This window comes from Hypanus sabinus, unplaced genomic scaffold, assembly GCF_030144855.1.
Source record: "Hypanus sabinus isolate sHypSab1 unplaced genomic scaffold, sHypSab1.hap1 scaffold_400, whole genome shotgun sequence".
Taxonomy (NCBI): domain Eukaryota; kingdom Metazoa; phylum Chordata; class Chondrichthyes; order Myliobatiformes; family Dasyatidae; genus Hypanus; species Hypanus sabinus.
In genome coordinates, this window is record NW_026781285.1 from 298832 (window position 1) to 431198 (window position 132367).

The 132367-nt window shown below is 44.7% G+C and overlaps 6 protein-coding genes across 22 annotated transcripts; 4 read left to right on the forward strand and 2 right to left on the reverse strand.

Annotated features, from left to right (window-relative positions):
• Positions 1–29289: 29289 nt before the first annotated feature.
• On the forward strand, positions 29290–45666 carry LOC132388767 (NACHT, LRR and PYD domains-containing protein 3-like). The gene is made up of 9 exons (XM_059961184.1): positions 29290–29448; positions 29547–29612; positions 34669–36406; positions 43155–43241; positions 43396–43566; positions 44010–44180; positions 44331–44501; positions 44657–44824; positions 44989–45666. Exons 1-9 carry the CDS (start codon positions 29343–29345, stop codon positions 45077–45079), a joined length of 2769 nt encoding a protein of 922 aa, XP_059817167.1. The 5' UTR covers positions 29290–29342; the 3' UTR covers positions 45080–45666.
• Positions 45667–51245: 5579 nt separating this feature from the next.
• Positions 51246–64751, forward strand: LOC132388752 (gastrula zinc finger protein xLCGF3.1-like). Of its 5 annotated transcripts, none has more exons than XM_059961150.1 (3): positions 51246–51301; positions 56742–56888; positions 62989–64751. In XM_059961150.1, exon 3 carries the CDS (start codon positions 63856–63858, stop codon positions 64615–64617), a length of 762 nt encoding a protein of 253 aa, XP_059817133.1. In that variant the 5' UTR covers positions 51246–51301; positions 56742–56888; positions 62989–63855; the 3' UTR covers positions 64618–64751. The 5 variants fall into 5 exon arrangements, with proteins under 5 accessions (XP_059817133.1, XP_059817130.1, XP_059817131.1 ...); XM_059961147.1 differs by having other exon boundaries at positions 51267–51402; positions 56738–56888; XM_059961148.1 differs by having other exon boundaries at positions 51267–51402.
• Positions 64752–70125: 5374 nt separating this feature from the next.
• Positions 70126–82238, forward strand: LOC132388763 (zinc finger protein 229-like). Of its 3 annotated transcripts, none has more exons than XM_059961179.1 (3): positions 70126–70240; positions 73123–76003; positions 80783–82238. In XM_059961179.1, exon 2 carries the CDS (start codon positions 73530–73532, stop codon positions 74901–74903), a length of 1374 nt encoding a protein of 457 aa, XP_059817162.1. In that variant the 5' UTR covers positions 70126–70240; positions 73123–73529; the 3' UTR covers positions 74904–76003; positions 80783–82238. The 3 variants fall into 3 exon arrangements, with proteins under 3 accessions (XP_059817162.1, XP_059817164.1, XP_059817163.1); XM_059961181.1 differs by lacking the exon at positions 70126–70240 and adding an exon at positions 70249–71434 and having other exon boundaries at positions 73123–75934; XM_059961180.1 differs by lacking the exon at positions 70126–70240 and adding an exon at positions 70249–71434 and having other exon boundaries at positions 73123–75553.
• A 6998-nt stretch (positions 82239–89236) lies between these two features.
• LOC132388754 (zinc finger protein 239-like) lies at positions 89237–110981 on the forward strand. 10 transcript variants are annotated; one of them, XM_059961154.1, is made up of 4 exons: positions 89237–89380; positions 92300–93767; positions 95065–95139; positions 108283–110979. In XM_059961154.1, the coding sequence occupies exon 2, from the start codon at positions 92621–92623 to the stop codon at positions 93656–93658; it is 1038 nt and encodes a 345-aa protein (XP_059817137.1). In that variant the 5' UTR covers positions 89237–89380; positions 92300–92620; the 3' UTR covers positions 93659–93767; positions 95065–95139; positions 108283–110979. The 10 variants fall into 10 exon arrangements, 9 of the variants coding, with proteins under 9 accessions (XP_059817137.1, XP_059817141.1, XP_059817144.1 ...); XM_059961158.1 differs by having other exon boundaries at positions 108550–110979; XM_059961161.1 differs by lacking the exon at positions 108283–110979 and adding an exon at positions 100165–100313.
• On the reverse strand, positions 100431–113675 carry LOC132388755 (gastrula zinc finger protein XlCGF8.2DB-like). Of its 2 annotated transcripts, none has more exons than XM_059961165.1 (2): positions 113626–113675; positions 100431–106454 (listed from the first exon to the last, which is right to left on the reverse strand). In XM_059961165.1, exon 2 carries the CDS (start codon positions 106134–106136, stop codon positions 105099–105101), a length of 1038 nt encoding a protein of 345 aa, XP_059817148.1. In that variant the 5' UTR covers positions 106137–106454; positions 113626–113675; the 3' UTR covers positions 100431–105098. The 2 variants fall into 2 exon arrangements, with proteins under 2 accessions (XP_059817148.1, XP_059817147.1); XM_059961164.1 differs by lacking the exon at positions 113626–113675 and adding an exon at positions 111310–111439.
• Positions 113676–122751: 9076 nt separating this feature from the next.
• On the reverse strand, positions 122752–130408 carry LOC132388753 (zinc finger protein 229-like). The gene is made up of 2 exons (XM_059961153.1): positions 130381–130408; positions 122752–125275 (listed from the first exon to the last, which is right to left on the reverse strand). The coding sequence occupies exon 2, from the start codon at positions 124867–124869 to the stop codon at positions 123562–123564; it is 1308 nt and encodes a 435-aa protein (XP_059817136.1). The 5' UTR covers positions 124870–125275; positions 130381–130408; the 3' UTR covers positions 122752–123561.
• Between the last annotated feature and the right edge of the window lie 1959 nt (positions 130409–132367).

The window sequence follows — 132367 nt, forward strand, 5'->3', positions numbered from 1 at the left end:
ACACGGGGCTGCAGAAGATGGAAATTAATTCCATAGAGGATTAACAAAGAGGTTAGAGAGTATTTGTTATAGAGAGTGCAATGAAGATTCACCAGACTGATCCCTGGAGTGGTGAGGTCATCATTTGAAGAAAGATCAAATGTGATAACTCTTTCATTTGGAGAATCGAGGACTGAGAGGTGAACACATTGAAATGCACAACATCATTACCGGTTGAACCAGGGATCCCAGTCTCTGAAAAAGGGGGTGGGCTGTCCGGGACTGAGATGAGGGGAAACGTCTCCACTCCGAGCGTGGTGAATGTTTGTAAATCCACACCACAGAGGGCAATGAAGACTCAGTGATCGTCCTCACATAAAACAGAGGTCCGCAGATGTGTGGAGACCGAAGTGATCGAGGAAATGAGGATCATGCAAAAACATGTGGATGAGATGGGAGAGCATCCGCCATCTTGCTGATGGTTAGAGGGGCTGAATGGCCACCTCCTGCTGTTTCAGTGTTCCTGTCCAGTGATCCCGGAGGAATATGAAGAGGAATGAGTGTTTATAATCATAGACTGATTTAAATGAAACCAGCACATTTCCTGTGTGGGTCTGATTTGTGTGTTTTGGGATGGGATGGGAATCGAAACTCTAACTCTGTGACCTGGGGTGGAGGGAAAAGGATTGGGGAAGATATGGAGGGAAAAACTAAATACGTATCTGTTGTAAATAGGGAAATAATTAAATAATATGGGAAATGCGGCGGTGGGTACGGCAGTGTGTGAAGGGCGAGGAACACTCACCGGATCACGTGGGACCCTCCAGCGTCATGTGATCCCGTTTCGCTCAGATCGGCAGCAACATCTGCGGGTTTGATTCCGAGGCCCCGCCCACCGCCTGTTGACGCAAAAAGCACATTGCGCATGCTCACAGTCCCGGGATCGGCAGTGTTGGTTTTTCGTTGTGTGTGGAAGCGGGTCGACAGAGGGATCGGGATCGGGATCGGGAGGGGGTCCTCGCCCCCTTGGATGGGGAGCCGGAGACAGATTATTCTCTGCGGGTCAACACCAAAAATTTTCCTTCGGTGAGTATTGACGCCTGTCCCGAGCGGGGAGGTCTGACGTTGGGTCCTGAGTTAACTTTTCCGAAATCAAACAAAGAAAATCTGTAGATGCTGGAAATGCGAGCAACGCGCACAAAATGCTGGAGGGACTCAGCAGGCCGGGCAGAATCCAGGAAAAGAGTACAGTAAACATTAGCGGCCGAAACCCTCCGGCAGGACTGGAGAATAAAAGGTGGGAGTGGGGAAGAGAGAGAGAGAAACACAATGTGATCGGTGAAACCTGATGGGGGAGGGGATGAACTTTCCCGAACTGGCGGCCTCGCCTCGCTTCCTTCACAGAATCTGCCGGGGTCGGTCCGGGTTGTGAGACCTTCACACCGAACCGTCTGAGATGAGCCGCCGCTCAGCCCGTTGTTCTGGTCCTATTAGCAGGATGAAGTTAAACATGTTTCTATCTTGTTACTGACAGAGAATCGTATAATTTGTGTTCCGTGTGTTATCTGAATGTACTTGCCTGTGATGCTGCCACAAGTCAGTGTTTCTCTGTCCCTGTACCTTCCCGTACTTGTGCACTTGGCAATAAATTCAACAGGACCTGAGAAATCTCAGTGAGATTTGATTAGTGATGATCATCTTGGCAGCTCGGTAGGTCGAATGTATGAGACAGTACACTGTTAAATGCAAAACCCTGAACAGTGTTGATGATCAGAGGGATCTTAGACTCCGTGCAACGCTCCCTGAAAGAGACTGCACAGATTGATCGGGTGGTTAAGAAGGCAAATGGCATGGTTGTCTTTATTAGTTGAAGCATTGAGTTCAAAAGTCGGGAAGTTGTGTTGCAGCTTTGTAAAACTGTTTAGACCACATCTGGAGTGTTTCATACAGTTCTGGTCGCCCCCATTCTCGGAAGGATGTCGGGGCTTTGGACAGGGCACAGAAGAGGTTTACCAGGACACTGCCTGGATTAGAGGGCATGAGCTATAACGAGAGGCTGGACAAACTTGTGTCGTTTTCTCCAGAGCGGCGCAGGCTGGGGTGAGACTGGATGGACGTTTGTATGAATTTCAGAGACGTCGATACAGCAGTTAGACAATATCTTTTTTCCCAGGGTTGAATTTTCTAAGATAAGTGGGTGGGGGGGGGGGGTAGGTTAAAGGAGATGTGAGGGGCGAGTTTGTGTTCCCCACGGAGTCTGCTGGTTCGGTCGCTGGAATTTTCCCCCTGGGGAGACGCTCCGCTCTGATGACACAATAATCACCCTGCGCGCTCACAGTCCCCGGGTGGGCGGTGGTTTGTTTTCATCCCGTTCGATGTTGAAGCGGATCGGGAGAGGGAGCGAGTGGGGGGAGGGGTCCTTGCCCCCTCGGGCGGGGAGCCGGGGGAGAAATCAGTTTCCCATCGGTGGATATTGAGGCCCGTGTCGGGAGTCTGATGTTGGGCAGTGAGTCCCGGTAACTTCCCCTAACTGTCGGCCTCACTGAGTTATTTCTGAAATCGGTGTTTGTTACACGTAATTAGCAAATGGACTAGAATGCAGCACAAGGTCCGGTAAAGACAGTCACTACAGTTTTAGTTTCAATTTACCAAATGACCGCTGTGTTAATCTCTGTCAGAAGGAGGCTCAGCATTTAAAGTTGAGTGTGTAATTTCCTGTTTTGGTCATGTTTGAAGAGCCTCTTCCTCTGTTGCCGGGAATAGCCCACTTGACCTGCACGGAATGGTGGACGTTTGTTCGCTCTCTGGTCACGCTCCCTCAATGAGCACAGCGGCCTCGGGAGCAGATGTAACAGACTGACAGTAGGGTGGGGGGATGTTGTGAGCATTGACTGTATCGATTGTATTAACCCTGTGTTGGAATGAGACAAAACTAATGAATGTGGGCATGACATTTGTGCAACTTTGTTCAGGCCGTCACGAACATCTTGTAATCAGTCGATAGTTGTGCATCATTTAAAGTATAAAGAGAATATGCTGGAACCGTTCAGCAGATCGGGCAGCATCTTGTACAGTCCCAGTTTTGATACTGGGTCTTCTAGTGTTTCTCTTTCCACACTTCCAATCTAATGTACAGAGTTTCCAGCACTTTCAATTTCATATTAAACGTATTTTATTCCTGTTGGCCTGATGTCCAGTTGTGCTGGGCAAGATCCCATTTAACAGTAAGATTCGTCAACTCCAGATATGCCACCAGATCTGAGTCCACTATGTGGACATTTGCATCTCACAGGAGGCTGTACAAACCCGTGTCCTTTTCTGGTGCAGAGGTCACTGACGCCGCCTCCCCCTTCCCAATCCGCACTCGCAGACCATGCTGGTGACAGATGTCCCAGACTCTGGGAGTTTGTAATAACCACAATGTTAACAGTAAGATTAGACTGTAATTAATGTGAATATCAATAAATATGCATAGGTAAATAAGAATATTAATATTTATAACAATATGATTAGTTAATAAATGTAATTAATATGAATATTATATTAATATTAATGCAATCTTGAAAGGACACGCGAACTGAGCTGTCTGTTCCGCTGGACCAGATCCTCCCTTTTTACCCGGGGTAGAAATGTCTATATCAAAATTCATGCATTTAAAGTGAGAGGGATAGTTTGAAAGGAGATGTAGGGGGAAGTGTTTTTTTCACACAGAGTGGTGGGTTGCTGGAATGTGCTGCTTGCGGTGATGGTAGCCCCAGATATATTGGAGACATTTCAGAGATGTTTAGATAGACACATGAATGTGAGGGAAAATTGTGTAGGCAGAAGGGATTAGTCTAGTTGGCAATTTGATTAATTAAATAGTTTGAGCACAACATTGTGGGCCAAATGGCATGTTCCTGTGCTGCACTGTTCTATGTTCTGTGTCTCTTGTCAAAAGGTTTCAGGGTTACAGAGGCAAAATAAGTGAGTGGGAACAACAGGTCAGCTGGAGGCCAATGTGGGAAATTTGAGATCACCCACTTCTGTAGGACAAACCGAAACCCTGAGTGTGATCGAATGGAGATGGACTGAGGAGCATTGGGTAGGGAGGGAGGCCCAAGGTACATTGTATTTATTGCAAGAGTTACTGGGTATAAGAATGAAAATGACCTTAACAGTTATTTGGGCTTTGTTGAGATTGTACCTGGAATATGGTGTAAAATCCCGCTCCCCATACTAACACGAGTTGTGCAGACCAAAGAACAAACTGCGAGAGGAACTCAATGGGTCGGGCAGCATCTGTGGAGGGAAATGGACCGTCAACATTTCGGGCCGAGACCCTTCCTCTGGACTAAGAGTGGACAGGAAATAGTCAGAGAAAAGAGGTGAGGGGTGGGGATGGGGCAAGAGCTGGGGAGTGAGAGGTGGATCCGTGTGAGGGGGGAGGTAGGAAGGTGGTGAGAGTGACAGTGGTGGGAGGTGTGTGGTTGGGGCAACACCAGGCTGCAGAAGATGGAAATTAATTCCATAGAGGTTTAACAAAAGAGGTCAGAGTATTTGTTGTAGAGAGTGCAATGAAGATTCACCTGACTGATCCCTGGTGTGGTGGGGTCATCATATGAGGAAAGATCAAATGCAATACCTCTTTCATTTGGAGAATCGAGGACTGAGAGGTGAACACATTGAAATGTACATCATTACCGGCTGAACCAGGGATCCCAGTCTCTGAAAAAGGGGGTGGACTGTCCGGGACTGAGATGAGGGGAAATGCCTCCACTCCGAGAGTGTTGAATGTCTGTAAATCCCCACCACAGAGGGAGTTGCCGTCTCAGTGATCGTCCTCACATAAAACAGAGGCCGTCAGATGTGTGGAGACTGAAGGGATCGAGAAAATGAGGATCGGGCAGGAACATGTGGCTGAGAAGGGAGAGCAGCCGTCATCTTGCTGACGGTTTGGTCAGGGAGGAGGGGCTTTTTCTCACCTGCTGTTTCAGTGTTCCTGTCCAGTGAGGCCAGAGGAATGTGAATAGAAATTAGAAACATCGAAAAACTACAGCAGAATACGGCCCTTCGACTCACAATAATGGGCTGAGCATCTCCTTACCTTAGAAATTACTCTGGGTTAACCATAGCCCTCTGTTCTTCTGTGCTCCATGTACCCCTCCAGGAGTCTCTTTAAAGACCCTATTGTATCCACCTCCACCGCCACCGCCGGCAGCCCATTCCACACACTCACCACTCTCTGTGTAAAAAAACTTACCCCTGACAACTCCTCTTCTAAGCAATTAAAACTATGCCCTCTTGTGCTAGCCATTTCAGCCATGGGAGAAAGTCTCTGTCTGTCCACACGATCAATGCCTCTCAACATGTTGTACACCTCTATCAGGTCACCTCATCCTCCGTCGCTCCAAGCAGAGAAGGCTGAGTTCACTCATCCTATTTTTATAAGGCATCATCCTTGTAAATCTCCTCTGCACCCTCTCTAGGGTTTCCACATCCTTCCTGCAGTGAGGAGACTAGAACTGAGCAGAGTACTCCAAGTGGGGTCTGATCAGGGTCGTATATAGCTGCAATATTACCTCTCAGCTCCTAAATTCAATTCCACAATTGATGAAGGCCAATGCACCGTATGCCTTCTTAACCACAGGGTCAACCTGCACAGCTGCTTTGAGCGTCCTGTGGACTTGGACCCCAAAATCCCTCTGATCCTCCATACTGCCAAGAGTCTTACCATTAATACTGTTTTCTACCATCATGTTTGACCTACCAAATGAACCACTTCACACATCTCCGGGTTGAACGCCATCTGCCACTTCTCAGCCCAGTTTTGCATCCTATCACTGTCCCACTGTAAACTCTGACAGCCCTCCACACTACTCACAACATCACGAACCTTTGTGTCATCAACAAACTTACTAACCCATCACTCCACTTCCTCATCCAGATCATTTATAAAAATCACGAAGAGTAAGGGTCCCAGAATAGATTCCTGAGTCACACCACTGCTCACCGAATTAGTTCTTATAAACATAAAATGATTTAAATGAGACTTGGGCAGTTTCTGTTTGTGTCTGACTTCTGTGTCAGACCAGGATGGGAACTGAACCCAAAACTCTGTGACCCAGGTGTAGTGGGATGGGACAGGGAAAATGCAGAGGGAAAATTACAAATGTAGCTGTTGTAAATATGAAATAGTGTTGTAGATGAGGCTGTGGGTCGGGCAGCGTGTGAGGGTCGAGGAGCAGAGTCACCGGGTCACATGGGAGACTCTCCACCTGTCACGTGACCCCATTTTGCCGCAGAGCTGCAGCATCTGCCGGTTCGTTTTTGAGCCCTGCCTTCCGCACTGATGACGCAATGTTCACACTGCGCATGCTGAGTCCTTGAAGAGTGGTATTTTCCGTTCGTTGTGGAAGTGGGTCAGCAGTGGGATCGGCATCGGGAGGGGTTCCTTCTCTGCGGAGCAACACCGACAATTTCCCTTCAGTGAGTATCGAAGCCGGTCCCAAGTGGGAGGTCTGACGTTGGGTAGTGAGTTAACTTTCCCGAACTCAAACAAGAGAAAATCTGCAGTTGCTGGAAATGCGAGCAACGTGTACAAAAGGCTGGAGGAACTCAGCAGGCCGGTCAGAATCTAGGAGAAGAGTACAGTCACATTAGCAGCCGAAACTGTTCGTCAGGACTGGAGAATAAAAGGTGGGGGTGGGGAGGGAGAGAGAAACACAAGGTGATCGGTGAAACCTGAAGGGGGAGGGGATGAACTTTCCCAAACTGGCGACCTCGCCTCGCTTCCTTCACAGAATCTGCCCGGGTCGGTCCGGGTTGTGAGACCTTCTCACCGAACCGTCTGAGATGAGCCGCCGCTCAGCCCGTTGTTCTGGTCCGATTAGCAGGATGAAGTTAAACATGTTTCTATATTGTTACTGACAGAGAATTGGACAATTTGTGTTCCGTGTGTTAAAGAATTGGACAATTTGTGATCCGTGTGTGAGAGAATTGGACAAATTGTGTTCCGTGTGTTATCTGAATGTACTTGCCTGTGAGGCTGCCACAAGTCAGTGTTTCTCTGTCCCTGTACCTTCCCGTACTTGTGCACTTGTCAATAAATTCAACAGGACCTGAGAAATCTCAGTGAGATTTGATTAGTGATGATCATCTTGGCAGCTCGGTAGGTCGAATGTATGAGACAGTACACTGTTAAATGCAAAACCCTGAACAGTGTTGATGATCAGAGGGATATGCTTCACTGAACTCAGAGAAATTTCTTTAGCCAGTGTGGGTGAATTTGTGGAATTAGCAGAGGTAGCTTTGGAGGCCAGGTTGGGGGTATTTAAGATGGAGATTGATATGTTAATTGGATGTGGTGAGAAGGCCGGGGAGTGGGGCTGAAGAGGGAAAAAGGATCAGACATGATTGAATGCTGGAACAAACTCGATGAGCCAAATGGCCTAATTATGCTTGTATGTCAGTTCATTGTTGGGGAGAAACACCCATGGTCTGGTGATACATACTTAATGACTGTTGTGTCTTCTCCCTAATGGTGTGGGTGAGAAAGGAGAATGTCCCGGGTTGTGGGGATCTTTGATTTTACTGAGGGAGTGGGAAGTCCAGAAGGAGTTCATGTAGGGGAGACTGGTTTCTGTGATGAGCTGATCTGTGTCCGTAACTTTGCAGTTCCTTGCGGCCATGGGCAAAGCAGTCACCATACCAAGGCGTGAAGTATCCGGATGGAAAACTTTTTATGGTGCATTGATAAAATTTGGTGATTGGCAAAGCGTATATGACAAAGTTCATACAGCTTGTTCCAGCATTGTTATTTTGGTATCTTTTATACAGTGGTATTGTGGCGAGCATTTGGTCCATAATGACAGATGAGGGCGCTGCTTAATCTCAATAATGGTTTTATTATGATAAACGCAAAACATACTGGGCACCGTGACCCGGAGAGTGAACCCAACCAGTCTCCAACTGATGGGGGAGGTGACCATCACACACCCAGGTTACAGTCAGTCTGATGCACAAACAACACAAAACAGACTCATTACCATAAAAAAGCATCATAAATACACAACACAGAATACAGTTCTGATAGAGAACAGATCCATGGCTCCTACACTCGGGCTCAGCTCTGATACAGGGTCTTCCACCTGAAATATTAACATACTCTCTGTCTTGCTGAATCCTTCCAGTATTTAGTTTTAGTTATATTGATGATTTTTCCCAACTGGCTGTTTTGGGAGTATGGAATGTCAACATTGTGTTTAACAAGGTGTCATATAACTATCTGATAATACATAGGTGGTATGCTCAAAGAAATCTTAACCGAGTTTTGCTGCTAATAATGGTCTCAAAGTCCTGCTGGAAGAACTATACTGGTTCAGGGCAAAATGTCATGATGCTATGTGTGACATTGCATTGTTCAGGTTGTCAGAGTGTTTCTCTGTAGACTCAATTCATATAAAGCCATAGGTGTCAATGCCAGACAATGTTAAACCGAAAGGAGACAGTGAGCATCAGGTGTGACTGAGAAATCTGTATAATCCAGTGACGAGAGGAATAGAAGTTTCATCATCAGCAGAAATGATTCAGCCCACACTGCTGTAACACTTGTCCATTACTCACCACAGCGCCACCAGTGGTAGGAGGGCCAAATCAGCAGGTGCTTTCTGCTCAACCTGCCTTGCCCATTCCTTTGACACATCATTTCTGGTCCAGGACACAAGATTGGTTCCTAAAAGGGAATTGCGTGTAATATAGTGAGTACATACCCTGCAGAATCCCGGCACAGTGTACAATCCATGGATAGTGCAGAAATGGAAATTTTGTTACCAGGCAATGTCAAGGCTTCAGTGCACAGGCCCAATACGTTTGCAAGTGTTTGCCTCAGTTTAAAAACAAAACAGTGTTCTCCTTTAAACCCCAATGAATGTTTGACCCTCCTTTTTGTTTGTTACAGAGCAGCAAAAACTGATCACAGCTGTCCTCAAAATGGATCAAAGTGCGAGCATTGAAGGACTTCCAGTGATGTCAACATCGGGAATGGACACGGGTATGTTGATGAGTTATTTTAATTTATAAATACTCTGCTCATTCTGTGTCTGGGTTTACTTCAATATCGACAATTCATAAAATATTGGTGAAAACTGAACAGAGAGATGAGAGTGAGTTAACATCTCGGGGGAAACACTGTCACACGTGGAAGGAGTCCAGTTACTGTCTGCTCCTGCTCCTCTAGCAGATTGTGATGCACATTAAAATAGCGAGTTACTGCAGATGCTGTAAGTTTTGGGCAACACAAAGACACGCAAAAGATTTGCAGAACTCAGCAAGTGAGGCAGCATCCATGGTGAGGAATAAACATTTGACGTTTTGGATCAGGACCACAAGGAATAGAAAGTAGTGTGACAATATCTAGAATTTCTGTCGCCTCATTTCCAGTCCGATGAAGGGCCTTGGCCCGAAACGTTGATTGTTTATTCTCCTCCATCGATGCTGCTTGACCTGCTGAGTACCTCCAGCATTTTCTGAGAAATTCCAGAGATTTGCTGAGGAAGGGGTTGAACAGGCAGGCAGACAGTTACCCAGAGCAAAGCAGTGGTGATGCACAGTACCAGGAGAGTGATGGAAATGGGTTACTATATTCCCAGGAATAAGCAGAGTCCTTTGAAAACAGAGGTACATACCTGGAGACAAGAAAGAACAGCCTTCAACAGATGGAACACCCCAGTCTGAGCCCGTTCCAGACCGGGATCTAACGCCACTCTGCCTGCCTGCTGTCATGTGTGCGTTCCCCACACCGGGATATGACGTCACGTGTGCACTTCTTTACGCCACACTGTCACTGAGACTGTTGAGCTTTACCGGCTGAGGGAACAATTACCTGAACCACCCACCCCACCACACAGTCAACAGAGGAGTTACACTCTTCCCATTGGTGCGAAGCGATGTCAGTCACTGGTTACACCCAATAGCAGAGATGGGCCAACCGAGAGGGCGTTACCGCCACTGAGCACATCTCACACTCCTGCTGCGAATGCTCAGTCAAAGTTGAACAAACCCCAAACTGTCCCACTTTTTGAATTATTTCCCTTTCCCTCCGAGGGAAGTTGGGGGTGTTTATAAAGCGTCTCGTGCGGCCAGAGTCTGATGTATCGCTGACAGAGAGGAGGAGACCGCTTGGCCCATTGTCTCAATGCCGGCTGCCTGGGGAGGTAGGGAACCCAGCAGGAGGAGGAGGGAGAGGGAATTAACTGTGAGGATAAATATGGTGTAAGGGAATCGACAGAAGAGGGTCTGAGAGGTTGTTTGTCCCAGTGGTGGATTAGGGAGTAGGATGGGGAAAGGAGCCCATTGACAGCGGGGCAGAGACATGAGGGGCTTGTCTATGGAAACATGACAGCCCAAGAAGGTGGCGAGAAGAGTTATTCACCACTTCAGTGGGCAAACAGTGGGAGACTGTATTCTCATATTGTTAGTGACACAGAGTTGTATAATTTGTGTTCCGTGTGTTATCTGAATGTACTTGCCTGTGATGCTGCCACAAGTCAGTGTTTCTCTGTCCCTGTACCTTCCCGTACTTGTGCACTTGGCAGCAAATTCAACAGGACCTGAGAAAGCTCAGTGAGATTTTAATGATGATGATTATCTTGGCATCTCGGTAGTTAAAATGTAAAGAACATAGATCAAAGAAACCTAAAGCACATTACAGGCCCTTCAGCCCATAATGTTGTGCCGACCATGTAACCTATTCTAGACATTGACTAGAATTTCCTTGTAGCATAGACATTTATTTTTATAAGCACCATGTACCAATCTGAGGGTCTCTTAAAAGACCTCATTGGAAGCATTAAAAGACCTCCTCTCTCTCAGCGATACATCAGACTCTGGCCCCATGAGACGCTTTATAAACACCCCCAACTTCCCTCGGAGGGAAAGGGAAATCATTCAAAAAGTGGGACAGTTTGGGGTTTGTTCCACTTTGACTGAGCATTCGCAGCAGGAGTGTGAGATGTGCTCAGTGGCGGTAACGCCCTCTCAGTTGGCCCATCTCTGCTATTGGGTGTAACCAGTGACTGACATCGCTACCCTCTACCACCATCGCTGTCAGTGCATTCCACACACACACACCCCTCTGTGTGAAAAACGTAACCCTGACATCCCCCTTGTACCTACTTCCAGCACCTTAATACTATGCTGTCCCTTGTTAGGCATTTCAACCATGGGAAAAGCCTCTGGCTATCGACACAAGCAAAGCATCTCATCTTATACACCTCTGTCAGGTCACCTCTCATCCTGCATCCTTGTAAATCTCCTCTGTCTCTCTCTATAGCATCCATAACGTTTGCTGTAGTGAGGCGACCAGAACTGAACACAGTGCTCCCAAGCAGAATCTGATCAATGTCTTAGAACAGATCACAATGGAACAATATTAGTCACCGTCATCCATGCAGAATACGAACCATCTGCAACGGACTTATGCCGTCTATTGTCAAGCTAATTCTGGATTCACAACGCAGTATCTCCTTGGATCCCATCCCTCATTATTTTCTGAATGAGCTTTCCATGGGGAACCTTAGCTAACCTCTTACTGAAATCCATATACAGTACTTCCACTGCTCTATCTTCATCAATGTGTTTTGTTACATCCTCAAAGAATTCAATCAGGTTCATAAGCCATGCTGACTATCCCGAAGCAGATTATGTCTCTCTAAATGGTCATAAACCCAGCTTCTCAGGATCTTCTCCAAAGCTTGCCACCACTGAGGTAAGACTCACTGGTCTATAATTTCCTGAGTTATCTCTACTCCATTTCTTGAACAAGTGAGCAACATTTGTAACCTTCCAATCCTCTGGTACTTCTCACACCTAACTGATGATGCTGTGGTGACCCACTTCCCATTCACTGACACCACCGCCGATTCCTGCGCCTGAGCCCTGATTGCAACCTGGCTAGCACGCTTTGGGGTACCGGCCCACATTACCTCCGACAGAGGTGCCCAGTTTACCTCCAGCTTGTGGTCAGCGTTGGCCAGCCTGTTGGGAAAGGAACTGCCTACCACCCACAGTCGAACGGACTAGTGGAGCGTTTCCACAGTCATCTGAAGTCGGCTCTCATAACCCGCCTGAAAGGGCCTAACTGAGTGGACGAGCTTCCTTGGGTCCTGCTTGGAATCTGCACAGTGCCCAAACAGGATCTGCACACCTCATCGGCCAAGTTGGTGTACGGCGACCCCCTGGTCGTCCCAGGAGAGTTCATACCAGCCCCAAGGGGGCAAGAGGACGAACCCGCAGCAGTCCTGGACAGACTACGCGAGAGGCTCGGCAGCCTGGCCCCCGTACCGACTTCACAGCACGGACAGATCCCGACCTGCAGAACTGTAAGTTTGTATTTGAACAAAGGGGCGGACACCGGGCACCGCTACAGAAGCCGTACGAGGGGCCGTTCTAGCTGATTAAGAACAACGGTTCCATGTACGTTCTGGACATTGGGGTGAAAGAGAAGGTTTTCACGGTGGACCGGCTCAAACCAGCCCATGTGGACTTGGCGCTGCCGGTCAAAGTTCAGGCACCGCGGCGTTGCGGCAGACTGCCGAAACAGAGACTGGTCCTGACTGTGGAATTTGGGGGATATATCGCCGGTTCTGGGTTGGGGGGTTATGTGGCGACTCACTATCTAGGCAGGCGAACCATCTCACAAATAGCCCGCGCGCGGGAAGAGACTTTTGTAATGAATCGCTGACGTCATATCCGCCCGGAGAGGGCGGGAACAGTACTGAGTAAAGCCAGTGCCGCGAAGTTTGAATAAACTGGTTTTGAGTGCAGCTTACTGACTGAGTGTCATTACTCCTAACTCTGTGTGTAGCACATCGCTACAATGCAAAGGTCATCTTCAGAGGCTCAGTACTCTCCTTACTCAATATCTACAGCAGCATGGAGTATATCTCGTTAAGTCCCTGTGACTTATCGAACTTAATACCTCTCAAAAGATCCAGCGCAAGCTCTTTCTTAAAGTCCATACACACATGCGTTTCAGTCTGCGGCAAGTCATCCCCACAATTGCCAAGATCCTTTTCACTGTGAAAACTGAAGCAAAATACTCAGTATCTCAGAATATTTCAATGATCGGCAGGTTGAGAAGCATCTGTTGAGAATGTAGCGGTGAGATTTAGCCAAGCTAATTTGCCATTGCTGGCGACTCCCCCCCCCCCCCCCCCCCCCACCCGGCAGATCTGTTATACTTGCATGACTCACCCTCAGCTCCCATGCTGATTGTTACAAAAGTCGGTGATATGTATTGGGTCCTTTATTAGCAATCAGCAAACATACAATCGTGAGGCCATGAAAATGAACTGCACCCAAGTGTAAGTTTATTGTATTTGAGTGGATAATAACAAGATACATTGCATCCGTCTGTCCCCAGCTGTGTACTCCACTGAAGAAAGCTCAAATGTGTAACTGATTCCCCTTGCATTTACCACACCGTCACTGATGCGACTTGTTACCATAAAAAGCATCATAAATACACAACACAGAATACAGTGCTGATAGAGAACAGATGCATGGCTCCTACACTCAGGCTTAGCTCTGATACAGGGTCTTCCACCTGAAATATTCTCGTCTTGTTGATTAATTCCATTTTTTTGTTTTAGTTATATTGACGATTTTTCCCAACTGGCTGTTCTGGAAGTATGGAATGTCGACATTGTGTTTAACAAGGTGTCATGTTACTAACTATCTGATAATAGCCAGGTGATATGCTCAAAGAAATCTTAACTGAGTTTTGATGCTAATAATGGTCTTAAAGTCCTGCCAGAAAAACTATAGTGGTTCAGGGCAAGATGTCACGATGCTATGTGTGACATTGCATTGTTCAGGATGTTAGAGTGTTTCTCTGTAGACTCAAATCATATATTGCCATAGGTGTGAAGGCCAGGCAATGATAACCTGAAAGAAGACAGTGAGCATCAGGTGTGACTGAGAAATCTGTATAATCCAGTGACGAGAGGAATAGAAGTTTCATCATCAGCAGAAATGTTTCAGCCCACACTGCTGTAACACTTGAACATGTCTCACCACAGCGCCACCAGTGGTAGGAGGACCAAAGCAGTGGGCGTTGTCTGCTCAATCTGCCTCGGCATTCTGTAGTCGCAACACTCCTGGTCCAGGACACAAGATTGGTTCCAAAAAGGGAATTGCCTGCAAAGCAGAGAGTAGATACCATGGAGAATCCTGGTCTAGTGTACAATGCATGGAGATCGGAAATGGACATTGTGTGACTGTGGGTGGATGGGTGCAGGTGGATCCGGCCATGTCAAGGCTTCAGTGGACAGGCCCAAGATGTTTGGAAGTGTTTGTCTCCGTTTAGAAACAAAACCGTATTCTCCTTTAATTAATGTATGACACTCCTGTTGTTGTTTTGTTACAGAACAGTAAAAGCTGATCACACCTGTCCCCAAAATGGGTCAAGGTTCGAGCAGTGGAGGAGTTCCAGTGACGTCAACATCGGGAAAGGACACGGGTATGTTGGAGAAGTATTTAAATTTATAAATACTCTGCGGATTCTGCGTCTGGGTTTAATGAAATATAGGCAATTCTCAAAATAATTGTGAAAACCAAGCAGAGAGATGAGAGAAAGCGTTGACATCTCTGTGGGGAAACATAGTCACACATGGAAGGAGTACAGTTACCGTCTGCTCCTGCTCCTCTGACAGATTGTGATGCACATTAAAATAGTGAGTCACTCCAGAAGACAAGATATTCTGCAGATGCTGAAAGTTTCGGGCAACAACAAGACACACAAAATATTGGCAGAACTCAGCAGGTCAGGCAGCATCCAAGGACAGGAATAAACAGTCAACATTTCAGATCAGGACCACAAGGAATAGAAAGTAATGTGACAATATCCAGAATTTCTGTCCCCTCATTTCCAGTCCGATGAAGGTCCTTGACCCGAAACGTTGATTGTTTATTCTCCTTCATTGATGTTGCCTGACCTGCTGAGTACTTCCAGTATTTTGTGAGATATGCCAAAGATTTACTGAGGAAGGGGTTGACCAGGCAGGCAGACAGTAACCCAGAGCAAAGTGGTGGTGATGGGCAGTACCAGGAGAGTGATGGTGATGGGTTACTATATTCTCAGCAATAAGCAGAGTCCTTTCAAAACAGGGAGGTATATTCCTGGGAACACGAAAGAGCAGATTTCAACAGATGGAACTATACCACCTCCTACAAACCTGGCAACCCCCACCCCCTGGCCCAAACCCGGTCTCCCATATATATATTTCGATCTGTGTTTTTCTAATTTTTTTATTGTGTTTTCAAATGATTACAGAAAGAAAAAAAAATCTACCCTTCCCCCCCTCCCCCCTAACATATCCCTATAGACGAAAAGAAAAAGAAAAAGAAGAAAAAAGAAAGAATGCCAGGATATCAGAAGATCCCCACATGCTCCATGGAGTTCATAATAACTTTAGTATATATATTTATTTATTTCCCCAAAGAACCAATAATTTTATCTTCGGAGCACCTATATATTTAATCCTGTCTTTTGTAAATAAGGGCGCCAAATTTTCAAAAATGTTTCATATTTATCTCAAATCTTCCATCGATCTATACTTAAGTATGAATCCGATTTCCAAGTAACTGCAATAGCCTTTTTGGCTACTGCCAGTGCAATTTTTATGAATTCTTTCTTATATTTATTCAATTTGGGTTTCGGTTTTATCCGTTCAATATAAACTAATGAAAATAATATTGGGTTATGTGGAAGTTGGGTTCCAATAATTTGTTCCAGTAAAACTCTTAAATTTGTCCAGAAAGGTTGAATTTAAAAAAAAAACAAGTAGAATGTAAAAAAGTACACATTTCTTGGTTACATCGGAAACACTGATCAGATAAATTTGGATTTAATTTATTTAGATAGATAGATAGATAGATAGATACTTTATTCATCCCCAAGGGGAAATTCAACATTTTTCCAGTGTCCCATACACTTATTGTAGCAAAACTAATTACATAAGTATTTAACTCAATATAAATATGATATGCATCTAAAATCACCCTCCCAAAAAGCATTAATAAATAGTTTTTAAAAAGTTCTTAAATAGTTACTAAAGTGCATTGACTGGTAACTTAAGCTCAGTCCTAACTCCGGCACTTTAACATGTCTTGCCCCTGGTGGTTGAATTGTAGAGCCAAATGGCGTTGGGGAGTAATGATCTCTTCATCCTGTCTGAGGAGCATTGCATTGACAGCAGCCTGCCGCTGAAGCTGCTTCTCTGTCTCTGGATGGTGCTGTGCAGAGGATGTTCAGGGTTTTCCATGATTGACCGTAGCCTACTCAGCGCCCTCCGCTCTGCCACCGATGTCATACTCTCCAGTTCTGTGCCCACGACAGAGCCCCCCTTCCTTACCAGCTTATTAAGACATGAGGTGTCTCTCTTCTTAATGCTGCCTCCCCAGCACGCCACCACAAAGAAGAGGGTGCTCTCCACAACTGACCGATAGAACATTTTCAGCATCTCACTACAAACATTGAATGACGCCCAGTACAGTCGACTCTGTGCTTTCCTGCACAGGGCATCTGTGTTGGCAGTCCAGTCTAGCTTCTCGTCTAACTGCACTCCCAGATACTTGTATGTCTTAACCTGCTCCACACCTTCTCCATTAATGATCACTGGCTCCATAAGAGGCCTAGGTCTCCTAAAGTCCACCACCATCTCCTTGGTCTTGGTGATATTGAGACGCAGGTAGTTTGAGTTGCACCATATCACAAAGTCCTGTATCAGTTTCCTATACTCTTCCTCCTGACCATTCCTGACACACCCCACTATGGCCGTGGTGTATTTTTTGTGGTGAAATATATAAATGATGTAAAAAATTATATTGCACTAATCTTAACCGAACATTTATTGTATTTGTCATACTATCAAGACATAGTCTTGACCAATTTGTTTCTTCAATTTTAATATTCAAGGCACTTTCCCATTTTTGTCTTGACTGATGGACTCCTTGTTTAATTGCCTGTTTTTGAATCAAGCTGTACATACAAGAAATAATTTTTTTAGTTTTTCCTTTTTGAATTAAAGTTTCTATTTCGTTAGATTTCGGCAATAATATTGTTTGACCTAATTTTTCTCTTTTCAATCTTTTTATTATTGTTAATATCAACAAAATACAATTGATACATAGATAATGGGATTACAAACATACACATTTCCACTGTACTTGAAAGAATACATAAGCAATGATTAGAGTATAAATGAGTATTCCCAAATCATGGACCATACAATGTATGGATAAACAAGGCAAGTCTGGGTATATCAAAATATATAATAAAAAAAAACAGAAAAAAGAAAAAGAAAAAAAATTATGCAAAAAAAACTAAACTAATAGTCTAATAGCTAATAAAGAAAAAAAAGGGCAGTTTATAATATCTCAAAAGAATACAATACCATCAGTGTTGTCAATTCCGATCCTCTCAACATATATAAAATCAAAACTAGAAAATCAAATAGGCTTGAAACAGGGTCATATTACATCATATGAAAATATTGAATAAATGGTCTCCGTATCTTTTCAAATTTAATAGAAATATCAAATACACCACTTCTAATTTTTTCTAAATTTAAACATAACATAGTTTGAGAAAACCAATGAAATACAGTGGGAGGATTAATTTCCTTCCAATTCAGCAAAATAGATCTTCTAGCCATTAGAGTAAGAAACGCAATCATTTGACAGGCGGAAGAAGATAAATGAAGTGAGTCCATCATTGGTAAACCAAAAATTGCGATAATAGGATGGGGTTGTAAATCAATGTTCAATACCGCAGAGATAATATCAGAAATGTCTTTCCAATATTTTTTTCACAAGCGGACACGACCAGAACATATGAGTTAAAGACGCTATTTCAGATTGACATCTATCACAAATAGGATTTATATAAGAATAAAAATGAGCTAATTTATCCTTGGACATATGGGCCCGATGTACGACCTTAAACTGTATTAATGAATGTTTGGCACATATAGATGATGTATTAACTAATTGAAGAATTCTAACCCAATTCTCAATAGGAATAATAAGAATTAAGCTCTCTTTCCCAATTTTTTGTCTTATAAAGGGGCTCTGAACGTATCTTCATACTTATATTATAAAGTTTTGATGTAAGCCCTTTTTGAAATGGGTTTAATTCAAACAAACTCTCCAAAATACCTGAAGACACAAAATTTGGAAAAGTAGTAAGTACAGTATTTTAAAAATGCCTAATCTGTAAATATCTAAAAAAATGAAATCTAGGCAAATTATATTTATTAGATAATTGCTAAAGAGACATTAAAAAAAGTGTCCAAAAATAAATCAGAAAGTCGTAGTAATCCCTTAGTCTTCCAAGCCAAATAAGCTTGGTCTATAATTGAAGGGTGGAAAAAACAATTGGATACAATAGGAATTTTTAAAACAAACTGAGTCAACCCAAAAAATTTCCGAAATTGAAACCATATATGTAAAGTATGTTTAACTATCCTGTTGTCAATCCATTTCGGCAATTTAGAAAGAGCAAAAGGGAGAGAAGTCCCTAAAATAGAACCCAGTGCAAAACCTGGTACCGATTTAATTTCCAAGCTCACCCAATGAGGGCTAAAAGATCCATCCCAATCTTTCAACCAACATATCAAATATCTAATATTAACTGCCCAATAATAAAATCTAAAATTAGGCAGTGCTAACCCACCTTCCTTCTTTGCCTTCTGTAAGTATATTTTACCTAACCTGGGATTTTTATTCTGCCATATATATGAGGAAATTTTTGAATTAACATTAGTACAAAAAGGATTTTGGAATAAAAATTGGTACCGCTTGAAAAATATATAAAAACTTAGGTAAAATAACTGTCTTAATCCTACCTATCAGAGATAAAGATACTGGTGACCACTTAGTAAACAAGCATTTAATCTGATCAATTAAGGGTACAAAATTAACCTTAAATAAGTCTTTATGGTTTTTTGTGATTTTTATCCCTGAGTAAATTAAAGAGTCATTAACTAATTTAAAAGGTAAGTTTACATAAACTGGGACCTGTCTATTTAAAGGAAACAATTTGCTCTTATTATGATTTAATTTATACCCAGAAAAATCACTAAATTGAGCCAACAATGATAAAACTGCTGGAATAGATTTCTCAGGATTAGAAATAAATAATAATAAATCATCTGCATACAAAGATAACTTATGAGTATCTGTCCCACGATTAATACCAAAAATATCCTGTGATTCTCTGATAGCAATTGCCAAAGGTTCTAAAGCAATATTAAATAATCGTGGGCTAAGAGGACAGCCTTGTCTAGTGCCCTGAAATAAACGAAAAAAGGGAGATCTTTGATTATTAGTAAACACCGAGGCTACAGGAGTGTGATAAATCATTTAATCCAGGAAATAAATGTCGGACTAAAATTAAACTTCTCCAACACATTAAATAAATAAGGCTATTCAACTCTGTCAAATGCTTTCTCCGCATTTAATGAAATAACACATTTTGAAATATTATGTGAAGGAGTATACACAATATTCAATTACCTCCTAACATTAAAAAAAGAGTAACGATTTTTAATAAAACCGGTTTGATCTTCCGAGATAATTTGGGGTAATACCTTCTCCAACCTGGATGCAAGTAACTTGGAAAAAATCTTGGAATCTACATTCAATAAGGATATTGGTCTATAGGATGTGCAATCAGTAGGGTCTTTATCTTTCTTCAATATTAAAGAGATGGAAGCTCTATAATAAGATTGTGGCAAATTTCCCAATCTAATTGCTTCTTCAAAAACCTTATATAACCAAGGGGAGAGAGTAGCAGAAAAACATTTAAAAAATTCTGCTGTCTACCCATCCGGACCAGGTGCTTTCCCTGAATTAATAGAGGAAATAACTCCTTTGATTTCTGCATCAGTCATAGGAGTTTCCAATATTGAAAGATCCTCGGGTGATAGCCTTGGGAAAATCAATTTCCACAATCCTGAGGAAATTCCGAATGATACAGGGAAGTATAAAAATCTTGAAATGATTTATTTATCTCATCATGGTTAACTGTCAAGTCCCCATTTTGCTGACGGATCTTAGTAATTTGACATTTAACCAAAGCATTGACTAGCCAGTAGTTTACTTGATTTATCACTATGTATATAAAAATCAGATCTGGACTTCATCAGTTGATTTTCAATAGAAGATGTAAGTAATAAACTATATTCTGTTTGAAGTTCAACCCTTTGCTTGTAAAGCTCCTTACTAGGAGTAATCAAATATTTCTTGTCAATCTCTTTAATTTTATCAACCGATAAAAGAGCTTCCTTCTTTATGCGTTTTCTCAGACCAACAGAATAAGAAATAATCTATCCACCTATATATGCTTTAAAAGTGTCCCAAAGTGTTCCGTAAGAAATATCTTCCGTGCAGTTGGTTGAAAAGAAGAAGTCGATCTGTTCATTCATAAATTTAATAAAGTCCGGATCCTGCAATAAGGCAGAGTCAAATTGCCATTGTGTAACATTAGGAAACGTATCCATAAATTTAAAAGAAAGTTTTAATGGAGCATGGTCAGAAATAGCTATAATATCTTAATCACAACCATTTACCGAAGGAATCAAGCAAGAGTCAATAAAAAAAATAATCAATTCTTGAATAAGAACGATAAACATGTGAGAAAAAAAGAAAACTCCTTATCCTTAGGATGCCGAAATCTCCAAATATCAAAAATTCCATTATCAGTCATGAAAGAGTTGATACAAGTGGCCGACTTACTGGGTAAAGTCTGAGTAGATATAGGTTTGTCCATCGAAGGATTTAAACAACAATTAAAATCACCACCCATTATCAACTTATATTCATTTAGCTTAGGTAAAGAAATAAATAAGGGCTTAAAAAAGTCAGGACAATCCACATTTGGAGCATAAACATTAACCATAGCAAACTTTTTATTACAAAGAAAGCCCGTAATTAACAAAAATCTACCATTCGGATCCGAAAAGATATCGTGTTGGACAAATGCAATAGAGGAGTCAATTAAAATTGAAACTCCCTTTACTTTGGCATTCGAATTTGAATGGTACTATTGACCCTGACAAGACCTAAAAAAGTGATAGTTGTCCTCCTTCCTCACATGAGTTTCTTGTACAAAAATGATATGAGCATTAAGTCTTTGGAATACTTTGAAAATCTTCTTTCGTTTAATCGGATGGTTTAAACCATTAGTATTCCAAAACACAAAATTGATGGTCTGAGCCATATTATAAACTCATGCGCCCGGAAGAGGTACAAAAATAAAGAGCGGACCCAGAAGTGACGACATCATAGACATATTTGTAGTTCAAAAACAGCCCAAATGAAAAAAACTAATACAAACTGGTAAAAGAAAAATAGAGTTAGAAAACAGACCACCCATCACCCCCACAAGAAAGAGAAAAAAAACAGCCAAAATCCAACTGGAAAAATGAGACTAATTCTACCCCATATCAGCGGAAGACCACTCCGAATGTAAAGGATATATATTAAAAAAAAATCCACCCAGACTTTAAAAATTATGATCACTATACTAAAAACACAATTCAAAATATACTTGGTTGTAAAAAAAAACCAAAAGAGTATAATCACTAAAAACTTATAAATCGGGTTATAACCCAAACAAATCAAAAAATATTTAAACTGTAATAAGCAATGCATTGTAGGAAGAAGACGAGAGAAAAAAAAATAACGCCATCTTATAAAAACACCAAAAATATTTTTCCAGAAAACCACCATCTTAGTAAAAAAAGAATTCACCTTCGAAGGGTTAAAAATACACCTTCAAAGGAACAAAAATAATAGTCAGCAATATAGTATAATGGTTAAAGTGTATAAAGCAGACCAATTAATATGACGAAAGAACACTTTAACTTGAATATGAAGTATAAGATAAACCTACACCAATAGCCAGAAACAAAATCTGGTTTGAGGAATCAAAAACCATCTTACACGATCAAAATCCTCATTTATTAGGAATGAGAGATCGTAGCAGTAGGGAAGTTCCCAATCAGAAAACTTCTCGCTTCAGATGTAGAAAGGAAAAGGCGGCGTGGAGCATTTGGCGGAGAGATTCTAAGCTTCGCAGGGTATAAAAGCGCAGGTTTTATATTTTTCTCATAACATTCAGACATCAGACGTTTAAAAAGAAGCCTTGCCTTCATTTCTTCAGGACTAAAATCTTCTACCAAGCGGAAATTGTGATCCTGAAATTTAACCATTCCTACCCGCCGAGCCACACGAATCAGTTGCTCTTTATCATGTACGTAATGAAAACAGTCAATTACATCCAAAGGTTTAGCTGAAGCACTCGATGATTGACGCATAATTCTATGTGCACGATCAAGTAACGGGGGGGGGGGGGGGGTTATCTGGAAATACAGATGGAAACGCATCTTTTAAAAGTTGAGCAAAGTATTTCGAAGGGTCGCCTTGTTCTATGCTGTCTGGGAGACCAAGTATACGTAGGTTCTGTCTTCTGGACCGATTCTCAAAGTTGACACTCTTGGCTTTAAATGTTTCCGCCAGTTTAGTGGTCGAAGTTAAATCCTGTTGCAATTTTTCAATTATCAAATCTCGTTTCCGAGCGTCTTCTTGCAGAGATGTGATAAGAACTTGCTGCTGGTTAATTTAATTACTGAATCCGTCTTATCCATATAATCTTGAAAAGCCTTTATATCTTGTTTAAAAATTTGTTGTAGTTCATCAAACTTTTTATCCAAAACCTCCAAAAACAGTTCATAATTTAATTCAGTGCGTTGCGGATGAGCTTGATTCTTTCTATTACCGTTCAGGTTCCGCCCAGGTTCTCATCCTTTAGATCTAAGAGCCATTTATGATTGCACATCATCAAAAATTCACAATAAACTCTTAACAATAAGTCCAAAAAAATAGCAAGAGTCTTTTGGTATAGGTAAAAATAAGTTGAATAAGGGTGATCAAAGGTTAAGAAAAGTAAAGGTTGTGGAGCGAATCTAAAACAGTACTCACTCCATGAGCGTCCCCTGCTGAATCCCTCAATTTTTCTCTTAAATAAGCCCTTAATTGGAAGTAACAAAAAAAGAGTGCTGTTTGATTCTTTATATTTATTCTTTAATTGATCAAATGACATTAATATACTTCCTTCAAAACAATCTCCTATATATCTAATCCCTTTCTGAAACCAATTATATAAAAGTTGATTATCCATTGTAAAAGGAATAAGTCTATTTTGAATTAAAGATCTTTTTGCTAATAAAGATTTCTTTGTCTCATCATCAACATTTATCTTATTCCATAAGTCAATCAAATGTTTTAATATAGGTGATACTTTCTTTTCCCGTATCCATTTAGATTCCCATTTATATATAAAATCTTCTGGTGAATTTTCTATTTTATCTAATTCTATTCTAATCCATGCCGGCTTATCTTTATCATAAAAAGATGCAATAGATCTAAGTTGATTTGCTTTATAATAATTCTTAAAATTTGGATGTCGTAACCCTCCTAGATCAAATTTCCATGTCAATTTTTCCAACGATATTCTTGACATCTTACCTTTCCAAAGGAACTTCCTCACATATTTATTTATCTCTTGAAAAAACTTCTGGCATAGGTGTATTGGTAGTGATTGGAATAAGTATTGTAATCTAGGGAATATATTCATTTTTACAGTATTTACTCTACCTGCTAATGTTATTGGTAATATCATCCATTTGTCAAGATCTTCTTGAATTTTTTTTAATAATGGTAAATAATTTAATTTATATAAGTTCTTTATATCATTATCAACTCTTAAACCTAAATATTTTATACCATTTATCGGCCATCTAAATTGAGTTATTAATTGACATTGACTATAATCTCCTGTAGTAAAAGGTAAAATTTCATTTTTATCCCAATTTATTTTGTAGCCTGATATTTTCCCATATTCTTCTAATCTAGAGGATAATTTACGCAATGAGTACAATGGGTTTGTTAAATAAAGTAGAACATCATCAGCAAATAAGTTAATCTTGTATTCCTCCTGGTTAACTCTGAAACCCTTAATATCTGGGTCCATTCTAATTAATTCAGCTAATGGTTCTATCGCCAACACAATTAAAGCAGGTGATAATGGACAACCTTGACTAGTTGATCTTGTTAACTGAAATGGTGTTGAAATTTGAACATTTGTCACTACTTTAGCTTTGGGATTAGTATTTAAGGTTTTAATCCATTTTATAAAGGATACTCCTAATCCATATTTTTCCAATACCTTAAATAAAAAATCCCATTCCCATCTATCAAATGTTTTTTCTGCATCTAAAGCAACTGCCACACTCATTTCCTCCCTCTTTTGAGCCAAATGAATTATGCTAAATAACTGAGTTACATTATCTGCCGATTGTCTATTTTTAATAAATCCTGTTTGATCCATATGTATTAATTTTGGTAAGTATTTAGATAATCTGTTAGATAAGATTTTTGATATTATTTTGTAGTCAGTGAAATAGAAATAGAGAAATAGATCTATATGAAGTTGGCTTTAAAATATCTCTATCTTTCTCTGGCAATACTATTTAAATAGCTGTCCAAAAAGATACTGGAAGTTTATGCATTCTTTCCGCTTGGTGTATTAACTCCATAAAAGGAGGAATTAATAAATCTTTAAACTTTTTATAAAATTCAGGCGGAAAGCCATCCTCTCCTGGGGATTTATTACTTTGAAATGATCCCAGAGCTTCTTCAACTTCTTTTAATGTAAAAGGCATATCTAACCCCTTCTGTTCTTCCAAATTCAATTTTGAAAGAGCTATTTGTGATAAAAACTTTTCTAACTCGACATTATCATTTTGTGATTCTGATTTATATAGTTCAAAATAAAAATTCTTAAAAGTTTCATTAATTTCTAAAGGTTTATAAGTAACTTTATTTACTCTTGTTCGAATTGCATTTATCGTTTTAGAAGTCTGATCTGTTTTTAACTGCCAAGCAAGAACCTTATGTGATCTTTCACCTAGTTCATAATATCTCTGTTTAGTTCTCATAGTTGCTTTTTCTGTTCGATATGTCTGAAGTGTATTATATTGTAACTTATTAACAAGTTGTCTTTGGTTTTCATCTGTCATATATCTTTGAGATTCTTTTAATGTTTGGAATCTCTTTTTCCAATTGATCTGTTTCTATCATATATTCCTTCTTAATTTTAGAAGTATAACTTATTATCTGACCTCTCAAATATGCCTTCATTGCTTCTCACAATATAAATTTATCATCAACTGAATGTGAATTTGTATAAAAAAAACTAAATCTGCTTTTTCATAAAATCACAGAAATCTTGATGTTTTACTAATACTGAATTAAATCTTGATCTATAAATTGATTCCTCTTTATCATTATCATTGTCATTATCAAAGGAGAATGATCTGACAATATTCTTGCTTCATATTCCATATTTTTCACTCTGTCTTGAATATTTGTTGTAAAATATCTTTCCTTGAATAAGTTTTATGTCTATTTGAATAAAATGAATAATTTTTTCACTTTTGGATTAATTCTTCTCCATAAATCAATCAAATTTATATCTTTCATCAATTATAAAGTTAATTTTGCTACTTTTGATTTTGGCACAACCTTTGTTGATCTATCTAAAACTGGATCTCGACAAAAGTTAAAATCCCCACTTATTAATAATTTGTCATGTGCATTAGCCAAATTCAAAAAGACCTCTTGTATAAATTTTACATCATTTTCATTTGGTGCATAAATATTCATAAGAGGCCATTGTTCTGAAAAAAAATGACAATGTATAATTACATATCTCCCCGCCGAATCAATTAATGTTTTGTATTTTAATTGGTAAATTTTTATTAACCAAAATTGCAACTCCTCTCGTCTTTGAGTTAAATGATGTTGCAATAACATTTCCAACCCAATCTCTTTTTAATTTCTGATGTTCGTTCTCTATTAAGTGTGTTTTTTGTAAAAAAGCTATATTTATATTCATTTTTTTAATATGTGTTAAGATTCTTTTTCTTTTCCCCGGTCCATTAAGCCCATTAACATTAAAACTTTAAAAATTTAGTAAATTAGTCATTGTTTTTAATTGGGTTACTCCAATCTATAATAACATCTAATCTTTCAACTTTCGTGGTACCTTGGGGAATCTTTTTAAAATTCTCCATGTTGCTATGTGTGTCCCCACCGATCATCCAGGCAAAAAAAAGAAAGATAGAAGAAAAATAGATTATAAAGAAAAAAACAAAATACCCCCCCCCCCCTACTAATGTTGTGGATAAAAAAGAACACAACATTACCCCCCTCTGCTGTACGGGTCATGGCAATTGAATCCCATAGCAATCGATCCAAAGCTCCCCCAGCTCCCCCACAACATAAAAAAGTATATACGAGAAGAAAAAAAAGGAAAAAATACTACTTGCAATTACTATTTCACAAATTTTGCCTTTCTCCCCCTGTATCATCCTTAAATGTCCATCAATTCCATTCACTGTCTCTGTCTTCATATTTAATCCATTATGCTTGGAAATCTCTATGTGTAGTTAGCGAATAACTGGGAGTTTTTGTGCGAACTCCTCCGCTTCACGATAATCGGTAAAAAATCTTTTTCCAACCTCCAAAAAAATTATCAGTGTTGCTGGGTGATGCATTATGAATTTATAACCCTTTTCCCATAAAGCATTTTTCACTGGGTTAAATTCCTTCTTTCTCTTCAAAAGGTTATAACGTATATCAGGATAGAAAAGAACTGCTTTCCCTTCTATCATCAATGGCCCTTTACTCTTTCTGGCACATTGGGCAGCCGCCTTCAGGATCTTTTCTTTATCTTGGTATCTTAAGCATTTTATCAAAATTGATTGCGGATTTTGATCAGTTTGATGTCTTGATCTTAAGGCTCTATGAGCCCTTTCAATCTCAATTAGAGTTTCTTCTTCCATTTCCAAGTTTTCAGGGATCCATTTTTGAAAAAAAATAGTTGGATCTTCTCCTTCTATGTCTTCTTTAAGTCCAACAAAGTATTGTTTCGTCTGCTAAAATTTTCAAGCTTATCCACTTTTTCCAACAATTGTTTTCTTTCTAATGTCCAGGCAGAGATATTATCTTCCGTTTTATTCATTCTTTCAACCATGTCTTTCATTGTGGCTTCCAAGTCTATAATTCTTTTTCATTTTTTCCTGTCTTTTTATCATTTTATCAAACATAATCTCCATATTTAGTCCTGACGAAGGGTCTCGGCCCGAAACATTGACAGCGCTTCTCCCAATAGATGCTGTCTGGCCTGCTGTGTTCCACCAGCATTTTGTGTGTGTTGTTGTCTCCATATTTATCTTTTTTTTTGATTTCTTTTAATGCATTTATTTTTTCTAATTTACGCATTATTTGCATCAAGGTTTTTTCTATATTTCCAGAAAAACTTTTACCTCCATCTTTGTCTGATTTTTCCAGAGAATCTGAATCTGCCTCAGATTCACTTTCACTTCCGGTTTCAATCGGTACTGGGATTTGTAGTTCGGGTTGCTTGCGTTTGCGCATGCCCCTTCCTTCATGTTTGCGCAGTTCTTGTTGATCTTTTTCTTTAGAAATGTTCGATGTTGCCGCAGTTTCCTGTTCTATATCACCGCAGGTAAAATGTACCTGAGCCCGCAGTTCGCAGCGGGCCTTGATTCTGTTCCAACTTGCATTGTCTTCATGGTAGTAGTTTTCTTCATCTTCTGTTTATGAGACATAGTTTGAAACAATCCGGAGTAGTTTATAAGTAACTTTTAGAAAGTATTTACTAACTTTTATTCACTTAAACATTAATTCACTGATTTTTTACGGGAGAGCTGGTTTCCCGCGTCTCAATCCTACGTGATCATGTGACATCCCCCCTTTCCCCCACGGACTGTGGTTGGTGATCTTTAGGTTCCAGAGAGAAAGTTACTACCCAGTATGGTGTTGAAATTTCTTTAATGCTCCTAATTTTCCTTCACAGGTCTGAGGTCAGTAATCACTGAGATCCTGGCAAGCTGGAATGACTTCCAGCTGCTGCAGTTGACGGACTTCTACCGGGACAGGCTGGAGCAGGCGATGGAAGGAGGGGTGCACGGAGTGAGCCTGGCGTTAACGGCCGAGAATCAGTTCAGCGGAGAGGAACATCGGGTGAGTGGGAGAGAGAATGGGTTTGAATTTTCACACATCACAGCACTGATGGGTGTCGGGACTCTCACTCATCGGATAATAAAGCATAAAACAAATTAGAAATAAATATAAATAATTCTTAAAAATGTGAATCTCAAGCGATGATTCAAAAAGTTGTAAATACCCCTGCTGGTGGCTCAATGTTCAGAGCGAGGGGAGTAGGCAACAGTTCTATGATGTTGCATTAAACGAGTTTAAATGGAAATACGACAGGAATCTTCATTTCAGGAAAGTGCGGCCTCTCTACCTGCACAGTTCGCTACCTGGTGGCCATGGTAGCGGGGGATCTGCTGACCGTAGTCATAGAGGTTCTTTTGCGTCATGTCTTACATTATTATTTTCCATGGCATTTTCTGAGGATTTACCCTGTGTGCAAGGTTATGGAGGTACTGAGGCTCACAGCCACATACTTGTCTGTCTGGTTCACCGTCACCTTCACTGTTGATCGGTTTCTTGCCATCTGCTGTAAGAAGCTGAAAACAAAATATTGCACCGGTCCAGTGTGACGGCAGGATTCAGTGAGAACCAGGGCATTACGACCGGATGCCACAGGAGCTTGAGTGTGTTCTGTTCTGGGTGGAGATCATTCTATTACAATCTGTATTTGCAAACGGTGTGAATCGGGGAATACGGCCATGTTGTAATGTGTAATCACCGAACAAACCTCCACTGGAAAAGGCAAAGGAAAGGCATCAGGTGTCAGCTGGTAATCCGCTGTCATGTTGGACACTGGCGGACTGAGGAGATGAATCACATCATCTTTTCTGCAACTTCCCAGAGACTGTTCACGCTGATACAAAAACCCTCCTGACTTCTTTCTTTATCTGTGATCAATATTTTCTGATTTGTGTTTTGCATCATCAAATCCGGTGAGGAATTATTTATGGATTTGGTACCATGTCAATGAAGCGGCCACAGACCAGCCAGGATCTCATTGACTGGTGGACCAGATTCACGGTGAATGTCCCTCCGTGTGCTCTGCACTCAGAATGTACAGTCCATGTCCAGACAGGATAAGCACCCGTCCGGGTGATCCCGTTACAGAGCACATCATTTACTTCTCACTGTCTGTGTGAATCTGTCAGTCCCCAATATGTTCACTGTTACTGTTCACAGAAAATCTCTGATGAGAGCGGGCGGACAGTTCTAAACTCCTCCTGAGCCTGGTGATGGAGAAAGGCTCCCGCGCCCGGAGGGTGATGTGGGAAACCTTTGTCAAAATGCGGATTGGTGTCCCAAATTTGGACAAAATACTGAAGGAAATACAGATATATGGTGAGATAATGTCAGAGATTAATTCAAATTTGGATTGAATACAGCACACTTTAAAATTTTACAAAAATGATTTCCTCAATTTGTTGATATTTAAACAGGTTGTGATCCTTCCCATCAACCAATTCCCGCTCAACTTTTACTAAAGGTTCTCAGTGAGCTGAAAGGTAAGTGAACGTGCATTGAACATTGAAGAGTATAACACAGGAACAGGCCATTAGGCAAATAATATTGTGCTGAAACAGCTATGAAATAAATCAAACAAACCTGAAGTCTAATCTCTCTTTTCTTCACCATGTCCACATGCTTCCATCTTCCTTACATCCAGGTTACTGCCCAAACGTTCCTTAAAATCTTCTAATAATTTGCCTCGACCACCTTACCAGGCAGTGCATTCCAGGCAGCCACGATTGTCTAATTTAAAAAATAAGCTGTCCCTCACATCCCCCTTCATTCTACACTCTCTCACCTTCAACATATTCCCTCTGGTAATAGACATTTCAACCCCGGGAAACTGATTTCTCTGTCCACTCTATCCAAGCCTCTCGTAATCTTGTGAACCTGTGTCAGAGCTCCTCTCAGCCTCCGATGAACCAGAGCAAACAACCTAATTTCATCCAGCCTCACATGCCTTCTAAACCAGGCAGCATCCCGGTAAATCTCTTCTGCCCCCTCTCTTAAGCCTCAACATCCCTCCGGTAGTGGGGTGATCGGAACGGTACGCAATGGCCCAGATGTAGCCGAAGCGGAGTTCATAAGGTTGAAACTTGACCTCTGTTTCCACCAATGGTTGTAATTTGCGTCCGGCGGTTCAGTTGTTGAGCCACGAGGATCTGACCAGGTAAATACTGGCACTGTGACAGAGAACACAGTGAGACACAGGGAAACATCTTTTGCCAGAGGGAGAGTTTTCAAAGGCCATTTTGAGGAAAGAGGCAGAGCGCTGGCGAGTTTGAGGAAGGTGGTCACACCGCTCTGGGGCCTGCAACTACAGATCCCCACCGGAGTCTGAGTGGAGAAGGGGCGATCTGGAGATGGGGTGAAAAACTTTTATTTCTTCACACCAAAAAGTCAAAACCCTCTCTTGCCAACCACTGCCCCTCCTGAACAGCCTCATCCTGAACCATTTTTCAAACTCCCCCAGTTCCCGCAGATTATCTTTTCTCAGAGCTGGGCGTCCACTGAAGTTCCAGTCACAGAATAGTAATAATAGCATCACTTTAATTAGAAAAGCAGGGAACATCCCAACTGGTCTGTTCAACCACAGAGCAGCTCTTAGAGAAATACAAGGAATCTCAGCCAGAACCCTGGCTCAGTCTCTCTCATTTACAATAACAAATCCCAACGATGATAATTTAAATATGGGAGCAGAGATAGACGAATCAGGAAGTTTACAAACTACTCACGTTTCTGGGACCTCTGTAAATATTGCTCCAGTCCACACCCGGTCAATGAAACGCCTCAGAGTCCCTGAACACGGGTTTAGTAAATCGCTACAAGCTTGATCATCATTGTCCTTCATCCTGGTTGCAGAGGGAACAGACAAGACAGAGAAATTCCCAAACCCATTTCTGAATATGAAACTGATACACTCCCTGATTATTGAAGAACATCATCTCTGCCACTGTCACATTCTCTAAAGTGAATATGTCCAGGATCAGTGAGACAGTAGTGGATCACCACTACTAGGGGTGGTTAGTGTTTTGCAGTATGTCGGGTTCCTCTCAGGGATGTGTGTGGTCTCACAGTGTGTCAGGACCCTGTCCAGAGTGTGTGGGGTCTCACACTGTGTCAGGACCCTGTCAGGGGTGTGTGGGGTCTCACACTGTGTCAGGACCCTGTCAGGGGTGTGTGGGGTCTCACAGTATGTCAGGACCATGTCCGGAGTGTGTGGGGTCTCACAGTGTGTCAGGACCATGCCAGGTGTGCGTGGGGTCTCACAGTGTGTTAGGACCCTGTCAGGGGTGTGTGGGGTCTCTCAGTGTGTTAGGACCGTGTCAGGGGTGTGTGGGGTCTCAAAGTGTGTCACTGGGAGAGATGCTGGGAGACCCCACACACCCCTGACAGGGTCCTGACACACCGTCAGACCACACACACCCGTGATAGGGTCTTGACACACTGTGAGAACCTACACACCCCTGACAGGGTCCTGACACAATATCAGGGTCCTGCGCTCCCTATCACAGCCGAACACATTGAATAGATACCCCACACACTCCTGACAGGGTCCTGTCGCACTGTGAGACCCCACACACACCTGACAGGGACGTGACACACTTTAAGTCCCCACACACCCCTGACAGGGTCCTGACGCACTGTGAGACCCCACACAAACCTGACAGGGTCCTGACACACCGTGAGACCACACACACCCCTGACAGAGTCCTGATTCACTGACAGACCACAGACACCCCCGAGAGGGTCCTGACACCCTGTGAGACCCCACACACCCCTGACAGGGTCCTGACACACTGTGAGACCACACACACACCCGACAGGGTCCTGACGCACTGTGAGACTCCACACACCCCTGACAGGTTCACGACCGACTATGAGTCCCCACAGACCCCTGACATGGTCCTTACACACTGAGAGAAACCACACACCCCTGACAGGGTCCTAGCACACTGTGAGACCACCCACACACACCTGACAGAGTCCTGACATACTGTGAGACCCCACAAACCCCTGTTAGGATACTGACAAACTGATAAACCCCACACATCATTGACAACGTCCTGACACACTGTGAGATCCCACACACCCCTGACAGGGTCCTGACCACTGTAAGACCCCACACACCCCTGACAGGGTCCTGACCCACTGTGAGACCCCACACACCCCTAACAAGAGTCCTGACACACTGTGAGATCAACACACCCCTGACAGGGTCCTGACCCACTGTGAGACCCCACACACCCCTAACAAGAGTCCTGGCACACTGTGAGATCAACACACCCCTGACTGGGTCCTGACACACTGTGAGACCCCACACACCTCTGACAGGGTCCTGACACACTGTGAGACGCCACACTCGATCGGCAGGGTCCTGACACAGTGTCAGACCCCACACACCCCTGACAGTTACCTCACACACTGTGAGACCCCACACACCCCTGACAGGTTCCTGACACACTGTGAGATCCCACACAACCTCAACAGGGTCCTGACACACTGTGAGACCCCACACACCCCTGACAGGGTCCTGACACACTGTGAGACCCCACACGCCCCTGACAGGTTCCTGACACACTGTGAGACCCCACACACCCCTGACAGGGTCCTGACACACTGTGAGACCTCACACACCCCTGACAGGTTCCTGACACACTGTGAGACCCCACACACCCCTGACAGGGTCCTGACACACTGTGAGACCCCACACGCCCCTGACAGGTTCCTGACACACTGTGAGACCCCACACACCCCTGACAGGGTCCTGACACACTGTGAGACCCCACACACCCCTGACAGGTTCCTGACATGCTGTGATACCCCACACATCCCCTGACAGGGTCCTGACACACTGTGAGAGCCCACACACCCCTGACAGGGTCCTGATACACTGTGAGACCCCACGCTCGATCGGCAGCGTACTGACACACTGTGAGACCACACACACCTGACAGGATACAGTCACGCTTTGAGACCCCACACACCTCACAGGGTCCTGACACAGTGTGAGACCCCACACACCCCTGACAGGGTCCTGACACACTGTGAGACCCCACACACCCCTGACAGCGTTCTGACACACTTTGAGACCACACACACCCCTGACAGCGTTCTGACACACTTTGAGACCACACACACCCCTGACAGGGTCCCGACAGACTGCGAGATCCCGCAACCTCCTAAGAGGATCCTGAGAAACAGTCAGACCACCCACACACACCTGACAGGGTCTTGACACACTGTGAGATCCCACACACATCTGCCATGGTCCTGACACACTGTGAGATCCCACATATCCTTGACAGGGTCCCGACTGACTGTGAGACCCCACACACCTTGCATGGACCTAACACACTGAGAGACACCACACCCTCCTAAGAGGAACCTGAGAAACAGTGAGAGCCCCACACAACCCTGACAGGGTCCTGACACACTGTGAGACCCCACACACCACTGACAGGGTCCTGACACACTGTGAGACCCCACTCACCCCTGACAGGGTCCTGACACACTGTGTGACCCCACACACCCCTGACAGTGTCCTGACTCACTGTGAGACTCCACACACATCTGACAGGTTCCTGACATACTGTGAGATCCCAGACAGCCCTGACAGGGTGCTGACAGACTGTGAGATCCCACAAATCCCTGTTAGGATACAGTCACATAGTGAGACCCCACACCGCTGACAGGGTCCTGACACACTGTGAGACCCCACACAAACCTAATAGGGTCTTGACACACTGTGAAACCCCACACTCCCCTGACAAGGTCCTGACACACTGTGAGATCCCACACACCCCTGACAGCGTTCTGACACACTGTGAGACCCCACACTCCCCTGACAAGGTCCTGACACACTGTGAGACCCCACACACCCCTGACAGTGTTCTGTCGCACTGTGAGACCCCACACACCCTTGACAGTGTCCTGACACACTGTGAGACCCCTCACACCCCTGACTGGGTCCTGACACACTGTGAGACCCCACACACCCCTGACAGGTTCCTGACACACTGTGAGACCCCACACACCCCTGACGGCGTTCTGACACACTGTGAGACCCCACACACCCCTGACAGGGTCCTGACACACTGTGAGACCCCACACACCCCTGACAGGGTCCTGACACACTGTGAGATCCCACACACCTCTGACAGGGTCCAAACACACTTTGGGTTCCAGTCACAGAATGAGACCCCACACACCCATGACAGGATCTGATTAAAAGTTTATTCCACAGAAGAAAATGACAGCTGTGACAGTAGTGGGAGATTATTCGGGACAGGACAGTCGTCGGTCAGTAAACTACCAGGGAAATACTGACTTTCACAGCACAGTTAATGTGGAAATGTGATGATCTGGGGTTTATCTAGACCAGGCCTCTCTGTCCAGTCAGCGATCTGTCAATTGAATTTACTTTTCTGTATGAAAATCCATCAATAAATCCAATTAATGCAATAGCTTTGAGCTAACTCTTGTATGCTTAACAACTGAGTTCAGAGTTGAAGCATCTAACAGTTTCTCCACTGTCTGTTCCCATGGAAGATGTTCAACAGAAACACAAGGAGACTCTGCGGGCACAAACTGAAACACTGAGAGTGAACACGATCCTGATGAGGGAGAAGGTGAAGGTTTTCCAGCTGGTTGATCGATACGCTGAGCTCACGGTCATTTCTACTGTTCGAGATCGGAGACTGGTGGAACATGAGCTGCTGGCGAGAGGCAGATTCCACGAGGAGTGGAGACAGAAACATCTCTGTCGAGAGCTGAAAAAAATCCGGACGGATCAGTTATTCCAGAGCAGGTTTTCCCGAAGTTACTCCACATCTGGGAGTTCGGCAGCAATGTCCGGAGTCCCGGGGATCGGGAAAACAACAATGGTTCAAAAGATTGTTTATGACTGGGCCATGGGGAAAATATTCCAAGATTTCAAGTTTGTCTTCAGTTTCAAATTCCGAGATTTAAACTCCATTAACTGCAGGATAAACATGAGGGAACTGATTCTGGATCAGTATCCTTACTTTGGGAATATTCTGAGAGAGGTCTGGAAGAACCCAGAGGGATTGCTGTTTATATTCGATGGTTTGGATGAATTCAATGACACAATAGATTTTGCTGACAGTTGGAGAGATGCAGAACCCAAGCACCAGTGCCCAGATCCCGAGTGGTGGTGTGAAGTGTCTGACATTGTGTACAGTTTAATCCAGGGCAGCCTGCTCCCAGGGTGTTCAGTGCTGGTGACCACCCGCCCCACTGCGTTACATTTATTGGAAAAGGCTGAGATTAGTGTCTGGGCTGAAATCCTGGGATTTGTTGGTGAGGAACGGAAGGAATATTTCATCAGGTATTTTGAAGATCAGACGCTGGCGGAAGCTGTTTTCAAGCACGTGAAGGAGAACGAGATCCTGTACACCATGAGCTACAACCCCTCCTACTGCTGGATCCTCGCTCTGGCACTGGGCCCCTTCTTCACACAAAGAGTCAGGGACCCGCAGCGAGTTCCCAAGACCATCACCCAACTGTACTCCTACTATATTTACAACATCCTGAAAAACCATGGCCGTGAGATTGAGAACCCCCGTGATGTGTTACTCAGGGTTGGTCAGATGGCCTTCAGAGGAGTGTCCGAGAGGAAGATTGTGTTTACAGACGGAGATTTGATCAACTACAATCTGCAGCCTTCCCAGTTCCTGTCCGGGTTCCTGATGGAGCTTTTGGAGAGAGAGGATTCTGCCCACAGCGTGGTGTACACATTCCCACACCTCACCATCCAAGAGTTTGTAGCTGCAGTCGCACAATTCCTGAATCCACATCCCGGGGATATCCTGAAATTCCTCACTGAAGTCCACAGCACGACAGATGGGCGATTTGAGGTATTTCTCCGTTTTGTTGCTGGTCTTTCCAACCCAATGACAGCTCGGGGCCTGGAGGAGTTTCTGGGTCCATTTCCCAATGAAACAACCTGCCGCGTGATTGACTGGGTGCAGGAGGAAGTTAAACGCCAGAGTGGAAACACATGGAGTGAAGCTGGTAAAAGGAGCCTCCTGAACACATTGCACTACCTGTTTGAGTCTCAGAATCGTGGACTGGCTCAGGAAACACTGGGATCTGTGGAAACACTTTCATTCAGTGGAATGACACTGACCCCGATTGACTGCACGGTCTTGTCTCATGTCATCGGACTCTGTAATACAATAAAACACCTCAATCTGGAGAACTGCCACATTCAGTGTGAAGGAATCCAGCGGGTGGGACCCGGGCTGCACAATTGCCAGGAGTTGAGGTAACTTGATTTATCTCTCACTCTGAACTGTGAAACTGTTCCTTGTGTTGTTTCAATGGAAAGTGATTTGGGTAAAACTGTAGTAAATCAGGTTGTGAGGAATTGTGACAAATGCCCAGGGTATCGGTAGTAATTCCCCAAGGACGGTAGGGTTCTGTGGTTCCTTGTGAAGGGATGTTGGAGACTTCATCAGATCAGTGGACAATGACCATTGGTTTAATGGTAGTAAATCACAGGAATGGCTGTGTTTCTCGCTGCCTGTGACACGTCCATTAACAATGTTCCTTCTCACTGTTACTGACACCCAGACCGACACTGACTGCAGCAGGTGGGTCAGAGATTCACACCCCCTTCGCGGTGAGGGACAAGAGACCGTCAGCAGATTTTCCCAGTGAGAAAGAAAGAAATGCCATTGTGAGATTGTCCTCCCACTGCCCTTCCCTGTATGGGACTTTGCTCACTTCCAGATACGCAAAGAGCGAGGGTGCATCTCCTCTGGGCTTCTGTTCGGACCCAACACACACATACAAAAAATTACTGCATCCGCTCGTCTTGTCGGATTATCGTTTACCCTTGGAATCCTCCTGTGGGACCTCTCATCCCAAACCCCCATCCATTCTTTAGAATCTCGCCCCCATCCCCATTCCTCCTGTGGGCTCTCTATTACTCTTTCCTCATCATCCTGTGGGATGTCTTTTCCACACAAACCCTGCCCCCCTTCCTGTGAGATCTCTCCTCCCCATCCCTCTTCCTCCTGTCGGATCTCTTCTCCCCATCCCTCTTCCTCCTGTGGGATCTCTCTTCCCCATCCCCTTCCTCCTGTGGGATCTCTCTTCCCCATCCCCCTTTTGCCTGTGGGATCTCTCCTGCCCATAGAATCATAAAATCATAGAACACTACAGCACAGAAAACAAGCCATTCGGTCCTTCTAGTCTGTACCAAAACCTTATTCCGCTAGTCCCATTGACCTGCACCCAGTCCATAACCCTCCAGTCCTCTCTCATCCATGTATCTATCCAACTTATTCTTAAAGCTTAAGAGTGAGTCCACATTTTCCACATCAGATGGCAGCTTGTTCCACACTCTCACCACCCTCTGAGTGAAGAAGTTCCTCCTAATGCTCCCCCTAAACCTTTCCCCTTTCACGCTGAAGCCATGTCTTCTTATATTTATCTCTCCTAATCTATGTGGAAAGAGCCTATTCGCATTTACCCTGTCTATACCCTCATAATTTTGTAAACCTCTATCAAATCTCCCCTCATTCTTCTATGCTCCAAGGAATAAAGTCCTAATCTGTTCAATCCTTCCTTGTAACTCAACTCCTGAAGACCCGGCAACATCCTAGTAAATCTTCTCTGCACTTTTTCAAACTTACTGATATCCTTCCTATAGTTCAGTGACTAGAACTGCACACAATACTCCAAATTTGGCCTCACCAATGTCTTATACAACCTCATCATAATATTCCAACTCCTATACTCAGTTCTTTGCTTTATGAATGGCAGGATGCCAAAAGCCTTCTTTACAACCCTGTCTACCTGTGACACCAGTTTTAGGGAATTATGCATCTGAATTCCCAGATCCCTTTGATCCTCCGCACTCTTCAGTGCCCTATCGTTTATCGTGTCTGTCGTACCTTGCTCTGTCCTTCCAAAATGGAACACCTCACACTTGTCTGCATTAATTTCCATCTGCCATTTTCTGGCCCATTCTTCCAGTTGGTCCAGATCCCTCTGCAAGCTTTGAACGCCTTCCTCGCTGTCCACAACGCCTCTATCTTAGTGTCATCCGCAAACCTGTTCAACCAATTTATCACATTATCATCTAGATCATTGATATAGACAACAAACAAAAATGGTCCCAACACAGATCCCGGAGACACACCACTACTCACAGGCTTCCAGTCTAAGAAGCAATCATCCACTACCACTCTCTGTCTTCTCCCACACAGCCAATTCAAATCCAGTTTATAACCTCTCCATGGATACATAGTGTCTGGACCTTTGGAACTAATGTGGGACCTTGTCAAAGCCCTTACAAAAGTCCATGTAGACAACATCCACAGCCTTTTCTTCATATGCATTCTTGGTAACCTCCTTGAAAAACACTACAGGATTGATTAAACACAATCTAACACACACAAAGCCATGCTGACTATCTTTAATCAGCCCTTGGCTGTCCAAATCCTATATATCTGATCTGTCAGAACACCTTCCAGTAATTTACTGATGTCAGGCTTACTTCTCTGTAATGACCTGGTGTACTTTTGGAGCCTTTTTCAAACAACAGAACAACATGAGCTACCCTCCAATCCTCTGGCACCACACCCATGGCTGAGGACATTTTAAATATTTCTGCCAGGGCCCCTGGAATTTCTACACTAGTCTCTCTCAAGGTCCGAGGGAATATCATGTCAGGCCCGGAGATTTATCTACCTTTATTCACTGTAAGGCAGCAAGCAGCTCCTCCTCTTTAATCTCAATATGTTCCATGACACTACTGTTTGTTTGCCTTAATTTCATATCCGCTATGCCAGTTTCCTGAGTAAACACTGACGCAAAAAAACTGTTTAAGATCTCCCCCATCTCGTAAGGCTCCACACACTGACGACCACTCTGATCTTCTTGGGGACCAATTTTGTCCTTTAGTATCCTTTTACTCTTAATATACTTGTAGAAACCCTTCGGGTTTACCTTCACATTGTCTGCCAAAGCAACCTCATGTCTTCTTTTTGCCTTCCTGATTTCCTTCTTTAGAATTCCCTTACATTATCTATACTCTTAAAGTATCTCATTTGTTCCTTGTTGCCTATAGCTGCTAAACACCTACGTAACCAGATCACCAATATCCCTTGAAAACCAAGGTTCCCTATCCCTGTTATCTTTGCCTTTAATCCTGGCAGGAACATGCAAACTCTGCACTCTCAAAATTTCACCCTTGAAGGCGTTCCACTTACTGAACACATCCTTGCCAGAAAACAACTTATCCCAATCCACTCTTCCCAGATCCTCTCTCATTTCCACAAAATTGGCCCTTCTCCAATTCAGAACCTTAACTGGTGGACCAGTCCTATCCTTAACCATAATTATCTTGAAACTAATGACATTATGGTCACTGGACCCAAAATGTTTGCTTACACATACTTCTGTCACCTGACCTGTCTGGTTCCGTAATAGGAGATCAGGTGCTGCACCCTCTCTCGTTGGTACCTCAATATATTGATTTAGAAAACTTTCCTGAACACATTTGACAAACTCCACGCCATCTAACCCTTTCTCGGAGTGGGAGTCCCCGTCAATATGTGAAGTTAAAATCCCCTACGATTACAACTTTCTGTTTCTTAACTCTCTACAGATTTGCCCCTCTGATTCTCTCTGCCTATTGGGCGTCCTATAATACAACCCTAATAGTGTGGTAAACCTTTCCTGTTCCTCAGCTCCACCCATATGGCCTCTGTAGCTGTCCCGTCTCCGCACAGCTGTGATATTCTCCCTGACTGGTAATGCCACTTCTCCCCCTTTCATCCCTCCCCCTCTATCACGTCTGAAACAATGGAAACCTGGAACATGAAGCTGCCAGTCCTGCCCCTCCTACAAACAATTCTTATTAATAGCAATAATGTCGAAATCATCATGTGCCAATCTACGCCCTAAAATCATCTGCCTTCCCAACAATACTCCTTGCATTGAAATAGATGCACCTGAGAACAATTCTATCACGTACAAACCTTTGATATCTGTCTATACAAGCAGTCCTCGCATGACACTTATCCTCCACCACCTCACTATCTGCTCTAACACTCTGGTTCCCCTCCCCCTGCAACCTTGTTTAAAACCACCGGAGCAGAACTTGCTAACCTTCCGGCAAGGACGTTAGTCCCCTCCAGTTCAGGTGCAAACTGTCCAATTCGAACTGGTCCCACCTCCCCTGGAAGAAAGCCCAATTGTCCAGAAACATGAACCCCTCCCTCAAGCACCATCCCCTCAGCCACGTATTTAGCTGCATTAACTTCCTCGTTCCAGCTTCACTAGCATGTAGCACGGCTAGCAATCCACCTGTGGGATCACTCCCCCAATTCCCTTCCTCCTGTAGCATCGCTCTTCCCCATTACCTATCCTCTTGTGGGATCTCTCTTCCCCAAGACCCATCCTCCCGAGGGATCTCTCTTCCCAATCCCCTACATCGGGTGGGATCAATCTTCCCCATCCCACTTCCTCCCATGGCATCTATTTTCCCCATCCCTCTTCCTCCTTTGGGATCTCTCCTACTCATCCCCCAACCTCCTGTATGATCTTGCTTCCCCACCCACCTCCTCCTGTCTCGTCTCTCTTCCCCGTGGGATCTGACTTGTCATCCCCACTCCTCCTGTGCCATCTCTCTAGACTATCCACTTTCCTCTTGTGGGTCCTCTGTTCCGATCCCCCACTTCCTGTGGGATCTCTCCTACTCTTCCCCATTCTTCCTGTCAGATCTCTCTTTCCCATCCCCCTTCCTTCTGTGGGATCCCTTTTTCCATTCCCACATGCCCCAGCCTCCTGTGGGATCTCACTTCCCCATCCCCCTTCCTTCTGTGCGATCTCTCTTCCCCATCCCCCTTCCTCCTGTGGGATCTCTCTTCCCCATCCCCCTTCCTCCTGTGCGATCTCTCCTCCCCATCCCCCTTCCTCCTGTGGGATCTCTCTTCCCCATCCCCCTTCCTCCTGTGGGGTCTCTCTTCACCAACCCCCTTCCTCCTGTGGGATCTCTCTTCCCCATCCCCCTTCCTCCTGTGGGGTCTCTCTTCCCCATCACCCTTCCTCCTGTGGGATCTCTCCTCCCCGTCCCCCTTCCTTCTGTGGGGTCTCTCCTCCCCATCCCCCTTCCTTCTGTGCGATCTCTCTTCCCCATCCCACAACCCCCATCCTCCTGTGGGATTGCTCTTTCACATTCCTCTTCCTCCTTTGGGATCACTGGTCTATCCGACTTTCTCCTGTGGGCTCTCTCTTCCCCATCCCACTTCCTCCTGTGGGTCATCATAATGCCCCCTCTTGCTGTGGAATCTGTCTTTTCCCCCCACAATTCATCCTGATGTATCTCTGTTCCCCATCCCACATCTTCCTGTCGGATCTCTCTTCCCCATTCTCCTTCCAACTGTGGGATATCTCCTCCCCCCTCTTTCTTCCTAGAGATATATCTTCCCCAACCCTCTTACTTCTGTGGGGTCTCCATTCCCCATCCCCTTCCTCCTGTGGGGTTTCTCCTCCCCATCAACTTCCTGTTGTTGGATCACTCTTCCTCATCCTCCTTCCTCGTGAAATCACTCTTCCCCATCCCCCTTCCTCCATGGGATATCTCTTCCCCATCCACCTTCTTCCTCTGGGATCATTCATGCATCCGACCTCCACATGAGGGCGCTGTCTTTCCCATCCCCCTTCTTCCTGTGGATCTTCTTTTCCCATTCCCCTCTTTCTATGGGATCCCGCTTTCCCATCCCCATTACTCATGAGGTATCTCTCCTACTCATTCCCCTTTCCCCTGTACCATCTCTCCTCCCCATCCCACATCCTCCTCTCTTCCGCATGCTCCTTCCTCCTATGTGATCTCTCTTCACAATCCCACTTCATCCAGTGTGCTCTCTCTTCCCCATCCACTTTCCTCCTGTGAGATCTTTTCTCCCCATCTCGCTTCTCCTATGAGATCGCTCTTCCCTATCCCCTTCCTCATGTGGGATTTATCTTCGACACCCTCTTTCTTCCTGTGGGATGTCTCTTCCTCATCCCGCTTCCTCCTGTAGGTCCTCTGCTCCCATCCCTCCCTCTTCTTGTGGGATCTCCTTTCTACATCCCTATTTCTGCTTTTGGTTCTCTCGTCCATCCGACCTCCTCCTGTGGGCTCTCTCTTCGCCATCCCCCTTCCTTCATTTGCAACTCTATTCCCATTCCCATCTTCCTGTGGCATCTGTCTTTCTCATCTCACTTCCGCCTGTGGGATCTCTCTCCTCCATCCCCGTATTCCAGTGGGAACTCTCTTCCCCATCCCCCTACCTTCGGTGGGATATCTCATCCCCATCATCATTCCTCTTTGGGATCACTCATCCATCCGAAATTCTCCTGTGGGCTCTCCATTCCACTTCCTGCTTCTTCCTGCGGGATCTTTCCTTCTCATCCCACATCCTCCTGTCTGATCTTTCTTCACCATGCTTGATCCTCCTGTGAGTTTCCCTTCTCCATCCTCTTTCCTCTTAAGGGATCTCTCTTCCCCATTCCCCTTCCTCCTCTGGTATCTCTCTTCCCCTTCCCCCTTCCTCCTGTGGGCTCTCCCTTATGCATTTCCCTTCTCCTATGAGATCGCTTTTCCCTATCCCCTTCCTCATGTGGGATTTATCTTCGACATCCTCTTTCTTCCTGTGGGATCTCTCTTCCCCATTCCCCTTCCTCCTGTGGTATCTCTCTTTCCCATCCCTTTCACTCGGGTGGGTCTATTTCACTGTAACCCATTGACATTTCTGCATTTCGTTCAGGAACACTTTCCTCTCCATCGGGGACTGGGACAGAATATGTGCAGTTTAAAGGGTCACACCGACAGACAAAATTACTGACACTTGGCGAATACCCTGGAGCGGGGCAGTGAGGGACATTGACAGTGATGGGAACTCCGTTCAGTGATTTACTGAAGAGTTTAATGTTTCCTGAAACATCCGACTGAGAGAAATTCCCCCAGACCCACGGTTTGAATCACTTTGTTTATCAATCTGTTTGTTTGTGTTTAGACTTGGGATGAATGACCTGGGAGATTCAGGAATGAAACTGGTGTCTGCGGCTCTGAGGTACCCAGAGTGTAAAATACAGAAACTGTGGTAAGTACCAGACTGTGGGAGATTGTGTTTACAGTCACTGGGTGTCTGACACTGACATTAATGTGATCAGTAATTGTGTTACTGATAAACACTGGGGATTTGTACCGTCTCCTGTCTCTCTGTGTCCTTCACCCTCACTCTCTCTCATCTCCAGGCTGATCGATGTCGGTCTCACAGATTCTGGTGCCGAGGATCTCCCCTCCGCTCTCAGTACAAACCCATCACTGACGGAGCTGGACCTGAGTAATAATAAACTGGGAGATTCAGGAGTGAAACTGGTGTCTGCGGCTCTGAGGAACCCAGAGTGTAAAATACAGAAACTGGAGTAAGTACAAGACTGTGGGAGATTGTGTTTACAGTCACTGGGTGTCTGACACTGAACATTAATGTGATCAGTAATTGTGTTACTGATAAACACTGGGGATTTGTACCGTCTCCTGTCTCTCTGTGTCCTTCACCCTCACTCTCTCTCATCTCCAGACTGTGGGAGATTGTGTTTACAGTCACTGGGTGTCTGACACTGGACATTAATGTGATCAGTAATTGTGTTACTGATAAACACTGGGGATTTGTACCGTCTCCTGTCTCTCTGTGTCCTTCACCCTCACTCTCTCTCATCTCCAGACTGTGGGAGATTGTGTTTACAGTCACTGGGTGTCTGACACTGGACATTAATGTGATCAGTAATTGTGTTACTGATAAACACTGGGGATTTGTACCGTCTCCTGTCTCTCTGTGTCCTTCACCCTCACTCTCTCTCATCTCCAGGCTGAGGGATGTCGGTCTCACAGATTCTGGTGCTGAGGATCTCGTCTCCGCTCTCAGTACAAACCCATCACTGACGGAGCTGGACCTGAGTAATAATAAACTGGGAGATTCAGGAGTGAAACTGGTGTCTGCGGCTCTGAGGAACCCGGAGTGTAAAATACAGAAACTGGGGTAAGTACCAGACTGGGAGATTGTGTTTACAGTCACTGGGAGTCTGACACTGAACAATAATGTGATCAGTAATTGTGTACTGATAAACACTGGGGATCTGTACCGTCTCCTGTCTCTCTGTCCTTCACCCTCACTCTGTCTCATCTCCAGGCTCAGGAATGTCGATCTCACGGATTCTGGTGCCGAGGATCTCGCCTCCGCTCTCAGTACAAACCCATCACTGACGGAGCTGTACCTGAGTAATAATAAACTGGGAGATTCAGGAGTGAAACTGGTGTCTGCGGCTCTGAGGAACCCGGAGTGTAAAATACAGAAACTGGGGTAAGTACCAGACTGTGGGAGATTGTGTTTACAGTCACTGGGTGTCTGAAACTGAACATTAATATGATCAGTAATTATGTTACTGGTAAACACTGGGGATTTGTACCATCTCCTGTCTCTCTGTGTCCTTCACTCTCACTCTCTCTCATCTCCAGACTGAGGGGCGTCGGTCTCACAGATTCTGGTGCCGAGGATCTCGTCTCCGCTCTCAGTACAAACCCATCACTGACGGTCCTGTACCTGGGATCAAACCCGCTGACAGACCGATCTGTCCCCGCTCTCCGCCGCCTCATACTGACCCTCCCGAGTCTGAAGGAGATCCTGTGAGTGTTTGTGTTAATGTTCAATGTGATAAATTATCAGCGGATCCCCAGGTTTTCTAGTGATATTTGTCTGTCAGTGTTGTTGAAACATTAGCCCCTGTCCCCTGTTACTGACACTGTTGTGTAATCTGTTTATTTCATCTTTATTCTTCTATCTGTTTCAGGCTGTGGGAGAATCGGTTCAGTGAGACCGGGGAGAAGGAACTGGGATCTCTGCGGGGAGTCAGACCCAAACTGAGAGTGTGGACCTTGTGAAAATCTGAATGTGTGAACATCCCCGCCCGCGGGATGGCGACATTTTGGATGATTCCACGCCCTCCCCTTTAACTCCCGCCATTACTTTTAATGGCCGCGCGCCGGGGGTGATTCCCAACGGTTTCAACGGAACCGGCTCAGATCTCGCGCTGTGTGTCGCCTGTTGTCCGGTGGGGCAGCTTCCGCCGGATGTGCGTGTTCGAGACTCCCACGTGACACCCCAGAGAATTACCCAGACAGGAAGAGCCCGGCGGCCGGTGCTGTGTCTGGGACACCGGTATTCCAGGTTGGGATTATCCCGGGAGAGAATCCTTTTGCTCCCTTTGCTGAGGACGATGCATTCGGCAGCCTGGCCGATATAATGATGTCAAATAGACAAATCCCTCGGCAGTGACCCTGGATCTGCAGCGATCCCGGACACGGCCCTGAAGTGTGATTTTATAATCATCGGTTCCCCAATGCAGAGTGACGGTGAGAAATGGGACTGATTATTCAACCGGTCACTCGTTGTCGCCGGTTAGTTAATTGTGTGTGACTGTGAATGAATCAATTTACATTTGTCATGATGAAATCAATAAACTACTGTAACTTCCCATCTTGCTGTCGGACTTTGGTCTCATTGGAGGAGAAACAGTGACCTGGGGTGAGTGCTGCCCCCAGCACCCGATGAACTGAAATAATACATAGTAAATGGTAGGGCATTGAGGAATGCAGTAGAACAGAGTGATCTAGGAATAATGGTGCATAGTTCCCTGAAGGTGGAATCTCATGTGGATAGGGTGCTGAAGAAGGTTTTTGGTATGCTGGCCTTTTTAAATCAGAGCACTGAGTAGAGTTGGGATGTAATGTTACAATTGTACAAGGCGTTGGTCAGGCCAAATTTGGAGTATTGTTTACAGTTCTGGTCACTGAATTATAGGAAAGATGTCACCAAAACAGAGAGAGTACAGAGAAGATTTACTAGAATGTTACCTGGGTTTCAGCATCTAAGTTACAGGGAAATGTTGAACAAGTTAGGTCTTAATTCTTTGGAGCATAGAAGGTTGAGGGGGGACTTAATAGAGGTATTTAAAATTATGAGGGGGATAGATAGAGTTGATGTGGTTATGATTTTTCCATCGAGAGTAGGGGAGATTCAAACGAAGACGTGAGTTGAGAGTTAGGAGGGAAAAGTTTAGGGATAATACGAGGGGAAACTTCTTTAATCAGAGAGTGGTAGCTGTGTGGAACTAGCTTCCAGTAGAAGTGGCAGAGGAAGGTTTGATTTTGTCATTTTTCAAAAAAATGGATAGGTATATGGACAGGAAAGGAATGGAGGGTTATGGGGTGAGTGCAGGTTGGTCAGACATGGTAGAGAGTAAGCGTCTAGCAAGGACGACAACGGCCAAAATGGCCTGTCCCATCAGACACTCCCGGGGTCAGACACAGAGTGGAGCTGTTCTGATTGCGCTGGGAGAAATCGAGGAAAAACTCGAAAGTCGTGAGTTACTTGTAAATTGGTTTGAAACGTCTCTTGGACGTCTAAATGAGCGGCTGGTTTAGTGTGGAAGTTTCGTTTGGAGTATTTCTGCCAGTTTGGGTTCGTTGACGGCTGCGAAATGCGTAGCTCCCGGCTGTGGCCGCTGGCAACTCTCCAGGAAGCAGGTTCGCTCCAAAAACCGGAGACAAACGCCGTTGTTCCCCCACTGTCATCGGGACATCCTCCTTCCATCTCTATCGTCGGGATTCTCGTTCGGTGTCGGAGCCGAAACAGCGTTTGAGACGTCTCGACCTCTCACGGCCTGGACGTTCTGCAGGACTAACGGAGCCTTTCCTGGCGTTGGAATTTCTGGCGCCGAGCCAGCAAGGTACCGTCGAGTACAAACTTTTCCCGCCAGTTACTCAACTCGCTCCAGGACTTTATAAGCAGCACCACCACCGTATCATTCTCGATTCAGACACACCAGCAACATGACGGACCGGTCTACAGGGAGTCGCAGGCCTTCGGGGAGTTATGCAAAGGCGGCTGCCTCTCCAGCCTCTGACAACGCCCTGTTTCGGACGGTGAAAGTTGAACGCGGGGTGCAATGTATTTTGCGAACTGGAACTACCCTGGAAAAGTGCGCGGAGGCTACGGAGGACTTGTTGGGGAGAGATGGTGTTTTGGCCACTGAGAAACAGTTCGGGAAGGCGGTGTTTTATCTGAGGAATGATGAGTTGGTGCATCGGGCCCTCAGTAGAGGGATCACGGTGGAAAACATCTTTATACAGATGGAGCTGGTGACAGCTCCCACACAACGCATCGTCCTCGTCACCTAAAGCCTTTCATCCCCAACGAGGACCTGCTTCCCGCTTGGGGCAAGTACGGTCAGAAATAACTGCCATCAGGCACAAATTCAGGAGACGCACCCTCCGTACCGTAATCTCTTTCCGGAGACAGGTATTCATGAAACTGGAAAAAGAGGACGAAGTTGAGGGCCGGTTTACTGTCAGGAACGAGGGGGTAGATTATCAGGGGTATTGGAGCTCTGAGCGCCCACTGTGCCATGCGTGCGGGGTGGTGGGGCACTTTCGGAGGAACTGTCCGAACACCCGAAAACCCAGGGAGTCCACTTCGGGAACTAGTGCCCCAGCTACCTCTGCCCCTGATCCCATTCCTGCTCCTACCCCTGTGCCGGCCCCTGCTCCTGCCCCTGACCCTGTTTCTAACCCTGTCCCTGTTCCTACGTCTGTTCCAGTCTCGGCTCCTGCCCCTGCGTTCCTGAGGCTACGTGCGGGGAGGTTCAGGCAAGGGACGGGGTGGAGCCTGTGCGGGGAAGGAAAGTGAGGAAGAAATCCAAACACACTAAGAAGTCGGCCCCCGAGACCCCCATTTGCCCTGAAGTGGAGCGGGAGGCTCGGGGAAGTGCACAGTCGGACGGGGTGATGGAAGCGGAGAGTAACGCTCCATCGGTAAATCCCGCACCTGTGTGATCCTCCGGCTTGAAGAGGAGAAGGGTATGTTCCCCCAAAGAGGGCAGGGAATGTAGATGCGGGGGGAGTCCCAGAAAGGGGTGGGGATCCGGGTGGAAGTTGTGTCTAACCCTGACTCCCCAGATGTAGCCACCAGTCCTGTGGTGGGTGGTGTGGTTGTGCAGGAAGCTAGTGCTGGGCCTGTTTGCACAACTAAAACAGACCTGGAGCCCTCCACCCGGGACTTAGCAGTAATCGCCTCCCTGGAGGCAAATGTATTAAACAGTATGAGCGGAGAGGAGACCAGGCTCTCTCACTGTCAGCATCAGGCTGCCGGTGAAACCCTTGGACCAGAGCTGCTGAGCCCCTTCATGTCTGTCTCCTGGGGAGGGTGATATAACATGCATGCCGACCCCATCAACTAATGGCCTGCAAGGAGTCCCTGGGGATTATCCCTCCATCGTCGCAACTGTGGATAAGACTGATGCGACGGTGGAGCGGGAAGGTATGAGGGAGGTACCCGCTGTGCAGTGTGGGTTACAGGGGCAGCCAGCTTATACAACACATGAGGAGGAAGATGGGGGATCTGTCTGCAGTGAGGGGTTGGAGGGGGATTCATTTGATAGCGAGACAATGGACATCCTCACCCCTCCTGAGAAATCCCCATTGATACCTGTGGAGGAGATCAGAGAGTTTATTCACTCCTCTGAGGGTGTAAAGCATCGGCCTAAACTAGCCTCGCTTAGCTGGCCTGGCATGCCGAGGCTGGTGAAGTCCCTGAGGGTCATCCTCAGACGGAAGGGGAAGAGGAATACTGTGTCGGGGAATGACAGACGGCAGCTGAAATCCTTCCTGGATGACCTGGTGCGGGTCATCAGGGTGGAAAGCAGTTTCTCTCCTTCGGGAGACGGTCGGTCACGGGGTAGCGATGGTACCACTCGGGCCCTGTCCAGTCTCTGGCTCGGAGTTCTCGTCCAGGCACCGAGTACCAAGTTCCTTATCCTGGTCCCGCTTTCCTTGTCTGACTCCTGGCCCCGATTCCCAGCCTCGTCCTGGGCCTGTGTGTCAATGTCCAAAGCCGCTTCTTCCGTTGCTTTCTTGACAAACCGAGCCCTGTTCCTAGCACCTCAGTGTCTGTGTCTTGCATTTGGCTCCACTACCAGCACCCCCCTTATGACACCCAGAAGGTTCATTTTCAGGTCGTTTCTATGGTAAATAAGGCAAGTGCAGTGTTAGTGTTTATTTCAAGGGGAGTCGAATATAACGGCAAGGAGATAATGCTGAGCCTTTCTAAGACACTAGTCGAGCTGCATTTGGAGTATTGTCTACAGTTTTGGACCTCAGATCGCAGAAAGGATGAGTTGTCACTGGAGAGATTCCAGAGGAGTTTCACGGGGATTATTCCGGGAATGAATGGGGTTAACATATGATGAGCGTTTGCCGGGTCCCGGCACAAATAAAACTGCATTGATTCGGTCAGTAGGGTCGCAAGTGTTCACTCACTAAGACCCCTCTCACGCCATCTTTACCCTTTCAATAAAATCACCCCCTGTCTTCTGTCGGCATTTCCACAGATGAGCCCCTCCTGTCCCCACCGGGACAAACATCCTGTCCGCCCCGTCTCTCACCATCTTCATCCTGTCAATAAAATCCCTCCCCGGGGACCGGCATCAAACCGACGGGCCGAGCGGTCTCCTCCTACCTCTCAGCGATACATCAGACTCCGGCCGCAGGAGACGCTTCACAAACGCCCCAACTTCCCTCGGAGGGAAATGGAAATAAATCAGAAAGCGGACATTTACTTTGAGGTTTTCTCCGCTCTGAGGAGGCGGTCGGCGCTCGAGCGCGGTAACGCCCACTCGGCTTGTCCGCCTCCGCGATTGGTTGTAACCGGTGATTGACATAACTTCGCAACAATGGGAATAACGTAGCCCCTGAATCCTCTGTTGACAGCGGTGGGGGAGGGGCTGGTCACGTGATTATTAGCCCAGCCGTTAAACCGATAAAGCTCGAGCACACCAGCGCGTGGGTGACGTAAGACACCGCGCACGTGAGGGCAGATCCCGGTGTTGGGAGCCCATGTGTGACGTCAGGGCGGAGCTGTGTGACGTCACCTGTGGGAGAGCGCTGGCATTTAAAAGCACCTTAATGGACTTTTCGGTGGGACAACATTAATCACGTGCTTCATCACTGAATCCAGTGTCGTGGGATGTAAAGTCCCCTGTTATGTGTCCGGCTGTGCCGTGTTGTTGGTGGAGTGGGCAGCGTGGTGTTTGTCTCGATTCGGGTCACAACACTAGAATTGCCAGCGGCGTCCACACACAGTCAACAGAAAACCTCTCGTCCCTGCAGTCTTTGTCTCCTGGTAAACTCAACACCCTGACAGTGTGGACCATAGATACCCCTTCCTCTCAGAGTCAGGGGATCATTCTGACAGCTGATCGCTGAGAGGAACTATATTTATTGGTCATTAAAGTTCACCCAGATTCGTTTGGACTGATTTGATGTGGAGTTGGGGGTGTCACAGTGAAAGAGCCGAACGGCCGAACTCTCTCCGTTGTCCAAACATCCTTCCAGGTGAGGCGACACTTCACCTGTGAATCTTCCGGGGTCGCCTGTTGTGTCCGCTGCTCCCGATGCGGCCGCCTATACACTGGTGATACCGGCTTCTCCGCAGTTGTGCGGGTCGGGTTTCTTTTTATCGGGGGTCGATATTATTGTTCCCTTTTGTGCGGAAGGTGTGGGTTTTGGGGTTTGATCATTGGGATCCCGTTCTTCTTGATCCGAGGGGTGGGGTGGAAGTTTGATTTTTCTCTGTGAACGACTTTGCTTTCTTTGTTTCGTGGTTCTCTGGAGAAGAAAAAAATGCAGCGTTATTTATGGATACCTGCTTTGATAATAAATTAACCTTTGAATTATCCGCTCCGAGCGGGAGTTCCCGGTGTCCAAACATTTTCATTCCGATTTCCATTCCCGTTGCTACCCAGCCTGCTGTGTTCGGCCAGCATTTTGTTTGTGTTGCTTTGGATTTCCAGAATCTGCAGACTTTGTCGCGTTTGTGATTTACCTCTCTGTTGTCCCTCCGGCCTCCGGCCACTGATGGCGCTGTGCGGTCCTCCGGGCACCGATGGAGCTGTGCGGACCTCCGGGCACCGGTGGCGCTGTGCGGACTTCCGGCCGTCGGCGACGATGTGCAGACCTCCGGGCACCGGTGGCGCTGCGGAGAAACGCCTGCTGAACGCATGCGCGGTGCCGACTGCCGCTGTTGGCGGTTCTCCGATTCGAGCAGGGGTGAGCAGGAATGATCCCGGTGTTGTGTAACTCGGGGGCCGCTTGCATTGTGAAAGGGCCGGGCCCGAGCTCTGCTGGACGGCTGGAGCAGGGGTGCAGTGGTAATTTTTTAGCTGCCGGAGCTCTACGGAGGGGGGTTGGTTGGTGCTGAGTGATTAATAAGTTCGCGGCCTAAGTTATAAGGCCTGAAGTTATTCAGCTCTCGGTACCTGCACGTGCAGTTCAACTCTTGTGATTGTGCAGTCAGTTTGAAGTTAATTGTTGTGGTATTTCATTTTCAGATAATTATAAATTGCTAGGTTTTCTAAAATTGACTCCTTCCACCTTGGGCTACGAACTTACCAATCTCTCCTCGTATGTCACACCCAATTTGTGTTCATGCTCATTTCATGTACTGGGCAACTTCCTTGTCCCATTCATGTAATGAGCAAGTACACAAATTAGGTGTGACATATATAGGGCTTCTTATAATGTCAAGCTGTAAACCAGATGATAGAAACATGTGAATTCCAGAGCTCCATGGAAATATAGTGATAGTTAAGACATTAACAAGATTATAGCCTATCACTACATTTCAGTGTATAACTGGTACAATTAAACATATAATAATTTAATAATATGAAAAAGTATTGCACGGTTGCACTTGTTACGTACTCCGTAACTGGGTGTCTAACCAGCAGAGAAAGAAGAATTCATTGGAGTCTGGTGGTACTATAATCAAAGGTGTTTATTAGTAAAATAAGCAAATCAATATCAATAATGCAAATATATAGATAATAAACGTTAGCAATAATAAACCTAAAAGTGTGGGAATAATAACAAGCAATAATAAACAAGCTCTATCAATGTCAAGGGGATAATGAATTCTCATATATAAGTATAAAGTTCAGTTCATACGTGCTGAGGTAGATATTGGTTGTTGTGTTGTAGTCGTTGGAGAGAGAGAGCGAGCGAGCAGTAACAGCTACAGGCAGGCAAACCTTCCTTTACGTTCTTGATCCACCATTTCCTTGTTATTGTGGCCATTCAGTTATGACCCCTCTGTCCTTCAGCTAGACCGTTCTTCTGTGGTGGACTCGTCACTCTGGCATGAGTGGACATACACACAAGCCCCCACCAGCCCTGCTATAACACTGTGAGTTAAACTGACCGATCCTTTGTTCGGTCTCCGATGCCCCACACCTTCCCCTGGGTTCCAACACTCAATCAGTGCTCAATAGTGCGTCTCTCCAGACCTCACTTTTATCCCTACGGGGTCTCAGTTGACAATCAGTTTTGAATGGCTGTGTCCATCAAACCATCCCACTTCAGCTGTCCACTGAGGAATTTTAATGAACAGAATGGTATAAGGTAAACAATCCTCTCAGAAGTCATAATATGGTGAATCAACAAGTCTCCCTCCCCTCCCTTATCTCTCTCTTATCTGTAGCAGATGTTCCAGCATGTTTTCATTTCATCTCTCTCTCTCTCTCTCTCATAAGCAGCGTAGCAACAGTAACGGTTTGTGATTCTCCTGGGGGGGGGGGGGGAGACATAGGCAACTCTGTACCATTCTGCCCATCAGAGCTGTTCATCCTTCATAACACACTTAACTTATTATCATAAAATATAATTATCAAGCAAGTAAAATAACTTTGCTTAGAAGCCAAAGGGTTGTTAGTGACAAACATTTACTTTAGTATTAGCGAGTAATCCACAGACCAGCACAGATGTAGCCTTACTAATACGATTGAGTCAGAGCAGACGGCAGGGCCCGCAGCGCTTAGCAGTGTTCCTCAGAGGTATAAAAGTAACAGAAATAAAGCAATTCATTTTTTTTACACTTTTAACCACCTAAATTGGAACCAAGTAATCAAGTATGAAAAAAGAACATCTGATGAACTATTGCTAAAGCCACGAATATTGCTGAATATTAGTCTCAAAAGCAGTAGGTTGGCAACTCTGCCTGGTACCGTTTCTCTCGCAGAAATGGTTGGATGGGAAGTGTACCTGTGATTGTCGATACTCACAATATTCTCACACGTTAGGTGTTACTTGGTTAGATCAGTACAGACCCTGTTAGTCTTTAAATATATAAATAGTTAAAGAAACTTGAATCTTTACATAAATTATTATTGCATCTATAAGAATAGAAAATATCGTATTTTGGAAGTGACGAATGTTAACGGGGAGGAGATCAACCATTTGGGAGGTTTGGAAATGCATTTCATCTCGTTCATTGCCTCACTAAATTATTCTTCTTCCTATCAAAATAAAGAGAAAAAGAGCCTCTTTCCCATCAGCTACAGTTGGTGGAGCGAGGCCAAGGGGTTGATCCGCTATTAATGATAGTTGAAATGACATAAAACTAGCTTAAGGCCTAGAAATGTCTTTTTTTCCATTTGGCTTGTAGAAGAAAACTAAATTTATCCAGGTGTAGAAGAGGATTTTGGATGATTAGCTTGTGTATTTGATCAAAATCAGGACGAAGATGAGCGAGCAGTGAATTTTTCTTTCATTATTTTCGACTTTTAAACTTGGGTTTCTATGTTTATTCCTTGCTTAATATAGCTCCCTCCTGGTATCCAATGGTACTCATTGGAAAGAGCGGAACAATGCTCACACTTGTGTACAGGTATTTCCCGGCTTCCAAGGACAACGGGTCGAGCGAGAAGGAATTTCACAAATATCTAAATAAAAAACAGTCACAGCTCTAGGATTTCACTGAAAACAATCAAATATCCTAATGTTATTAGTGGTATTTTTGCCCACCAGCCAACACTTCCCAACCCCTGCTTCCGTAAAATTCCCTCTATTTAATATGCAGCCACTGTTAAATTCTGCGCTTGTTTATTTTGACTTTTTTACAGAGGTGTTGGAGCGGCTCTCTGGCTCCACTCTGGTAGCACTGCAGCCCCGAATGTATGAGACAGTACAGTGTTAAATGCAAAATCCTGAACAGTGTCGATGATCAGAGGGATCTTAGACTCCAAGTTCATTGCTCCCTGAAAGAGACTGCACAGATTGATCGGGTGGTTAACAAGGCAAATGGCGTGGTTGTCTTTATTAGTTGAAGGACTGAGTTCAAAAGTCATGAAGTTGTGTTGCAGCTTTGTAAAACTTGTTAGCCCACATTGGGAGTGTTTCATACAGTTCTGGTTGCCCCCATTCTCGAAAGGATGTCGGGGCTTTGGAGAGGGCGCAGAAGAGGTTTACAAGGACACTGCCTGGATTAGAGGGCATGAGCTATAACGAGAGGCTGGACAAACTTGTGTTGTTTTCTCCAGAGCGGTGCAGGCTGGGGTGAGACTGGATGGATGTTTACAAGATTATGAGAGGAGTAGATACAGACGTTATGTTTTACCTGGGGTTTGAAATGTCTGACACATTTAAGATGAGAGGAGATGTGAGGGGCAAGTTTGTTTATTTCCACAGAGTGCTAGGAAGCTGGAAACTATGCCTGGGATGTTAGACCCCACCGGTCACGTGATCTCATTTGCCCCTCCCATTTAACCATAGATGTAACGATCTCATTGTGCATGTTCACAATCTCCAGATGGGTGGTCACGCATCCTCCATGTTGTGTTGGGAAATCTGATGTTGCCCACTGAGTCCCGTTAACTTACCCCAAAATCGCCTCGCTTCCTGAGGCTCCTCACATTTGTCCAGGAGCTTTATGGCTGTTGTGTCTTCTCCCAGACTGGGGTGGGTGAGAGTGGAGAACGTCCCAGGTTGTGGGGATCTTTGATTTCACTGCCGGCTTTACCGAGGGACTGGGAAGTCTCAGGGGGGAGAATGGTTTCTGTGATGTGCTGATCTGTATCCAAAGGTCTCTGCCGTTCCTCACAGTCACGGGCGGAGCAGTTACCATGCAAAGCGTGAAGTGTCCGGATGGGAAACTTTCTATGGTGTGTTGATAAAAATCTGGTGAGGGTCAAAATATATCTGGCAAAGTTCTTGTTGTTTTTGCTAATTCTGTCATTTTAGAATCTTTTGTACAATAGTATGTACTATTCATTCAGTACCTATGTGTTGCTGGAGGACCATCAGTGATTGTCCTTGATCCCTTCTCCCACCTGGTTCCATCTGTTCATCTTGTTCAACCTCTGTCCAGTCTCCTCACAACCCCCAACCCCACCCGCTTCAGTGATGTACATCAACCATCTGGGTCATCCTCAGTCCGCCTTGTATCCCACCTCCTCAATGTTATACATCAGCAATCTTTCCTCCAACCCTTGTCTTCATTGTGAAGTGTTCTTTTGGACCTTTGGCCTCGCTGAGTCATTTCCAGAATCGGTTTTTGTTGGCTGGAATGCCGGAGGGTCATCAGGTCCCAGTTCTGTTGTGCATTGGTGTGGAGGTGCTAGTTTATGAACAGTGACGGGCTGACACACTGCAGCATTTTACTGGCAGCAAAGAGTACTGGGAGAGTTGGTGCTTGGACTCTAATCCTGTGATCAGCTTTCCAGGCAAATGGAACTGCTGGTGTTTTAGCTTTGACTTTGGTTAGTGCTTCTACAGATGGGGCTGGATGCTCGACCTGCAATGAAGCAGAAATTTTGAGTAGCTGGACATTGGTTGTGGTGAAATCCTAGATTGCACTACCCAGGGTGAGATGTGGGGACGATGTGTGAGACTCTCAGGGTCGGTGAGTGGCAGATTCAGCTGTGTGACTCTGAGAGGTTGGGTCCTGGGAGATCATGGTTTTTGATCCAGGTAAAGTGGAACCAGGGATCGAGCTGTTTGGGCTTGTGAGGTGTTGATCGAGTATTTCTGGTCTGGGATCAGCTGTTTGTTTCTGGAGTTCCTTTGGAAGCAATGACTGACAATCTGAGGAGAGGATGAGTTCCCATTCCATCCTCACAGGGAGAGGCTGTGAGTAAATGGGTTGTTCCGTGTTTACAACAGTAGAAATAGACCCAGAGATTAGTGTTCAAACTGTGTTTGGAAATCCCCCCCCCCCCATCCTCCCTCACTGTCAATCAGGCAGCTGTGCTGGAGATCTGCACTAAAAACTGAAAATGTTTGAAGTCATTCTGATGAAATGTTATTAATTGAATTGTATTGTAAGCTGTTCCTTACCTGCTGAGTGTTTCTGGTAATTATGACAGAGATTAATATATTCATGATTGCTAAGTGGCTTCAGGGTTACAGGAGGAAGACAGGAATATGGTGTTGGAATGAAAATCAGCCGTGGTTGAATGGTGGGCAGACCAGATGGATCGAATCACATTATTCTGTTCCTGTGTCTTGTGTCTTACCATGACTGAATGATGGCTCCTTCTTATCCCATATCATTCTGTGACATGTGAGGGACAATAAAAGATTGTTCACTGAGATCATTATATTTACCTTCAACGTTTAAATTTCAGTGAGTTTTGTTCCTAGTAACATTAAGCAGAAATGTTTGGTCCTCCTTTGTAATGTTAATGTGCTTCATTATCTTACATGTTAAAGTTAGACCTGCAGTGAGAGATTTATTGGAAGAAAAACCACAACTGAAGACGAGGGAACAGCAACAAGTGAACCAGCCCTAGGACTGAGAGCATCAACTGGAGAGAACCCTTCTGACTCGGAGATTCCAGTGATTCAGTCCGGAGAAAGTTTGGTGAGTCTCATTTACTTAAACACTGGTCCTTTAGACATTACGTACCTGCACAAAGGAAGGTAGGAAATAGTTGGGTGTGAGACAGAATGTGCCCAGAAGAACCAGTTATGCCTCTGTCAGAACCAGTTGTGAAGAAGCCCCCCCCCCCCAATATTCCCTTTAAACTTTTCGCCCTTCACCCTTAACCCATGTCTTCTGTTCTTTTTCTCCCCTAGCCTCAGTGGAAAAAGCCTGCTTGCATTCACTCTATCTAGACCCATCATAATTTTATATACCTCTATCAAATCACCCCTCATTCTTCTGCTCTCCAAGGAATAAAGTCCTAAACTATTCAACCTTTCTCTGTAACTCAGTTCCTCAAGTCCCGGCAACATCCTTGTAAACCTTCTCTGCACTATTTCAACCTTATTAATATCCTTCCTGTAATTTAGTGACTAAAACTGCACACAATACTCCAAATTCACCCTCACCAATGCCTTATACAGCCTCACCATAACATTCCAACTCGTATACTCAAAACTTTGATTCATAAAGGCCAATGTACCAAAAACTCTCTTTACTACCCTATCTACCCGTAACGCCACTTTTGGGGAATTTTGTATCTGTATTCAAAGATCCATCTGTTCTACTGCACTCCTCAGTGCCCTCCCATTTACCTTGTATGTTCTACCTTAGTTTTTCCTTCCAAAGTGCAATACCTCACACTTGCCTGTATTAAACTCCTTCTGCCATTTTTCTGCCCATTTTTCTAGCTGGTCCAGTTCCCTCTGCAAGCTTTGAAAACCTTCCTCACTGTCCACTACACCTCCAATTTTTGTATCATCAGCAAATTTGCTGATCCAATTTACCAAATTATTATCCAGATCATTGATATCGATGACAAATAACAATGGACCCTGCACTGATCCCTGTGGCACACCACTGGTCACAGGCCTCCACTCAGAGAAGCAATCCTCCACTACCACTCTCTGGCTTCTTCCATTGAGCCAATGTCTAATCCAATTTACTACCTCTCCATGTATACCTAGCGACTGAATCTTCCTAAATAACCTCCCATGCAGGACCTTGTCAAAGTCCTTACTGAAGTCCATGTAGACAACATCCACTGCCTTGCCTTCATCTATTTTCCTGTAACCTCCTTGAAACACTCTAATAGATTTGTTAATCATGACCTACCACACACAAAGCCATGTTGACTCACCCTAATAAATCCCTGTCTGTCTATATACTTGTAGATCCTATCGCTTAGTACCACTTTCAATAATTTACCCACGACCGACGTCAAAGTTACCCTATACTTTCCTGAATTACTTTTAGAGTCTTTTTTACCCAACAGAACAACATGAGCTATCCTCGAATTCTCTAGCACCTCACCCGCAGATAACAACATTAAAATATACCTGCCATGGCCCCTGCAATTTCAACACTAGTCTCCTTCAAAGTCCGAGGGAATACCCTGTCAGGTCCTGGGGATTTATCTACTCTGACTTGCCTCTAGATAGCAAGCACCTCCTCTTCTTCTTTCTGTATAGATTCCATGACCTTAATCCTTGTTTGCCTTATTTACATTGACTCCATGCCAGTTTCCTTAGTAAGTACAGGAGCAAAAAAATACATTTAAGATCCCCCCAATTTTTTTTGGTTCCATTCATAGCTGACCACTCTGATCTTCAAGAGGACCAATTTTGCCAGTCTCCCTCGGTGCTGGAGGCCTGTTTCGTCCAAGGAGCCCTAGGCTCTTTGGCTTGAACCCACGGCAAACCCTAACGGTGGTATGGGGAACCTCCAGTCACCAAAAGAAATCTGGAACTTTGGCCAGAAATGCAATGCCGTCTCTTCCTTTATCCTCTCCAATCACCGTGACTGGGAACTTCTGTCCCTCAAGGGGTTTCCTCAGGTGAGCACCACGTAGGGTCATAGCACAGAGTCACATGAGAGCTGGCCGCTGGCAGAAGGGGTTCAAATGTACTGGAGTCCAGATAAAGTGCCCACCACTGGGTGGTCAGAGGAAGCTATCAGTTGTTCGCAGTTCCAGCATGATATCCTTGTCCGAGCATAGAATCTCGACTTCCAACAGACAGAGCAAGTCTCTCCCTACGAGATTACACCCCCGTCTGGTGGTGACTGTAAATGAAACCTCACACTGGCTCCCCTGGAATTCCACCTGCAGTGGCTGGGTACGTGAATACGTATGTTCCGTGCCTTTCGAACCCAGACAGAGTGATTGTAGCGTCTGATAGCTGGAATCCCTTTTCCGATACTATTTCCTGATCGAGAGTGGTTTTCGTTGCCCAATATCAATCATAACCGGAATTGAAATTCCAGCACCTGTCAATATTACACTGGGCTCTTCCTGAGGGATGATACTCACAGTAGGAAGCATCTTTGCTTGTCAATTTCTAAACGGGTTGTTGTCCCCACCTGTCCCTTGGTAGGTTTTTGATCCTATTTCTGATCCCAATATATAGCCCACTCGCATCCTTCTTCCCGCTGAACATGTTCACTTTAAATATTAGTTCATTTTGGGGTTGATCAGGAATCGAAATCAGGTTCCAATAATATGTCAAAGCTCGTCACATTCAATTTCGGTCATTGTCAGGCCAATTCATATTATCTGTTTTAATTATGTTGGTTAACTTAGTTGGTAAGTTTTGGAGCAGTAGGGCATTAAACTGGGGGTACAGATTCCCATTATTAAAAGGCTTGGTCTCCTGTGAAAGTGCCATAGCAGGCCACAAATCACTCCCAATAGTCTGGTCCTGATTCCCCAGGCTTACGTTTGCATTCAGGTACTTTAGTGATGTTTACAGGTTGCTGGAGTGCCCTTTCCAAGGCTTGAATAATCTGGTCTGTCCGTTCATTCTCATTATGGTTTCCTGCCTGTAACTCCGGATAGGTTTGGTATCGCAATTATGCCTTCCATTTCCACCCCTCATCAGCTGAGAGAATCATGCTGCAGAGACCGAATAAATCTTGCGGAGTCGCATTAGACATTTGTGTAGTACTGTGGACACACTGAGTAAACTGTGCTGGTTTTTCTTTTCTATCTGGGGCCTGATTCATGATCATTATCGTTTCTTGAGGCTTCCAGGGTGCATACACAGGAATCACCATAAGACAGTCGACCATTCAGTACATCGAGTCTGCTCCGCCATTTCAGCATGAGCTGATCCAATCTCCCCTCGAGTCCCATTCCACCGCCTTCTCAGCATAATCTTTGATGCCCTGACTACTCAGATACCTATCAATCTCTGCCTTAAATACACCCAATGACCCGGCCTCCACTGCCGCTGGTGGCAACAAATTCCACAGATTCACCACCCTCTGGCTGAAAAAATGTTTTCGCATCTCCATTCTGCATGGGCGCCCTGCAATCCTCAAGTCATGTCCTCTCGTACTGGACTCCCCCCACCATGGGAAACAACTTTGCCACATCCACTCTGTCCATGTCTTTCAACATTCAAAATGTTTCTGTGATGTCCCCCCCCCCCCCATTCTTCTAAACACCAATGAGTACAGTCCAAGAGTGGTCAAACGTTCCTCATATGTTAACCCTCTCATTCCTGGAATCATTCTAGTGTATCTTCTCTGAACCCTCTCCAATGTCAGCACATCCTTTCTTAAATAAGGAGCCCAAAACTGCACACAAGTGACATCTTACCAGTGCCTTATAGAGCCTCAACATCACATCCCTGCTCCTATACTCTATATTCCTCTAGAAATGAATGCCAACATTGCATTTGCCTTTTTCACCACCAACTCAGTGTGGAGGTTATCCTTAAGGATATCCTTCACAAGGACTCCCAAGTGCCGTTGCATCTCAGAACTCTGAATTTTCTCCCCATTTAAATAATAGTCTTCCCATTTATTTCTTCTACCAAAGTGCATGACCATACACTTTCTGACAGTGTAATTCAATTGCCACTTCTTTGCCCATTCCCCCAATCTATCCAAGGCTCTCTGCAGACTCTCTGTTTCCTCAGTACTACGAGCCCCTCCACCTATCTTTGTATCATCAGCAAACTTAGCCACAAAGCCATCTATTCCATAATCCAAATCGTTGATACACAACGTAAAAAGAAACGGACCCCTGTGGAACACCACTGGTAACCGGCAGCCAACCAGCATGGGATGCCTTTATAAAACAACACACACAAAATGCTGGTGGAACACAGCAGGCCAAGCAGCATCTATAAGGAGAAGCACTGTCCATGTTTTGGGCCGAGACCCTTCGTCAGGACTCAATGGGGATGCCTTTATTTCCACATTCTGTTTCCCGCCAATCAACCAACGCTCTATCCACGTATGTAATTTTCCTGTAATTCCATGGACTCTTATCTTGTTTAGCAGCCTCGTGTGGCACCTTGTCAAAGGCCTTCTGAAAATCCAAATACACAACATCCACTGCATCTCCATTGTCTAGCCTACTTGTGATTCCCTCAAAAAATTACACTAGGTTTGTCAGGCAGCATTTTCCTTTAAGGAAACCATGCTGAGTTCAGCCTATCTTGTCATATGCCTCCAGGTACTCCGTAACCTCATCCTTGACAATCGACTCCAACAACTTCTGAACCACCGCTGTCAAGATAACAGGTCTATAATTTCCTTTTTCTCCCTTGCCCCTTTCTTAAGCAGCAGTGTGACATTTGCAGTCTTCCAGTCCTCCGGAACCATGCCAGAGACTATCGACTTTTGAAAGATCATTGCTAATGCCTCCGCAATCTCCACTGCTACCTCCTACAAAACACGAGGGTGCATTGCATCTGGTCCAGGAGATTTATCTACCCTTAGACTATTCAGCTTCCTGAGTACTTCCTCTGTCGTAATTGTGACTGCGCACATTTCTCTTCCCTGACACCCTTGAATGTCCGGTATATTTCTGATGTCTTCCTCAGTGAAGACTGATGCATAATACTCGTTCAGTTCCTCCGCCATCTCCTTATCTCCCATTACAATTTGCCAGCATCATTTTTTATCAGTCCTATACCTATTCACACCTGCCTTTTACTCTTTATATACTTGAGAAGGCTTTTAGTATCATCTTTGATATTATTTGCTAGCTTCCTTTCATTGTTCATCTTTTCCCTCTTAATGACCTGCTTAGTTTCCTTCTGTAAGCTTTTAAAAACTTCACAATCCCCTGTCTTCCCACTAATTTTTGCTTCCTTCTATGCCCTCTGCTTTACTTTAACTTTGGCTTTGACTTCTCTTGTCAGCCACGGTTGCATCCTTTTTCCATTTGAAAATTTCTTCTTCTTTGGAATATATCTGTCCTGCACCTTCCTCACTTCTCACATAACTCCAGCCACTGCTGCTCTGCCGTCCTTCCTGCTAGTGTCCCTTTCCAGTCAACCTTGGCCAGTTCCTCTCTCATGCCACTGTAATTTCCTTTACTCCACTGAAATAGCGACACATCGGATTTCAGCTTCTCTTTCTCAAATTTCACAGGAACTCAGTCATGTTGTGATCACTGCCTCCTAAGGGTTCCTTCACTTCCATCTCTCTAATTACCTCTGTTTCATCACACAATACCCAATCCAGTACAGCTGATCCCCTAGTGGGCTCAACAACAAGCTGTTCTAAAAAGCCATCTCATAGACGTTCTACAAATTCTCTCTCTTGAGATCCAGTGCTGACCTGATTTTCCCAATCCACTCGCATGTTAATATCCCCCAAAATTGGAATTCCTTGGAATGTAGAAGATTGAGAGGAGATTTGACGGAGGCATACCAAAATCATGAGGGTTATAGATGGGGTAAATGCAAGCTGGCTTTTTCCACTGAGATTGGGTGGGACTACAACCAGAGGCCATGGGTTAAGGGTGAAAGGTGAAATGTTAAGGGGAACATGAGGGGAAACTTCTTCCACTGACGGTCATCCGGGTGTGGAATGAGCAGAAAACCAGCTGGTCCATGCGAGGTCAGTTTCAACTTCTAAGAGGGTTGTATAGGTACCTGGATGGCAGGGGTACAGGAGCAGACAGTTTAAATAGTTCAACACAAACCAGATGGGCCAAAGGGCCTGATTCTGTGTTGTGCTTTTCTATGACAGTGACAAGAACCTGAAATAATATGATTATTCTTTTAATTCCTTTTAACAGCTGTGCGGACCAACCATTCATCTGGGCAGGAAACGTTTACATGGCTTCAAAACAGTGGCACTTTACATTGACAGTAGATAAAAGAAAATCCCAGCTGCACGTCAACAAAGGGTATTTGTGTGAGAGTGTTCAGTTACTTTGCGGACAGGCACTCTTGCAGCTCAGTGGGAACAGAGAATAATACCAATGGAGAGAGTCAAACTGAGCCAGGTCACAGATTGGTGACGGCAGAAATGCCCCATTCTTATAGAGACAGGAAGATCATCAGAGAGTTTGATGGTCATTCCAGATAGCTACACAGTGCCCAGTTAGAAGATGATTTCTCTCTCCAACTTGGGTTGAACCTCACTGTAACAGTGTGATGCCAGATCACACCTTGACAACTCAAGTAATCTTGTCTGAAATATTGTCCTTCACCCATTGATGTACTATAAATCTTTTTCAGGTTAAAAACGCCAAGGATATTATCTACGGGGAGGTCGAACACAACACGCTGTTTTTTTGTCTATGTCCAGATATTTAAGAAGTGGAACAAGGGATTCACTCGATCATCATTCCTACTCAGACTGTGGGGAGTGATTCACTCGATCATCATTCCTATTCGGACTGTGGGGAGTGATTCATCGATCATCTGACTGACTGGCATGCTGTCAATTTACACGGAGGGAATCCATTTATCTGCTCAGACTGTGGGAATGGATTCAGTCGGTCATTTCAACTGAAGGTACATCAGCTGGATCACCATGGGCAAGGCCATTCACCTGTTCTGTGGGTGAGAATGGATTGAGATGGTCTTCCTGCCTGTTGGATACACCAGTCAGTGCACATTGAATTTGCGGGGAATGATTCAGTCAGTCATCTGATCTAATGGCTCACCAGCGAGTTCACACTGGGGAGCGGCCGTTCACCTGCTCGGACTGTGGGAAGGGATTCACGTTGTCAGCTCACCTACTGAGACATCAGTCAGTTCACACTGGTGAGAGGCCGTTCTCCTGCAGGAAAACATTCATTTCGTCATCTGAACTGAAGGAACATCAGCGAGTTCACACTGGGGAGAAGCCGTTCATCTGCTCAGACTGTGGGAAAGGATTCAGTTCATCATCTAACCTTAAAGTGCATCAGCGAGTTCACACTGGGGAGCAACCGTTCACCTGCTCAGACTGTGGGAAAGAATGCACTTCATCATTCCAACTTAAGATACATCAGCGAGTTCACACTGGGGAGAGGCCGTTCACCTGCTCAGAATGTGGGAAAAGATTCACTTCGTCATCTCAACTTAAGGTACATCAGCGTGTTCACACTGGGGAGAGGCCGTTCACATGCTCAGACTGTGGGAAAGGATTCACTCAGTCATCCCACCTACAAGCACATCAGCAAGTTCACACTGGGGAGAGGTCATTCACCTGCTTAGACTGTGGGAAGGCGTTCACACGGTTTGCTACCCTACAAGCACACCGGTCAGTTCACACTGGGGAGAAGGCATTCACCTGCTCAGACTGTGGGAAAGGATTCACTCAGTCATCCCACCTGCGAGCACACTACTCAGTTCACACCAGGGAGACTCTGGACACCTGCTCGGACTTTGGGAAGAGATTCTCTCAGCCAAATCAAGCAAATGTGCATCATTGAGTTCACACAGGAGAGACCATTCACTGGATGTGTGTCCCTCACTGTTGCTGAATGCAACTTCGAGAGTGACTGTCGGTGCTGAACTCTGCAATTATTGCTGCTGCTCACCACACCCAGTTCTGCACCCTGGTCACTGCTGCATATTCACCTTTAATGGGACTGGAGTTTAATATTCTGGATATGTGCAAATAAATCAGTTCTATTTTAAACTCTGTCTTTGGTACTTAGTGAATTTATAACACACCTCGTGTACAGTAGAGAGTCAACTCAGGCCGCCTGGACCTTGCCAGAGTTTCAACTACACGACAGTCCTTTTAAATCCTCCCCTGTTCTTCCCCTCTTGCTCTCCCTGTGGGATGGGTTCCAAGCAGTCATCACTCTGTGGGTGAAGAGGTTTCCCTTGAATTCTCTGCAGACTGAAGAAGTCGAGCTGACTGCAGTTCTGTCTCAGATGTCCTTTGTCCCTCTAATCCCTGGGCTCAGGAAGAATGACATTGGGAGTTAACATCCTTATTTAGGGCTCATTTCCACATTATGGGTCATTTTCCCTGCTTCTGAAGTGTTGTTAGAGAACACCACTGTCATCTAAAGACTGAAAGCAGAATGGGAAACCATCTGTTGGATGTTCAACGGAGCAGGGTCAGAAACCAGAGGCAGGTCTGCACAGGGCAGAGTGTGGGGCTCCGGGAAATGGTTGGGGTAAGAACGGATCATGAGAAGGGAATCAGCAGCAGGGAGTGGAAACGAATAACAGAGTAGGGACATGTCGAAGCTGATTGACAGAAAATAATTCGGTTGTCTGACTGATGACACAAGCAATACCTGTTGTGAGGTGCTCCATTGGTCAAGGGAAATGTGGGTGTTGGGAATGGTTATATCTATTGAGGGAGTTAGTCCTGCTTGTTTATCCCGTAATATAATTTCTGGATGGTTATTATATAACCATATAACAATTACAGCATGGAAACAGGCCTTCTCAGTCCTTCTAGTCCATGCTGAAAGCTTACTCTCATCTAGTCCCACCAACCTGCACTCAGCCCATAACCCTCCATTCCTTTCCTGTCGATATACCTATACATTTTTTTTAAATATCGAACCCGCTTCTACCACTTCTACTAGAAGCTCCTCCACACAACTACCACTCTCTGAGTAAAGAAGTTCCCACTCGTGTTACCCCTAAACTTTTTCCCCCTAACTCTCAACTCAAGTCCTTGTGTTTCAATCTCCCCTACTCTCAATGGAAAAAGCCTATCCACATCAAATCCATCTATCCCCATCTAAATTTTAAATACCTCTATTGAGTCCCCCCTCAACCTTCTATACTCCAAAGAATAAAGACCTAACTTGTTCAACCTTTTTCTGTAACTTAGGTGTTGAAACCCAGGTAACATTCTAGTAAATCCTTTCCGTATTCTCTCAATTATATTGAAATTTTTCCTATAATGCGATGAACAGAACTGCACACAATACTCCATATTTGGCCTGAACAATGCCTTGTATAATTTTAACATTACATCCCAACTCCTATACTCACTGCTCTGATTTGTAAAGGCCAGCATACCAAAAGCTTTCTTCACCACCCTATCCACATGAGATTCCACCTTCAGGGAACAATGCACCATTATTCCTTGATCACTCTGTTCTGTTGCATTCCTCAGTGCCCTACCATTTACCATATATGTCCTATTTTGATTAGACCTACCAAAATGTAGCGCCTCACTCTTAACAACATTAACCTCCATCTGCCATCTTTTTGTCCACTCTTCTAACTGGCTTAAATCTCTCTACAAGCTTTGAAAACCTACTTCATTATCCACAACGCCACCCATCTTTGTATCATCTGCTTACTTACTAATCCAATTTACCGCCCCATCATCCAGATCATTAATGTATATGACAAACAACACTGGACCCAGTACAGATCACTGAGGCACAACACTAGTCACCGGCCTCTAACCTGACAAACAGTTATCCACCACTACTCTCTGGCATCTCCCATCCAGCCACTGTTGAATCCATTTTACTACTTCAATATTAATACCTAATGATTGAACCTTCCTAACTTCCTTCCGTGTGGAATCTTGTCAAAGGACTTACTGAAGTCCCTATAGACAACATCCACTGCTTTACCCTCGTCAACTTTCCTAGTAACCACTTCAAAAAGTTCAATGCGGCTTGTCAAACATGATCTTTCATGCACAAATCCATATTGACTGTTCTTAATCAGACCCTGTCTAATCAGATAATTATATATCATATCTAAGAGTATTTTCCATTAATTTACCCACCACTGACATCAAACTTACAGGCCCATCATTGCTAGGTTTACTCTTAGAACCCTTTTTAAACAATGGAACAACATGAGCAATTCGCCAATCTTCCGGCACCATCTCCGGTTCTAATGACATTTGAAATATTTCCGTTAGAGCTCCTGCTATTTCTACACTAACTTCCCTCAAGGTTCTAGGGAATATCCTATCAGGAACCAGAGACTTGTCCACTTTTATATTCCTTAAAAGCTCCTGTACCTCCTCTTCTTTAATTATCAGAGTTTCCATAACTACCGTACTTGTTTCTCTTACCTTTCACAATTCAATAACCTTCTCCTTAGTGAATACCAATGAAAATCATTTTTCAAAATCTCCCCCATAGCTGTCAACGCTGATTCTCTAAGGGACCAATTCTATCCCTCACTATCGTTTTGCTATTAATATAACTGTAGAAACCCTCTGGATTCATTTTCACCTTACTTGCCAAAGCAGCCTCAGATCCTCTTTTAGCTTTTCTAATTTCTTTCTTAAGATTCTTTTTACATTCTTTATATTCCTCGAGCACCTCATTTGCTCCATGCTGCCTATATTATAGATCTCTCTCTTTTTCCGAACCATGTTTACAATATCTCTTGAAAACCATGGCTCTCTCGAACTTCTAACCTTTCAACCTAATAGGAGCATAAAGATTCTGTACCCTCAAAATTTCACCTTTAAATGAACTCCATTTCTTTGTTATATCCTTCCCATAAACTAATTGTCCCAATCCACTCCTAAATCTTTTCGCATCTCATCAAAGTTAGCCTTTCTGCAATCAAAAATCTCAACCCTAGGTCCAGTCCTATCCTTCTCCATAATTATATTGAAACTAATGGTATTGTGATCACTGGACCCGAAGTGCTCCCCAACACATACCTCCATCACCTGACCTATCTCATTCCCAGCAGGAGATCCAACACTGCCACTTCTCTAGTTGGTACCTCCATGTATTGCTGCAAAAACCTATCCTGCACACATTTTACAAACTCGAAACCATCCATCCCTTTTACAGTATGGGCTTCCCTGTCGATGTGTGGAAAATTAAAATCAGCCACAATCACAACCTTGTGGTTACTACAAATATCTGCTATCTCCTTACAAATTTGCTCCTCCAATTCTCGCTCCCCATTATGTGGTCTATAATACACCCCTATAAGTGTTACTACACCTTTCCCATTCCTCAATTCCATCCATGTAGTCTCCCGAGACGAGCCCTCTAATCTGTCCTGTCAAAATACCACTGTAATATTTTCTCGGACAAGCAATGCAATGCCTCACCCTCTTGGCCCTCCGATTCTTTCACACCTTAAGCAACGAAATCTAGGGATATTTAGTTGCCAATCACACCTGTCTTGCAACCATGTTTCACTAATAGCTACAACATCATATTTCCATGTCTCAATCCATGCTCTAACCTCATCCACCTATCTGACAATGCTCGTAGCATTAAAATAAATGCATTTAAGAAAATCTCCACCTCTTCCTCTCTGCTTATCCCTAACGGTGCACGCAACTTTATTATCTTTTTGTTTTCCTTCTCCGCTACATCTTCGGTCTGAACCCTCCTACATCAGGGAGGAAGTTCAAATCACCTCTGTGTTAAAAGTCTAACCATCACGGTGACTGAAGGCAGCTGCAGGTTCATGAGGGACTGTTACTGGCAAATTCTGCAGTTCTTGCGGCTGCTCATCGCACCCAGGACGGAACCCTGGTCACTGAGCATTGGAGGAGTCTGTTCTGCTGATGTTAGTCTTAAACTAGACTGGTGTTTAATATTGTGGATCTGTGAAAGTTAAAACAGTTTTGTTTAAAATCCCGTGATTCAGGTACTTACTGTCTCTACCACACTCACAATGTCAACTAGAAAGGCCACTCGGCCCATCTGGTTCCTGCCCATGTTTCTGTTCCATATCCGTATATCAAAATCTACCCCTGCCGTTCCCCTCTCACTCTCCCTGAGGTGACAGGTTGCAACTAGTCACCACTCCGTGGAATAGAAGATTTCCCTTGAATTTCATAGAATCACAGAAATCTATTTTCCTAAGCTCCATGTACCTATCCAAGAGTCTCTTAAAAGACCCTATTGTATCCGGCTCTACCACCGTCGCTGGCAGTGCATTCCACACACACACCACTCTTTGCTTAAAAAACATTGCTCTGATATCTCCTCTGCACCTACTTCCAAGCAGCTTAAACCTATTCTCCCTCGTGTTAGCCGTTTCAGCCCTGGGAAAAAGCCTCTGGCTATCCACACGACCAATGCCTCTCATCATCTTATACACCTGCATGAAATTCCTGCATGATTTTCTCCGGGCTGAACAAGACGATGAGCTCACTGTGGTTGTGACGTTCTCGCCCGTCGCCCATCTCACCACCTCCCCACTCCCCCTCTCCTCTCCCTCTCCCCCTCCCCGTTCCCCCTCCCCTCCCTCTCCCCCTCCCCCGTTCCCCCTCCCCTCCCTCTCTCCCTCTCCCTCCCCCCTCCCCTCCCTCTCTCCCTCTCCCGCCCCCTCACCCTTTGTGTTTTACGTCAAAGACCTCAATCAGGCACTAAAAACGCACTCGCAGTAAAGGAACCTGCAGTCTCGTAACACAATACACCTCTAAAGTCTGACAGCTGTCTAGCGAGTGAATCTTCGATGGTGCAGAGTCAGAAACCAAAGAGTTGCCAGATTGAGTCAGGCTTTGGGGCTGCAAAGAGAGTTGGGGTCCAGAGTTTACGAGGAGGAGGAATCAGACCAGCTGGATGTGGTTAAAAGTGAAAGATTAGAAGCATTTGGAAACTGGTTGATCGAAAAGAAAAGGTGGTTAATTTCTGCAAAATACTGCTGGAAATCAACAGACAGCAATTGTGAAGAGGAATAAAAAGACAACGTTTACACCGAGCCCTTTCAGCATGCCTAGCCTGTGTAATCCGCTGCTTAGTTGCTCCTTGAACTGCAGAGTTCCTCCAGCATTTTGTGTGTGTGTGTGCGTCTCTGTATTCCAAGCAACTGCAGAATCTCCTATGTTTTATAACTGCATTTTACTTTGGCATTCGATAGGCGTTGATATTGAGTATATTGCTTATGGGAGCCGCTTTCTGCGGTAAAACAGCTGCAGATTTTTCGATACACACGAAAAAAATAAGGTATGGACCTTGAACCGTTAACTGCACAAATCTTTAATGGCACCATGATTACCCATAGGGCCATGCGTTAAAAATTTCGCCGTCGTTGAGGCACCGATGAAATGCGCAGGCGTCAGGCTGAGGACGACACCGAGTATCACGCATGCGCGCAGTACACTGAAGGCCTTGAAAATGTCGGATGGAGGTAAGAGTGATTCTCCGTGTTTTTCTCTGAAACACCGACTTCAGAACGATTCCTGTGAAATCCGGACATCACAGTCCGCAATCCCGGGACAGTCCTGCTCTCTTCCCTCTCTCTCAGCCTCACGATCCGTACACGGGCCCCGGGGAGCTTCCGGCTGATGAGGGAATGGGAACCGATGGATCTCTCAGACAGAGCTGAGCTCCAGCTATCTAAATGCAAGGATGAGGAACTCGGAGAAAGGGAACAAAATCTTTTACATCACCAGTTGAGAAATTCGCCTTTGTTCTACCTCCGATCACTGACAGGAGAAAACCTGCAGATGCTGGAAATCCAACCAACACACACAAAATGCCGGAGGAACTCAGCATTAGTACTCTTTTCCATAGATGCTGCTCGGCCTGCTGAGTTCCTCCAGCATTTTGTTTGTGTTGCTTGTTCCACCTCCTCTTGTTCTGGACTTTTCTACCCGTGACGACATGTTTTGTCCCATTCTCTCTGGAAGATAATATCAAAAACCTTTGCCCTGGGCAACAAGTAGCTTTCACATCAAATGTGCCAGACTCCAGTGAGACAGACTTCTGCCCATCCCTTCATATTCATTGGGATTGACATCACTGAGGTCACCACCGTCAGTCATTGGGGGAGACTTCAGGGGAAATATTTATGTACAATACAGAAACTGGTGATACCTGTGTGTATTGTGGTGATGCGAAAGTTGTTGGAGAGTTTACAAGAGGGAAGAATTGGAGTGATATTTGGAAATCTGACTTTTTAAAGTGTAATTTAGCAAGCAAACCACTTGTGGACAAAGTGCAAAAGCACTGGTGAGAAAATCCTTCATTACCCGTTACAGGCCTGTGACATGGTGTGAGAGGGCAGATGAACTGAATCGAGCCCAGAGAAGATCACAGTTCTTACAGACAGTGATTTGCTGGCTGATAAAATGAATACCTCTCTATATAAAATTCGCAGTGCACATGGCGTCACTGGGTAAAATATTGCACAGTACAAGATTTCTGTGCACACTGGTGGTTACAAATTAGAGGGGACATTGGTGGGGAGAACTCCAGTGTCCCTGACACCCTCACCTACAAGATGTGCACCCAGCTGCACTTTGAGGAGTTGGAGCTGAAAATGGATGAATTTTGGATCATCCAGCAGTTGGAGGGGGTGATAGATATGACATGAAGAGAGGTGAGTTACACCTAAGGTGCAGGACACAGGAAACTGGTTGAGAGACATGAAGGGGAATGAAGTTAAATAGCCATCGCAGAGTACTCTTGTTGCCATCTCACACAACAGCCAGGTGGGCCGCTTTAGAAACTGTTGGGGATGGAGGGATTACCTGGCAGAGGAAAGTCAAACGGGTGGTAGGGGATTCGTTAGTTAGGGGAACAGAACAGAGGGGATAAAAGGTCAGTTTTGATGGTGTCAAAAGGACCTGACAAGTGTGGTTTGGGATAGGCCGTTTTCTGGCAAAGGAGTACTTGGTAAGTGGGAGGCCTTCAGAAGAGACATTTTTGGGAGTGTAGAGTTCGTATGCTGAAAGGTAACTGGTGCAGGGAGCCTTGGTTTTCAAGAGATATTGAGGCCCCCGATATTTTGTTCCTCTAAATGCCTCAGACTGTTGGGTGCTACCAAGACTCATTAATGACAACAGTATCATAATTCCACCCCCAAGCTCATCGGACTTATTTTTAGTCGTCTTCTGTTGGTTTCTAAAAGCTTCCAATAGTCTTTGCTCTTTTGTTTGCCCTCTCTTTGGCTTTTATGTTGGCTTTGGCTTCTTATTTCAGCCACAGTTGTGTCTTCCTGCCTTTACAATGCTTCCACTTCTTTGGGATGTATCGATCACTCAGCTCCTGAATTGCTCCCAGAAACTCCAGCCATTGTTGCTCCGTTGTCACTCCTATCTTTCCCTTCCAAGCAAGTTTAGCCAGCTTCTCTGTCACAGAAACATGGAGAAGTTCAGTACGGAAACAGGCTATTTGCCCAATCCATTCAATGCCAAACAAACATTTAAACTGTCTAATGCAACTAACTGCACCGGAACCATCGCCCACCATACCCCTACCATCCAGGCTCCCATCCAAACTTCTTTTAAATGGTGAAACTGAACTCATATTCACCACTTGTGCTGGCATCTCACTGCAAGCTCTCACGACCATTTCAGTAAAGAGCTTTTCCAAATGTTCCCATTAAATTTTCACTTCCCCACTTGCCCATGACCTATGGTTGTCATCGCACTCATCCTTAGTGGAAAAAGCTGCGTACCTGTACCCTATCTATACTGTCATAACGTTGTCTATTCCCAACAAATCCTCAAAGAAATGTATAATATCTTTGTTTATGTTTAGAGCCTTTTTCAGATGTATAGGATGATGAGGGACACTGATCGTGTGGATAGGCAGAGGCTTTTACCCCAGGGCTCAAATGGCTAGTGTGAGGGGGTATAGTTTTAAGGTGCTTGAAAGTTGATATGGAGGGGATGTCAGGGGTAACTTTATTTACACAGAGAGTTGTGGGTGCATGGAACGGATTGCAGGCTACTTGTGTGAGATTGTTTCAGTTACTGTGGGGCCAGGAACCCATGCAGCTCAGTGGGAACACAGAATAATAACAAGGGAGAGAGTCAAACTGAGCCAGGTCACAGATTGGAGATGGCAGAAATGCCCCATTCTTATAGAGACAGGAAGATCATCAGAGAGTTTGATGGTCTTCCAGATACCAGCACTCTGCCCAGTCAGGTGGTGATTTCTCTCTCCAACTTGGGTTAAAATTCACTGTAACAGTGTGATGCCAGCTCCCACCTTGACACTCAAGTAATCTCATCTGAAATGTTGTCCTATATCCACTGATGGATTTTGTAAATCTTTTTACAGGTTAAAAATTGCAAGGAATTTGAGTATGGGAATCTCGAACACAACACAGCAGTTTTGCTGTCTCTGTCCAGATATTTAAGAAGTGGAGCTGGGGTTTCAGTCAATCATCCTTCCTGCTTAGACTGTCAGGAGGGATTCACTCGATCATCTGACCAACTGGCATGCCCGTTAGTTTACATGGAGGGGAGCCCATTCATCTTCTCAGACAGTGGGAATGAATTCACTCGGTCATCTCAACTGAAGGTACATTAGCAAGTTCACACTGGGCAAGGCCATTCACCTGTTCTGTGTGTGAGAAGGGATTCAGTTGGTCTTCCCACCTGTGGACACACCAGTCAGTTCACACCGGGCAGAGGCTGGTCAACTGCTGAATTTGTGGGGAAGGATTCACTCGGTCATCTGACCTAATGGCTCACCAGCGAGTTCACACTCGGGAGCGGCTGTTCACCTGCTCGGACTGTGGGAAACGATTCACTCAGTCATCTCAGTTACTGAGACACCAGTCAGTTCACACTGGGGACAGGCCATTCACCTGCTCAGACTGTGGGAAAGGATTCATTTCATCATATCAGTTACTGAGACACCAGTCAGTTCACACCGGAGTGTGGCTGTTCACCTGCTCAGACTGTGGGAAGCGATTCACTGAATTATCTCCACTGAAGATACATCAGCGAGTTCACACCGGAGAGAGGCCATTCAACTGCTCAGACTGTGGGAAGGGATTCGCTCAGTCATCTCAACTGAAGGTACACCAAAGAATTCACACTGGGGAGAAGCCGTTCACCTGTTCGGACTGTGGCAAGGCATTCACTTCATCAGCTCACTTACTGAGACACCAGTCAGTTCACACTGGGGAGAGGCCATTCACCTGCTCAGACTGTGGGAAAGGATTCACTTCGTCATATAAGTTACTGAAACACCAGTCAGTTCACACCGGAGAGTGGCCGTTCACCTGCTCAGACTGCGGGAAGGGATTCTCCGAATTACCTCAACTTAAGGTACATCAGCGAGTTCACACTGGACAGAGGCCGTTCACCTGCTCAGACTGCGGGAAGGGATTTGCTTCGTCATCCCATCTGAAGATACATCAGCGAGTTCACACTGGAGAGAGGCCATTCACCTGCTCAGACTGTGGGAAAGGATTCACTCAGACATCTCAACTGAAGGCACACCAGGGAGTTCACACCGGAGAGTGGGCAATCACCTGCTCGGACTGTGGGAAGGGATTCACTTGCTCATCCCATCTGAAGGTACATCAGCGAGTTCACACTGGAGAGAAGCCGTTCACCTGCTCAGACTGTGGGAAAGGATTCACTCAGACATCTCAACTGAAGGCACACCAGGGAGTTCACACCGGAGAGTGGCCAATCACCTGCTCAGACTGTGGGAAGGGATTCACTTCGTCATCCCATCTGAAGATACATCAGCGAGTTCACACTGGAGAGAAGCCGTTCACCTGCTCAGACTGTGGGAAAGGATTCACTCAGTTATCTCAACTGAAGGCACACCAGGGAGTTCACACCGGAGAGTGGCCAATCACCTGCTCAGACTGTGGGAAGGGATTCGCTTCGTCATCCCATCTGAAGATACATCAGCGAGTTCACACTGGAGAGAAGCCGTTCACCTGCTCAGACTGTGGGAAGGGTTTCTCTTCGTCATCCCACCTGAAGATACATCAGCGAGTTCACACTGGTGAGAGGTTGTTCACCTGCTCAGACTGTGGGAAAGGATTCACTCAGTCATCCATCCTAAAGGCACACCAGCGACTTCACACTGGGTAGAGACCGATCTGCTCAGACTTTGGGAAAAGATTCTCTCAGCCAAATCAACCAGTGTGCATCACTGAGTTCACACTGGGGAGAGGCCATTCACCGGCTGTGAATGTAGGAAGCGATTCACTCCATCATCTAATCTTATGTAGCTCTCAGTTCTGCTGGCAGCTTAACAGAGGGGGTTATAGCCTGCCCACCCCAGTCTGGCCAAACTGAATAATCTCGTTTGGGTGGATACTGAGTGATGTGTCCCCTTTCTGTGAACTGTCTCTTTAAAATGCAAAGAGAACCGAGACTGACTTTGGACACGCTGTTAGATTTCTACAGAAGTGCTGGGTTGCTATGGTGACCAGCTAATGTTTATGTTCTGTGTGGTTAAGCAAGGTCAGAATGATCCTTTACCGACACAGAACAAGCAAGCGACTTCTTACAGAGAGAGGGGGCGGAGCTACATGATGGACAGCTGGTGTTCAGTACAATGGTATTTAAACACACGTAACTGCTTTACTCGCAGGGCACACAGACGCTCAAAGGCTAGTGATGAAAGTTTCTGCTAGTTGGACTTTCTTGTATCCACAAGGGTGGGATCTGAGGTTCGATAAAGAAGAATCGATCTGTGGCTGTTAGTGCGTGTAAGAGCGACCCTGTGGGATCTACCGGTAAGTCTAACCCTTGCCTGGGTTGGGAGACTTTCTCTTGAAGAAGGTGCTCTTGAGTTGGTCACGTCTGGCTAACTTGGAAGATTTGATGGGCATTGGAAAAGGTGGACAACACCTGTTTACTTGGATTACATCTCCCTCACCCTCGCCCTCTCCTTCCCTCCCTCCCTCCCCCTCCAATCTTGTGAACTAAATTGAATCTACCACATCATCGTAAGACTGGCGGTGCAGACTCGAGGGGCCGAATGATGTACTTCTGCACCTATTTCCTATTGTCTATTGACTATATCGTTTACCACCTAGGTTTTGGATTTTATATACAGGTGGCTCCCGTTTTTCGGACGTTCGCTTTACAACAGCTCACTGTTATGAAAGACCTACGTTAGTACCTGTTTTTTCTAACCAAAGAGGATTTTCGATTTTATGATAAAGATGATGCCTGCTTTATATGTGAGTTTACCCCGAGAAAGACTACCGTGACCGTGAAGCCTTGTGCGGCAGTTGTGTACGCATGCGTGCACGTGCCGATTTTTTTTCTCTCCAAATCAATTTCAGTTCACTATCTTATGGATTTTCAGTGAAACTACACCGTACATACAATATTTCTACTTTATATAGTGTGTATACTTATCATATCATTCCTACTTTTACTATAGGTTAGTGTTATTTTAGGTTTTATGTGCTATTTGGTATGATTTGGTGGGTTATTCTTTGGGCCTGGGAACATCCACAATCTTTTCCCATTTAAATTAATGGTGATTGCTTCTTCGCTTCATGACATTTCGGCTTACAAATGGTTTCATAGGAACGCTCTAGCATTAGATACAGGGGGAAACCTGTATTTACACCTATATATGCATAACATTGCTAACCCTTGGATTATCTGGTTTAAGTTCACTATTATTAGTAGTTACCACTAAAATAGTGTTTTTTCACTGCAAAACCCTACTCCCAAGTGTGTTCAATTGTTGCTGGTAGTTTTATAGGTTTGTGCCTGTGTGACACCTGAAGTAACAAATTGTACATGATATGTGATTACACTATTAAGATTTATAATTCTTACTTTGAATAAAGGGTCAGTAAAGAAAACAAAAAAAAAATGAAAAGGGGCCCACTCTCTCCATTCACGTCTTCTCATCTCTCCCCAGCAAAAGGCCATGAAAATCTCTCTTCCAGACTCACAAGGAAGAACATTTCTGTCATTAGATAGCTTTGCACTCCAAAACCCTGTTATCTCTAGTCGTAACCTAAACATTGCTGCTGCAGAGTAACCATTACCTCAGCAGTGAAACATTACAGAGAGGTCATTACATCAGCAATGAATCCTTACAGTGTGTTACACTTGTGACACACTACCGGGTTCACACTGGGGAGAAAGTTTCAATAGGCTGCATGCTGGATATTAGTCCATCACCGTTGCTGAATGCAATTTTGGGAGTGACTGTCGGTGCTGAACTCTGCAATTATTGCTGCTGCTCACCACACCCAGTTCTGCACCATGGTCACTGGGCATTGGAGGAGTTTCTTCTGCTGCACATTCACCTTTAATGGAACTGCAGTTTAATATTCTGGATCTGAGACAAATAAACCAGTTCTATTTTAAACTCTGTCTTCCACTGACTAAATCTGCCTCAGCTATTCAATCGTTTCTCTCTAATTATGGTATCTCTGATATATGGTGTTTCCTTCATCCTACTGAGAGAGATTATTCTTTTTTTTTCACATGTTCACCATACCTTTACTAGAAATGACTACTTCTTACTCGACAATCAACTCATTCCGTTTGTCTATTCTTGTGATTATCAGAGTATACTGATTTCTGACCAGGCCCCAATTACTCTGTCCTTAAATTTTCCTGGCCTTCCTCAGAGGAATAAACACTGGCGGTTTGATTCAACTTTACTATCGGATGATGATTTTCTAAAAATTATCAAGGATCAGATAACCTTTTATTTCAACACCAATACATCACCTGAAGTGTCATCCCAGATTGTCTGGGATGCCATGAAAGCATATCTGAGGGGTCAAATAATCTCCTATACAGCAAATCTCAATAGAAAGTCCTGTGCAGATCGATTAGACCTCATTAATCAGATTAAAGAATTGGATCAACTCTATGCGCAAACTAAGAATCTTGAACTATACAAGAAACGTGTAGAACTTCAAACTAAATTTAATCTTCTGTCCACTCAATCTGTCGAACACCAACTTCTTGAAAGTAAGAGTCGTTTTTATATTCATGGTGACAAATCTGGTAAATTTCTAGCCAATCAGCTGAGGCAGTCCAAAGCCAAGCAACATATTACAAGATCCGGAAGGAGAATGGAGATCCGATAGTAAAGTTGAATGGAGACCAGATCACTTAAAAATCAATGACGCATTTAAAAATTTCTTTTCTCGACTTTATTCCTCTGAATCTTTGAATGACAATATCTCTATTGATCATTTTTTAAATAATCTGAATATTCCTTCACTTTCATCTGATCTTAAAGCCAAACTTACTGCACCTATATCATTAGAAGAAATATATTCTGCATTGTCCTCAGGGAAATCTCCTGGACCCGATGGGTTCCCCGTAGAGTTTATAAATCATTTTCTTCACTTCCCTCCCCTCAGTTACTTTCAGTATTATCTGACTTGTTTAACTACAGCAAATTGCCACCCTCTTTCAATGAGGCTTCTATTATTCTTCTATTAAAAAAGGGTAAAGACACAACAGAGTGTTCCTCGTATAGGCTGATTTCATTGCTTAATGTTGATGTTAAAATCTTGGCCAAATATTTGGCTTATAGATTAGAAACTGTTATCCCCTCTATGATTTCTGATGATCAAACTGGTTTTATTAAAAACCGTCTTCCTTTTTTTAACATTCGGCATTTATTTAACATTTTATATTCACCTCCAACTGGGATTCCTGAATGTGTTATTTCCCTTGATGCGGAGAAAGCATTTGATCGTATAGAGTGGAACTACCTTTTTGCAGTTTTAGAAAAATTTGACTTTGGTCAAAGTTTTATCTCTTGGATCAAATTGCTGTATTTGTGTCCGACTGCCTCTGTTTTAACTAATTCTCAGAAATCCCAGTTATTTACCCTCAAACGTGGCACCCGTCAGGGATGACCTTCAAGCCCCTTTCTCTTTGATTTGGCTATAGAACCTTTGGCGATAGCTTTTCGAAACTGTCCTGAACTGACCGGGATTTGGAGAGGGGGTGTTGAGCATAAAGTTTCTCTTTATGCTGATGACTTATTACTTTTTCTTTCAAATCCGTCTACATCCTTGCCTCCAATGTTTTCACTTCTTGACCAGTTTAGCCAGTTCTCGGGATATAAACTTAATTTACATAAGAACGAAATTTTCCCAATTAATAAAGAAGCACAAGAATTAGCATTTCGTGATCTCCCCTTTAAAGTAGTCCACAAACAATTTATTATCTTGGGATTATAGTCACAAGGAAGTTTAAAGATCTCTTTCGTGAAAAATTTGCCAATCTTTCATATACTATTAAACAGAGTCTGTTACAATGGTCACCTCTATTTATCTCTTTGGTAGGTCATATTAATGTTGTTAAAATGTATGTTCTCCCTAAACTTTTATATTTATTTCAATCAATCCCAATTTTTATTCCTAAATCCTTGTTTGATTTCTTAGACTCTATTATTTTGTCATCTGTGGAAGAATAGCTGCTTAGAATTAACAAAGTTTATCTCCAAAAATCTAAAGAAGAAGGTGGCATGGGTTTACCTAACTTTCGTTTATATTATTGGGCAGCCAATATACATTGTGCTACCTTTTGGTCTTTTTTCCATGGCCAACCCGAGTGCCCTAACTGGGTGGCGATGGAGTTGAGCTCCACTTAAGAATTATCTATCTCTGCACTTCTCGGCTTCGTACTCCCTAGTAGTTTGTCCAGATTAGTAGTTAATCCTCTTGTCAGACACATTTTACGTATATGGGCTCAGTTTAGGAAATTTTATGGGTTCCATGGTTTTTCCTTTTCTAGCCCTATCTGACATAATCACCTTTTTTACCTACTACGTATGACTCAGCATTCCATGATTGGTATAGGAACGGCATTAGACATTTTGAAGATCTTTTTATTGATAATCGCTTGGCCTTTTTTCAACAGCTCTCTGCTAAGTTTAATCTGCCTAATGCTCATTTTTTTTTAGATATCTCCAAATTAGACTCTTTATTACTCCTTTAATCCCTCCCTGAAATGTCTGAGAAAAATGTTATGGACTTATTTCTTTCTATTAATCCACTAGGTAAAGGTTTAATATCATTTATTCGTGATAAATTAGCAGCCCTACGACATGCCCCTGTGGATAAAATTAAAACGGCATGGGAGCATGATTTAAGTACCTCCTTATCCGATGACTTGGGACTCGATTCTCAAATCGGTTAACTCAACCTCTCTGTGTGCTCGCCATTGCCTTTTATAGTTTAAGATTGTTCATAGAGCCCATATGTCTAAATCCAAATAATCTCGGTTTTACTCCAACATCAGTCCGCTTTGTGATAAATGCAAAAGGGGCGAGGCCTCTCTCATTCATATGTACTGGCTTTGTCCTAGCTTGGAGAAATTTTGGAAAGATGTCTTCATAACGTTATCGTATATTCTGAATCACCACCAAGAACCTAACCCTTTAATTACCTTGTTTGGTTTCTGGGGTGAGACAGATTTACGTCTGAGTTTGATGAAGTGTCGAATATTATCTTTTGCCTCTCTCCTGGCTATGCGTTTAATCTTCCTTAGATGGAGAGATGTTGCCCCGCCCACACGTGCTCAATGGCTTAACGATATTATGGCCTGCTTAGACCTTGAAAAAAATTCATTATTTAGTCCTTAATTCGGATTTGAAGTTCCATAAGGTCTGGGGACCTTTTATTGAGTACTTTCATAACCTTCCTCTTGACTAAGGTTTTTTTCTCGGTCCATTGCTTTCAGCTTTTTTTTTGAAGTAGGCATTAATACCTTCTGTTGCTAAGTGTATTCACAGTTCGGGGGTTTGATTGTCCTGATTTATATTCTCTATATTGTGTTGTGGTTGGTCTGGAGTTTTTTTTTGTTGCGGGGCTTGGGGAGGACACTAATTTTACATGTCTTCAATTTGGCTGCTTTCTCAATTATCTTTCTTCGTATCATATTATTATTGTATGTTTATTTTTGCACTGTATCAATGTTCTTCAAAAAACTAATAAATTTTTTTTTTATTTGGTACATAGTGAATTTATAACACAACTGGTGTACTCAGGCCTGCTGAACCCGGCCAGTGAATCTGTTCCACGTCAGTCCATCTAAATCCCCCCCCCCCCCATGTTGTTTCCCTTGAATTCTCTGCAGACTGAGGAAGTCGAGATGACTGCAGTTCTAATCTCTGGGCTGATGAAGAATGACATTGTTCGTTAACCTCCTTAATCACAACTTATTTCCACATTATGACTCATTTTCCCTGCTTTTAAAGGGTTGTTGTTGGAAACACCACTGTCCTCTAAAGACTTAAATTGGAATGGGAACCCATAAGTTGGATGTTCAAAGGAGCAGGGTCAGAAACCAGAGGCGGGTCTGCACAGGGCAGAGTTTGGGACTCTGGACGATGGATCGGCTAAGAACGTATGATGAGGAAAAAGGATTCAACAGTGGGGCGTGGCAATGGATGACAGAGTAGCAACATGTGGACGCTAATTGGCAGACGAAATAACTTGGTTATTTGACTGACGAAAAATGCCTGTGGTGAGGGGCCCCATTGGTCGAGGCACATGTGTGTGTTGAGAATGGTTATACCTATTGAGGGAGTTATTCCTGCTTGTTTATCCTGTAATATTATATCTGAATGGTTATTTGAGATGATCCTATCTGAAACAATGTATTGATTATCATATAATTTGTGAGATTATGTCCTTAACTGAATCAGGCTTGAAGTCATGGTGCCTTAATGAAGTTACCGTGGTCATTCATCAGTTTGTGTTTTAAAGCAAGATTTTGGTGAATGATTTTTGCCACTTGATTTTACCTGCATAAGTAATCAGATTGAGTTCAACTACTGCAGGATCCTGGAATGTGTTGGATTGTGTCTGGTTTCTCTTGGCATTTTCTGCATTTAGTGTCTTGTTTGCTTGTATTGCATGTATTTCAGATTTTTTTCTTTTTCTTAAACACCTTGTACTGTATTTCCGCAAGGAACTCCTCTGTTTCTGGGAAGAGGTCTCCAACTCTCAGTCAGGTGCTCGGTGCTTCCTTGTCACCATCGAGTCTTCTCAGATCGTTGGGATGTCTCCCATGGAGGGTCATACTCATTCCACTGGTTCATGTTTTCTTCCAGAGTGATGATTCAATTTTCTGAGTTGGCCTCTCATTTAAGTTTTCTGTTCTGTATTTCTTATCACGATTGCATATACACACATGGAGTGCTGAATCCAGTTCATTTTTGATGAAAATACATATAACTAGAAGCTTAATCTGACTGTTGTGTGATTTCGTTTTATTTCATGTGTGTTATTTCTCTTCCTCCTCCTGTCCAAGGTAGTGTTAATCTAAGTGGGTTTGAGTGTAAATGGTCTTTTCTTTCTTAAGTTCTTGTTTATCATTCTAAATTTTACTGATTGAAATGGGACCAAGATATTTTTAATTAAAAAAAATTCAATGTCGGTATTGATGAAAATGTTTATTGCTTGTATTGTATTTGTTAATTATTGAGCTCAATTTGGTAGTTTTTTTAAAGCCTTGGACTAAATTTTGTCAAAGTTTTTCCCTATTCCGCACTACTTTCTATTTTCTTTTCTTGTTGATATTCCAGATACGGGTGTATTAAGAGTCCCGGTGAAGGGTCTTGGCCCGAAATGTTGATTCCCATCCATAGATGCTGCCTGACATGCTGAGCTCCTCCAGCACTTTGTGTGTAGTTCTCTAGATTTCTAGCATCTGCAGGTCCTCTTGTTTCCCAGATACTTATGTTTCTTGAAAGAACAAGCCAAGAACAAGCGAGTAGTGGGGTTGTGTGGCTCTGTTGGTGAAATATTAAATAAAATCATTAGCAAGAGGTAGTAAAGGGTTGGAAGGTGTAGAATCTGTGGGTAGCATTAAGGAACAGCAAATGTTATGAAAAACCCTGATGGGAATTGTGCAGAGACTTCCAAACAATAGTAAGAATGAGGTCCACAAATTACAATGGGAAATAGAAAATGTGTGCCATACGGGTGATGTTACCAGAGTCATGGGGGATTGTCATTCAGGTGATTAGCAAAAATTAGGATGGTATTGGTCTCAAGAGGAGGAATTCCTGGAATGCCTACGAGATGGTTTTTTAGAGCAGCTCGTGGTTGAGCCCGCTTGGGGATCAGATATACTGGATTATTGTAATGAACTGGAATTAATTAGGTCACTTAAGTCCAAAGAACCCTTAGGGGTAAGTGCTCTTAATATGATCAAATTCACCCCGACATCAGAGAAGGAGAAGCTAAAGTCAGATATGGAATAAAGAGTATTAGAGAGGCATGAGATTAAAAATTGGTCAAAATTGATTTTAAAAGAACATGGGCAGGGACGAAAACAGAACAGCAATGGCTGGAATTTCTGGAAGCAATTTGGAAGGCACAGGATATATACAGTGGCATACAAAAGTTTGGGCACCCCGGTCAAAATTTCTATTCCTGTGAATAGCTAAGCGAGTAAAAGATGACCTGATTACAAAAGGCATAAAGTTAAAGATGACACATTTCTTTAATATTTTAAGCAAGATTACATTTTTAGTTCCATCTTTTACAATCTCAAAATAATAAACAAGAAAAAAGGCCAGAAGCAAAAGTTTGTGTACCCTGCATTGTCAGTACTGAGTAACACCCCCTTTGGCAAGTATCCCAGCTTGTAAACACTTTCTGTAGCAAGCCAAGAGTCTTTCGGTTCTTGTTTGGGTAAATGTCTGTGTTCAGTCATAAGTAGCAAAGTACTGACTATGGAAATTACAAATCAGAATATTATTAGAGTCACAGAGAGCAGCAGCTCAGAAACAGGCCGCTCGGCCCTTCTAGTCCATGCCGACCTGTTTTTGTTGTTGCTGCCCAGTTCCAGCTACCTGCAGCAGAGCCTCCATACACCTCCCATCCACGTCCTCACCCAAATTCCTTTTTAGTGTCTAAATCAAACCCAGATCCTCCACTTCCACTGGCAGCTCATTCCACACTCTCACCAACCTCTAAGTGAAGAATTCCCCTTCAGATTCCCCAAAAATAATTAACTTTCACCCTGAACGAATGTCCAAAGTCAGGGTGAGAGGGAGGACGGGGCAGAGAGGGAAGACGGTAAGGGGAGGGGGTGGTCAAATGCAGAGAGGGAAACAGAGCAGAAAGTTTACACTGAATATCGTTCAGAAATAGTAATTGAACTTGCTGCAAACCTACTCTCCATATCCTGTACATTCTTAACCAAATTATTGATCTAGATGACAATAATGGTTGATGTTCAAAGTAAATGTTATTATCAGAGTACATATATGTCACCACGTACAACCCTGAGATTGTTTTTCCTACTGGAATGCTTAGCAAATCTATAGAATAGTAACAGGATCAATGAAAGTTCAAGTGGAGCATAGAATTCAACAAACTGCAAATGCAAATATAATTAAATATGAATGAATAATGAGAGCAATGGGGTGTAACCCTGGGGAGCCTCACTAGGCAGGGGCCTCGAGTCCAATAAACAGCCTCCCACCATCACTCTTTGCTTCCTACCATCAAGACAACTGTGCATCCAGTTATCCAGCTTCCCTGGATCCCATGTGATCTGACTTTCCACAGCAACTTACCATGTGAACCTTATCAAAGGCCTCACTGATGCCCATATCAGCCACGATCCTGGGACAGAGGTGTCACTGATCAGAGGGCATGGATTTAATCAGAGGATGAAGAGGTTTAGAGGGATCTGAGGAGGAGATTTCTCACTCAGAGGGTAGCTGAAATCTGGAACTCACTGCCCGAGGTGGCGGTGGAGGCAGGTCCCTTCACATTTACGAAGAGGATGAGCATTGAAACTGCCGAGATACAGTCGGCTATGAACCAAGTGCTGATAAATGGGACCAGTGTAGACAGTGAGTGGATGGTCAGAACAGGTATGGCCGGCCAAAGGCCTGTTTCCGTGCTGTGTGATCCACCGCTCCGGACATGGGAAATTAACAATGGTGGCACCGCAAGGCATTGATTTCAAAACTCCACACCCCTCTCCAACCTGAAATAAACCAGACTGAATCCCTTTGTCACCACTGTGAGTGTCAGTTTCAGTCAAGGTAATATAGAGATTGATCACTTCTGCTAAACAACTGGCAATTGATGAAGTTCCTGTGTCTTCTTCCATTAATGTTGCCGGCATACAGCAAAACTAACCCTCTCACTATGACAGAATCAGTGATTAAATCCGGCCCCAAACACTGTGATTTCATCCCTGCACATTGTAACTTGAACGATCTCACTGACTGTCTGATGGAGACACAACCCCTGCCCTCTGCACATGTGATCACATCTCCCCTGCTTCTGACATTTCAAATACCCTCAGAATGGTTTTCTGATTCAGTCTGAAGGTTATGGTACATTCAGCTCGTCGTCAGACATGACAAACCATGTCTTCCCACAGCTGGTTCCACCTGTTGGTGTGTCCTCTTTCCTCCATCTCCAGGGAAGCTGCATCTCTACACAAACTCCTCACTTGAGACGACTGTCTGTACCCGTGACACAGGAAATCACATCTCCGTCACTCTCCTGATACCGTGTCTGACCTGCTCACCTCCGGGTATCCTCCCTCAACAAGCTTCTTCCTCAGTCACCGTCTGTGAGATTATATAAAAACACAATTACTGTAAAACGATCTATCAGACAGCTCCTGTACCCCTCCACCCCGGACGATGGTTTGCTGATTAAATCTCTCTCTCCTCAGACCCTTCGCTATTCCCTTTCCCTTTGCAAACTCCAGCTATGCCAGCTGATCCGAATCCACTGTGAGGACATTTATATCTCACAGGAGGATTTAGAAAACCGTGTTGTTCGCTGATACAGAGGACACTGACACCCCACCGCCATCCCAGTCTGCACCAACAGCCCCCAGCCACAGCTCTTCCAGACACTGGGGCTTTGTAACAAACACAATGTTAACAGCAAGGTTAAACTGCGATTCGTTTGAAGAGAGAACTGCTGCTTCCTGAAAGGACACGCGAGCGTCCGATACAACGGAGCAGATCCTCCCCTGTTTACAACTTTATTTGACCCGGGTCACGGTACGTCCGATCATCCCACTTTCTCACAACAGCAACCCCACCCACCCCCCTCCCCGACTATGGTCCCACACCTTCCATGCACTCACCCCACGGCCAAGTACACACACAACCTCTACCCACGCACACACAGACAGATCCCCTTCACCCCAATCCCCCTCCGAGCCTGGGAACCACAACTAACTGATCCCACAGCCCGGACTTGGGTGCAAAGCTAAAACCGGGGCTGCGGGATCGGGAGATCCAGCCGTCCGGCAGAGCTCGTTCCCGACACTTTTCATAGAAACATGGAAAACCTACAGCACAATACAGGCCCTTCGGCCTACCAAGTTGAAATTCCACGCCAACCGGCCCCGATTTCCACAAACCCGAGATCAGACGCTTCTTCAGCACCAGCCGTGGCCGGAGGCGGGAGGGACAACGGAGAGTTAAATCACAAACTCGACAAAGTCGTGATGCTGGAAATTCAGAGCAACACAAACAAAATGCTGGCTGAAGTCAGCAGGCCGGGCAGCATCCATCAGAGAGAAAAATCACACACCCACCCCACCCCCCGCATAAAAAAACGGCATTGCGATCATCAACCCCCAGACCCACCCCTCCCGCACAAAAGGGAATATTATCATCGATCCCCCGCCCCCATAAAAAACCCTACCCCGCACAATTGCGGAGGAGCCGGTGTCACCAGTGTGGGGGCGGCCGCATCGGGAGCAGCGGACACAACAGGCGACCCCGGAAGTTTCACAGGTGAAGTGTCGCCTCACCTGGAAGGATGTTTGGACAACGGAGAGAGTTCGGCCGTCCGGCCCTTTCACTGTGACACCCCGAACTCCACATCAAATCCGTCCAAACGAATCTGGGCGAACTTTAATGACCAATAAATATATTTCCTCTCAGCGATCAGCTGTCTGAATGATCCCCTGACTCTGAGAGGAAGGGGTATCTATGGTCCACACTGTCAGGGTGTTGAGTTTACCAGGAGACAAAGACTGCAGGGATGAGAGGTTTTCTGTTGGCTAATACACTGTGTGTGGACCCCGTTGGCAATGCTGGTGTTGTGACCCGAATCGAGACAAACACCACGCTGCCCACTCCACCAACAACACGGCACAGCCGGACACATAACAGGGGACTTTACATCCCACAACACTGGATTCAGTGATGAAACCCGGGATTAATGTTGTCCCACCGAAATCATAAGATACGTCCATTAATGTGCTTTAAATACGAGCGCTCTTCCGCAGGTGACGTCGGACACACCCCACACGCGTCTGACGTCACACACGGGCTCCCCACACCGGGATCTGCCCTCAGGTGCGCGGTGTCTTACGTCATCCCGCGGAGGGAGGGAGGGGGGGATTTTATTGAAAGGGTGAAGATGGTGTGAGAGGGGGCGGACAGGATGTTTGTCCCGGTGCGGACGTGGAGGGCTCATCTGTTGAAATGTCTGAGCCCACGGTGGTGTTGAGCAGAGGGATTCACCACCTTGGGGGCAAACACCAGCCGACTGATGCCCTGCAAGCGGGGCTGATGGTCAGGACAAAGTGACAATTATTTGTGCTTTGATGAGATTGTACCTGGAATATGGTGTAAAATCCCGCTCCCCATACTAACACGGGTTATACAGACCAAAGAACAAACTGCCGGAGGAACTCAGTGGGTCGGACAGCATCTGTGGAGGGAAATGGACCGTCAACATTTCGGGCCGAGACCCTCCCTCTGAAGTGAGAGTGGACGGGAAATAGTCAGAGAAAAGAGGTGCGGGGTGGGGATGGGGCAAGAGCTGGGGAGTGAGAGGTGGATCCAGGTGAGGGGGGAGGTGGGAAGGTGGAAATAGTGACAGGGGTGGGAGGTGAGGGGTTGGGGCAACACGGGGCTGCAGAGGATGGAAATTAATTCCATAGAGGATTAACAAAGAGGTTAGAGAGTATTTGTTATAGAGAGTGCAATGAAGATTCACCAGACTGATCCCTGGAGTGGTGGGGTCATCATACGAAGAAAGATCAAATGTGATAACCCTTTCATTTAGAGAATCGAGGACTGAGAGGTGAACACATTGAAATGCAGAAAATCATTACCGGTTGAACCAGGGATCCCAGTCTCTGAAACAGGGATGGACTGTCCGGGTCTGAGATGAGGGGAAATGTCTCCACTCCGAGGGTGGTGAATGTCTGTAAATCCTATTGAGAAATATACATGACATAATCACAATATATACCTGAAGTATAATCACTATGTAGTAGCTATTTACTATACAATGTAATCAGTCTTGTGTACCGAATATTACTATGTATTATTTTACTAGACACATTTTGCTATGTATTTTTTACTAGATACCGTGTATTCTCTTAGCTACATACTGTGGCAGTTAAAGAACACCTGTTTCGCATTAGCAACACTAATGAGCAGAAATGTACATATATACAACAGCATGGCTTCTGAAGAGATAACAGGGAGGATGGTATGAGCAGGAAATGTGAGGGAGGTTAAGGGAGGCTGACTGAGAAACAACCGTGGCCAGGAATGAGGCACAAGAGGTGAAGTGGAAAGAAATACTGGTGGCGCACCGAGAGCTGGGCAAGAGCGTTTGATTAGTTCATGTATAGATGATATGCAACTAAAAATTGATTGGGTATGGTGATGAAACCGAAATGTAACTGAGATAAGAAATTACTATAAAGAATGCTGTACACCGGAGCTCGGCGGGCTTTCGGTGACAAGATCATTGATTGCCTCAGCCTTTGTTTTCAAATAAAGGTTTAAACTTCTCGAAGAATTGTCTGCGTCTCCTGTTCATATCATGTAACCACAACAATCCCCACCACAGAGGGCGGTGGAGACTCAGTGATCGTCCTCACGTACAAAAGAGGCCGGCAGATGTGTGGAGACCGAAGGGATCGAGGAAATGACGATCGGGCAGAAACATGTGGCTGAGATGGAAGAGCAGCCGCCATCTTGCTGACGGTTAGAGGGGCTGAATGGCCACATCCTGCTGTTTCTTACTTGATGTTTCAGTGTTCCTGTCCAATGAAGCCAGAGGAATGTAAATAGAAATAAGTGTTTATGAACATAGACTGATTTAAATGAAACCCGCACATTTCCGGGGTGCTTCTGAATTGTGTGTCGGGACGGGATGGGAATCGAAATTATAACTCTGAGAACTCTATGACCTGGGGGTGGCTGAAAAGGGATCGGGGAAGATATGGAGGGAAAAACTAAATACTTGTCTGATGGAAATAATATAGGGAAATAATGAAATATTTTGGGAAATGCGGCGGTGGGTAGGGCAATATGTGAAGGGGGAAGAAACAGTCACCGAGTCACGTGATCCTGTTTCACCGGAGATCGGTAGCATCTGCGGGTTTGATTCCGATGCTCCGCCCAACGCCCGTGACGCAATGAGCACAATGCGCATGCTCACAGTCCCGGGAAAGGCAGTGTTGTTTTTACGTTCTTTGTGAAAGTTGGTTGGCGGTGTGTTCGGGATTGGGAGGGGGTTCTCGCCCCTTTGGACGGGGAGCCGGAGGCGGATTATTCTCTGTGGGGCAACACCAACAATTTTCCTTCGGTGAGTATTGAAGCCGGTTCCGAGCGGGGAAGTCTGACGGTGGGTAGTGAGTTAACGTTCCAGAACTCAAGCAAGATAAAGCCTGCAGATGTTGGGAATGGGAGCAAAGCGCACAAATGCTGGAGGAACTCAGCAGGCCGGGCAGCATCTAGGGGAAGAATACAGTCGGCATTAGCAGCCGAAACCCTTCGGCAGGACTGGAGAATAAAAGGTGGGGGTGGGGAGGGAGAGAGAAACACAAGGTGATCGGTGCAACCTGAAGGGGGAGGGGATGAACTTTCCCGAACTGGCGGCCTCGCCTCGCTTCCTTCACAGAATCTGCCGGGGTCGGTCCGGGTTGTGAGACCTTCACACCGAACCGTCTGAGATGAGCCGCCGCTCAGCCCCTGTTGTTCTGGTCCTGTTAGCAGGATGAAGTAAAACATGTTTCTATCTTGTTACTGACAGAGAATTGTATATTTGCTGTTCTCTGTGTTATCTGAATGTACTTGCCAGTGATGCTGCTACAAGTCAGTGTTTCTCTGTACCTGTACCTTCCCGTACTTGTGCACTTGGCAATAGATTCAACAGGACCTGAGAAATCTCAGTGAGATTTGATTAGTGATGATCATCTTGGCAGCTCAGTAGGTCGAATGTGGAGAGACAGTACGCTGTAAAATGCAAAACCCTACACAGTGTCGATGATCAGAGGGATCTCTATCAGGTCACCTCTTATCCTCCGTCTCTCCAAGTAGAAATGGCCGCGTTCACTCCACCTATTCTCATAAGGCATGCTCCCCAATCCAGGCAACATCCTTGTAAACCTCCTCTGCACTCTTTCGAAGGTTTCCACATTCTTCCTGTAGTAAGGCGACCAGAATTGAGCACAGTTGTGTGTGACCAGGGTCCTGTATGGCTGCAACATTACCTCTTGCTTCTAAACGCATTCCCACGATTAATAAAGATCAATGCAATATACATCGCCTTAAACAGAGAGTCAACCTGCGTCGCAGCTTTGAGTGTCCTATGGACTCGGACCCCAAGACAGGAATGGTGGGAGGGGTTTGTGGGGTCAGGGTAAATCTTACTAAGAAAAATTTAAGCCCAATACAAAGTTAAACACTCAACACAGTAGAGGCAATGACTTAAAATGGCGGACTGCATTCTCCTTCCTCTGTTCGTAAGTACAAGTTGCCTGTAAGTCGGACATTTGTAACTCAGGGACTACCTGTATTGATTGGGACTCGAATAGTGTAAAAGGGGTAGATGGGGTAGAGTTTCTCAAATGTGCCCTTAATCAGTATGTAAAATTCCTGACGTAGAAGTGTGCAATAAGCTGTTAGGAAATGATCAGGGCTTGTGACAGAAATTAGTGATCATAATGCCATGAAATTCAAAATAAAGATAGAGAAAGAGAGGTCTGGACCACGGGTTGATATTCTAAATTGGAGAAAAGTCAATTTTGATGGTAACAGGAAGGATCTGACAAGTGTGGCTTGGGACAGTCTGTTTCCTGGCAAAGGAGTACTTGGTAAGTGGGAGGCATTGAGAAGTGAAATTTTGAGAGTGTAGAGTTTGTATGTGCCTAAAAACATAAAAGTTGAAACGTAACCAGTGCAGGGAACCTTGATTTTCAGGAAATATTGAGGCCCCGGATATTTTGTTCCTCTAAATGCCTCGGACTGTTGGGTGCTGCCAAGACTCATTAATGACTACAATATCATAATTCCACTTCCTGCGCTCATCTGACTTTTTTTTAGTTGTCTTCTGTTAGGTTCTAAAAGCTTCCAAATAATGTTTGCTCTTTTGTTTTCCCCTCTCTTTGGCTTTTATGTTGTCTTTGGCTTCTCATTTCAGCCACGGTTGTGTCCTCCTGCCTTTCCAATGCTTCCACTTCTTTGGGATGCATCGATGACTCAGCTTCCAAAATGCTCCCAGAAACTCCAGCCATTGCTGCTCCGTTGTCACTCCTACCTTTTCCCTTCCAAACAAGTTTGGCCAGCTTCTCTGACATAGAAACATGGAGAAGTTCAGTACAGAAATAGGCTATTTGGCCCATCTAGTCAATGCTGAAAAAAACATTTAAGCTGTGCAACTACCTGCACCAGGACCATCGCCCTCCATACCCCTACCATCCACACTCCCATCCAAACTTCTTTTAAATGGTGAAACCGAGCTCATATTTACCACTTGTGCTGACATCTCATTCCACCCTCTCACAACCATTTCAGTAAAGAGCTTTTCCAAATGTTCCCATTAAATTTTCACCTTCTCCACTTACCTATGACTTCTGGTTATCATTGTACCCAACCTCAGTGGAAAATCCTCCTTCCATTTACCCTATCTTTACCCTCATAATGTTGTATACTTCTGACAAATACTCAAAGCAATGTATAATTTAATTGTTTATGTTTAGAGCATTTTTAGGTGTATAAGCTGATGAGGGGTATTGATCATGTGGATATCCACAGGTTTATTCCCAGGGCTGAAATCACTAACACGAGGGGACATAGTTTTAAGGTGCTTGGAAATATATACCGAGGGGATGTCAGGGGTAAGTTTTTTTACACAGAGAGTGGTGGGTGCGTGGAATGCACTGCCGGCTATTTGTGTGAGAGTGTTTCAGTTACTGTGGGGGAGGAACCCATGCAGCTCAGTGGGAACAGGGAATAATACCAATCGAGAGAGTCAAACTGAGCCAGGTCACAGATTGGAGATGGCAGAGATGACCCATTCTTATAAAGACAGGAAGAGCGTCAGAGAGTTTAATGGTCATTCCAGATACCAGCACTGTGCCCAGTTAGAAGGTGATTTCTCTCTCCAAATTGGGTTAAACTTCACTGTAACAGTGTGATGTCAGAACACACCTTGACAACTCAAGTGATCTCAGCTGAAATGTTGTTCTGCACCAATTGATGGATTTTGTAAATCTTTTCACAGGTTAAAAATGACAAGGAATTTGTCTATGGGAATGTCTAACACAACACACATGTTTTGCTGTCTCTTTTGATATTTAAGAAGTGGAGCAAGGGATTCACTCGATTATCCTTCCTGCTCAGACTGTGGCGAGGGATTTACTCGGTCATTTCAATTGAAGGTACATCAGCAAGTTCACACCGGGACAAGGCCATTCACCTGTTCTGTTTGTGAGAAAGGATTCAGTCGTCTTCCCACCTGTGGACACACTAGTCAGATCACACTGGGCAGAAGCTCTTCATCTGCTGAATTTGTGGGGAAAGATTCATTTTGTCATCTAACCTAATGGCTCACCAGCGAGTTCACACCAGAGAGCGGCCATTCACCTGCTCAGACTGTGGGAAGAGATTCACTCAGTCATCCCAACTGAAGGCACATCAGAGAGTTCACACTGGAGAGAGACCATTCACTTGCTCAGAATGTGGGAAGGGATTCACTCAGTCATCCGACCTACTCACACACCAGTCAGTTCACACTGGCGAAAGGCCATTCACCTGCTCAGACTGTGGGAAGGGATTCACTCAGTCGTCCGCCCTAATGGCACACCGACGAGTTCACACTGGGGAGCGGCCGTTCTCCTGCTTGAACTGTGGGAAGAGATTCACTCGGTCATCCCAACTGAAGGTACATCAGCGAGTTCACACCGGGGAGAGGCCATTCACTTGCTCAGACTGTGGGAAGGGATTCACTCGGTCATCTAACCTAATGGCACACCAGCAAATTCACACCGGGGAGAGGCCGTTCACCTGTTCAGACTGTGGGAAGGGATTCACCTGCTCATCCCAACTGAAGGTGCATCAGCGAGTTCACACTGGGGAGAGGCCGTTCACCTGCTCAGAATGTGGGAAGAGATTCACTTGGTCATCCCAAATGAAGGTACATCAGAGAGTTCACACTGGAGAGAGGCCGTTCATCTGCTCGGACTGTGGGAAGGGATTCATTTGCTCATCCCAGCTGAAGGTACACCAGTCAGTTCACACTGGGGAGAGGCTGTACACTTGCTCAGTCTGTGGGAAGGGATTCACCCGGTCATCTCAGTTACTGAGACACCAGTCAGTTCACACTGGTGAGTGGCTGTTCACCTGCTCAGACTGTGGGAAGGGATTCACTGAATCATCTCAACTGAAGGTACATCAGAGAGTTCACACTGTAGAGAGGCCACTCACCTGCTCAGACTGTGGGAAGGGATTCACTCGGTCATCCGACCTACTGGCACACCAACGAGTCCACACCGGGGAGCGGCCATTCACCTGCTCAGACTGTGGGAAGGGATTCACTCGGTCATCTAAGCTGAAGGTACATCAGCGAATTCACACTGGGTAGAGGCTGATCACCTGCTCAGACTTCGGGAAAAGATTTTCTCAGCCAAATCAACCAAGTAGGCATCATTGAGTTCTTACCGGGGAGTGTCCGTTCACCTGCTGTGAATGTGGTAAGCAATTAACTCAGTAATCAGACACAGACATACTTTATTATTCCTGAGGGAAATTGGGTTTCGTGACAGTCGCACCAACCAAGAACAGGAAATATAGCAATATGAAACCATAAATAATTAAATAATACTAAGTCAAGTATGCTGTTACGTACCCAGTAACTGGGTTAACAGACCAGCAGAAATGGAAGGATATGTTGGTGTCTGGTGGTTCTTTAACTAAAGGTGTTTATTAGTAAAATAAACCAAAGAGTATCAATAATGCAAATATACATATAAAACAGGTTAGCAATAATAAACAAGCTCTATCAATATCTAGGGGTATATGAATAGTCATAAGAGAATATAAAGTTCAGTTCAGTTCGTCCATGCTGAGGTAGCTGTTGCTGTGCTGCAATTGGAGAGAGAGAGAGGGGGGCAGAAAGCGACCAAGAGATTGGGCAGCTGCAGCAAGCAAACCTTCTGTTGTCTTCTTATTCCGTTGTACCATTGTGGTCATTCGGTTATGACCCCTCCGTTCTCAGCTAGACTGTTCTTCAGTGGTGGACTCATCACCCTGGCATGACTGGACACACACACAAGTCCCCACCAGCCCTGCCGTCACACTGTGAGCCTTTGTGACCGATCTTCTGATTCGGTCCTCTAAGCCCCCACCCTGTGGGTGCACAACACTCGGTCAGTGTCCACTGGTGTGTTTGAAGAGTGTCTCCCCAGACCCGTCTTTTATCCCCACTGACGGGGTATCAGCCATCCATCAACTCAATATGTCTATGTCCATCAAGCTAGGCCACTCCTGCTGTCTCTTCAGGAATGTTAACGAGCAAAGAAGTGTCCCTGCAGCAAAAGGTTTCGTTTACCTGTCCATCAGTGAAGCAGCCATAATACCTAAATCAGTCGTCTCTCTCTTATCTGTAGCAGATATCTCTAGCTCTGTTCTTCATCTCTCTCTCGCTCTCATTAGCTGCATAGTCCTCAAAGGGGGGGGGGAAGGGTCAGCTCTGGACCCCATTTCCATCAGGTCTGTTCAGCACACATAACACCCCCACCCTTCAAAGAATCTTCACCGGGTTGAAAATTCACTAGTAAAGCACATTACAGAGTCTAATCTAATACAGAAGTGGTCTTTAACTACAAGGATAACACAGGTATACTTTCAAATTAACACCTGGATAAACAATCAGCAATTACATTGTCATTTCCCTTTACATTTTGTATTTTAATATCAAATTCTTGTAACAACAGACTCCAACTAAATAACCATGTATTTTTATTCTTCATGTTTGTCAAAAATACCAAGGGGTTGTGATCAGTATAGACTATCACTGGTTTCTACGCTGGACAAATGTCGACCTCAAATTGCTGTAATGCCAGGGTAAGTGACAGTAATTCTTTTTCTACAGTGGAGTTAATTCTTAGCTTAGGTGTATATCATAAAGAGTGAACCAATACATGTGTGATTATAATGTAGTACATTACAGAAGTTTGTGCAAATAGTAATCTCTGGTTTACTGCTAAACCTCACTTTCAGTCAACCTGCTATGATATCATCTTTAACTTTCACAAGCTTCGTCCAGAAAAACAAAGCTGATCACCAAATAAACTAAGCCCATTTTCTGAACTTCCACACCCACTCATTAATTTTAAGCAGGTCATTAATTTTATCTTCAGGATATTTAATTTGATTAGTTTCCTTGATGACACTAGCAGATGGTCTCTCTGGGCCAAAACAACACTTTAAGTTCTGCCTCTCCAAATCACATACTTGAGCAACATCACCAAGTTGTTTATCCTTAAATTTCAAAACAAACATCTTGTTAACAAACCATTGTTTAGTTAACGGTCTCTTCCCTTTGCACAACAGTCCTGGAACCAAACCCGAATTTACATTTACTTTATTCAAAAGTCGAGTAACACTTTTTCCCTCAGTATCTTCAATAACATCCATCTCACCAGCTTTTATCTCATCACTGACTTTTAATACACGTGACTGAGAATCCTCACTCTCTACTGGTGCCAAGGTTAACCCTTTCTTCATGGAACCAAGTCCATTTGACCCAAAAGGATTGCATTCCTTTTTAACCAAATCAGACATTTCAGACCTTTCCTGAGTCTCCACACAAGGTTCAGTAACCTGAACACAGGCCAATGGGACAACTGCCTCTTCTAGGCTTTCAATACCAGTCCCAGTTTCAAATTCCAAGTTCCCCTTATCCTCCCAGTTACTCTCTGGGCAACACCCATCTGGAGTAAACTCAACCTTGCAGGTTAAAACAACCTCGTCTGCTAACCCAGCGGACTCCCTCAAGGTAGCGGCATCCTTTTCATCTCGGAAAGCCTTTGCATTATTGAGAACACACTTAAATTCTTCAACTACAACCAGCTCTGTCAATCCAGAAACATCATCCGTGTCCAACCCTGGACCTTCTAACTGCCACATCTGTTCCTCATCTTGGCTCTGTGCCTCCATAAATTCCTTGCTCACTCCAAAATGTCCACCCAGGGGTATCTTATGGGCCAATTTCAAGATTCTGTTCCTTGACAACACTGACTCTGCTTTGTCTCCCTTACTTTCTTTAGCCCCACTATTCTCCGTTTTACCATCCTCCAACCTCTCCTGGTACGGGGCTGGTAAAAACGTCTCAGCTAAATCAAGGTTGGACTCGGCTAAATCAGGGGTTGTCTTAACAGCTTTCCTCGACATTCTTCTGGTGACTGCACCTGCGGGATTAAATTCAGGAACTATGGGCGGGGGCTCAGTCCTGGCAGGCTTACTCGTGAGCTGAACTGCAGAGAACACATCCCCCCCGGCCAGGTCATTCCCGAGTAAGACATCTACATGGGGTATCGGGAGTGCAGCCCGTACCCCTGTCGTGACTGGTCCAGATACCAGGTCACTCTTCAGAAATACTTTATGTAACGGTACGGCCTCAGTTCCTTTTCCAACCCCTTCTATCACGTGCACGTCACCAGTATCTGCCTCACTATTGAATTCCAATGCTCTGCTTAGGATTAAGGACTAAAAAGCCCCAGTGTCTCTCTAGATTCTTACTGGCACTGGGGGTGACCCCTCCCTCACAGGTACCAACCCGGTTGAAAGGGATTTCTCACATCCCTCCTGAACTCGGTTTAGCTCCTCTTTTAACGGCATTTCAACCGGCTTAACACAGCCCGTCGGCGCGGTCACCTTTCCTTTCCCCGTCTCCTTCTTTGGAGCAAAGCACTTAGATGCTATGTGGCCAGATTTCCCACTGTTATAACACACACCGCTAGGAGACCTGCCAGACGGCTTTTCCTCCTTGTCTTTTCCGGTAGACCCCGGCTTAGTCTCAGACTTAGCCGTTAGGCTTTCTCTACCACCCCTACTACTCCTGTGGTAGCACTTATTTGGGGAAAATTTCATTTGATGGGTTAAGGCGTATTCATCTGCTAGCTTGGCAGATTCTGATATGGACTTATTCTTCTTCTCATTCAGGTATCTCCGGACATTATCCGGAACACAATCTTTTAATTCTTCAATCAGGATCATCTTTCGTAGGCAGTAGAAATCCTCCTCAACCCCTTCTGCAGCGCACCAACGGTCAAAGTACACACACTTGTCGTATGTAACCTCTGTGAACATCTGATTCCACTGCTTCCTTAAGTCCCTGAACTCTTGTCTATAGGCTTCAGGTGCCAGCTCATAGGCCTGAAGGATAGCCAGTTTTGCTTCCTCATAATCCTCTGCAGCCTCCATAGACAACACTGCATATGCACGTTGAGCCTTCCTTTTAAGTACACTTTGTAACAACACCACCCACTTATCTCTAGGCCACTTCTGGTTCACGGCCACTTTTTCCCTACAGGAAAGTGTTCTAACAACTCTGCCTTGAATATCTGCATCGTGACATAATGTTCAGCTATCTTACGTTGCATCTCTGCCATCATCATCCCTTTCTTAACCTCCTTGAATTCCAAGGACTCCACCATTTCCCAAAACTCAGACTTTTTAGCCATCTTTAATGCCACGAAGTCTGGACTTAACAGAAACTCGTCAACATCCATTTCTGCTGCCTGTCTTTCTGGTTTCTCACACAACCAGATCAGATAAGGGAAATCTATCATTTTAGCTAAAGGCGTTTATTAGTAAAATAAGCAAAACAGTATCAATAATACAAATACACATATAAAGCAGGTTAACAAAAATAAACATAGAAGTGTAGGAATAATAATCAATAATAAGAAACAAGCTCTATCAATGTCCAGGGTTAAGTGGAAACCAGTCCAAGACCAGCCTATTGGCTCAGGGTGTCTGAAACTCTGAGGGAGGAGTTGTAAAGTTTGATGGCCACAGGCAGGAATGACTTCCTATGACGCTCAGGTTTACATCTCAGTGGAATGAGTCTCTGGCTGAGTGTACTCCTATGCCTAACCAGTACTTTATGGAGTGGATGGGAGACATTGTCCAAGATGGCATGCAACTTGGACAACATCCCCTTTTCAGACACCACCGTCAGAGAGTCCAGTTCCACCCCCACAACATCACTGGCCTTACGAATGAGTTTGTTGTTTCAGTTGGTGTCTGCTACCCTCAGCCTGCTGCCCCAGCACACAACAGCAAACACGATAGCACTGGGCACCACAGACTCATAGAACATCCTCAGCATCGTCCGGCAGATGTTAAAGGACCTCAGGAAATAGAGACGGCTCTGACCCGTCTTGTAGACAGCCCCAGTGTTCTTTAATCTAACCACATGTAACTCTCGCTTTGGCCCTCAGCTTAATATGGGGGGTGATAGACCCGCAGCCCGGCCAAACTAAAGAAATCTCGTTTTGGTGGATGCTGTGTGCCGTGTCCCCTGTAGTAAATCAGTACCCTGAAATACAAAACAGTACACAATATGTGATTAAATGATTGAGCTTTATAATTCTTACTTTGACCCCAGGGTTAGTAAAGAAAACAAAAAAAAAAGAAAAAGGGTCCAGTCTCTCCATTCACGTCTTCTCATCTCTCCCCAGCAAAAGAGCACAAAATCTCTCTTCCAAACTCACAAGAAAGAACATTTCTCTCATTGGATAGCCTCGCACTGTCACCTCTAGTCATAACCTAAACATTGTTATACTTGTGACAGACTACCAGTTTCACACTGGGGAGAAAGTTTCAATAGGCTGCATGCTGGATATTTGTCCATCACTGTTGCTGAATGCAAGTTCGAGACTGACTGTCGGTGCTGAACTCTGCAATTATTGCTGCTGCTCACCACACCCAGTCCTGCACCCTGGTCACTGGGCATGGGAGGAGTTTTTTCTGCAGCACATTCACCTTTAATGGGACGGGAGTTTAATATTCTGGGTCTAAGACAAATAAATCAGTTCTATGTTAAACTCTGTCTTGGTGAATTTACAACACACCTAGTGTACAGTAGAGAGTCAACTCGGGCCAGCTGGACCCAGTGATTCTGTCCACAACAGTCCTTGTAATTCCTCCGGTTTTCCCCCTCTCACTCTCCCTGTGGTGATGGGTTCCTAACAGTCACCACTCTGTGGGTGAAAAGGTTTCCCTTGAATTTTCTACTGACTGAAGAAGTCGAGCTGACTGCAGTTCTGTCTGAGATGTTCTTCAGTTAAACTCCTTAATCACATCTCATTTCCACATTATGGGTCACTTTCCCTGCTTCTAAAGTGTTGTTAGAGAACACCACTGTTCTCTAAAAACTGAAAGCAGAATGGGAAACGATTAGTTGAATGCTCAATGAAGCAGGGTCGGAAACCAGAGGCGAGTCTGCACAGGGCAGAGTTTGGGGGTCTGGATGATATTTGACGTAAGAACATATGATGAGAAGGGGATCAGCAGCAGAATGAGGCAATGAATGACAGAGTAGCAACATTTGTAAGCTGATTGACAGAGAAAATAATTTGGTTGTCTGACTGATGACACAAACAATACCTGGGGTGCGGTGCTCCACTGGTTGAGGAACATGTGTGTGTTGGGAATGGTTTTATCTGTTGGGGGAGTTGTTCCTGTTTGTTTATCCTGTAATATTATATCTGGATGGTTCTTATGGATTGTCCTATCTGAAATAATGTATTGATTATCATCTAATTTGCAAGATTTTGACACTAAAACTGTATTGGGCTTGAATTTATTGTACCTTTATGAAGTGATGGAGGGCATTCATGAGTTTGTATTTTAAAGCAAGATTTTAGTGAATGATATTTGCCATTTCTTTGTAACTTTGTAAGTAATCAGATTGAGTAAATCTGCTGCAGGATCCTGGAATGTGTTGGATTGTGTCTGATTTCTCTGGCATTTTCTGCACTAACTTCCTCATTTGTTAATATTTCATGTATTTTTGATGTTTCCCCCCTTTTGTCAAACAACTTGTCCTGTATTTCTGCAAGGAACTCCTTTGTTTTTTAGGGGGAGAGGTCTCCAACTCTCAGTCAGGTGCTCAAGGCTTCCTTGTCACCACCTAGTCTACTCAGATCATTGGGATGTCTCCCATGGAGGGTCATACTCATTCCACTGGTTAAAGTTTTCTTCCGGAGTGATGATTGATTGTTCTGAGTTGGCCTCTCATGTACGTGTTCTGGTCTGTATTTCTTATCACGATTGCAAATACACACATGGAGTGCTGAATCCTGTTCATTTTTGATGAAAATATATACTTAAAAGTATTATCTGACTGTTTTTTCGTTTTTTTTATTGAAGTTCATCATAAAACAAAAATTTCCAGAAGATGTATTTCAGACATTGTAAATATATATCATATAATCATATATGCCACAAATCCCCACATAGAATTTATCTGAGGTATACACTTCTATAAGTGTGAAAGAAAAAACAAGCAAAAGGAAAAAAAAACTATGTACAAGTAGGGAGTGATCTTTTTTTATAACATATTCATTGATTTGTGAGAATAAAAGCAGGCCTAGAGGGATTATGTAGTTAAACCATTTTTCCCAGTATGAATCAATTTGTTCCAGATTATGATTATCTTCTCCATCTTGTCCATTGTAATTTCCATCCATGCATTTAAAGTTGGGCTCTCCTGTGATAACCATTTCCTAGTAACAGTCTTTTTACCAGCTGCCAACAATATATTCATTAAATATTTATCTTTTTTCAACCATTGAGGTATACATCCAAAATATATGGTCTTACTCCCCAAGGGTATTTCATATCTAACGATGCCATGTAGGGCATTGTGTATCCCCCTCCAATAGCTTTTGATAACAGGGCAGTCACAAGAAATATAATAATGATTTGCATTTCAATGTCCACAGTTTCTCCAGCAAACAGTGATGTTACTATCATAATGGGATTTCTGGGAGGGTGTAATGAAATATCTTATCAAGTTTTTCCATCCGAACTCCCTCCATTTCTGAGAACTGGTACACTTCCATTGATACCTCCATATTATTGTCCATTCTTCCTCAGATATAATTATCCCTCCTTCCTTCTCCCATTTTGTTTTAATGTTTGAAGTCAAATATGTTTTAAGATTTGACAAACTCTTATACATGCTTGTAATAATTCTACTACCGTTATCTGAATTATATGCTTTTCTAAATAGCTCTATCATGCATGTGCTTGCCTTGGATACAATTTTAAGCATCCTATTTACATACTGTCACAGTATTCCTTCTTTCATTATGTTGCAAAGAACTGTTATTCCTTTAGCTGTCCAGTCCTTAAATCTAGCATCCAATTTATTTGGTGTAAAATCTGAGTTATATGCACACCATTGAAGAATTGCAGTATCTCCCTTGAGATTATATTCTTTTATAATAGTTTTCCATATTAAGAGTCAATTTCACCCATGGATTATCAATAGTATTTATGTACCTTTGCAAGTTATTATCAGCCAAAACTGCTTGTATGGGGATGGGAAGTACCCGCTCCTCAATGTTTTTCCTTTGTGCGTCATACGATGGGTTGCTCCAGCACATCACAGCTCTCAACTGTGCTGCAAAATAATAACCTCGAAGAGGCCACATTCACCCTTTTCCTTTGCTAATTGCAAAGTTTTGAGATGAACTCTAGGCCTTTTACCTTGCCAAATATACCTTGATAACATCTTGTTCCATTCATTGAATTGATTTTGATTAATCTCTATTGGTAGGGGCTGAAAGAGCTAGAACAGTCTGGGCAGTGTATTCATTATAATAGACTCACTCCTTGAACTGAAACTAAAAGAAAGGAATCAGGTTCCATCTTGCTATATATTCCTTAATGTTCTTTTTATATAAAGGCTGATAATTACATTCTGATAATGTTGCCTAATCTTTTAGCATAATGATGCCCAAATATTTGAAAGACTCTGTTTGCCATGCCCGGGGTTATCTACTTTCAATTTCTCTTGCTGGGCTGTAGTAATATGAAAGTAATTGGGTTTTATCTATGTTGATAATGTATCCTGATAATTGACCATATTGTTCAAAGGATTGCATCAATCAGGTAAAGAGTATGTTGGTTGCCCTAGATAGATCAAAATGTCATCCACGTAACAAGCCAATTTATGCTCTGCCCCTTTACTAGTAATTCCCCACTTTGTCTCATGTATTGAGCTAATGGCTCCAGATATAATGCGAAGAGTAGTGCTGACCATGCAAAACCCTGTCTTGTGCCCCTTTCTAGGGTAAGACTATTTGATTAAATATCCATTGATTTTAATCCAGCGGTAGGGTTGTCATATAGTGCCTGTATAGTTTTAATAATTGTTATGGAAACCAAATCTATGTAAAACTCTGTAAAGAAAATTCTAATTAACCGAATCAAATGCCTTTTCAGCGTCCACGCTTATCACTATTGCTTTGATTTTATTTTTTTGTATATATGATCCATAATGTGAAGTATCCTTCGTATATTGTGCAAACACGAGGAAATCTGCAGATGCTGGAAATTCAAACACACACACAATGCTGGTGGAACACAGCAGGCCAGGCAGCATCTTTTGGGAGGAGCACTGTCAACGTCTCTGGCCGAGACCATTCGTCAGAACTAACAGAAAGGAAAGATACTAAGAGATTTGAAAGTAGGTGGGGGAGGGGGAAATGCGAAATGATAGGAGAGGACCGGAGCGGGTGGAGTGAAGCTGAAAGCTGGAAAGGTGATTGGCAAAAGTGATACAGAGCTGGAGAAGGGAAAGGATCATGGGACAGGAGGCCTAGGGAGAAAGAAAGGTGGAGGGGAGCACCAGAGGGAGATGGAGAACAAGTGGAGTGATGGGCAACTAAGCATGTCAGGGATGGGGTAAGAAGGGGAGGAGGGGCATTAACGGAAGTTAGAGAAGTCAATATTCATGCCTTTCTTTCTCCCTTATCACTATTGCTTTGATTTTTTTTTGAATATGAATTTGTATACAAGTTCCCTCTCTTCAGCAAGAGTCATTCCTTTACCGCCCAGCTGGCAGTTTCCGCAGCCACAACCCCCGCATTTTGGCTCGCATGCTGCGCCAATACTATCCCACTTCCGATTTCCACACTCCATTTCCATAGCGGTTTTCTAGAACACAGAAGATGACATCTGCAGTTTTATAAGTTTTGAGGCGAAGGTCTCTTCTGACTTTGTCGTCAAGACTGTCCAGCAGTTGAACCTTTTTCACCTCTCTTGAACCGGTCAGCTCTCGCTGCCTCTGGAGTGCTTCCCAGTCCTTTCTCCACCTGTGAAAATCACGTCTGCTGCCAGTAAACTTGGGAAGGGCCGTCGGTTTCAGTCTGATGGCTGGCGTGGGAAAATTGGAGGAAAAGCCCAATGCCGTCAGTGTTAGTCTTTCAGCATCCTCCTTTCTCCTTGCCTGTATGAAGTGGGCCTTCTTGGAAACCAGCTTGGGGACGTGGAGTTCGAGCCCCTTTAGGCGACTCTGAAGGTGCTTCCGATCCCCTGGCCGGTTCCATCGTTCCCACCTCCTTCGCTGTCTTTACCAGTCATTGCAGGTGGTTAAGCATGAAGCCATACGCCTCCTGGTGGCCATCGGGTTGTACAGCAGTGACGTCTTCACATTCATCCTCTGCTGCTTGTAGTACTGTGAGCAACTCAACATTTCCAAAGTTGGTCCAAAGAGTCTCCCGGATCAACCTTCTGATTTCCTTCAGTTTCAACTCACACTCATTTGCCGTCTTTGCCAGGTCGGCTTTTTGCTGTTCAGTTAACACAGCTACTTTCTATGTGTTCAGCACTGCCTCCCGTTCTGCGGTGAGTCCGGCCTCCGCATCATCATTGGCTTCCATGACTTTCTCGGCTTCTATTGTGAGTTTATTGAAACTCACTCTGAGCTCCTCTTCAGACATGTCTTCATAGGTCCTGGTAATGCTGCTGGCCAAACAAGAAAACAATCTTTTTGATGTCATTCTCTCTAGCTTGAGCTGCTCAACTGATTTCCCAATAGTTTGATCAGCCATGTTTGATTCCATCTGCTGGCTGTTCACAGGTGAGAGTACAACTTTTTAGTGATGCTTTGATGTTGTTTTATCTGAACTTGATTTCCTTCCTTTTTCAGGACTCCAGGTTATTGCTCTTGCTGGTCCAGTTCAAAGCTCCCAGATTTCTGTTTCCTGGTCAAACAGTGCTGTCAAGCAGTATTTTCACTGTCAACCAGTTTTTCACTGTCAAGTCGGAGTTCTTGCTCCCATGTGCAGCTTCCCCACTTGAAAGGGACTGAATACGCCTACCCGAAGGTTTTAACCGGATTCCACTCAATGACCTTTTCCTTTCTTTTTCCTTTTTTATTTTTATTTTCGCAAGTGTGGCAGTTGGTAATTATTAGTCAGTAGTCATAAATAATCAGCGGTAAGTCAGTCATTAGTCTAGTCAAGGATAGTCATAAGGCAGTGGTAGTAACATTAGGATTAGGTGAAAAACTGGCTGCCTGTTGGACTTCGGAGACGATTTTGGACCTGCACCTCCGTTTCCCTACTGGACCGTTATGGTTCCAAACTGGGTGAACTCTCTCGAAGGTTCAGAAGCTCTTCTTAAGCCTCGCATCGTTTTCAAGAAGTGCCTGCGTGCGATGACCCGATGGCGGAGTTAACCCAAACGCAGTGACAGCAGTGCTCCTTTCCCTGAAACAGTCTCAACAATTATTTAAAGTTCGGCATCTTACCGCGGGTTGTGACGCTACTCCTGGCTGCCGATGTTATGCTGCTCTTGGACTGCCACTGTGACGCTGCGGGGTCCGCCCAAATGTTCTGGGCAGAAACCGCCCTCAGGCAGTAGGTTCCGTCCTCTCTGCCAGTGCAGTCTTGCTCTTCCTTAATACCTTCCTGAAACTCAAGTTTGACTTGACAATGATGCACATTTGGTGGAGGTGGCCGAGAGAATCTCTTCCCAAAGACTGAGCAGGTGAATGGCCTCTACCCATTGTGAACTCGCTGGTGTCTCAGTAGATTAGATGACTGAGTGAATCCTTTGCCACATTCTGAGCAGGTGAACGGCCTCTCCCCAGTGTGAACTCGCTGGTGATTTTGTAGATCAGATAATTGTGTGAATCCCTTCCCACACTTCGAGCAGGTGAATGGCTTCTCCCCAGTGTGAACTCGCAGATGTCTCTGTAGGGTGGATGAACTACTGAATCCCTTGCCACAGTCTGAGCAGGTGAATGGCCTCTGCCCAGTGTGAACTGACTGGTGTGCCCACAGGTGGGATGACTGAGTGAATCCCTTCTCACAGTCTGAGCAGGTGAACAGCCACACCCCAGTGTGAACTCGCCAATGTACCTTCAGTTCAAATGACCGAGTGAATCCCTTCCCACAGTCTGAGCAGGTGAACGGCCTCTCCCCAGTATGAACTCGCTGATGTACCTTCAGTTGAGATGACGAAGTGAATCTTTTCCCACAGTCTGAGCAGGTGAATGGCTTCTCCCCAGTGTGAACTCGCTGGTGACTCTGTAGGTTGTATAACTGAGTAAATCTCTTCCCACAATCCGAGCAGGTGAATAGCTTCTTCCCAGTGTGAACTGACTGGTGTCTCAGTAGGTGAAATGATTGAGTAAATCCCTTCCCACAGTCTGAGCAGTTGAATGGCCTCTCTCCAGTGTGAACTCGCTGATGTACCTTCAGTACAGATAACTGACTGAATCCCTTCCCACAGTCTGGGCAGGTGAATGGCCTCTCTCTAGTGTGAACACGTTGGTGAACCAGTAGGTGAGATGATCGAGTGAATCCCTTCACACAGTCTGAGCAGGTGAATGGCCTCTCTCCTGTGTGAACACGTTGGTGTGCCAGGAGGTGAGATGACTGAGTGAATCTCTTCCCACAGTCTGAGCAGGTGAATTGCCTCTCCTGATTGTGAACTGACTGGTGTCTCAGTAGGTGAAATGACCGAGTGAATCCCTTCCCACAGTCCGAGCAGGTGAACGGTCGCTCCTCAGTGAGAACTCGCTGGTGAGCCATTAGATCAGATAACCGAGTGAATCCTTCCCCACAAATTCAGCAGATGACCAGCCTCTGCCCAGTGTGAACTGACTGGTGTGCCCACAGGTGGGATGACCGACTGAATCCCTTCCCACAGTCTGAGCAGATGAACGGCCTCTCCCCTGTGTAAAATGACGGACGTGCCAGTTGGTCAGATGACCGAGTGAATCCCTCCGCACAGTCTGAACAGGAAGGATGGCTGATTGAATCCCTTGCTCCTTAAATATCTAGTCAGAGACAGCACAACTGGTGTGTTGTGTTTCAATTCCCATAGACAAATTCCTTGGCGATATTAATCTGTAAAAAGATTTAAAAATCCATCAGTGGGTGAAGGACAACATTTGAGATCACTTGAGTTGACAAGGTGTGATCCGACATCACACTGTTACAGTGAAGTTCAACAAAAGTTGGAGAGCAAAATCACCTAACTGGGCACAGTACTGGTATCTGGAACGACCCTCAAACTCTCTGATGGTCTATAAGAATGGGGCACTTATGCCATCTCCAATCTGTGACTTGGCTCTGTTTGACTCTGTCCATTTGAATTAGTCCCTCTTCCCACTGAGCTGAAAGGGTGTCTGGCCCCACGGTAACTAAACCCTCTCACACAAATAGCCTTTGTTGATGTGCAGCTGGGGTTTTCCTTTATGTAATGTTAATTTAAAATGCCACGTTTCAATGCCATAAAAAATATCTCCTGACCTGGCTGGTGGCATAGTGGCATCAGTGCCAGACTTCGGGACGAAAGGTCCTGAGTTCGAATCCAGCCGGCTCCCCTGCACGCTTTCCATCCGTGCTGGGTTACGAGCTGGTGATCTCTTTGGAAACTCACCCGGCAGAATTTTCCCCTCATGTGGCCCTTAACATTTCACCTTTCACCCTTAACCCATGGCCTCTGGTTGTAGTCTCACCCCATCTCAGTGGTAAAAGCCAGCTTGCTTTTACCCTATCCATAAACCTCTAAATTGTCGTATAACTCCATCAAATCTCCCCTCAATCTTCTACATTTCAAGGAATAATGTCCTGGCCTTTTCAATCTCTCCTTATAACCCAAGTCCTCCAGACCTGACAACATCCTTGTGAACTTTCTCTGAACTCTTTCAAAGTCTTGACATCTTTACTGTAGGTTGCTGACTAAAACTGCACTCAATACTCCAAATTAGGCCTCACCAATGTCTTGTACAAAGTCAACATAACATACCATTCAGTACTTCGGTTTATGAAGGACTATGTGCCAAAATCCTTCTTTCCGTCCCTATCGAACTGTGTCACCAGTTTTAGTGAAATATAGACCTGTATTCCCAGATCCCATTCCTCAACAACACTCCTCCATGTCCGATCAGTCACTGTGTAAGACCCACCCTGGTAGGTCCTACCAACATGCAACAGCTCGCACTTGTCTGCATTGAATTCCATTTTCCATTTCGCAAGCCATATTTCCACCTGGTCCAGTTCGCACTGCAAGCCATGATAGTCTTCTCACAGTCCGCTGAATCCCCAGACTCGGTTTCATCCAAAAATTTGCTGATCCCTAACCATCTTATTATCCAGATTACTGATACAGATGACAAACAACAACAGATCCAGCACTGATCCCTGTGGCTCACTACTAGTCACAGGCCTCCGGTCAGAGAGGCAACCAACTGCTATCACACTCTGGCTTCTCCCAAAGACAGTGTCTCATCCGATTTACTGTCTCATCTTGAATGCTGAATGACTGAACCTTCTTGACTAAACTCCCATCTGAGACTTTGTCAAGTGCCTTGCTAACGTCCATGTAGACAACATCCACTGCCTTGTCTTCACTTTCCTGATAACTTCCTCGAGAGACTCTATAAGACTGGTTAGACATGACCTACCATTCACAAAGCCATGCTGTCTATCCTTAATCAGTGCACACCTATCCAAATACTTATAAATCCGGTTCCTGCACATGTTCTCATAAATTTCCCACTACTGATCTCAAGCTCACAAATGTAACATTTTCTCGTTTCTCCTTAGAGCCCCTCTCAAACAGTGGAACAACATTGTCTGTCCTCCAATCCTCCAGTACCTCACCTGTCGCTAAGGATGATTTAAATATTTGTGCTTGGGCCCCGATAACTTCTGCACTTGTCTTCCGCAGGGTCCCTGTGAACAACTTGTCAGGCCCTGGGGATTGATCCACACTAATTTGCCTCAAGACAGCAAACCCATCCACCTCTGTAATCTGTACAGGATCCATGAAGTTGATGCTGCCTTGCCTCACCTGTGTCCATCTCCTGAGCAAATACAGATGCTAAACTACTATTTAAAGCCTCCCCCATCTATTTTGTCTCCCGTATAGATTACCATTCTGATCGTACAGAGAGGGCATGTTTCTGTTCTGAGCTTCTCCATGTTTCTGTGACAGAGAAGCTGGCCAAACCTGACTGGAAGGGGAATCTGGTAGGAGTGACGACGGAGCAGCAATGGCTGGAGTTTCTGGGAGCAACTCAGGAGGTGCATGGTAGATATATCCCAAAGAACTGGAAGCATTGGAAAGGCAGGAGGACACAACCGTGGCTGAAATGAGAAGCCAAAGCCAATATAAAAGCCAAAGAGAGGGCAAACAAAAGAGCAGAAACTATTGGGAAGCTTTTAGAAACCAAGAGAAGACAACTGAAAAAATTGTCGGATGAGCTCACGGTGTGGAATTATGATATTGCAGCACCCAACAGTCTGAAGCATTGAGAGGAACAAAATACCCAGGGCCTCGATATCTCTTGAAAACCAAGGTTCCCTGCACCAGTTATCTTTCAACTTTTACTTTTGCAGGCACCTACAAACTCTACATCATCAAAATTTCACTTCTGAAGAACTCCCACTCACCAACTAATTATGGTATTTATCATAAATTATCGAATTAGTAAAATTATAAATTAGAAAATTATCATAATTTGCCAGAAAACAGCTTGTCCCAATCCACACTTGGCAGATCTTTTCTGACGCCATCAAAATTGACCTCTCTCCAATTTAGAATCTCAACCTGTGGTCCAGACCTCGCTTTTTCCATATTTACTTTGAATTTCAAGGCATTATGATCACTAATTTCTGTCAACAGCCCCGGATCATTTCCTAATAGCTTATTGCACAAGTAATTGCACATGCAACTTCTACATTGGGAATTCTACATCCCGATTAAGGGCACATTTGACAAACTCTACCCCAACAGTCTTTTTATGGTATGGGAGTCTCAGTCAATAGATGGAAAATTAAAATCACTTAATATATCAAGCTTTGTTTCTTGGCATGGTCTGTGATCACTGGAGAAAGATTTGTTCCTCCATATCCCTCAGACTGTTGGCTGGAACCAAGTCCCAGCAATGGCTACAATATCATAATACATGGTCCATCCATACTGGTTGTGTGGTGAAAAAAACACAACAGTGCTTCTTTCACCTCAGAACATTGAAAAGTTTGAATTGGGGACCTAAATCCTAAGAACTTTTACAGGGTCACAACTGAGAGCATTGTGTCTGGCAGTGTCACTGCCTGGTATGGGGACTGTACTTCCCTCAATTGCACAACTCTGCAAAGAGTGGTGCGGACAGCCCAGCACATCTGTAGATGTGAACTTCCCACTATTCAGGGCTGTAAAGAGGACCTGAAGGGTCATTGGGGATCCCAGTCAGCCCAACCACCAACTGCTCCAGCTGCTACCATCTGGGAAATGGTACCACAGTATAAAAGCCAGGACCAACAGGCTCTGGGACAGCTTCTTCCACCAAGTCATCAGACTTATTAATTCATGCAGATACAAATGTATTTCTCTGTTATGTTGACTGTCCTGTTGTACATACTGTTAATTATAAATTACTATAAATTGCACATTGCACATTTAGACAGAGACATAATGTAAATATTTCTACAGCTCATGTATATGAAGGATATAAGTATTAAAGTCAATTCAATTCGATTCACCCCCTCCATTATCTGTTCTGTCATTCTGGCTCCCTCCCTGCCTGCAACTTTAAATACCCCACTAGCACTTGCAAGCTTTACTACTAGGAGATTAGTCCCCTTCTAGTTCTGTTCCCCTAACTATCGAATCCCCTATCACACCTTTGACTTACCTCTGCCAGATAATCCCTCCCCCAACAGTTTCGAAAGTGGTCCACCTGTTGTTGTGGGGAATGGCCACAGGAGTATTCTACGATGGCTGTTTAACCTCATTCCCCTTTCTGACTCTCAATCAGTTTCCTGTGTCCTGCACCTCGATGAGGCACACCTCTCTTTCTGTCATTTCTATCAGCCCCTCCCACTCCCGGCTGATCCAGAATTCATCCATTTCAAGTTCCAGCTTCTTAATGTGCAGGGTTACAAGCTGTAGCTGGATGCACATCTTGTAGGTGAGGGTATCAGGGACACTGGAGGTCTCCCCACCTTCCCACCAGTATCTCCTCCAATTTGTAATCACCAGTGTTCACAAAAACCTTGTGCTGTGCAAATTTTTGCCCAGTGACAACAACACGTGCACCCTGAATTTTATATAGAGAGATATTCATTTCTACAGCAAGCAAGTCACTGTCAACAAGCACTTTGATCTCCTCTGGGTTTCACTGACTTCATCCTCACTCTCACACAGCCAATGCAACAGGCCTGTAGCAGTACTGAAGGATTTTCTCGCCAGTGCTTTTGCACACCATATATACATTGGTAGGCAAAAGTTTGGGCACCCCGGTCAAAATTTCTGTTATTCTGACTAGTTAACTGAGTGGAAGATGAACTGATCTCCAAAAGTCATAAAGTTAAAGATGAAACATTCTTTTCAACATATTAAGCAAGCTTAGTGTATTATTTTTGTTTTTACAATTTCAGAGTGGAAAAAAAGGAAAAGAGCACCATGCAAAAGTTTGGGAACCCCAAGAGATTTGAGCTGTCAGATAATTTTTACCGAGGTCTCAGACCTTAATTAGCTTGTTAGGGCTATGGATTGTTCACAATCTTCATCAGAAAAAGCCAGGTGTTGCAAATTTCAAAGCTTTATAAATACCCTGACTCCACAAAACTTGTCCCAACAATCAGCAGCCACGGACTCCTCTAAGCCCCTGCCTAGCACTCTGAAAATTAAAATACATGATGCAGGAGAAGACTATAAGAAGATAGCAAAGCATTTTCAGGTAGCCATTACCTCAGTTCATGATGTCGTTAAGTAATGGCAGTTAACAGGTGCAGTGGAGGTCAAGTTGAGGTCCAGAAGACCGAGAAATCCTTCTGCGAGAACTGCTTGTAGGATTGCTAGAAAGGGAAATCAAAACCCCTGTTTGACTGCAAAAGACCTTCAGTAATATTCAGCAGACTCTGAAGTGGTGGTGCTCTGTTCTATTGTGCAGGGACACCTGTACAAATATGACCTTCATGGAAGAGTCATCAGAAGAAAACCTTTCCTGTGCCCTTGCCACAAAATTCAGCGTCAGAAGTTTGCAAAAGAACATCTAAACAAGCGAAACGATGAAGGGTGTCGGCCTGAAACATCGACAGTGCTTTTCCCTATAGATGCTGGCTGGCCTGCTGCGTTCCACCAGCATTTTGTGTAAACAAGCCTTATGCATTTTGGAAACAAGTCCTGTGGACTGATGAATATAAAAAAAGAACTTTTTGGCCACAATGAGCAGAGGTATGTTTGGAGAAAAAAAAGGTGCAGAATATCATGAAAAGAACACCCCTCTAACTGTTAACCATGGGGATGGGTCGACCATGCTTTGGGTTTGTGTTGCAGCCAGTGGCACGGGGAACGCTTCACTGGTAGAGGGAAAAATTAATTCAATTCAATACCAGCAAGTTCTTGAAGCAAACATCACACCATCTGTAAAAAAGCTGAAGATGAAAAGAGGATGGCTTCTACAACAGGATAATGATCATAAACAGACCTCAAAATCCACAATGGACTCCCTCAGGAAGCGGAAGCTGAAGGTCTTGCCATGGCCATCACAGTCCCCCGACCTAAACATCAACGAAAATCTCTGGATAGACCGCAAAAGAGCAGTGCATGCAAGACGGCCCAAGAATCTCATAGAACTAGAAGCCTTTTGCAAGGAAGAATGGGCAAAAATCCCCAAACAAGAATTGAAGGACTCTTAGCTGGCTGCAGAAAGCCTTTAGAAGCTGTGATACTTGCCAAAGGGGTTGTTACTAAATACTGACCATGCAGGCTGCCCAAACTTTTGCATATCACTGTATGCAATTTTCTTCCTGAATGGTGCTTCAAAAAGTTGGACTTCCAAATATCACTCTTCTTCCTACTTGCAAATTCTCCAGCAACTTTTGCATCACCACAATGCACACAGGTAACACCAGTTTCTGTATTGTACATAAATATTTCCCCTGAAACCTCCCTCAAGTGACGGACGGTGATGTACTCAGTGACGACAATGCCAATGAATATGAAGGGAAGGGCAGCAGTCTGTCTCACTGGAGTCTGCCACATTTGTGATGTGAAAGCTACTTGTTGCCCAGGGCAAAGGTGTTTGATATCGTTATGTGCCCAGAGAGAATTGGCAGAACATGTTCTCACGGGTAGAAAAGTCCAGAGCAAGAGCAGGCGGAGCAAGCAACACACAATAAATGCTGGAGGAACTCAGCAGGCCGGGCAGCATCTATGGGAAAGAGTACTAATGCTGAGTCCCGCCGGCATTTTGTGTCTGTTGCTTGGATTTAAAGCAGCTGCAGATTTTCTCCTGCTGCGGTTGGAGATAGAGCAAAGGTGATTTTCTTAACAGCTGATAGAAAGATTTTGTTCTCTTTTTCCGAGTTTCTAATCCTTGCATTCAGTTAGCTAGAGCTCAGCTCTGTCTGTAAGATCTATCTGCTCCCGTTCCCTGATTAGCCGGAAGCTCCCCGGGGCCCGTGTACGGATCGTGGGGCTGAGAGAGAGGAAAAAGACCTGCCTGTGCCGAGTTTACGGGCCACAGTTCTCACAGCAATTGTCACTCAATTAGAGTCAGAAAAGCCCTTAACTTGCCGCTCCGCCCGACATTTTTGTATACTGCACGCATGCGTAGTTATCGGAGACGGCAGCAACCCTGCGCCTGCGTATTTGATCGCTGCTTCAAACGACAGCGGAATTTTATTCGCGCGGCTTTATGGGTAACCATGGTGCTATTAAACATTTCTGCAAGCACAGGTTCCATGTCCATATCACAGGTTTTTTTTGTGTGTAGAAAACTCAGCAGCTTTCTTAATGCAGAAAGCGGCTCCCATAAACGATACACTAAATATCAACAGGCATTTTGTGTATCTAATGCCAAAGTGCAATCCTCTTACAAATGCAGATCTGAAACAAAAGTGATTCTGCAGTTGCTGGAAATACAAAGTCGCACGCACACAAAATGCTGAAGGAGCACTGCAGTTCAGGCAGCAACTAAGCAGAGGAGTACACAGTCTGGACATGCTGAAGGGGCTCGGAATAAATGCTGCCCATTTATTCCTCTCCACATTTGCTGATTACCTGCAATGTTTTGTAGAAATTAACCATTTTGTTTTTCAATTGACCAGTTTCCAAATGTTTCTCATCTTTCATTCATAGCCACATCTTGCTAGTCTGGTTCCTCTCCCTCCTCCTGCTCGTAACCTCCAGAACCCGTCTCTTTCCGGAACCCCAGAGCCCTGATTGGAGCTGGAAACTCTTTGGTTTCTGACTCTGCTCCATCGAAGATTCACTCGCCATTCTGCTGTCAGGCTTTAGAGGCGCATTGCAACAACCCGGTTGTCTGAGGCACAGTCCTCTGAAATTAGTGGAAATGACACAAAATTTGAAAAGAGCAGGGAAAAAGGAGTTTAACCATCTTAGTCCAGAGCCCTGGGGAAATACTCAGCGAGCTCATCGTGTTAATTAGCCTGGGGAAATTCATGCAGGTGTATCAGATGATGAGAGGCATTGATCGTGTGAAAAGTCAGTGGACTGCACTGCCAGCGATGGTGGTAGAGACGGGTACAATAGAGTCTTTTAAGAGAATCTTAGAGAGGTACATGGAGCTTAGGAAAATAGAGGGTTCTGTGGTAGGGTAATTCTAGGCATTTTCTAGAGTAGGTTACATGGTCAGAACAACATTGTGGGCCGAAGGGTCTGTAATTTGCTGCAGATTTCTCAGATTCTAAGAAATTCAAGGGAAATCTCTTCTCCCACAGAGTGGTGACAAGTTGCAACAGGGAGAGTGAGAGATAAGTTTTAAAATACTGATATGGAACAGAAAACTGGGCAGGGACCAGATAGACTGAGTGGCCTCTCTAGTCTACATTGTACTGAGATCACATTTTATTTACGCGGCTGCGACGAGAGACTTTCTGATTATTATGTCCATCCCGGCATTTGACGGTGGTAAACTCAGAGTCAGCAATGGTATTGTACCTCAGGAGTAGGTGATTAGGCTTTTTCGTTGGAGATGATAAACTGCCGGTAGTGTGTGTCTGGATGAGTGGGTCGTTTTCAGACTGGAAGGAGGTAGCGTTTGGAGTACCCCAGAGATCAGTCCCTGACCACAGTTGTTCACAGTTTAATGTCCTGGCGGAGGCAGCGAGATGTGAGATGCCCCAATCTGCTGGTGAGGCAGAAAGAGTGGAGTTGGGGGAGGGGAGGCTATTCACATGCAATTTCGTAGCTTTGCAATCAGTACAGAGTGCACTATGGGGCTGCAGTGGCGGGTTCATTTGCTGGGATCCGTGCACAGTCACTGTGGACTGTGACAATTTTGTGAATAAAGCACCATTCTCCAATTTAGAATCCCAAGCTGGGGAACAAGCCTACCGATTGTATATTTAAGTTGTATAATAATAATCTGATAACCAGATAGTATAGCTCTCCACGACCTCTCTATCCAGTCCTTTCAATATTCGAATTCGTTTGTAAATTTCCCCAGCGGGCCATCAATACTGTCATCCGATGCATTGACAGTGAACTCGCTGAAAGAAAAGTAAAATTTTCTCACTAGCAACCCTATGGCTTCTAAGCAAAAACGTTACTTTACCTGCTTGATAATTATATTTTATGATAATTAGTGAGCGCAACCATGCAATACTTCGTCATATTATTAAAGTAAGTATTAAATGGCACTACACCACTGCTCCAGCCGTCCGGCAGAGCTCAGGCCCGGTCCTTTCTCAATGCAACCGGCCTCGATTTACACAATCTCGGGATCAGCCCATAATTATCGCCGCCCGAATGGGAGATGCAGAGGTCTGCACATCGCCGCCGGTGGCCGGAGGTCCTTGCAGCGCAAACGGGTTGGCGGGTGGAGGGGGGGGGGATACTCGGATAGAATATAGGGACTGATCCTGGACCCTGAGGGTGGCCTCATCTTGGCACAAGAGGAGGCGATATTTCACACGTCGGAACGGGAATGGGAATGGGAATTAACATGTTTGGACACCGGGAAGCCCCGCTCGGAGCGGATAGTTCAAAGGTTAATTTATTAGCAAAGCAGGTATCCTTAAACAACTCTGAATTTTTTACTTCTCCAGAGAGCCACGAAACAAATGTCGTTCACAGTGAAAAATGAAATTTCCACCCCAATCCCCGCATAAAAACTAACGGCATCCCGATCATCAAACCCCAAAACCCACCCCTCCCGTACAAAAGGGAACAATAACATCAACACCCCCGAAAATAAACACTCCTACCCGGCACAACTGCGGAGGAGCCGGTGTCACCAGTGTGGAGGCGGCCGCATCGGGAGCAGCGGACACAACAGGCGACCCCGGAAGATTCACAGGTGAAGTGTCGCCTCACCTGGAAGGATGTTTGGACAACGGAGAGAGTTCGGCCGTCCGGCCCTTTCACTGTGACACCCCGAACTCCACATCAAATCCGTCCAAACGAATTTGGGTGAACTTTAATGACCAATAAATATAATTCCTCTCAGCGATCAGCTGTCTGAATGATCCCCTGACTCTGAGAGGAAGGGATATCTTTGGCCCACACTGTCAGGATGTTGAGTTTACCAGGAGACAAAGACTGCAGTGACGAGAGGTTTTCTGTTGACTAATACACTGTGTGTGGACCCCGTTGGCAATTCTGGTGTTGTGACCCGAATCGAGACAAACACCACGCTGCCCACTCCACCAACAACACGGCACAGCCGGACACATAACAGGGGACTTTACATCCCACAACCCTGGATTCAGTGATGAAACCCGTCATTAATGTTGTTGTTGTCCCACTGTAAAGTCCGTCAATGTGCTTTTGAATGCGAGCGCTCTCCCACAGGTGACATCATACAGCTTCTCACCCCACGCGCCTGACGTCACACACGCGCTGCCGTGCTCGACCTTTATCGGTTTAACAGCTGGGCTAATGATCACGTGACCAGCCAATTTCCTCCCCCCCCCCCCCCACCGCTGTCAACGCAGGATTCAGGATCTGTGCTATGCCAATTCGTGCGAAGCGATGTCAATCACTGATTATACCCAGTCGCGGAGGCGGACAAGCCGAGTGGGCGTTACCCCTCTGAGTCCGTCTCCCGCTCGAGCGCCGACAGCCTCCTCAGAGCGGAGAAAACCTCAAAGTAAATGTCCGCTCTCTGATTTATTTCCATTTCCCTCCGAGGGAAGTTGGGGCGTTTGTGAAGCGTCTCCTGCGGCCGGAGTCTGATGTATCGCCTCGAAGTAGGAGGAGACCGTTCGGCCCGTCGGTTTGATGCCAGTTCCCCGGGGAGAGGGGGGATTTTATCGAAAGGATGAAAATGGTGAGGGAGGGGCGGACAGGATGTTTGTCCTAGTGGGGACAGGAGGGGCTAATCGGTAGAAATGTCTGAGCCCACGGTGGTGTCGAGCAGAGGGATTCACCACATTGGGGGCAAACACCAGCAGACTGTTGAACTGCAAGCGGGGCCGATGGTCCGGGCAAAGTGACAATTATTTGGGATTTGTTGAGATTGTACCTGGAATATGGTGTAAAATCCCGCTCCCCATACTAACACGGGTTATACAGACCGAAGAACAAACTGCCGGAGGAACTCAATGGGTCGGGCAGCATCTGTGGAGGGAAATGGACCGTCAACATTTCGGGCTGAGACCCTCCCTCTGGACTAAGTGTGGACGGGAAATAATCAGAGAGAAGAGGTGAGGGTTGGGGATGGGGCAAGAGCTGGGGAGTGAAAGGTGGATCCAGGTGAGGGGGGAGGTGGGAGGTGGTATTTGCTATAGAGAGTGCAATGAAGATTCACCTGACTGATCCCTAGAGTGGTGTGGTCATCATATGGAGAAATATCAAATGCGATAATCCGTTCATTTGGAGAATCAAGGACTGAGAACGCATTGAAATGCACAGCATCATTGCCGGTTGAACCAGGGATCCCAGTCTCTGAAACAGGAATGGACTATCCAGGACTGAAATGAGGGGAAATGTCTCCATTCCGACGGTGGTAAATGTCTGTAAAACCCCTCCACAGAGGGCGGCAAATGTGTGGAGACCGAAGGGATGGAGGAAATGAGGACTGGGCAGAAACATGCGGCTGAGATGGGAGAGCAGACGCCATCTTGCTGATGGTTAGAGGGGCTGAATGGCCTCCTGCTGTTTCTCACTTGATGTTTCAGTGTTCCTGTCCAGCAAGGCTCCGGAGGAATGTGAATAGAAATTAGTGTTTATAAACACAGAACTGATTTAAATGAAACGTAAAAGGGATCGGGGAAGATATGGTGTGAAATAATAATCATGTCTCTGGGGTAAATATGGAATAATGTGGGGAATGCAGTGGATGGGTCGGGCAGCGTGTGAGGGGCGAGGAGTAGAGTCACTGGTTCAGGTGGGAAACCCTCCACCCGTCACCTGATTCCGTTTCCCATTCATGTTTTTCTGCAGATCTGCAGCATCTGCGGGTCTCTGCTCTACGTGTCCGTGTAGCTTCACCTTTCACCCGTTCAGACAAGTCAGTGAGATCCGGATCTGTCACGTCCTCTCGTTGTGGGTGGACAATGTATTTTTTTTCTCTGCAATACTTTCTGCATGTTTCATTCCACTGTTTTGAGATGCTGAAGTGCAGCCGATGTTTCTGGGTATCTGACCCACTTATGTGAGAATTTATATATTCTTCTTTAAAAATCACAATTGTTAAAAAAATATTGTTATGAATTAGGGTCCTACTACTACCGCAGCAACAACAAATTTCATGACACATGCCGGTGCTATTAAACCTGATTCTGATATTGATATGGGAGACCCACCACCGGTCACCTGATCCCAGTTACCGCAGATCGTAATGTGAGATTGAAGCCTTTTCCATATATTTGCATTCCACAGAAATGACAACAGGTCAGTTTCCTTCTGTGGTTCCAGAGCAGAAGCTCAGTCTGTCTAATATTTCCACACAATTAAAATGGGGAATTTGTTTATTATCATCATGTACTGAGCTGCAGTGAGAATCTTGCCTGACGTACCATCCACACAGATGGATACATTTCAAAAGTACATTGAGCTGATATAGGACAAAGCAATAATCACTGTAACAAAGCATTGTGGCTGCAGAGAAAGAGCAGTGCAGATAGACATATGGTGCAGGGTCACGTCGAGTTACATTGTGAGGACGAGTCTATTTTATTATTCATTTGGCTTATAACCACAGACAGGAAGCCATCCTTCAGCCTGGAGTTACGCACTTTAAGGCTTTTGTATCTCTTCCCCGATGGGGGAGCGGGTTTGCAGCAAGAATGTCCAGGTTGTGAGGTACTTTGAGTACATGGCCTGCTTTTCCGAGGGAGGGCAAGTGTAGGAAGAATCCATGGAGGGGAGGCTTGTTTCTCTGATGTTCTCTGCTCTCCAAAGTTCTCTGCAGTTCCTTGCAGTCATGGGCAGAGCAGTAGCCATACGAAGGCGTGAAGTATCGACAAGGAGCTCAGAGACCTCGGCCTTCACCCTGCCTTGTGTAGCTGGATCCTGGACTTCCTGTCAGATCGCCGGCAGGTGGTAAGAGTGGGCTCCATCTCCTCTGTCTCTCTGACCCTCAGCACACATACCCCACAGGGTTGTCTCTTTGACCCCCTCCTTTACTCTCTGTGCACCCATGACTTGTGTTGCCACCCACAGCTCCAATCTGCTATTTAAATTTGCTGTCAGCACTACATTGATTGGCCTAATCTGAAATACTGATAACAATCAATCAAATGCCTTCTGACAAGGCTCGGTCCAAACAAACTTTTCACCCTTCTTCAGGAGATTGGTCAGAGGAAGAGCGATAGCAGCAAAGTTCTTACGATAATATCCATCCATTCCCAGAAACCTTCTGAGAACCTTCTTAGCAGTCAGAATAGGAACTTGCAAAATTGTCTGGACTTTTGCCCGAACAGGAGCCTACTTGCTTTGACCTACAACATAGCCAAGACAGGTCACAGTGGCATGGCCAAATTCACTCTTAGCCAAGTTAACTGTAAGGTTGTCCTAGGAAAGCCTGTCAAACAGCTTTTCTACTGCAGAGATATGCTCTTCCCAAGTGTCACTCCCTGTAACTAAGTCATCAATATAGGTATCTGTGTGTTCTAACCCTCAAATTACAAAATCCATCATTCTCTGGGATGTTCCTGGAGCATGTTTCCTTCCAAAACGCAAAACATTGTATTCATACAACCCAGATGGTGTCACAAATGCAGAAATTTCTCTATGTCTCTCCGTCAATGGAACACACCAATACCCTGTCAACAGATCAATCTTTGTAAGAAATTAGCTTTTCCAGCCTTATCGATGCAATAATCCACTCTAGGGATAGGATAGGCATCTGTTTTTGTTACTGCATTTACCTTTCTATAATCAGTGCAAAATCTAACACTACCATCAGGTTTGTGCACAATAATGCAGGATGACTCCAATCTCATTTTGAAGGCCTGATAATACCATTCTCCAGCACATACTCAATTCCCTGGTCAGCCAAATCACACTTTTCTACGTTCATGCAATATTGGTGTTGTTTAATCAGTTTGCCTTGACCAACATCTACATCATGTACTGCGACCGTGGTTTGATTGGGAACATCGGGAAATAAATCTTTAAACTTCAGAATTAATTCCTTCAGCTGTTGTTGCTTTGGCTGCAGATGAGCCAACTCGTTATCAATGTTTTCTGGAAAAACCGAGTTCATTAGTCTAACTGGGACCATGTTTGGCTTGTGAAAAGTCTCAGACGAGTCAATTGTTTCATTCTCAAAATAAGGCTTTATCAATATTTATGTGTACCAGCTGTGTTAGTTTACTTCGGTCTTGTGTTGTAATAACATAATTCACATCATTAAATTGAGAGACTATTTCATACGGTCTATTGAATTTCACCTGAAATGGACTCATCAACATAAGGCAAGCACCTTATCCCCCACCCGATATTTTCTTTCGCAACCCTGCTTATCAAACTAACATTTCATTTTGTTTTGAGAAATCTTTAAGTTTTGTCTCGCTAGACTACAGGTTTGGTGTAGTTTATTTTTGAACTTCAAAACATAGTCTAACGAGTTAACATGTACATCCCCATCAATCCACTGTTCCTTTAACAAGGTCAAAGGGCACACTGCGACCAAATACAAGTTCAAAAGGAGTAAAGCCCAGCGATTCCTGTACTGACTCTATTTCTGTGGACAAAAGCAAATGTATTCCTTCATCCCAGTCTTTTCCATTTTCAACACAATATGTCTTAATCATTGTTTTGAGGGTAGAATGAAATCTACCTAAAGCCCCTTGTGATTCTGTATGGTACGCAGATGACGCAATTTGGTTTGCTCCCAGTTCAGAAACTACCTGCTGGAATAATCCAGATGTAAAATTACATCCTTGATCAGACTGGATATCTTTAGGCAAATTGAATAATGTGAAAATCTTGGTAAGAGCCTTCGCCACAGTTTTAGCTTTAATATTTCTGAGAGGTATTGCCTCTGGGAATCTGGATGCAGTATACATAATAGATAGCAGATACTGATGGCTAGCTTTAGTCTTTGGTAATGGGCCAACACAATCCACTATAACTTTGGAAAAGGGTTCACCGAATGCAGGTATAGGCCACTGGGGCGAGCTCATTAGGTTTACCCACAACTTGACAAGTGCCTTTTGGAAGCTGTTATTCAGGGTAAACATAACTTTATGAGTTAAAGCAAACTGATCTGCTAATCCAGCAGATTCCTTCATAGTGGCAGCATCATTTCCATCAAAATACGTTTTTATGTCATCAGGGACACACCTTCTGAATTCTTCAATTAAAACCAACTCTTTCAAGCTGTTAAAATCATCATTCACATGTTCAGATGTGCACCAACGGTCAAAACACACAAATTTCTCATAAGCAAATTCCGTATGTCTGGTTCACAGATTTATTCAAATTTCTAAACTTTTGCCTGTCTGCTTCTGGGACCAACTCATAAGCTTTGAGCACAGCCTGTTTCACTATGTCATAATGTGTGGTGCGTGACCATGTGGTTAAGGTGGTGAACTAGAGATCTGAAAGTCATGAGTTCGAGCCTCAGCCGAGGCAGCGTGTGTGTCCTTGAGCAAAGCACTGAACCACACACGGCTCCGGCACATTTATAGCCCAGTGGCGATGATTGGGTCAGCATAAATAAGTAAATAATAAGCTGCTTCAGCAACTGTCAAAGCAGAATAGGCTTGCTAGGCCTTTCCCTTAATTAGACTTTGTAAGAGAATCTTCTTTCTGCTTTTCTGCCTCTCCAGCCTGAAACAGCCTTTGCCTTTCCGGAGTCTCCATCTTCTATTTTTCTAACTTGTCCTGGAGCTCAAGCTCACTATGTTTACTTTCAGGAAACTCCAACTCCTCCACTTTAAACACACCTCAGATACATAATGTTCAGCTGTTACCCTCTGCATCTGTGCCCTCCTCATTGTCAATTTCACCTTAGCAAGTATTAACGTTTTAGCAATATGCAACAACTCAATCCTTCTGCTGTCCTCTAATGCCTGAGAGGTTCACACTTCCAGATATCTATCAACATCCATTGCTGCTGATTTTCCACACACAAGTAAATCAAAAGGGATTTCCCGAATGAAATCGATATTAAATCAATCCTTAAATTTGTTCATATCCCAGACGCAGGCCCCATTTTGTTACAAATCATAACGCTTTAGAAACGAACCAGCAGCAACAGACTACTCCCAGTGGCCACACATTTTAATTCCATATCCCATTCCCATTCTGATATGTCTATCCATGGCCTCCTCTACTGTCAAAATTAATCCAAACTAAGTTTGGAGTGATAACACCTTATATACTGGCTGGGTAGCCTCCAAACTGATGGGATGAACATTGACTTCTCTAGCTTCCGTTAATGCCCCTCTTCCTCTTCTTACCCCATCACTGACATATTTAATTGTTTGCCTGTTTTCCATGTCTCTCTGGTGCTTCCCCCCCTCCCACCTTTCTTTCTCCTGAAGCCTCCTGTCCAATGATCCTTTCCCATCTCCAGCTCTGTATCTCTTTCGCCGATCACCTTTCCAGATAATAGCTTCATCCCACCACCTCCAGTCTTCTCCTATCATTTCGCATTTCACCCTCCCCTCACTACTTTCAAATCTCTTAGTATTTTTATTTTCAGTTAGTCCTGACGAAGGGTCTCAGCCTGAAACGTTGACAGTTCTTCTCCTTATAGATACTGCCTGGCCTGCTGTGTTCCACCAGCATTTTGTGTATGTTGTTTGAATTTCCAGCATCTGCAGATTTCCTCTTGAGTGTTATGTGTATAAATGTGTATAAATATAACACGCAAACTATTGAGCTCCGGGGAAACAAGGCTTGGAGTCTTGAGATGGGAAAGTATGAAAGTTCAGTTCAACCACAGAATAGGTGATGAGAGAGATATTTGTAATCCAGGATAAATGTTGAGAGAAGGCAATTATGTCGTATTCCACAGGTTCCATGGTGGTAAAACGAGACCAACAGTCACTGTAGATTTTATCTGTCATCCTTCCAAATCCACATACTAATTATCACCCGAAGTGACTTGTCATAATTGGTATTGTCTTAGTGAATTACCACACCACAGCCAGGCAATGGTTAACACTTAAGTGGTCTCCACAGGATACCCCAAATCAGATCCACTTCTATGGATCAAATGAGGTGACAACCACAATTTTGATGTACGGTGAATCAATAATTAGCCCACCCTTGTGGTCAAAGGAAAGTTCCAAACAGTCACCCTTGGCCACTAGTTCCCTGGTTTCGATTCTTCCATTTTCCTTCCTTCGTCTCCGTCTGACTCTGAGTGTCTGTGTCCTCAGTTAAAACTAAACAAGCTGCGAGCGATGTAAACAAGCTGCAAGTCAGACACATTTGCCTTCTTAATCTCTCTCTCTCTTAAAATGACAATCCACAGCAAAAAAACCTAGGAATTCATAACAATTGCCACTCGCCATTGTGAACTGACAGGTGTGCCAGTAGGTGGGATGACTGAGTGAATCCTTTCCCACATTCTCAGCAGGTGAATGGCCTCTCCCTAGTGTGAACTAGCTGGTGTCTCTGTAGGGTAGATGACTGAGTGAATCCCTTCCCACAGACTGAGCAGGTGAACGGCTTCTCCCCAGTGTGAACTCGCTGATGTACCAGTAGGGTAGATGATTCAGTGAATCCTTTCCCACAGACTGAGCAGGTGAATGGCTTCTCTCCAGTGTGAACTCGCTGGTGTCTCTGTAGGGTGGATGAGCGAGTGAATCTCTTCCCACATTCTGAACAGGTGAACGCTTTCTCCCCGGTGTGAACTTGCTGGTGACTCTGTAGGTGAGATAACTGAGTGAATCCCTTCCCACATTCTGAGCAGGTGAAAGGCCTCTCCCCAGTGTGAACTCGCAGGTGATTCTGTAGGTGGGATTTATGAGTGAATCTCTTCCCACAGACTGAGCAAGTGAACGGCTTCTCCCCAGTGTAAACTCGCTGGTGTCTCTGTAGGTTAGCTAACCGAGTGAATCCCTTCCCACAGACTGAGCAGATGAACGGCCTCTCCCCAGTGTGAAGTCGCTGATGACTCTGTAGGTGAGATGAATGAGTGAATCTCTTCCCACAGACTGAGCAAGTGAACGGCTTCTCCCCAGTGTGAACTCGCTGATGACTCCGTAAATCAGATGACCAAGTGAATCCTTTCCCACAGACTGAGCAGATGAATGGCCTCTCCCCAGTGTGAACTCGCTGATGACTCTGTAGGGTGGAAGAGTCAGCGTATCTCTTCCCACATTCTGAGCAGGTAAACGGCCTCTCCCCAGTGTGAACTCGCTGATGTTTCTGTAGGCTGGATAAATTAGTGAATCTCTTCCCACAGACTGAGCAGGTGAATGGCTTCTCCCCAGTGTGAACTCGCTGATGTCTCTGTAGGCTGGATAAATTAGTGAATCTCTTCCCACAGACTGAGCAGGTGAAAGGCTTCTCCCCAGTGTGAACTTGCTGATGTACCAGTAAGGTAGATGACTGAGTGAATCCTTTCCCACAGACTGAGCAGGTGAATGGCTTCACCCCAGTGTGAACTTGCTGGTGTCTCTGTAGGGTGGATGAGTGAGTGAATCTCTTCCCACATTCTGAGCAGGTGAACGCTTTCTCCCTGGTGTGAACTTGCTGGTGACTCTGTAGGTGAGATAACTGAGTGAATCCCTTCCCACATTCTGAGCAGGAGAATGGCTTCTCCCCAGTGTGAACTCGCTGATGTACCAGTAGGGTAGATGACTGTGTAAATGCTTTCCCACACTCTGAGCAGGTGAATGGCTTCTCCCCAGTGTGAACCCGCTGGTGAGCCATTAGGTCAGATGACTGAGTGAATCCTTTCCCAGAAATTCAGCAGATGACCAGCCTCTGCCCAGCGTGAACTGACTGGTGTGTCCGCAGGTAGGATGACCAACTGAACCCCTTCTCACACACAGAACAGGTGAATGGCCTTGTCCAGTGTGAATTTGCTGATGTACCTTCAATTGTGATGACAGAGGGAATCCATTCCCACTGTCTGAGCAGGTGAAAGGCCTTTCTCCTGTGTAAATTCCAGGTGTGTCAGTTGGTCAAATGACCGAGTGAATCCCTCCCCACAGTCTGAGCAGGAAGGGTGGTCAATTGGATCCCTTGCTCCACTTCTTAAATATCTAGACAGAGACAACAAAACTGGTGTGCCGTGTTTGAGCTTCCTGGAGACAAATTCCTTCTCACTTTTAACCTGTAAAAAGATTTTAAAAATCCATCAATGGGTGTAGGACAACATTTCAGATGAGATTACTGGAGTTGCCAAGGTTTCATCTGGTATCACACTGTTACAGTGAGGTTCAACAAAAGTTGGACAGAGAAATCATCTCCTGACTGGTCAGAGTGCTGGCATCTGGAATGACCATCAATTCCCTGATGCTCTTCCTGTCTCTATAAGAATGGGGCATTTCTGCCGTCTCCTGGCTCAGCTTGACTCTCTCCATTGGTATTATTCCCTGTTCATGCTGAGCTGCATGGGTTCCTGGCCCCACAGTAACTGAAACACTCTCACACAATTAGTTTTTCTTGACTTGCAGCTGGGATCTTCTTTTGTGTATTATTAACTTAAAGTGTCACAGTTTTAACGCCACATAAAAATTCCTGCTGAAATGACTGGTTGGTTCACACAGCTGTCAAAAGGGGTTAGAGTGAACTTTTGTATTATTTCAGGTTCTTGTCACAATCATAGAAAATTTCAACATAGAAACAGGCCCTTTGGGCCATCTAGTTTGTGCTGAACTATTTAAACAGCCCACTCTACCATCCAGGTACCAACACAAAACTCTTAAATGTTGAAATCGAGCTCGCATGCACCACTTGTGCTGGCTGCTCATTCCACAGCCGGATGACCGTCTATGTGAAGAAGTTTCCCCTCATGTTCCCCTTAATATTTCACCTTTCACCCTTAACCCATGGCCTCTGGTTGTTGTCCCACCCAATCTTCATGGAAAAAGCCTGTTTAAATTAACACTATGTGTGCCTCCATATCACAATCAAATCTCCCCTCAATCTTCTGCATTCCAAGGTATAAAGTCCTGATTTGTTCAATCTTTCCTTATAACCCAAATCCTCCAGACATGGCAACATCCTTGTGAATTTTCTCTGAAATCTCTGAACTTCTTTTACATCTTTCCTGTAGGTAGGTGACCAAAACTGCACACAATACTCCAAATTAGGCCTCACCAATATCTTCTAGAAGTCAACATAACATCCATCTATTGTTATCAGTACTTTGGTTCATGAAGGGCAATGGGCTGAAATCATTTTTTCCATCCCTATCTACCTGTGGTACCACTTTCAGTGAATTAAGGACTTGTATTCCTAGGCCCCTTTCTTCCACAACACTCCTCCGTGCCCGACCAGTCACTGTGAAAGACCTCCCTTGGTAGGTCAGACCAAAGTGCAACAACTCACACTAGTCTGCATTGAGTTTCATTTTCCATTTTTCAAACCATTTTCCCACCTGGTCCAGATCACACTGCAAGCCATGATAGTCTTCTCGCAGTCCGCTAAACCCCCAGTCTTGTCATCCACAAATTTGCTGATCCAGTTAACCACACTATCATCCAGATTACTGATATAGATGACAAACAACAACAGATCCAGCACTGATCCCTGTGGTAACCACTAGCCACAGGCTTCCAGTCAGAGAGGCAACCATCTGCTACCACACTCTGGCTTCTCCCAAAGACAGTGTCTCATCCAATTTACTGTCTCATCTTGAATGCTGAGTGACTGAACCTTCCTGACAAACCTCCCATATGAGACTTTGTCAAGTGCCTTGCTAACGTCCATGTAGACAACATCCACTGCCTTGCCTTCATCCACTTCCCTGATAACTTCCTCGAGAGACTCTATAAGATTGGCGAGAGCCATGCTGTCTATCCTTTATCAGTCCACACCTATCCAAATACTTACAGTATATACCTGGTTCCTGCACCCACATGCCAATAACTTTCCCAGTTCTGATGTCAAGCTCACCAATGTATAAATTCCTAGTTCATTTTTACAGCCTTTCTTGAACAGCAGAACAACATTGTCTGTCCTCCAATCCTCCAGTACCTCACCTGTCACTGAGGATGATTTAAATATCTGTGCTAAGGCCCCGATAATTTCTGCACTTGTCCTCCGCAGGGTCCTAGTGAACAACTTGTCAGGCCCTGGGGATTGATCCACACTAATTTGCCTCAAACCCCTCCACCTCTGTAATCTGTACAGGGTCCATGAAGTTGATGCAGCTTTGCCTCACTTCTATAGACTCTGTGTCCATCTCCTGTGTAAATACGGATGCGAAAAAAAATCTTCCCAAATCTATGTTATCCCTTCATATGGATTACCATTCTGATCTTCCAGAGAATTATTTTTTTTTCCCTTGCAATCTTTTTGCTCTTAACATATCTGCAGATTCCCTTAGGAACCTCCTTCACCTTGTCTGCTGGGGCAAACTCATGCCTTCTTTTATTTTTTTCATAAGTGTTCACTTGAATTTCCTGTATTTCATAAGTACCCCATTTGTTCCTATCTGCCTGTACCTGGTATGCACTTCCTTTTTATTGATCTGGGAGAGGAAAGCCAAAGGGGTGATAGATCTGCATGGTGGGAGGTGGGGGTAAGGAGGGTTAAACTAAAGTTGCAGGGGGAATGGGAGCCTGAATAACAGAACAGAGAGTGGAGAGGTTGTGGAGACAGATGTTGTTCAGGCCTCAGACAAAGTCAGGAATGAAAAAGTTGAGCATGGTGCAGTGAATATGCTGAGCCCTGTATATTTCAATACAAGGAGCAGCGTAGGAAAGGTGGATGTGTTCAGGACATGGATCAACACCTGGAATCAACACTAGGATCTGGCAACTGTGGACCGGGACAGGCTGCTTTATGGCAAAGGTGTGTTTGGTAAATGGGAGGCCTTCAAAGCGAAATTTTGAAAGTAGTAAGCGGGTATGTCAGAATAAAAGGTAAAGGTAGAAACTGTAGGGAAACTCGGATTGCAAGAGATATTGAGACCCTGTTAAAGCACGAAATTGAATTACATAACAGGGATAGGCAGTCAGTTTCTTATGGAGTATAAGAAATGCAAGAGAACACATAAGAAATCAATCAGGATGGCTAAAAGATGGCATGAGGTTGCTGTCACAGAAAAGGTGAAGGATAATCCTCAGGGATTCTAGTGATAGATTAAGAGCAAAAGGATTGCAAGGCACAAAGTTGGTCCTCTGGAAGACCGGAATGGCAATCCACGTGTGGATCCAAAGCAGATGGGGGAGATCTTAAATATTTTTCCATCTCTATTTACTCAGGAGATGGACAAAGGGTCTTTGGGAGTGTGGAAACTCGGCATTAACCATTTCAACCCTGGGGAAAAAACACTCCTCTGGCCACTCACACGCTCAATACCCCTCATCATTTTATACACCAAAAAATGTCTCTAAATATAAACAAGGAAATTATACATTGTTCAATCTACTTTCCACGATTCAGTACATTTACACAGACAGGTGTGTAAAAAGGTCCCAACGAATATCAGGGACAAACAGGCCCAATTCACCACAACCACAAACTGTTCCTGCTGCTATCATCCAGGAAACGGTACCACAGCAAAAGGACCAACAAGCCCCGGGACATCATCTTCCACCAGGCCATCAGACTGATTAATTCATGCTGATACAATTGCATTTCAATGTTGTATTGACTGTCCTATGTACAAACTATCTATTATAAATCACTATAAATTACACATTGCCCATTTAGATGGAGATGTAAGGTAAATATTTCTACTCCTCATGTTTATAAAGTATGTATCTAATAAAGTCAATTCAATTCACCCTCTCCATTATCTGTTCTGTCACTCTGGCTCCCATTCCCCCTACAACTTATTTTAACCACATTTTATTTAACCCCCTCCCCTGCTCACTACCACTAGCAAGCCTTACCACTAGGATATTCGTCCCCTCTTGTTCTGTTCCTCTAACTGACAAATCCCCTATCAGCCCTTTGACTTTCCTCTGCCAGGTAATTCCCCCCCCCCCCCCAACAGTTTCTAAAGTGCTCTACCTGTTGTTGAGGGGGATGGCCACTAGAGTACTCTGCGATGCCTATTTAACTTCATTCCCCTTCCTGATTCTCACCCAGTTTCCTGTGTCCTGCACCTTGCGAGTAACTCACCTCTCTTCATGTCATATCTATCAACCCCTCCAACTGCTGGATGATCTGGAATTCACCCATTTCAAGTTGCAGCTCATTGAAGTGCTGGGTTACAAGCTGCACATCTTGTAGGTGAGGGCATCAGGGACACTGGAGGTCTCCCCTCTTCCCTCCAATACCCCTCTAATTTGTAGTAATCTCCCCTCTAATTTGTAATAACCAGTGTGCAGATATATCTTGCACTGTGCATTTTTTACCCAGTGACAAGACGTGCACAGTGAATTTTATATAGAGAGGTATTCATTTTAACATCTAGCAAATCACTGTCAATAGGAACTTTGATCTCCTCTGGGTTTGATCGAGTTCATCTGCACTCTCACACAACCTATGTAGCAGGCCTGGAACAGGAAATGGAGGATTTTCTCACCAAAGCTTTTGCACATTGTCCATATGTGGTTTCCTTGCTAAATTACACTTTAAAAAGTCAGATTTCCAAATATCACTCCACTTCTTCCCACTTGCAAATTCTCCAGCAACTTTTCCATCACCAAAATGCAAACAGGCATCACTAGTTTCTGTGTTCTACATATATATTCCCCCTGAACCCTCCCCCAATGACTGACGGTGGTGAACTCAGTGAATGAAATCCCAATGAATATGAAGGGAAGGGCAGTAGTCTGTCTCATTGGAGTCTGGCACATTTGTGATGTGAAAGCTACTTGTTGCCCAGGGCAAAGGTGCTTGATATCATTAAGTACCCAGAGAGAATGGTACAAAACATGTTTTCACCGGTAGAAAAGTCCAGAGCAAGAGGAGGTAGAGGAAGCAACACGCACAAAATACTGGAGGAGTTCAGCAGGCCAGGCAGCATCTACAGAAAATGCCGATTTTCTCAATTGCTGATGTAAAAGATTTTGTTCCCTTTCTCCGAGTTCCTAATCCTTGCATTTAGATAGCTGGAGCTCAGCTCTGTCTGAGAGATCCATCGGTTCCCATTCCCTCATCAGCCGGAAGCTCCCCGGGGCCCGTGTACGGATCGTGGGGCTGAGAGAGAGGGAAGAGAACAGGACTGTCCCGGGATTGCTGGTCACGGTGTCCGAAATTCAGAGGAATTATCTCGAAATCGGTGTTTAAGATAAAAACACGGAGAATCACTCTTACCTGCAACCGACATTTTCAAAGGCTTCTGTGTACTGCGCGCATGCGTGAAACTCAGCCTGACGCCTGCGCATTTCATCAGCGCTTCAGCGCCGACGAAATTCTTAACGCATGGCCCTATGGGTAATCACGGTGCCATTAAATATTTCTGCAAGCACCGGTTCAATGTCTATATCTCATTTTTTTTTATCTTGGGGATAGAAAAAATCTGCAGCTGTTTTAACGCAGAAAGCGGCTCCCATAACCAATATACTCAATATCAACGTGTATCTAATGCCAAAGTAAAATGCAGATATAAAACACAGTAGTTCCTGCAGTTGCTGGAAATACAGAGACGCACACACACAAAACAATTCAGAGAGCAACTAAGCAGCGGAGTACACAGGCTAGGCATGCGGAAGGGGCTCTGCCAAAACGTTTTCTATGTATTCCTCTCCAAAATTTCTGCCTGATCTGTTGATTTCCACCTGTGTTTTGCTGAAATTAACCACCTTTTTTTTCGATCAACCAGTTTCCAAATGCTTCTAATCTTTCACTTTTAACCACATCGTGCTGGTCTTATTCGTCCTCCTCCTCTGGACCCCATCTCTCTCTGCAGCCCCTGACTCAATCTGGCAAATCTTCGGTTTCTGACTCTACACCATCGAAGATTCACTCGCGAGTCTGCTGTCAGACTTTAGAGGTGCATTGTGTTACGAGACCGCAGGTTCGTTTACTGTGAGTGTCGCTTTAAGTGCCTGAGTGAGGCGGGGCTGTGACGTCAGACACAAGCTGCGGCAGCCTGAGGGAGCGGGAGCGGGAGAGGGAGACAAGCTGTTGCAACTTCAGCGTGTGACTGCTATAGGCTGCAACTCTTCCATGCCCAAAAGGTACGGTTGATCTGATCATCGGCACGCAGTACACAACGGATGTGTGACTGTCACTTCGTATCATCAATATGTGTGGATTTGCTGGAGTACCCGTGGTATCACTTTTGTTGGCCCTTACCTGGAATCGGGGTGTTCTGTGGTAACCACTTGAAGACGATATTCCTGTGACTGTCACCTGGTGATATTTCTAATCTTCGGCGACTGTTATTTCGTTTACCCAGCGTGGAATGTGTGTGGAATTCTTCATAATTGCCTTCTCTCTACATTTTCCTGTGGATTTACAAATCTCTCCTCTCACTCACTTATTCCGTGGATTACTGAACTTTTCCAATTTACCATCTGAAGACTTTAAGCATTGTTTCCCAAGCTTGATAGTTTGGGAGCTATATATACGCATAACACTGTTTATTTCATTTGATCTTTTATATTTGGAGTAGATACTGTTAGGTACCCCGTGACGGGTCAAAGAACCAGCAGAAATATAAAACACTGTGTCGTCTGGTATTGCAGTAAACTAATGCTATTTATTAGTAACTACAGCAATATAAATGCAGATATATCAAACAGGTTATCAATGATTTTATATATATATGTGTGTGTGTGTGTGTGTGTGTGTGTGTGTGTGTGTGTGTGTGTGTGTGTGTGTGTGTAAATAGGAAAGCCAAGCTTCTTCACGCCTCGGGGTGAATGGAGACCGTCTTACGGTGATGAGTGAAGTTCGTTTCAGTTCGTGGGATTGAGTCGAGTAGTGATGGAGAGAGAGGGAGAGGTTTGAGTCTTCAGGTAAACTGATGCCGTCGATAGTCCCGTCGTCCTCCGAAATCCTTTGGATGTCACCGACTGTGACACTACAAACGGGACCGTTCTTCTGTGGTGGAGTTATTAACCCAGGCGACGGATGGACACACGAATAACTCCCCACCGGTCACAGCCTTTTCCTGATCGATCTTCCAAAACCCACCTTTTTCTGTGGACACAACAAAGCTCATTCAGAGTCCAAAACCATGTTTCTGGAGGTCTATCAGCGGACCTCCTACTTATCTCACCGTGCTGAGCCCCAGCTGTCCATCAAACAGTTCCTCCCTTCTCTCTCGGTAAGAACACAGAAGCTGACAGAGTCC

Bases quoted from the DNA above. Each gene is read 5' to 3' on its own strand.
- LOC132388767 (XM_059961184.1), top strand. From the start codon at position 29,343: ATGGAGAAAGGCTCCCGCGCCCGGAGGGTGATGTGGGAAACCTTTGTC. The intron at 29,449-29,546 runs GTGAGATAATGT...ATATTTAAACAG, and splicing joins GAAGGAAATACAGATATATG to GTTGTGATCCTTCCCATCAA. The intron at 29,613-34,668 runs GTAAGTGAACGT...TTCCCATGGAAG, and splicing joins GGTTCTCAGTGAGCTGAAAG to ATGTTCAACAGAAACACAAG.
- LOC132388752 (XM_059961150.1), top strand. From the start codon at position 63,856: ATGGCTCACCAGCGAGTTCACACTGGGGAGCGGCCGTTCACCTGCTCG.
- LOC132388763 (XM_059961179.1), top strand. From the start codon at position 73,530: ATGGCTCACCAGCGAGTTCACACTCGGGAGCGGCTGTTCACCTGCTCG.
- LOC132388755 (XM_059961165.1), bottom strand. From the start codon at position 106,136: ATGGCTCACCAGCGAGTTCTCACTGAGGAGCGACCGTTCACCTGCTCG.
- LOC132388753 (XM_059961153.1), bottom strand. From the start codon at position 124,869: ATGGCTCACCAGCGGGTTCACACTGGGGAGAAGCCATTCACCTGCTCA.
- LOC132388754 (XM_059961154.1), top strand. From the start codon at position 92,621: ATGGCTCACCAGCGAGTTCACACCAGAGAGCGGCCATTCACCTGCTCA.